This window comes from Pithys albifrons, chromosome 14 (genome assembly GCF_047495875.1).
Source record: "Pithys albifrons albifrons isolate INPA30051 chromosome 14, PitAlb_v1, whole genome shotgun sequence".
NCBI lineage: Eukaryota > Metazoa > Chordata > Aves > Passeriformes > Thamnophilidae > Pithys > Pithys albifrons.
Window position 1 is genome coordinate 21,221,955 of NC_092471.1, and position 113,628 is coordinate 21,335,582.

Sequence of the window (113,628 nt, forward strand, 5' to 3'; positions counted from 1 at the left end):
CCCGCTCCCACTGGCCTCCCCGGATTGCGGGTGCAGGAACCCGGCTGTACCGGCAGCTCCGGGCGCTGGGGCAGCCCGTGGGCTCGGGCAGCGGCTCTCCCGTTGGGTCCCTATCCCGAGGGACCCCGCGGTGGCTCTGCCGCTGCCTTGGCACGTCCCCAGCCCCGCAGCGGCCCCGCCGCCCCTTCCCCGGTGCCCGGTGCCCGCGTGTGCCGCTAGGCTGGGCCGCCCAGGGCCGGGATTAGCCCCCGCTCCCCGCTGGCACCGGGAGCAGCTCGGCCGCCCTCGCCGCGGCTCCCGGCTCCGTAAGCCCGGCTTTGACGTAGCGCGGAAAGTAGGCCAGTAAGAGCAACGGCAGCCGCTCGCAGCTCTCGGGGGACGCGGCGCTGGGGCGGCCGAGGGAGGGCTGCGTGTTCGCACCGCGGCTCCGGGGCTCCCGTGGCCGAGGTGGCGGCCGGCGACAACAGGGCTTTGTCCAGGTTCTCCCCGGCTCGCACCACGGGAAGAGCGAGGATCAGGCCCGGGAAGACCCCGTAGGGAGCCGTCCCCAGCCCTCAGCTGTGCCAGGGCCCTGGGGGCTCTCCGGCCCGTTTCTGTCCCCCCCTGCAAAGGGCTCTTCCAGCCGCAGCTCCTCTCCCTCTTCCTCACCGTGGACAGCCCTGGCATCCCTTTTCCTGCAACAGACCTGGAATTGGTTATTAACTAAGAAAAATCCCTACACTCCTGTGCCCAGCAAATCCATTTCTGCAAGAAGTCAGAGGGACAAGCATTTGCCTCGATGTGGGAGCTCTGGATGTGCCTGTGCCAGAGTGGGGAGCTGGGTCAGCCTTCTGGAGGGGCAGGAATGTCAGCACCAGTGGTCCACAGACACCAGAATCTCTCCAGTTCATCCCAGCAGCTCATGCTGATGCTTTCCCTGTTTATTTCTGAAGCATCTCTGGATACTGGAAGCCCCAGTTCGAGCCCGGTCCAGCTGTTCCTTGAAGGATGAGGCAGATCCAGCCGTCTGGCTGCAGCTGTTCCCTCCCATGCTGAACATCACCCACACTCAGGCTGCTGGACCCACCAGCTCTGTGTGAGGCAGGCTCCATGCGGGGATACGCACCTCAACAGGTCCTGTCACTGCTCCTACTCCACCAAGACCTGAGCTGGCGTCACACCGTGTGGCATCGGTTCTTTGCAGGATCCGCACCCCAGGAGGGGACTGCCCCGGTGCCACCATCATCCTGACCCTGCCGGGAGCATCACATTGGAGCTGGGGAAGTTCCAGTTCAGGCTGGGGCAGGGCCAGACCCCGCGGGGCTCTGCCCCCTCCTCAGGGGCACAGGTGACACCACTCACGGAGGCAGCTGACCATCCTTTGCCACGGGGTGGGCCAAGTTTGGGGATGGAGGAGGTGTGGGGAGTAGCCTCTCCCTGCAGAGAGGCAAACGGCAGGACAGCGCTCTGCAGCTCCTGCTGAGCCCGAACCAGCTCTGCTCTGACAGGAACCAGGTCTCCAGGACCCTTCCCAGCCCGGGTATTCTGAGCATCCCGCGGGGCTGGGGCTCTGGGCTGTATACCGGGGCAGCCCGTAATGCCCAGCTGAGCACTGTTCTGGGGCTGGGGAAGAGGGCAAAGCCCTGGGCAGGGGCAGATGAGGGAGGGCCCCTGCGAAAGGGACAGGGACAGCGGTGCCGCAGAGACCTCCTTGCCCCAGTCCCCGGGGTCTGCAGGGGGCCCGGCGAGCGCTGTGGGCAGGTGGAGGGGCTGGCGGGGGGCTGTGCCTGCCCCACGGGGGCCCTGCCTCCCCCTGCTCAGGGCACTTCACTTTTTGCTAAAACAAACACGACCCCCCTTCCGGCCCCCCGCCCCGCGACATCCCTGGGAGCGAACGTTTCCCATGGCAGAGGGACGCGAGCTCCGAGCTGGGGCCACCAGCCCCGCGAGGGGCTCTCGGCGTCACGGCACGGAAATGCTCTCCGCTTCCTTTCCATTTTTTTTTCCAAGCAACACAACTGCGGCCCCATCGCAGGCCAGCGATCTCTGACCCGCCCCGGGTGCTGCGGGGGCCGAGTCCCCGGCAAGGCCGTGGCACAGCCAGCCCCTAGCCCCTCCCAGCACGGGAAGGGCCAGTACCCGGAGCCGCGCAGGGTTTTGGGTGGGAACTGGAGTCACAGGGTATCCGTTGTTAGCCTAGGGGGTGCCTGTGCCCCAGCCCCCCAGGACGACCCCCACTCTCCCAGTCTGACCCCACCGCAGGCGAAGGGCAGCCGTGGGGCCAGGCAGTGCCCGTGGCTACAGGTGGGCTGTGGTGCCAAGGTGGGAGGAGGCGTCCCTGGCACAAGGGACACGTTTCCTGGGATCAGCGGCAGCTCCAGCTCCTGCGCCGGGGCTGCGAGTGTTTCTCCAACTGCCGTGAGCACAGTCCACGTGGGAAGTGAGAGGAGAGGCCTGGAGGGATCCCTGCGCAGTCCATAAGGCTCTGGCACATCCCTCGATTCGTGCTGGATTCAGCAAGCAAGCACTGACCACCTCACTGTCAGGCTGCCGGGGTGGCTGGGCAGGGAGCCTGGGCTCAGCAGCTGGAGGAGGCAGAGGTGGGCAGCAAGAAGGCCACGGGCTGCCTAGGGCAGCACCAGCTCTCAGCATGTGCTGAGCAGCAGCACCACCTTACTGAGCCGTTTCCAAGTGACCACGTTTATTAACGCTGGGCAGGTACCTCAGGGGTGCAGGTGGACCTGAAGAACCTCCCTCAGGGCTGAGCTCAGCACAGCAGGGCAGGGAGAAAGCCCCTTTGGCCAACACTTAAAAATATACATAGGTAAAAAATAGGGATATGAAAGACAAAAGCACAGGGCAGGATGTGGACAGCTGCTTCAGCCCCTCAGCATGATCCCAGACCTGCCCTGCCATAAGCCCTTGACCAGTCTCTCACCCTCCACTTGGCCAAAGCACCTGGCCCCATGTGGGCCCCAAGGGCAGCAGGGAGGGCACTGGCCCTCCCAGCCTTGGATGATGCCAGGGTGGCCACGCAGACACCACCCTGGGTTTTATTGCAGGGAAATAGGTAGAATGAATTGGACAGAACCAGGAGCCTCTCCTGGTACCTCTGCCTGCTCCAGTCCCAGCCCCCCGGCCGCAGGCACCGAACTACTGCGCTCTGCGGCGTCGGGGCTGTGCCTTCCCCCACGACTGTGCCTTCCTCTGGGGCTGTGCCTTCCTCCGGGGCACAGCCTCATCCCCAGGCCTGGCCCCGCTGCCAGGGGCCGTGTCAGGGATGTCCTCGGCTGAGATGGGCTGGATGATGTGGCCAGCACGGGTGACCACACGAGGGGCTGTCAGCTGCTGGAAGGCACGTTGCGTGTTCCATGTGGTGCCCACGGGCATCCGAATGCTCTGCTCGAACTGCTGGTGCCGCTCGAAGGGGAAGGGCAGCTCACTGACCTGTGGGGAGAGCACAGGGCTAATGTCTCCTGGCCATCCAGCCTGGCCCTTCTCTCCCATGCTGCCCCCAGTTCCCACCGGTTCCCACTTGTTCAGGACCCACTCACACCCTGCTTCTGTCCCCACTTCCAGAAGAGCCCAGGAGGGCTGCAACAGCCGCCACCATCAACGAAGCAGCCTTGTACATCTCTCCTTCACCATCTATCCCCTGGGCCATTTAAGATGGAAGCTAAGCATTGGGCAGGGATTACAGGCAGGGATTGAGGACGTTTTGGGAAGGGATCTCGGGAAAGCCTTGGGCCCACCCAGCTGCTGGAACTCATGGTGACCAGGTGTGACCCACCTGAAGTGCTGCTGCGTGGATGTTGCGCTTCTCACTCATGATGACATGGGGCATGTGCTGGTCCTTCCGGGGAGGTGCTGGCGGTGGCTTGAGCAGGAACCTGCAGGCAAGTGAGGGGTCAGGGCTGGCACCAGGCTGGGTATGTCCCTGAGCTCTCCCCCACTCACCTCTTGACCTTCCTGGCACTGGGCCGCAGCCCCATGCCGCCCCACTCGCCCCAGCCCGGCAGCACCAGGTTCACTGGCTGCGGCTTCGACGCCTCCTCGGCCTTGTGCTTCTCCCGGCGGAAATCAGTGACCACGTCATCCCCAGCAAAGGCCTCCGTGATCATCCCGCGCTGGTCGATGCCACCCTCCTGCCGAGGGACGAGGCAGAACGGCTTTAGAGATTACTGGGGGAATTGGGAGGGACAGGGAAGGTTCTGGGACAAACTGGGAGGCATGGGGAGGGACTGGGAGAGGGTTCGGGAGGTACTGGGTAGAGTGGGAAGGGAGTAAAAGTTAATGGGCATTACTATAAGGAGGTTTAAGAATACTGAAGTAACTAGTTTGGGGCTTATGGTTATTGGGAGGAGCTTTGGGGTTAACAGTTTGGGGTTACTCGGAGTTACTGAAGGGAGTTTAGGGTTACCAAGAGAGGGTTTGGGTTTACTGGGAGTTAGTGCTTTGGAGGCTAGTGGTTTGGGGTTTGGTGTTACCCATCAGGTGTTTTGGGTACTGAGAAGCAGGGGGGAGGCCTGTCACGCTCACCTCTTCCTCCACAACCACAGGCAGGCTTGAGTACTCCATCTCCTGGGGCTTCCCAGCCAGCACATCCTCAAGGCTGATCATCTTCTTCTTGGCTGTTGTTTTCTTGGCTTGTCTGTCCCTGGCCCTGCCTTCCTCCTGCTTCTGCACTCGCTTCCCTGCTCTTGGAGCCACTGGCTTCTCTTGCTCTTCCACAGGCTCCTCCTTGGCCAGACCCTCCACATCCTCCATGGTCTGCACACGGTGCAGCTGCTCCGAGAGCAGGAGTTGCTCCTGGGCCTGAGGGGGCAGCTCCAGCCCTGTGCTCACCGGCTCCTCGGCACAGACTGGGGGGACTGGGCTGTCCCCTGGCTGCTCAGCACCAGCCTCAGCCTCATCAGCACCAGCCTCATCAGCACCAGCCTCAGCCTCATCAGCACCTACACATTAAGGGGGAAAATGGTCACTTTGAGCAGGGTGGCAGAGTAAGGATAGCTGTGTGAAACCAGCCAAAAACTGGCCCCAAGCCCCCTTTCCTTCGCCCAGCCCACCCTGCTTGGGGCCTCAAGCTCCTCACCATGCTCCTCAGGGCTTCCTGCCTGTTCCTGCCGTGCCTGGCGCTTCTGCTCAAACTCTTGTAGCAGAGTTTCCTCCTCTGACAGCTCCTTCTCCTCCTCCATCTCCTCCTTGCTCTCCACAGCACCAGGCACTGTGCCAACTCCAGGACCCTCCTGTGCCTCAGGCTCTGGGGTTGGGGCGCTAGGCTTGCCCAGCATCCAGGGATTAGCCTTGCTGGCCCCTGTGTGGATGGGCACAGCCACAGTGTTCTCCTCAGGCACGTCACATGGCTCCTCCTCGAGCGGCTCCACCCGCACCTTCTGCATCAGCTCCTTGTTCCTGGCCAGCTGCTCCTGCATGGCCTTGCGAGCCTGGGGGGCACCAAGAGGCTCCATCAGAGGACAGAGACAACATTCTCACCTTCCCTGCCCACCTCAGTTTGTCCTGCTTCCCCAGGCAGCACTGGGGACCTTGTCATGGCCTTTCAAGGTATAAAGTGGCTTTTAAGAGATGGAGAGACTTTATACCACGGTGTGGAGGGACAGGACAAGGAGCAATAGCTTCACACTGACAGAAGGCAGGCAGAGATGGGATAGGTACAAATTCTCGCCTGTAAGGGTGGGGAGGCCCTGGTACAGGTTCCCCAGAAAGAATGTGGCTGGACAATTCCATCCCAGAAGTGTTCAAGGGCAGGTTAGATGGGGCTTGGAGCAATGTGGGTTACTGGAAGGTGTCCCTGCCCATGGTAGGGGAGTAGAATGAGATGAGGTCCCTTCCCACCAAACCCTTCTGGGACTCCATGATCTTACCTCCAGGTCATATTTGGCCATAATGGCCCTGGATCGGGCCCATTTTCCCTTGTTCTGGTGCTTAAGGCTCATCCGTTCCTGGGGGGAAGAAAGAAGCATCACACACAGCTCCCCAGGGAGCACGGCCCTCCTGAGGAATGGGGCTGAGGTACCACGGCAGCACCTGCATCCTAAGCTGCTCCAGCTCCTCCAGCTGTGCCAAGGCAGCTGCAGGGTCCGACTTGTGCAGCTGCTCGAATTCCTTCAGGGCCTGGCGCCTCCTGCTCTTCTTGAGCACGCGATGGTACCTGCAGCACAAGGGTGGTGAGGGCTCAGGGTCTGGGGAGGCTGCAGGCAGGGCAGGGGGGCTCTAGCCCTCCCCACCACACCGAGCCCAGCACAGGCACAGCCTCACTTCTTGCTCTTGATCCTCTTCTCTCGCCGAGCCTTGGCCTCGTAGTAGGACTGCACAGCCCGGGCCTTCTGCAGCTCCGCCCGCCGCCGCCGCGCCTGGTGGGGGGCCCGGGGTGATGGATGGGGGGCCCGGGGTGAGGGATGGGGGGCCCGGGGTGATGGATGGGGGGCCCGGGGTGAGGGATGGGGGGCCCGGGGTGAGGGATGGGGAGCACGGGGTGAGGGATGGGGGGCCCGGGGTGATGGATGGGGGGCCCGGGGTGAGGGATGGGGGGCCCGGGGTGAGGGATGGGGGGCCCGGGGTGATGGATGGGGAGCACAGGGTGAGGGATGGGGAGCACGGGGTGAGGGATGGGGAGCACGGGGTGAGGGATGGGGGGCCCGGGGTGAGGGATGGGGGGCCCGGGGTGAAGGATGGGGAGCACGGGGTGAGGGACGGGGGGCACGGGGTGAGGGATGGGGAGCACGGGGTGAGGGACGGGGGGCCCGGGGTGATGGATGGGGGGCCCGGGGTGAGGGACGGGGGGCCCGGGGTGAGGGATGGGGGGCACAGAGTGAGGGATGGGGGGCACAGAGTGAGGGATGGGAGGCATGGGATGAGGGATGGGGGGCATGGGGTGAAGGCCCCCAAAGCCAGGGCCTGGCAGAGGGGTGCCCTCACCTCCTCCAAGCTCATGGCCTGCAGCGAGGCCGTCTCCTCCGGCGTCAGCAGCGGGTCTGTGATGGGCTGCTGTGTCTTGTGGAGCAATCCAAAGATCTCCTGCTCCAGTGGAGTTCGGGCCTGTTGGAACAGAAGACACAGCAAGAGGATGAGGAGAACTGCAAGGGCCAATGCTTTCCTGGATGTCCCCATCCCTTCCCATTGCCACCGAGCAGGACTGCGGAAGGGCCCAGAGAAGTGTGTCTCCTCCTCAGGGGACTGGGGGGTCACAGCCCCACTCACGGGTCCCACATCACAGGCCTTGGACACCCTCTCTGCCATATCACCAGCTGAGGGCAGGTGGAATTTCTCCCACATTAGAGAAATGGCCTCACAGTCAATGGGCAGCAGTGCCCAGGGGGCACTGGACAAGCAGCACACAGCAGGGTTCCAAGCCACCCAGTGCCATGCCCCTCCATCTGCCTTTGGGCAGATCAAGGTGAGCCACGGGTATGTTGGGAGCTCAGCATGGGCTGCCCCTCACCTGGGCATCCGACAGCTCCCAGGGATGGCAGCAACTCTTCTCCCAGCAGCATAATCCCATGGGAACTCACATTCAAAACCAAACACGACCTTCTTTTGTAAGGAATGTTTCCAGGCATACAGGATTTGGTAAACCAAACCCCTCTGCCTCAGCACTTGTGACTGAGGGACTTTTGGCTGGGCCCCAGATGTCTGGCCCAGCTCAGAGATGGAAACACTGGAGGGGCTGAGAAGCTACAAGAAGAGAGGACAGAGCAGGCTCCAACCCCTCTCCTGCCTTCTCTCAGATGACATTTACACACCTGCTATGTGTGAGGAACACAGACTGCTCTTTCAACCTTCCCAAGCTTAGCAGGCACCTGTCCAGTGCCTCAGCCACAGGCTGGGCCCTCCTCAGCTCCATCACCTCTGTCACTCCTCCCAGCACAGGCAGGAGACACTGAGATGCCCCAGTCAATCCTGAAGCCACCCCAGTCAAACCCTTGGAATTACCCCAGCCAAATCCCTGAAGCTGCCCTGCGGCCAAAGCCCTGAAGCTTCCCCAGCCCCCTCAGGGGTCTCAGCCCCACCTTCCACGCCGAGGTCACTCTCTCCAGAGGCACCACGGTGGGGATGTCCTGCCGCAGGGGGAACACCAGCTGCTCCGCGCGCCGGTTCTGCAGGACCACCTGCTGCCACTTCCCCACGTCCTTCGAGGTGGTGACATAGGCAGCCTCTCTCACCACCTGGAGGGGAACACAAAGGGCAGGGAAAGGCAATGCCAGTGTCGGGGAGGAGCAGGGGGCAGTGGGGCTCAGCTCAGACCCCCTTCTCTGCTCCCTGCACTCACCCTCTTCGCCTCCTCTTTGCTCAGCGGCAGCTCCACCGCTGCCTTCCGCTTCAGCCTGGCCAGATCCTTCTTCACGCTGCCCAGGGCAGATTTGGGGTGGATGGGCTGCAGCAGCTCCGACAGAACCAGCTTATCCCCAGTACCTACGAGCAGGAGTGGCATTGCCAGGTTAGGGGCTGCAGCTGCCACTGCCCAGCCCCATCACCTCCCCGTGATGTCTCTGGGTGGACAGCGCTGCCCCCGCCCCCCGAGCCCTGCCCAGCGCCCGGGCCTCACCCTTGCAGGTGACATTGTACTCGGACACCTGCCCGCTCGCCTCCGAGCGCTCCGCCAGCTTCCGCCTGAGAGAGAGGGACAGAAAATAACCCCAAAATAACCTCCTCGTCTTCCCCGGAGTGCTCCGGAGGCTCTGGGGCCGGTGCCAGCGGGCAGGGGCTGAGAAGCGCCCCACCTGCCCCTCTCTCTGCGCAGCCTCAAGGGCAGCGGGGCGGACCCGCGGCGTGGCTGCTGCAGCAGCCCCGGTGCGGAGCCGCGGGACTCCCAGCCCCGCACTCACCGTTTCCGTCCGGACAGGGCGCTGATCGCCTCCAGGAGCCGCCGGTGCCGCCGCTCGCCATCCTCCTGCCACAGGACACACGTGGTCACAGGCCCGGCCCGGAGGAGCGCGGCCGCGGGCATGGCCCCAGTGCCCGCTCCCCGGTGCCCCTCGGTGCCCCCCGGCACCGCCCGGTTGAGCCCCGGGGCTCGGCATCACGGCCAGGCCACGGCGTCCTCCGCTGCGCCCGCCCCGGCCCGGGGAGCACCCGGAGCGCCGCAGGCAGCGGCAGGGGCCGCAGAGGGAGCCCGTCACGGCCCATCCCGGCCCCGCTCACCCCCTCCTCGCCCTCGCTGCCGCTCTCGGCCCCCTCCGCGACCGCGTCCGCCTCCTCCGCCATGGTCCTGCACGCCGGGACTGCCGCAAAGCGCCGTCCCGTGTGGCGCCGGGTCCGCGCGCCCTGCCGCAAAGCGCGCCCGCGGGACGTCACGGTTGCCATGGCAGCGGGGCCGGCGACCGGGGCGGGGACCGGGGGGACACCGCGGGGACTGTCCCGGCCTCGGGGCGCAGAGACCCCGGGCCCGGCCTCGCACGGGACCTCTGGGGGCTACGGGGCAGCTCTGACGCCCCGGACAGCCCCGGTTCCCCGGACAGCGCGGTCCGGCGCTGCCCACCGCGGGCTCCGCTCCACGCGTGACCCCCGAGGGTTCCCCCGGCCACGGGAGTTCCAGGCTGCGCTGTTTGACCCCCCGGGACGTGCCAGTGCCGGGGGCTCAGGGACGGAGCTCCCGCTCCGACGGTTCCTCCCGGCCGGGCGGCCCCGGTACTCGGGGGCGTGTGAGGGGCTGGTGGGATTCGAGGGGTCTGGGGAGCAAACGGGGAGTTCTCAGCCACGGAGGGGGCGGGGGCGGTGTCGGTGCTCGGTCAAGGCCGGCACACGGCGGGATCACCCGCGCCCGCATCCTCCTCCTCCTCCTCCATCCCGGCCTGGGCGCGCAGGGGGCTCGGGGGCTGCCGGAGGGACAGGGAGAACGAGCTGCTCCCCATCTGCTCCCGTCTCCATAGCAACAGCCGCGGGAAAAGTTCCTTACTTTCCCCTCGGATTTGACGCTCCGGGCCCTACCCTCGCTGGCAGCCACGTGCCCGTGGGATGGACGGTGGGATAGCGGGAATGGGATACAGGGAATGGATACGGTGATGGATTAACGGGGATGCGCCACCGGGGATGGGTTCCTGGGGATGGAGTAATAGGGATGGGGTACCGGGGATGGGATACAGGGGATAGGATACCGGGAATGGGGGACAGCGAATGGGATACTGGGGATGGAGTAACGGGGATGGGGTACCGGTGATGGGATACCGGGGTGACCCCCCACCCACCCCCAGGGCCTGGGTGTGCGAACCCGCGGGAAAACGGGCCCCAAAATGTGGGAGTGGCGTGGGGAGGGAGCCCCGGCGGGAGCATCCCGTACGCTCCCCGCGGCGCTGGCGCTCGGCAGCCCGGTCCTTGTGGGCTCCCGGTGCGAGACAAAATGGAAAAGAAACTGGGAACTGGGGAGCGGCACCGGCCGGGCCCCGCCGGGGGCTGCACCGGGGGTCTGGCGGGAGCCGCCGGGACAAACCGCGTAGGCCCCGCTCCTCTTTCCGCCCGGCCCCGCCCCCGCCACGTGCGGTGCCCCGACCCCGCCCCGCCTCGCCTTGTCCGCACCGGGGCAGGGCCGTCCACGCGGATTGACAGCGCGCCTGGCCAATGAGCAGGCGGGAAGCGGAGGGGCGGGAGGAGCGTACGCGGAGTGGCAGCGCGGGCAACCAATAGGCAGGCGGAGCGCGCGGCGGGGTGGGGGGGGCTCCGCGGAGTGACGCGGAGCGTCACCAATGGGCGGGCGGGGAGCGGCTGGGCGGGGCGGAGCGCGCGGCGCGGCCAATGGCGGCGGTGGCCCCGCCCCCTCGCGGCGCGGGGCGTGGCAGCCCCTCCCGGCGCGGACGGAGCGACCGGCGCGGCCCGACCGGCCCCGGCACCGGCACCGGCACCGGGTGAGCGGCGGCGCGGGGCCCTTCCTGCCCCTCCTACCCATTTCCTTCTACCGTCTGCCCTCCGGGTCCCGGTGCGCCCGCGGGGCGGGGGCTGCCCTGCCCTGCCCTGCCCTGCCCTGCCCTGCCCTGCCCCGTCCCGTCCCGTCCCGTCCCGTCCCGTCCCGTCCCGTCCCGGTGCGGAGCCGCCCCGCCGCGCCCTCCCGCCCAGCCGAGGAGCTCCCCGGCCGCACCCGCGCCCCCTCCGCGGTGGTTCCCGGGGCGCCGCCCCTCCCGGGCGGGGTTTCCATGGCGACGGCCGCAGCCCCCCGCCCCGCTGCCGCCGCCCCGGTGCTGACCGAGCGCTCTCCCCGTTGCCTTTCCCGCAGCCGCCTGCCCAACCCAGCCCAGCCCAGCGCGGCCCCGCGGGGCCCCGATGATGCCGGGGGCGCGGGCGGCGGAGCAGCAGCAGCAGCGGCAGCGGCAGCAGCAGAGCTCGGACGTTCGGCGGCCGCCGCCGCCCCAGTGACTGCCCCGCCATGTCGGTGATGGTAGCGAGGAAGAAGGTGGTTCGGAAATGGGAGAAGCTGCCGGGCAGGAACACATTCTGCTGCGACGGCCGCATCATGATGGCCCGGCAGAAGGGCATCTTCTACCTGACGCTCTTCCTCATTCTCGGCACCTGCGCCCTCTTCTTCGCCTTCGAGTGAGTTCTCCCGGGAGCCCCACGGGACGGGACGGGGATGGGACCAGCCCGGGCACGGGAGCCTGGCAAAGAGGAGCCTGGCACAGCGCGGCTGTCCCTGTGCAGATCTGCCTCTCACCCTCCGCTGGGAGGCTTTGGGGAGGACGGGCCCTGCCCGTGGAGTGACACAGGCCCTGCCTGTGGGGTGACACGGGCCCTGCCTCCCCGTGGGTCACACTTCCCTGTGTTGGGACCCTGCAGGGTGACACTGGCCCACTGTCCCCACGGGTCGCCCTTTCCCCCGTGTAGGGCTTGGCAGTCCCGAGTGCTCCTGGCCGTGGGATGGTTGGGGTGCAAGAGCACTGCTGCTGCAGCCCCGGGGCCAGCCCATGTCCCTGCCCGGGGAGGATGTGCAGCCCCCGTGCCAGCCCCACTGAGGAGGGGACCCTGCTGGGGGACTAATGAGGAGAGAGGTTGGTGGCTCCAGGGCTCCTGCCTGTCCGACCTTCCCCCAGTGCTGCGCTGCAGCAGAGCCTCCACAACCAGAGCCCCCCTGGTATTTGGGGAGGGCCCAGCCACCCCCTAGATCAGCTCGGCAGCCTAAAGACCTGCAGCCAAAACTTTGGATTCTGCTGAAGGAGAGGGACCTGCCCTGTCCTGTCAGCTCTCCTTGGGAGCTGGGCTGGCCTTAGACTACAATCAAAAATCAAACAAAAAGAGAAAAGCCTCTGTTTGCCTCAGCCAAGGCTGTGGAAGGCGGCAGAACACCCCAGTTGTCTGGTTTGAGGATGAAATTAGATCAGCTAAACAACTGCAAAACTTCCCTTCCTCAGCTTCCATGGGCATGTTTGTGTTTTGGGGCAGGAAAAGGGCCAAAACATGATTGGATAACATAAAAGCTCCTTAAGTCAGGAAAATTGAGTGGAAGGAGCTGCTTGATGGCTAAGCCCTGGCTATCCCTGCAGAGCCATAAAGCCCCTTGGCCCAGATGTTGGCCTCTTTGGCATCTTCTCCAGGCCAGGACACTGGTCTCCACAGCACCTGGCCCGGCATGGCTCTCCATAGCTCCCTGCCCAAATTATCCTTGGCTCAGTCTGAATTCTGAGGTGCCAAGTGACACCACTCTTAGTTTGTTGTTTGGGTTTTTTTATTCCATCTGCAAAATGGACCTGAGTCTTTCTGCCTTGCAGGAAGAACTAAAAAGTGTTGCTGCTCCAGAAACATTGTTTTGAGGGACAATTGCTCTGGCTCCCTGTGGATCCTGTCCGTAGCAGGAGAGTGAATCACATCCCACTCTGCTGTGGTTGCCCTCACCAGCTGCCCCCGTGGTTGCACCAGACAGAGTGAACTCAGGCTGTGTTCCAGCCCTAGGCTGTGGTTAGTCAGGAATGTGACTGGAAATTCCTTGAGAAGCCCCTTTCCACGCACCGGGAAGCAGAGGCCTGTGGAGGGGTTTCTTGCTGCATCCAGACTGCCTAGAGTCAGAGGGTGGGCTCTGGGGAGAGTGTTGCTGGGAGCAGGAGCACCTCTGATTTTTAGTTAAATCATCTCAGGGAGACAAGGAAAAGTTCGGGAAAACCCCAAATACCCCTTTGATTCTCTCAGTGCAGAACACCTCAGTGTTTTCTGTTTGGTAAAGAGAGGGTTGCTTTGAACTTGTTTGGGAATGTTTGTATGTGGGAGAGGGATGAAATGTTGCCTTCCTATCTGGAAAGACTCCCCAGTGTCTCTTTTTCACCAGCCAGGCTGAGATGAGCAGCTCAGCTCCCTGCCTGTCCTTTCACGTGTGTTAGGGAGCTTTGGGTGAGGGTCTCAGCCTTGGTCTTTCACCGTGTTGTGCATTTGTCTCAGCTCTTGGCAAATTCTTTAGCGTTTGTGTAGAAATTCCTGGTTTCTCCCTTAAAGTTTGTGCTACAGAGGAGCGATCCGGGTGTTTGGTCTGGGTTTGGAGCGTGGCAGCCGGTGGTGGTGGGCGGAGGAGCCCTTTCCTTCCCTGCCCACTCACTGCAGGGCTGCCCGTGCCGTGGTGCCTCTTCCATTCAGCTGAATCACTTGCGCAGTCACACCTTGTCTGAGCACGGCTCCTGGGTGCCCGGGGCCAGGATCTGGAGCCAGGATCTGTCTGTCTGCTCGCCCTGCACCGGGCCGGGCTCGGTCCCGGCACTCCGAGGCTGTGCTGGCTCCGGTTACAGCGGGGGACGGTGGGGACTGGGACCCATGGAGGGGGAAAGCCACAGCCGTTCCTCGCTGGCAGGGTCCTCCCCGGCCCTGGAGTGACAGCTGTGCTCTCTGGGCTGCTGCTGCTGGTGGTTTTTTCCTCCGAGTATCTCCAGTGCCAGCAGCTGCTCCGCGGTGTCTGTGGGAGAGTGGGCTGAGCCACCTCGGCCCAGGGGGAGGGAATGTCTGTGTTTTGATCCCCAAATCCGCAGCACTGTGGTCTGGGGTCGCGAAAGTCTCTCCATCTGGGAGCGAGCAGGACACAGAGGCTGCCAGAGCTCAGTGCTGTACCTGGGATCCGGCTCCTCCCTCCTGGATAAGGCAGAGGGGGGACGGAGCTGTGCTGGCTCTGGCTCCCAGGAAGGCTCTGCAGCGACCGGAGTCCTCTGCCCAAGGACACCTCTCTCACCACCACTTTGTCAGGGAGCAGCTCCCACTGCTCAGGTCTGGTCCCTGCAGGGTCTGAGACCTTTATTTAACTAGGTCTGCTCCGTAACATGTCCCATAAAATTCAGGTCCACATCCTCTTGGCATTATTTCAGACTCCTAATGGTATATCAGCCCTGTGGTTGGGCACTTAGCTGGTAACTCTGCGCATGGTGTTCCAGCTTGAGGAGAAGCCCAGGTAAAGCACTTGTGAAATCCCTTTGGGAATGAGGATGATGGGATTCAGCATCCTCTCTCAGACTGGGAGTTCCCTTTGCAGTTTGCCAGCCTGTCTCCTGGCCTCCTGAAGTGAGTTCTGTGCTCGGGTGAAGGGAATGGGATTTTTTGTCTCCAGCTTTTCAGCACAAAACTCGATATCTGTAAATGTCAGAGGCTTTTCCAATGCCCAGGCATATTTATCACTTTGTTTTTCCTACTTTTTTATCTTTATAGAGATGAAAATGCCTTTGTTTTCTGATGAGTTGAAAAGACCTACCCTGCCTCTCATGTGACTTTATTTTTCAGTTTTGATTTCCAAACCCCTGAGACCCAAGACTGACAGAGAGGCCTCTGAGCTGGTGTTCCCTCTGGTTAGATCTGTGACAGGCGTGGTCAAAACTTACACATGAGTTGATCGGTGCTTTTTAATCATTGTAATTTCTTTTGCTAAAGATGAACTTGATAGTGTCCAGAGTTCAGCTTGTTTCACTCCTGTTTGTACGTGCAGTGGCTGCTCATGGGGTTTGAATGGACCTTTTTCTCATATGTGGGTTCCTGCTCAGGAGGTGACTTCACCCTCCCTGCAGCCTGCACATCCTCTGTGGCACCCCAGTTCCCATGTGGATCTTGGGGTGATCTGCCTGTGCAGTGATTGGATTTTTAGGGGAAAGAGCAATAGCATTGGCATAATGTGTCTGTCTCCTGCCTCAGTCAGGTCAGAACACGTGGTGTTGTGCTGGCAGTTGATACGGGTCTGTGTAGTGAGGCTTTCTGTGTCACTGCTAGCAGATTGGGAGAGGCTCCATGGGGAGCTCCAGCTCTGCCTGGTGCTGCTGGGAAGAGTCTGGGCACAGCCTTGTGTGAACCTGGGCTTCGAAGCAGCCACCTCCTCACCACAGGCACAGCAGTTCCTGGACACCTTCCCAGAGCTGGGAGGTGCAGGTGACTGAAATGCCCTGGTGAGGGTCAGACATTTGGGAAAGATCAAGCTCTGCTGGCACTCAGGGTGTGGTTGTGCCATAGTTTAGGAAAGTTAAACAGGTGATTTGCAGTTGAGATATGAGTGAGTGATACTGTGAAGCTTGTGCTGAGCCCAGCTGGGGCCTGTGCAGAAGGTGTACTGCCTGGTGGCTGTCACCGCAGTCCCTGTCACCCCAGTATGGTGGCTTTCCCCTTCCTTCAGGGCTTTGCTCAATGTGCTGGTTACAACAGCCTTGCTCAAGTGGGCACAAAATAACTGGCCAAGCACCATAACTTGTGGCACCTCCCAGCTGCTTCTCCCCCCACACCCCATTCCAATGATCTCTTTGTTAAGCCTTCCTGCCCCCAGCTCATCCCCCTGTGATGATGAATTGCGATAGTGCTGTTATTGTCTGCTTGTTGGTGACAAAATGCTCCAGAGCACAGATATGGTGCTGGGAGTGGGAGAGGAGCATCCTCACATACCAACAGAGAGTCTCTGTTGGCTCTGAGCTTTCCCAAACAAAAAATCTTTAAAATGTCTGTTCCTGAGCAGTGAAATCATGCAGGAGATGAGGCATAGGCTGAAGATACCCCAGTATTAGTGAGCACCTGAACACCAAATCAAGACCTTGTGTGGTTACTGACCCTGCTGTGGACACGTTCCCTGAAAGTCACTTCCTTCAGAGTGAGGCCCCATCAGCACAATGGGATGGGAGGCACATGGTGGGCTCCATTTTGGGTTTCACGCTGGGCCTTGGGATGTGTTTTCAGTGTGGTGGGAGCTCCTCTGGCTTTCTCACCTGTGCCCTCACCTGTGAGGGGCCACAGAAGCCAGCCCAGTTAAGGGAAGTTAAGCTAAGCCCATGTGGAAGCAGGAGCATTGTGGCTCAGCTTTAACACAGTTCATGGATCCACATTTAAACCCACAATATGTTCATGTTGTCACAGCAGTTCCAAAAGCTGTCATGTCAGCTGAACAAGGGTCAGGCTGTAGCCCTTTGCTGCACAGTGTCCAGATTTTCAAGGAATAATCACAGAATCACTGAACATTTAGGTTTGAAAAGACATCCAACATGATCAAGTCCAACCTTTGAGTGACTTCCACTTTGTCAACCAGCCCAGAGCACTGAGTGCCACATCCAGTCATTCCTTGAACATCTCCAGGGATGGTGACTCTACCACCTCTCTGAGCAGCCCCTTCCAAAGCCTGACAACGCTTTCAGTGGAGAAATTCCTCCTGATGTCCAACCTGAACCTCCCCTAGCACAGCTTGAGGCTGTTTCCTCTTACTCTGTCACTTGATACCCAGCAGAAGAGGCCAAACCCATATTACATGTTCCTAAACCCATATTTCTACCCCAAATAGCCTGCAAGGTTTCTGTTTACTCGCTACTGCCTCGCAGGTCTCCCTGGACTTTGCCCTTGCAAAGGGAGTGCAAAGTTATCTTTGGCTGCCTGAAGACGATAAGCTCAGCCCTCTGACTCTCTGGCTGTGGGCAGGACTTGGCATGAGGACGTCGTTTTGGGGAACTGCAGAGTGTGCCGTGTCTGAAATTAAGGATACTGGTTTAGGGGACAGGGCCTGTGCCTGGCTGTGGGCGCTTGGTGTTGCACCTGTGGCTGAAGTGTGCTGTAGCTCCAGTGTGCAGCTCTTCTGTCCCTGTGACGTGCTGGCGACAGTTCCTGGAGTCAGGCAGTGGCCTGGTGAGCATTCCTGTGGGGGGCCTGCAGAGCTGGAGCTGGAAGCTGCATTGTGTTTGGGGAAGCTGTGGTGGGAATGCTGTCCAGAATTAAATAGTCAGTGCTGTGGAGCTGAAATGGCCTTGCTTGGGATGGCAGCCCCTCCTGGGAACCACAATCTCTGTCCTCAGTAGCCTGATTCTCTCTTGGAGAGTAACTGTGGAACAGGACTCTGGGTTAGAAAAGAAAGGGTGAGGGGTGGGTCTAGGAAAGCCAGGTGTCTGAAAGTCTGAGTGCTCAGCTGCATCAGGAGACCCCTGGGGAAAGGACGTGTGAGCAGAGAGGTAAGACATGGTATGAGTGGTGGGATTTGGATGAGGTTTCCTTTAAACCACAGGAAAGCTCCCCAACATCAGTGGGGTTTTCTGAAGGAATCAGGGTAAAAATGTGTTTTCTTTCAGCCCAGTATGTCTCTAAACCATGACTTCTGCCCAGGCCTGTGCTGTATGGGAACATGGCTGCAGATGTCTGGGAGCAGCAGGGCTGCCATGAGATGAGTCCCATGCTCTCTTTGCACTTCCTCCACTGGGAGGATCAGAACCATAAACTTCTTGTCAGGCCTTGCTGCATTTATGGAGCAAACAAACCTTGTGCCATGTTCCCTCTTGAGCTTGGGAGGTCTTGGAGGAGGAGCCTTTCTGCTTTATTTGGACCTTTTCAGTCCCTTGCCTCAGAAAAGGCAAAGGCAGACAGATGTCTTGTTGCATGGGAATGTTGCACTTCCACAGGAACCCGTTCCTGAGAAGCACAGGATGCAGTTAATCCCAGTAATTTCTGTGGTACTGGAAGCTGCTGCCCTTTAGGGGCCAGCCAGAGATTCCCACCATCCCCATGTCCTTCCATGCCTTCTGATTCTCTCTGTTGGTGGGTCCTTGACCAGGCCTTGGGTGCTTCTCCCACAAGTCCAGCCCATCCCTTGGCAGCAGGGGTCTAATGGGTATGGCCCCGCCAGCTGCCTGGCCATGTTTTGGCATCAACCAAAACGGGAGCTGAAAACAGAACAAATGCTGGGAAGTGTCTATGCCTGGCTGGTGTAAAACCCAGCAGGGCTATGCTGGTGCCTGGTCACTGGAACTGCCGCAGGAGTGTTCCCCTGTGGTGGTGGGATCAGAAGGATGAGCTGAACAGCTTCTCTGCTCCAGATCTAAGCAGTGCTCAGGAGCGCCCGGGCTTTGATGCCGTGCCAGGCGCTCAGCCCGGTGCCGGCAGACTCCAGACTGACTCTGACTCATCGGCTCCTGCCTCGTGTCCGCAGGTGCCGGTACCTGGCTGTCCAGCTGTCCCCAGCCATCCCCGTGTTTGCAGCAGTTCTCTTCCTGTTTGCCATGGCCACACTGCTGCGGACGAGCTTCAGCGACCCCGGGGTGATCCCAAGGGCCCTGCCTGACGAGGCAGCCTTCATCGAGATGGAGATCGGTGAGTGTGGAGTGGCCAAACTGGTGAGGGCTGCAAAAGCATCTGTATTTCTGGCATATTTTCAGGCTACAGTCCCTGCAGAGCCTTTCTTCCTGGCTGGACCTCCAAAAGTGAGGGTTGCCCCAATCTCCTGGTTCATTGTGCTTGGACAAGTCTCAAAGAGGAGGCACAACATACCTGCATCTCTCTCTGGGAACCCTTTCACCTGCTGCTTTCTCTCCCATAGCCATGTTCATACCAACTTTAGTTTGCTTTTGGGAAGGGGTGGTGTGGTGCCTTAAATCTCTCAGATAATAGAGGAGTTTTGGTGGATGCAGGTGACAACCAACCCCTAGCCCCCACTCAGCATTCCCATGAAAGCTCTGTCATTCCTTTTCCTGCCTCCAAGCTGCCAGGTTGGCTCTGACCCTCATGAGCGAAGCTGCAGCCACTGGCTCCTGAGCCAACAGGCTCTGATCCCGCTGGTAGGAAAGGCAGGGAAGTGAGTTGTTGTTCTAGGCCTGTTGTGTTGTAGTAGCAGGTCTGATCTGTGCCCGGTTCTCCCTGGCAGAGGCCACCAACGGGACGGTGCCGCAGGGTCAGCGCCCGCCCCCGCGCATCAAGAACTTCCAGATCAACAACCAGATCGTGAAGCTCAAGTACTGCTACACGTGTAAGATCTTCCGCCCGCCCCGCGCCTCGCACTGCAGCATCTGCGACAACTGCGTGGGTGAGTGGAGGGCTGGGCCTGCTCCTGCCCCAGCTCCTTTGGGAGAGCCTTGGGAAGAGGTGGAAACCTGCACCTGAGCTCATGCTGGGCAGGTCTGGAGTGGTGGTGTGTCCAGACAGGGACAGACTGCCTTGTCTTACAGTGAAGGAGCTTGAAGTTTGCCTGGAGAAGAACCTAGAGCCAGGTGGTTCCTCTTTGCCAGGACTTTGGCAATAACTAGTCTAAGTCCAAGTGCTCCATGTACATGTGCAGCCTATTCTTGGGTTCCACTGGACTCTGTGGCCTTGTGGGTCTGAGGGGTTCCAGTTGTGTCTTGGGTGACAGGGACTCCTTGATCAACACAGGGATCGTGCCTTTCTATGGAATGGCCTTGTCATTGTCCTGTGTATATAATTGGCTTGTGCTCAGCATTGCTGTTCCAGGCAGAAATCCCTTTCCTCCTCTTCAGATTCCCAGCCTTTGTGTGTTTATGCAGTTCCTTGAACCCTATCCTGATTATTCCAGTAGGTGTATAGTGGATTGGGAAACAACCTGAGAACTCCCAAGCCTTTACCTAACCTGTGTGCTGTGGCTGTTGTACCCCAGGAAGAGAAGACACATTAGGGGCCAAGTTCAAACTCTCTCCTAATGCACAAAATGACCCACTATAAAATGATTTTAGACTTTCTGACCTGGCCTCCCCTCCTGGAAAGGGAGTCAGAATATGGGATCCTGAAAGCAGAGGGTTGGACTTGGGAGTCCTTGTCAGCCTGGGAGATTTTTGAGGTGGGGGCACAGGAGCAAGGATCTGGAGGCGGGCAGGACTGTGTTGGGGTGGTGCTGATCTCCATCTTGGCTTCCCCAGAGCGCTTCGACCATCACTGTCCCTGGGTGGGCAACTGTGTGGGGAAGAGGAACTACCGTTACTTCTACCTCTTCATCCTCTCGCTCTCCCTCCTCACCATCTACATCTTCACCTTCAACATCGTCTACGTAGCACTGAGTGAGTCTGGCTGGGAGAGGGGGAGCTGGGGTATGGATGGTGGTGTGAAACCAGAGTGATGGAGTGGGAAAGGGAACTGGATTCTATGGGATGTTCCAGATTAAAAAGATCTCTCTCTCTTTTTGTCCTGCAGAATCTCTGAAGATTGGGTTTCTTAACACATTGAAGGAAACCCCAGGGACATATCCTTCACAGTGCCAAGGGCTTCACTTCTTCAAAGCTGGGGGTCAGTGGGAGCTGCACTATGGAGGGGCTGGAGCCTTGCTGCCCAGGCCACTCTAACAAGTTTCTCTGGGCATTTTCCCCACTGATGACAAGGTGGGGAGCAGTTTTGCGGCTTTTAGGAGAGTAAAGCAGAAAGCCATGGTTAAGGAGAGGAAGGGAAGTTGGTGGGCCTGGCGGTAGTGGCAGGTGGGCTTGGCCTGTTCCCAGGTTGTTCCCAGTCCTTAACTGTTCTCACTGTACTGGAGGTGCTCATCTGTTTCTTCACGCTGTGGTCGGTGGTGGGGTTAACTGGGTTCCACACCTTCCTGGTGGCACTGAATCAGACAACCAACGAAGATGTAAGTACAGACTCTTCCTCTTCCTCTGAGCCATTGTGGTTCCTTGACTCGTCACAGCTGTGCCCGCCCTGCAGGCCAAGGCAGGGCTCTGGGGGAGGGTTTCCCTGGAGCAGACCTGAGCTTGTGCCTGTTTCAGATTAAGGGGTCCTGGACTGGGAAGAACCGTGTGCAGAATCCCTACAGCCACGGCAACATAGTGAAGAACTGCTGCGAGGTGCTCTGCGGGCCCCTGCCTCCCAGGTGGGCTCTTGAGGGTGGCAGCCCTGACCTTTGACTTCCACAAGCACTTCTGCTGGGAGAAGAGGTGGGATTTGGGGAGGCATGGGTCTCTGATGGTATGGCTCTGTTCTTGCAGTGTCCTGGACAGACGGGGCATCCTGCAGCAGGAGGAGAGCACAGCTCAGGAGGGGCTGTGCCCACGGGGGCCGGGCACACAGGAGCCCCCGGCCACGCAGGGCCCCAGGCAGGCTGAGGAGAGCGGCATGAAGCAGCAGGATGGCAGCATTCCTCCCCCCAGTGCTGTGAGTCATTCCCTCGGGAGCTGGGAGGCCTCTGGGACAGTGAGAGAAAGCTGAGAGTGACTTAGGAAGGACAAAACAACACGGGGTGGGTGTGCTGAGAGGCTGACGGTGAAAAGCCTGTTTGCTCCAACCCTGGAAACCAGTGCCTCTTGGTTTCCTTGGATTTTCTCAAAGGAGATCACAGCTGGCTGCAGTTTTGGAAATCAGTCCTGCCATGAGAGCGCTCAGGAGCTGTCACCCCTGGGGCTAGGAGGGGCTAAGGAGGTGTGGGATGTTGCAAGCATCTTGTTCTGGTGCTCCATGTCCTGGGAAGGACCCTCACAGGTGTGGGATCTCTGTCCTTGGAGAAAGCTGTTATGGCCCTGAGCAGCCTGCTCTGTGTTTGAAATCAGGCCTGCTTTAAGGACGTGGTTGGACAGGAGACCTCCAGAGTGCCCTTCCCATCTAAATTATTCCATGACTGTGGTGGGAAATGGCTGGGCCTGCTCCTGCTTGGGCATGAGCTGCTGCTTCTCTGGTGGACACAGTCCAGACCACTTCTGCTGGAGCTGTCCAGTGCTCCAGCTCTTCCCAAAGCTGCTGTTGTTTCTGTTGGGGGACCCGTGGTTTCTCCTTTTCCCAAGCCCAGCCAAGACTGCTGCTGGTGGAACTGGGGGCAGGAGCAGAGCAGTGGGCCCTGTATGCTCAGAGAGGTGCTCTGTACTGGGGTGTGTTCCTGCAGGTCACTCTCTCCTCTCTCCCCAGGTCACTGCACCGTCCCTGAGTGACACTGAGATGCTGGAGGAGAAGGAGCGAACGCCTGGGGAGCCCCCAGTGCCCTCCTCGGACGCTGGGCGAGTGGAGCACTAGCATCTGCTTGGAAGGGAGAACTTTCTTGTTATGTCTAATCAAGGCTGGAAGTGATGGAGGAGAGGAGGAGAAGGGCTGAATGGCAGGCACCCGATTTCCCATGGCCATTTTGCTTTAGTCATTACGCACCACGATGTGGACTGTAGCTGGCCTCGTGTGGTGGCACGGAACAGCGAGTGTGAGTGACACCCTGACCACCACAGGGCACTGCCACTGCCGAGGCAGGTCGGCCTGTGGCCAGGGCTGGGCCTCTGGCTCTGCAGGCTGTCCTGGATGCTCCATCCTGACTTGGGGCTCGGGCTGTCCAGCTGCCTGGCCCCAGCTCTGACAAGGCAACTTGTGGTCCAGCATCTCAGCAGTTAGGGCCAGCCTGCTCCTCCTGCTGAGGAATCCCCATGGAAAGGGGAAAGCAATCATGGCAGTAGCATACTCTCTCCCCTCCTCCCTCCTTCCTCTAATCTGTGACGTTGTTTTGTGGTTGGCGTGGCAAGGCTTGTCAGGAGACATTTTGGTGCCCAAAGGACCCAAACAAGTGGGAAGGAGTTCTGCTGGCAGCGTTTTTTAAGTAGCTTTCTTCCTGTCCTCCTTTTCATGTGACATAGCCGGGGCAGCAGCTGTGATGGGGACCCTCCTTCTCACCCTGCCCTGGGGCTCACACTGGCTCAGGGGCTTGAGGGAAGGAGCAGGCAGCCCCCTGCCCTGTGCTGGCTGCAGAGCAGTTGTGCCAGGGTGTACTGAGCTGCAGGGAAGGGTCTGCCTGTGCCACTGTGCTTCCTGGCTGGTGCTGGGGCTGTGTTTGCTGCTGGGTGTCCACACTGAGCCGTCTTCTTGCCCTGGAATGGCCGCTCTGCAGAACCTCAGCCCTGATTGTGTGTTGTGTCATTGCATTCCCATGTGCCCCCCTGCCTTGCTCTGCAGTTCTCAGCCATCCCAGACTGGCTTTGGGAGCCTTGGATCTTCCTGGGACTGTGCTGGCTGCCCAGAGATGGGCTGTGTGGTGTCAGTCACCTGTGTGTCCTCAGCAGAGTGAGAGGAGAGGCTGTGGGGGGACACTGGGAGAGCTCCATGCCATGTCAGCTCTCCTCCTCCCCTGCCCCACTCCCTGGGGCTACCACAGAGTCCAGCGGTAGAGGAGAGGCCATGCAATGCTCTGGCAGCTCCCTGTCCCACACCACGAGTGCTGGGCACTCCTGTGCCTCCCTGTAAGTGTGTGGTGGATGGTGGCAGGTGGAGAGTGTCCTGCCTGGCCAGTCCTGTGTATGTCTCCATGATGCTCCTGCCTGGCATGGGAAGCTGGTGCTGCTCCGTCCCTGGCCTCGTGCCATCCTGCTTTCAGCAGTGGTGTGGAGCAGGGCAGCAGGGAGGAGCCTGCTTCCCTCCAGAGCCTGGCCTGTGCCTCCCACCTCGCCCCCCCTTCCCTGGCCCCTTGCAGCGTGACCCTGGGCCTGGCTGGCAGCAGGTGATGGTGGTGTTTGACATGGTGTTAATGTGGCACCGGCGCTGCCCCCTCTCCTGCAGTGCTGGGTCTCCTCTCCTGGTGAGAGGGCAGAGCTGCTGCTCTGGCTCTGGCCGTAGGTCTGTGGTGGCCCTGCAGCTGCTCCTGGCCACCCTGCCATGGTCCTGTAGCCAAGCCTGGTCCTGTCCCATCCCCCCAGGACAGGGGTCCTGCATCTGGCTCCGTGCACCCCACCGGCTGTGGGAGCCACCCCAACACGCTACTGACCAAATCTCAAATTTGGTGTGAAAAAGTGTATTTTTTGACTGCTGCTCCTTGTTCCATGCAGTGTGTAGGGTGCTGCCTGCCGGGATTACCATGCCAGTGGAGTCTGCCTGCACTGGCTGGGGTCTCCAGAAGGAAGGAGGGGTGGGGCGAGGATTGGGGTTCTTTATTATTTTCTTCTTCCTTTTTTTTTATTTTAAAACAATGAAGGAAACTTAATTGGTTTGAAAATGGCTGAGCTGTAGCCCCTGCATGTATGTGCCACCCCAAGCCAGCTGACTCTTCCCCCTTCCCTGTTCATTTCCAGCCTCTCCATCTCACACTTCCACGGTGTCTTAGCTGTGTTATTTGCATCCTGCACTCCCGTGGTGAGTGAGGGCAGGTCTCTGTGTGCCCATGCCGAGCAGTGACAGTGTCCTGGGAAGGTTTTGGTTGCCTGCAGGCACTGCTCCTGTCCCCAGCTTCCTCCTCGAGCCTGCTGGCAAATCCAGGAGCAGCAGCCCATGCTTGTGATATCTTGCTGGAGAGCGTGGTACCTTGGGGTGCCCCGAGTCCCCACGCTGGGGCAGCAGTGCTGGGCAGCACTGTGCAAAATGTCCTGGGGGTACAGCACTTGGCTGTGGTGCCAGGGCCGAGCCAGGCCTTGAGGTCCCACTGCTGGTGCTCCCCTGTCCCCTGCCAGCAGCTGTCCCCTCCAGTCTGTCCCCGCTGCCAGGGCCAGAGCGGAAAGCAGCAGTGCCAGCAGGCTCAGGGGGACTCTGCCATGGAGAGAGCCCCCAGCTGCTCCTCAGGACCCCCAAGCTCGGCCTCCTCCCGGCTGCCATCCAGGGTCTCCGATCCCTCAAAGCAACCGGAGTCCCGGGGAATGTCCCCTTTGGACTCTAAAGGTGATGGCAGGGCTTCGGAGCTGTCACCGTCCTCCGGCTCACTGGCTGCTGGGAGAGGGGCCGTGGCATTAGTGGTGCTGCTGGGATGCCCAGTGCAGGGGGGTTGTGGATGGTGTTGGGGGTCTCCCACCCCCTCCCGGAGGTTCTTACTGTCATAGTCAAGGAGGAGCTCAGCGGCTGTCAGCAGCTTGGCCCGGTGCTGGGGGTCTGTGATGTGCAGCTCATTCAGGTGGGTCTCCTTCAGCTCCTTGAAGTCCTCCAGAGTCTGGTACCCATTCAGCAGGAGGGTGGGAGTGTGTTCCTGGGTGGGGGACGGTGGGCAGGGGTGAGTGGGGCTCCAGTGGCTCTTCTGGTCCCTGGTGCTGGCCACATGACTCCCACCTCGATGCAGGTCCATGGTAGGCACTTGCCCCCACATCACTCAGAAACACCCCTTGTGTCCCCTCTGTGCCCCTGGGGTGCTCAGTGTGGGGACCCACAGGGATGGGGGATTGTAGAAGGGAGCAGAGAGGGTTGGTCCCACTGCTGACACCCTGGGCATATGCTGGGTGCCACTGTTCCTCCATGGCCCCTGTCCCTCACCTGCAGGTTGATGCGCTCCAGCAGCTCATGGAGGGTCTTGGGCTTGAGGCGTTTGCTCCGGCTGGAGCCCCGGCTCCTGCGGGCAGGGACTGTCTCCTCAGGGATCACATCCACGTAGATGAACTTGAAGGAGCCCACCCTGTTGTTGAGCAGCCCAGTCCAGGTGCCCACAGGTGGCTTCTCAATGATGCCAATGATGTCCCCTTTCTGGGCCAAGAGAGATGGGGTGTCAGTGAGTGCAGGCTTGGGGATGGTTGGGGAACACCCCTATCTCAGAGGGGTCTCCAGCAACCCCTCCTCCCTCCCCCAGGCCATGGTGGCCATGGCTTACCCGCAGCTTCAGCGAGTCCTTGTCGTAAGGGCTGGGGGTGAAGTCAGTGTGGACGCGGGCGCGGCCACAGAAGGGGCCGGTGTAGGCTGGGACACTCTCCTCCAGCTGCAGGCTGTCCCGGGGGTCACCAGGGCTGGCAATGTCACTGCCTGCAGAGAGGAGGGGGTCAGGATTTGCTCTGCTGGCGACTCAGACCAGTGTTCTGCTGGGGCTGGGCTCACTGCTGGACAGTTGGCGGCTCATGGCTGGGTGCCCGTCCTCCTCCTCCTCCAGCTCCAGGTACGACAGGGGCATCTTGTCGTGGCTCCTTTCCTCCAGGCTGCCGTCTGGGGACAGTGGGCACTGGGAAGCCTCCTTCTCCACCTCTCCCTGCTATGGGCACTGGAGTCAGTCTGGGAGAGGGGAATATGGCCCCTACTCACCTGTCCATGTTCCTCACAGCCCCTGCTCACCTTCCCCTCAGCCAGTGCTTTGATGGCCATCCTGCCCATCTTGCGGTTCATGGTGCGGGAGATGACTGCCCGCCACTTCCTGCCCAGCTTCGTCCCACTGCTTCGCGTGGCGTCCTCAGGGCTGGCACTGTTGTGATCATCCTCAGGGATCTGCCAGAGGGATGGAGAGTGAAGGCAGAGCTCCCCACCCCGGGCATGACTCAGTGGGGTCATACAGGGCTGTGAGACCCCAAATCCCACCGGTGCTGGAACATGGGCTGCTCCATGGTATGTGGGCCACTGGTAGGACCAGGAGTTGGGGAAACCAGCTCTGAAATAGGTTGTGCCCAGTGGGAAGGGGATGCCAGGGGAGCAGGACATGTCAAGGCATGCTGCTGCCCTGGGGAGGCTGGGAACTCACGTTCTCCTCCAGGTTGAACTCCTTCTCGCTTGGCGCAGGGGAGCTGACCTTGGACTTGGCAAAGTCCTTGAAGCTGCTGGAGCGCTGGAGGGAAAGCTAGAGGCAGGAGGGAGATGGAAAGGTGTGAGGGCTTCTCTCTGCATCCCCTGCCCCAGCTCCTCTCCTCCCTTTGGGCTGCTCTGCCCATACCAGGATGATGCCAGGGCTGAAAGAATTTTTTGACTGGCACAGTCTCCCCTATCTCACCCTACTCCAGGAGCTGCCTTGTGCTATGAGTCCCCTAGACTCGGGATGTAGAGTCCTAGTATTGCTCTCTGTCTGTGCCTGGTGCCTGTGCTGTGCCATGCAGCTGTCCCAGCACATGGGCTGGGCACTTGCTGTGGGAACACAGGGCTCTGCAGCACTGAAGCTCCCCTCAGCCATGTCCCTGCCTCTGCCTCCATGGTCAACTCCAGGACTGAAAGTTTCCCGATTTCTGCCTGTGAATGTCTCTGACAGCCCAGAGAGCACCCTCAGCTGACTGAGTGTCATCTTCACGGTTCAGCCATCGAGGCAGGCTTTGAATCTCAGCTGTGCTGCACTCCTTTGCCCCTGCTCTTTGCAGTCTTCCCTGTGCCCCCTGCCTGACTCCATCTCCACGTCCTCGGGTGCCTGTCCTCCATGGTTTCTCCGTGACAGGAGCAACCTTGGTGACAGCCAGCCAGCATCCCAGCACAGCCACGCGGTCCCGAGTCTCCCCCATCCCTGGATGCCAGCGCCAGCACTCCTCGGGAGCCAGTTCGCGTGTTTGGGCCAGGTGAGCTCGGCATCCGCTGCCGGCAGGCTCGGAGCAGGCACCGCAGCGCTCCCTCTGCCGCCACCGCAGTGATTTCCGTTCTCAAGCGGCTGTGCCGGCTCCGAGCTCCTGCAGCGGCCGCGGCCCTTCCCGCTCCTGCAGCGGCCGCGTCCCTTCCCACCCCTGCGCACCCTGGCCCTGTGCTGGCCCGTCATTATTTTCCTCCTCGGCGCCACTGAGCATCCTTCAGCACCGTTTTTTGCCGTTCCTTGCAGAGGGCTGGCTCGCAGTGAGACACCCAGAGCATCCCCTCTGTGGCTTTACGTGGCAGGGCCAGCTCCAGGAGCATCAGGCAGAGGGGTTGCTGTCTTTTGTCCTGCTCCCACCCCAGCACCCTGAACCCAGCAGACCCCGGTGCACTGAATTGAACCTCCCGGGACTCTCCCTGCAGAGTTAAAACAGTCAGGAAAGCCGCTGCCCTGGGGCTGGAGGAGCCCTGGGGAGCCCGGCAGTGGGATGTGAGCCAGCGTGGCTGGGCTCTCTTGAAGCACGGCAACGAGAGGGAAGTGAGAGTGGCTGTGGCTGGGCAAGGGCAGGGGATGCCCACAGGGACGTGTCGGGCCAGATGGGCCACCCCACTGCAGGGAGGGGGGGCTTCACCTGGATTTCCCGTGGAAGCTTCCCAGCATGGCTGAGCTGTCATGGTGGGATGTGTGCCTGCTGTGGGCAGGGCCCTGGCACCAGGCTCTCCACTGCAACTTGCTGATGCTGATGCCAGCCTAGCAGGGCTTGGCAAAAGCTGAAGTGCCAGCTGGTGTGAGACCTGCAGGGCAATGAAGGGCTGATTGTGGCCCTCACTGGTGACTCCAGCCTCCACACAGGGTGTCCGGGGGTGGGACATGGCCGTGCCATACTGGGGGCTCTCAAGAGGCTGCGGTGCTGGCAGCTGGTGCTGCTGTGGTTCCCATCTCACAGCGGTGCTGCCAGAGGAAGCAGCCGACACACGTGACAGAGCTGCAGCCTCGACCGCAGCACCTTTGCTGTGCAAGCTGGGCTGGGAGCTGCACACCCGGCACCGCAGCCAGGGTCCCCAGGAAATGACAGGCGGCCGCCCACGCCATGGGGAACTCATGGAGAGTGGGGGCCACAGCCACCCCAACAGAGCCCCATGGATCCCACCAGCACCCCAGCAGGCACCCATGCTGATCCCAGGGACTGTGCATCCCAGCCACCCATCCCACCAGGTTGCAACCCAGGGTGGAGGTGGACAATGCCAGCACTATGTGCTGTCGAGGCCACTGTGGCTGGTGACAGCAGGGACACGCTGATGGCAGTGCTGCTCCCACGGTATCCCAGCCCCTCAGGGCTCTGCCCCAACCACCTGGCACTGGCCCTCCTGCTCAGCATCCCATGGCAGCCCACGCTTGGGCAGTTCTGGGTGTGCAGGGACATCTGGATGTGCCGGGGGCACCTAGATGCTGCCAGCACTCACCTTCCTGTGTCCTGGCTCCTTCTCCCCGGCGTTGGAGGGCTTGCGGCGCAGCATGGCACTGGGGGCAGAGGGCACAGCGCTGGGCACACTTGGGCACGTCCCGACCCTCGGCACCGGCACCGAGCCGGGAGCGCACAGGAAGCCGGCGGTCACATGAGAGGCGCTTGCAGCCGTGCTCGGGGCGGCTGCTGGGGCGCGGGCTGGGGCAGGAGGAAGGAAACCCTTCCACGGAACTGCTGCCCTGCCCGGGGCCCCCGGGGTGGGGATGGTGCCCGTGCCCTGACACCCCTCGGCCATGCTGCAGGTGGGAACAGCGGTCCCCAGCCCTGCAAAGGCTGACCGTCTCCAACCCCTCTGCCATGCCCACCCCTGTGCCTGCTCATCCTGCCCATCATGATGGCCAAGCCCTGTGTGACACCTGGTCAGGGATGTCCCCTGTGTCCCCTGCATCTGGAAGTCCTCCCAGCTCGGCATCACACCCAGATGGGACATGCTCATGGGCACCCCACTGCTGGCGCCTGCAGGGATGTCCCCAATTGGGCTGACAGCTCTGCACCCTCTCACTCCAATTCCTCCATCTTTTGCCCCAGAATTACGTGCTGCCCAAACCCATCTCCTCGATGTGAACATTGGCTTGGCCACCCCAGGGCAAGGCAGGAGGCACAAACAGGGTCACAGAAGTGGAGTTGGGGGTCATGTGGAGCAAGACTCCAGCCCCACATCCACTGGTGAGGCAGCAAGCAGTACATCAGGCACAGCAGGGCACAGCCCCCGCCCCCATTGCTCATGTTTAATCACAAACGAGCAAATAGAAAACAACAAAAAAACCGGAAGTGAGCCCAGAGGAAGAACCAGCTGCGGCAGGAGACGGGGTGGTGAGGCCATCGGCGCGGGTCACCCCTGCAGCCCACTGAGCAGCACTGAGAGCAGCGAGGTGAGGGCCAGCATGCCCGCTGTGCCAGTGGTGGTGATGCTGCTGCCCACTGGGAAGGGCTTGGTGCTCTCCTGCAGCCACTTGTACTCCTCCTCCAGCTGCTGCCGCCGCAGCTCTGGCCCCACGCTGTCACGGATCCTCTTGTAGTAGGAGTTTAGGTACTGGATCTGCAGTCAGGCACGGCGGGGCACTGGAGGGGGGCTGCCCTGGATGCTGCCACCCCTTTGGCCCTCCCCGTCCAGCTGCCCCACACCCTGATCACCAGCCCCCCCCTGCAGACCCTGTTATCCCTCTCCATCCATCCTTCTCCATCCTCATTTACCCGCTCCAACCTCATGCCATGGTCCTGGCTTCCTGTTGCATCCACTCCCCAGCCCCTGTCGCTCTCCTGTGCTGACCTCACATCCCTGCTCTGCTCTCTACTCTGAGCACCACCCCCATACCTGCTCTGGGGACAGGAGACTGAGGTCGATGAGTTTGCGGTCGTAGGGCACCAAGGACACCACCTCAAAGGTCAGGAAAGGCTTCTCACTCTGGTGCTGCCATAGAGAGGTGTCATGGGTGCTGCGCCGGGGGGCCACACCCCTGACTTGATGCAGCTCCCCATGCTGTGCCACCCTCATGGCCCCAGCCCCATCGCCCTACCTTGGTCTGTGCCTCCACCACGAGTGCAACATCCTCAATGCGGATCCCAAACTCACCATCCCGGTAGTATCCAGGCTCTGAGGGCAGAGAAGGCACCTGGTGAGCCTACAGCCCCGATGTCTCCCCCTAACTCACCCCAGCAGGGCCAAATCTCGCCCCTGAGTGGGGCTGAGAGCTGACAGCCCCTCCCTGGCCTTCAGGCTGGTGTTGTCCCAGACAGCCGTGGCACTGGCCAGGGTGGTGGGACGTACCGATGGAGGTGAACATTCCAGCCACCAGTGGCACATTGTTGGACTGGAAGCCCACGGGCCCTGCAGGGACATGGGGTGGGTGAGAATTCCAGGGATGGTGTGCGCTGCAGGTACACCCTGGCAAGACCCAAGGTGCCACACCAGAGAGAACCAAGGGCCCAACACAAGGACTGTAGGTGATGCCAAGAATCACCATGTAGCCACCAACGCAAGAACTATGGTGACACCATGACAAGGATCACTAGATCATCCCGGTAAGATGGATGGGAGTCACCCTGGCAAGGATCAGGGAGTCACCCTGAAAAGGACCACAGCACACTGCAGGTAGAGGACCCACTCCTAGAAAGAGGCTGCACTGGGTGATGACAATACCCCAATGAGTTCCTGTCCTTGTCCCTGTCCCTACAGCCCAGCCCACAAGCCCAGCACCACTGCCAGTGCCACCTACACTCGTGGACTGAGAGGAAGTTGCCAATGCCATGGCCGGTTCCATGGCCGTAGTTGAGTCCAACCTCCCAGAGTGCCCGGCGGGCGAAGGACTCCACCGTTCTCCCTGGGGAATGAAGGGGTTGGATGGGGGCTGAAAACTCTGCCCTCCTGCTCCCAGTGTCAGTAGTCCTGAGCAGGGCCAGGCTGCGCAATGCTGATTTTGGCACCCACCTGCTGTGTTGGATGGGAAGACGAGGCGGGAGAGGTCGATGTTGCCCATCAGCACACGGGTGTAGGCTTCCTGCAGGGGCACAGGGCGGGTGAGCACGGTGGTGCCCGGACACCCACCCCAGCAAATCCAGTCCTGGCTGGGACTGTGGTGGCAAGTGCCACAGGGAGTCCTGGGCAGTGCAGGGGGGTCCTGGACAGCCAAGAGGGGTGCTGGATGACAGGCTGGTACCTTCTGAAGTGGGGTGGGCTCACCCCAATGCACTGTCCGAGTGATGTCTGTTGTCCCATCCCTGCAAAGCGGGGATGTGAATGGGGGCGGTGAAGTCCCAGTGCTGGCTTTGGGGGCCCCTGGATGTGGGGCCGTGATGGGGAGGGGTCTCTGTTAAAAGCTACTCACAGATACTGCCCTCCAGTGTCAAAGAGGTACATCTCTCCTGCAGACAGTGTCCGGCTGCTCTCATTGGAGGGGCTGCAAGGAAGGTCAGAGCCCTCTTCCAGCTGCCCACTGCCCACTGCCCTCTGCCCACCACTGCCCTGGCCATACCTGTAGTGGGCCAGCGCTGCATTGAGCCCGCTGGCTGAGATGGACTCAAAGCTGGGCCCGTGGCTGTGCTCCTGAGCCCTGGAAGGCAGCAGGGAGGGAGGGAGGTGCTGGGGGTCCCTGACTGCCCTTCACTGGGCATGGGGGGCTGTGGGGGCAGCACTGACCAGCGGAGGGCATCGATGTGCTGAGCCCCTGAAAACTCGTTCACCTGCCCCTGTGGGACCGCCTTCTCCAGCCACAGCAGGTACTGGATGACGGCCACTGCATCCCGGACCTGGGGCACCCGGGAGAGGACATCAGCACCCCATGCCCCCGAGTGTCCCCGTCACTGTGCAGGGGGCTGTGGGGACAGGGACAGCCCTCACATGGGCGGCTCGCAGCATCTCCTGCTCGTGCGTGTTTTTCACAGCCTTGGCCGTCATGACAGGTGAGTAGCTCTCCTCCAGCAGCTTTTCCTGCGGGGGCAGGCAGAAGATGCTATGGCCACCTGTCCCCTCAGGCCACAGGGGCTGCCACAACGCGGTGACACGGGGCCGTCCCCCAGCCTGCAGGACGTGCGTGCCCCACGGCAGGCTCAGTGCGCGGTGTCGCTGCTGCCACGCGGCAGTGCCCACCTGGGGGATGATGCCGTAGAGGCCGTAGGTGGTGTACTCGGTGCCCAGCCACACGGTGACGTTTTCCCGGGTGTAGCTGCTCAGGTGGGCGCTCACCTGCCCGTACTCCCGGAGCTCCACACACAGCGGCCCCGGGCAGTCGGAGCGCAGGGACTCCCGCGCCGCCGCCGCCAGTCGTGACCCCTCCACGAACAGGCTGGGGAGGGGGCAGCACGGGGCGGGCACAGACATGGGGGTCACCTGCTGCCTTTGGTGCCCCCGAGCCCAGCCACAGCAGCGGAGAGGAGGGCGCTGGAGGACTCAGAGGGGATGCGGGGTGGGGAATGGGAGGAGCCCTCCCTCAGGCGTTGCGGGAAGGAAGTGTGCTCAAGGTGGCTGGGAGAGGGGGATGGATTGGGAAAGATGTGGGGCTAAGGACTGAGGCAGCGGGGCTGGGTGGAGAGTCCCGTGGGGGCTGGCTCAGGAAGGGAAAGGTGGAAGTGGATTGGGTTGTGAGCCCCCTCCATTCCCTGTGTCCGCAGCGAAATGCTGCCCACCTTATGTTAGTGATGGTCAGGAGGGTGTAGGAGTAGAAGACAGGGTTGTAGGGGATGTCATCTCCACGGAGGTTGAAGAGCCCTGTCAGGAAAGGGACCTCTCTGCCTGTGACTGCCACTACATTCCCACCCCCAGGGCTTGGAGCCCACGGCATCTGCCTTGGCATCCGCCGCAGTGCCAGGGGTACTTACAGGCTGTCTCCTCCAGCCCTGACAACAGCACAGCCGTGGGACGCCGCACGTGCTGCTCCATCTGCTGCCGGATCCCGGCCACCTTCTCCTGCCAGCTGCTCCCTGGGAGCGGGGCAAGTGGTCGGCTCAGTGCAGGGACCACCATGCCCCTGGGCTGGGAGTGCTGCAGGTGAGTGTCCACCCAGCAGCTGTGGGGAGGCTGGGGTCATACCTGTGAATGCTGCCGGGAGGCTGTAAATCTCGCTGGAGGAGGGAGGGGGTCTCTGGTCACCCCACACCTGATCCACGAGGTTGGTGTCGAGGGGAAGGAGGATCCGACCAGAGCCTTGCAGAGCCTGATTGTAGCTGTTCCAGGTGGCTGGAATGGGAAGCATCTCGCAGGTGGGGGCACCTGATAATTCCATACCCAGGGCCTGCCTTCCCGTGGGCAGGGTGACCCCTGCTGTCAGCCAGACCTACCGATGGAGAAGAGGAACGGGTCCAAGCTGATGTTCCCCCCCACGGGAACCGCCTCCAGGATCCACATTGCAATGGACTCGATCCAGGCTGCAGGAGAGAGCTGGGTGGCACTGCGAGGACACACCATGTCCCAGTCTGTGCTGAGCCCAGAGGAGGCTGTGGCAGGGGCTGGGGGGGCTCCTGAGAGTGAGGGGACTCAGAAGCCCTCCATCCTGCTCCCCACTGACTTGTCCTCTGCAGCTCCCAGTTGCAGTCCAGTTCCCGCTCTGCCTGGGTCCAGTAGCGGCTGTCAGTCCACAGGGCAGCCTTGTCCTGTGTCACCACACTGGTGCCTGGGACAGGAGTGGGGGCTCAGGGGCCACCTCTCTTCTCCTTCTCTCCCTGCAGCTTGCAGGGACCCCCAGGAGCCTTCAGGGAGAGGGACCATGCCCTGCCCATGGATCCCCAGGGATGAGGACCAGAAGGAAGGGTGGTGCTTGCCTCCCAAGCAGGGACCCCAGGGTTGGGGGTTGCACTCACCTGCAGAGCCGGTGAAGCCAGTGAGCCAGCCCAGCCGGGCATCCCGCTTGGAGATGTACTCGTTCTGGAGTCAGGATGGAGCTGTGAGAGGTGGCTGTGGATGACAGTGGGGAGCAGGTCCCCAGGGGCACGGGGAGCTCCTGCCTTACCATGTGGGCATCCGTGGAGGGCACGATGTAGGCGTGGACGCTGTGGGCCTGCATGGTGTCCCGCAGTGCTGCCAGCCGTGCTGTCGTGTTGGTGGCTGTTGGTGGCAGGTACTGGTGGCACAGAAGGACATGAGCTGTGACTGGGGGGAGACGCCATGCAGGGAGTCTCAGGAACAGGGAAGGGCAGCAAGTCAGGGCTCACCGGTGGGTCCGTGGAGCAATCCCGGATGTCATTCCTGGTGGAAGGAGCCTGTGGCACCTGCCCTGCGGCACAGCCTGTGGGTGCGGCGACACCCAGGAGCCTCAAGCTGCAGCCTGGGGTCCTGCTGGCCCCTTGCTCCAGCCCAGAACTGCACCAGCCATCTGTGACCCTTGACCCCAGCCCCAAACACCAGCCAGCCCAGCTTTGAGGCTTTTTACATAAACCTGTTTTCCTGAGTTTTAGACCCAGGAATAGTGGGTCAAAAACAGTGCCAACACCGGGCTGAAGAGGAAGTAAATCTCCCAGTGCCTATGGCACGGTGGGATCATCACAGAGAACAGCTGCTGCTCACCATGCCTGGGAGCAGGGACAGGGTTGGTAGGAGCTTGTCTGGAGCAACCCAGCACTGGGGCTGTCAGAGGAGCTGGCTGACAGTGGGGTCATGCCCAGCCAGACCTGGCCCCTGCCCAGGGCTGCTCAGCACCGGGTGCCACTGCCAGAACCGCCACTCCCTGAGCTCTCCATCACCAGCTACCACCTGGCTCTTCACCTTGGGCCAGGGGTACCCAACTTGTGTCCATGGGATAATGCAGGATGGGGTCACCCTCAGCACAGGGAGGGGCTTTGGGTGCCTGCTCCCTGCACCCTGGGGGCTGCTCCTTACCCATCACCTGCCCTGAGCCTGTCTCTGGGGCAGGGGGCCAGGGTGAGCCACTTGGCACAGCCCCACTCCTGCCCCAGGGGTGAACCCCCCCCTGCTTCACCCAGAGCTGTGCCTAGGACATCCCACATCCTCTGCCTGGTTCCTGAGAGTCCCAGATATGTCGTCCCATCCCAGCACCCAGCTCATCCCTCTGGCATACCGTGGAGCAGGAGTGCCCAGACTGCGATCCAGTGCAGGGTACACATGGCTACCCTGGCAGTGCCCAGCAGGACAGGGAGCCAAGGGGACACTGTGTGTGACAGGTCCTTCCTCCTGTGTCTTTGCCCCAGGGGCAGAGGGATGTGGGATGGGAGGGACGAGGCCCCAGCCCATGTGGGTGTTGTTGTCCTTTCCATGGAAAGCAATTTCAGCTGCTAAATAAAAGCAAACAGCAAAATCAGCACAAAGTCCAAAGATCCTGCGGGAGCAGAGGTGGGAGCATGCCAGCTCAGCCTGGCACAGCCTGGTGGCCAGGGAGAAGGCAGGGAAAGTCTTTTCTTCCTGTGGAACTCCTGTTTCCTGGAGCCATGAAGAGCTGATGAGGGGTCTCTGGGGCAAGGGCCAGCCAGGCCCTGAGCCAGTCAGTCTCTTGAGCCATCCCTCCTCCTCCACAAGACATGGAGCCATGCAGAGCATCCCCCTGGCACATTGCAATCCCCACCCCAACACCCTGAGATTGGGGCTGACAGACACAATGTCTGTGTGGGGTACCCCATCATCATTGCCAACCATTACAGCTGTCAGGGAGGGCACTGTACCCATCCTCCTGGTGAGCAGGACTGGGAGCTGGCAGGACACTCAGCACACTGGTGACACCCACCCCAGTCTGTGGCTCCTGTAGCTGGCGGGGTCTTGAGAACACACAGTGTTGTATCCCCCAGCCATGGCTGGGCTCCCCGTTTTTTGGCATGGCTGTTTTTCCACTGAGGCTGCAGTAACAGTGTCAGTGACCCTGCACCAGCACGATACTTACTCCAGGGAAAAGATGGATAACACCAAGCAACACGTCAGTGTCCATCTTGCTCTTACTCCAAACTGCTGCATCCATTTGGCAAGGGACATAAAGTTCAGCAGCAGATGGGAAGCAGCCAATATCCCCACTGGGGAGCCCTGAGCTCCCAGGGATGTGGAACAAGAAGGGGACGGGAGAGGAGCAGGCAGGGCAAGGCAAGAATCCTTGTGGCCTTCAGCTGGCTGTGGGTTCCCCCACCTGCAGATGGATTGGAGGTGGTGGTGCAGAAATACCCCTAGTGCTCTAGGGAGGGGACAGGTCTTGCTGGGCCTCCCTGGCCTGAGGGAGCTGGCTGGGGGTCAAACAGCATCCAGTATGGACACCCATCATCTGACATGGGCACCCAACACCTGATACAGGTACCCAACGTCTGCCACAGGCACCCATGGGCTGCAGGAGCAGGGATGGACATGTGGTGCTGCATCCCATCTCATAGCTTGGGCAATGACATGGAAAAGGGACAGAGCTTGGGAGAGACAGCTGAGTCCAGCTTGGTGTGGGGTGTAGGTTTCTGGGAAGCAGGAATATGCACAAAGTCTGGAAAGAGAGCAGAGGGTGATCTCAGTGCTGGTGAGAGCGCGTGGTCCTGCTATTGGGGTAACAGGGATGATAAATCCAGAGTGCTCAGTGGGTTATGTCAGAGACACCAGCACAGGGCACATCAGCCATGTGTCAGCATGGAGCAGCCCCTGTGCTGGCGGATATATGTGTGGAAGGGGAGGGTGATGACTAAGCCATGCAGGGGCTCACCAGCACCTGTCCACAGCCCAGGACCAGCAGCCACCTCTGAGGCTTCACAAGGACCTGTGCTCCATGGGAGGATCCCGCTGGGATGTGCCCTTTGTTCTGCCAGGTCCATCAGCTCCACACCTCTGCTCATCTGCCTTGCTTAAACCTCATTATGTTCGTCATAACGAGCCTTTACCCCGAGGCCTGTCCTTTATTGTGTAGGTGCTTCCTCCAGTGGCTTTAATGACTCTGGTTGTGGAAAGAAAGGTTGGATGAGGGGCAGAGCTGCTACCACAGGTGGTGGAGGTATACACCTCCGGCATGGGCATGGACCTTCAGGGATGGATGCACATCCTCATCTGGGACAGATCATAGAGTCATAGACTGATATGGGTTGGAAGTGACATTAAGAGATCCTCTAGTTTTGACCCCCTGCCATGGGCAGGGATACCTTCTGCTAGACCAGGTTGCTCCAAGCCCCTTCCAACCTGGCCTTGGACACTTCCAGGGATGGGGCAGCCACAACTTCTCTGAGCAACCTGTGCCAGGGCATCAACACTCTCATAGGGAAGAATTTTCCCCCTACATCTAATCCACACCAACTCTCTTTAATTTAAAACCACCCTGGCTTGTCATTTTGCAATGAGCCCTGCCAGAAAGTTTGTCCCCAGAGACTCACATCCCTGCTCAGGTTGGGGCTTCTTGGAGCACTCCCTACAGGATTGCTGCTCGCCACAGTCCATGAAGATCCTTGGGATGTGATCCCCACTTCCTGGGCCAGGGGTCCCTGCACCATCTCACCCCAGTTCTCACAGGCTCGGCCTCAAGGCGAGACACAGCCAGGTCCATCTGGTACCATGAACCCTCTGAGCTGCTGCCCCTTCCCAGTGGCACTTCACGGTCCTTTGAACAGGCAAGCATTTACCCATCCTACCCTCTTAGTGACTCTCCAACTCTGTTCCCTCTCCACCTGTCCAGCAGGGACTGTCCAGCTGCGTCACTGCAGGGACTGTCCAGCTGGGTCCCTACATTATCCGGCTGTGTCCCTGCACTGCCTGTCCAGCTGTCACATCATCCGGCTGTGACACGGCTCCGACTGTCCAGCTGTGGCACTGGGACCCTGCTCACCACGAGGTGGCACCAGGACTGCGCCGTGCAGCCGCACAGACCCCTGTCCCGTGTCTCGCTGTCCTGTCGTGTCCTCTGTCCCTGTCCATTCTGCAGCTCCGGCAGCAGCAGAGCCGGGTGATCGCACAACCATCCCATGCCTCATGAGCCCTGGAACGCTTATGTCATGAATGCTCTCAGGCTGCTTGTGTCCAGCATCACCCTCTGGTCCCCTCCTCTCAGGGGACCCCAGGAGAGGGCAGATGGGGGTCCCCAGCAGAGGCACAGAGGAGGGAGGGGAGACAGGGTGACCCCAAAACTACGGTTTGCTATGGTAGTTTTCCAAGGATGGGATGCAGTGCTGTGGGGACGGTCAGGCAGCACTTTGCTGCCATCCTACTTGTTAGTGACAAGCACTAATGATCCATCTGCCGTGTCTGGGCCAAGGGAGGGCTGAACCACTCACCACATGGCTGCACCCTGCTTCCATGGGGTACCCATGGTGATGGGGGTCCCGATCCTCTTATTCCCAGCATCTGAGCTCCACATTGCAATGCCATCGCTGCTGATGCTTCCCCAATGCCATTCTCAATGTCATTTTTGATGCCACCCCTGATGCCATCAACCCTGGTGCCACTCCTGATGCTATCTTTTCTGGTGCCATTCTTGATGCCATTCCCGATGCCACATCCAGGAGATGGGGCTACAGTTGTCCCATCCCCATGGGCACAGTGGCTGCACATCCCTCCTCCTCAGCCAGCACAGGGGGGTGTCACCGGCTGTCCCTGGGGACCCCCGGGACCGCGTGCCTCTCTGAGCCCACGTCAACAGGACGAAGCTCCTTGGCCACTGCACGTCCGGTGGGGCCCGTCCCTCCCGCGGGAGATTTCCTCGAAGACGAGCCGGAGGAAGGCTTCGGAGGGACATCCTCCCTTTGTGGGCTATTGTTGGCCTTCCGTCACCTGCAGAGGCCGCGGGGTGACTCAGGCCGGGGTGACGCGCCCGGCAAACAGGACGCGGCGCGGGAGGGTGTGCGGGCGCAGGAATGCGGAAGCCAGCGGTGGCATCGGGATGCTGCTGCCAGGATCCCTGAGAATGCCCTGGCAGACAGGGTCTGCCTAGTAATGCCTGCCCAGGAGGTGGGCTGGGGGATTCCCACATCACTCCAGAGCCCAGTAGTTGGCATGCAAGGATGGGGTTCCAGCTCCTGCCCCCCTGAAAGAACACCACAGTTTGGGGGTGCAGTGCTGTCAGGGAGCAGTGACCCCAAAGTGCACCGACAGCAGGAGCTGCAGGAGACCCTGGCTGGGAGAGCCTGGCCAGGGGTGGGGGGCACAGCTGGAACAGGCTCAGGGAATGACCCCCTCCTGCAGTACCTACAGAGCACGAGGGGCTTTGGCATGGTACTCACGCTCCCTGTACAGCCCCTCCTCACCATCCGTGCCCTGTAGCCCCCTTACAATGTCCCCCAGCCATCCTCACAGCCCAACACACATTCACCATGTTCAGCCTCTCTTGCAACCCTCCACACCCCCATATAGACCTGCCATACATCCCTCTCTGTCCCCACACCCTGTCCAGAACATCTCCCCTCACCCCATTGCCAGGGGCCATCCCAGGGTACAGCTGCACTTGTCACACACCTTTTGGAGGGGTGATGTCACCCACCTTGTGGGGGCTGATCCTGGTCCAAATGCAAGGTGACCCCCAAAGCTTCTGCATCAGCCCCTCTTCAGATGGGCAGGGAGGGAAAATATAGGGAAAGGGTTGAGATAAGGACCGGCAAAACACCAACTGTCCAAGACAACTCGGTACTGGCACAGGCAAAACAGAACCAGTTTGGGGAAATAAATTGAATTTCATAAAATCATGGAATCACAGAACTGTTTGGGTTGAAGAGACCGTAAAGATCATCCAGTTCCATCCCCCTGCCATGGGCAGGAACACCTTCCACTAGACCAGGCTGCTCCAAGCCCCGTCCAACCTGGCTTTGAACACTTCCAAGGATGGGGCAGCCACAGCATCTCTGTGCCAGAGCCTCACCATCCTCACAGGGAAGAATTTCTCCCTAATCTCTGATCTAAATCTTCCTTTTTATTTATTTATCTCCAATAAAATCAGAGTAGTGTAATGAGAAAAGAAACCAAACTTTAAACCCCTTCCCCCCTGCCTTCCCCTCCTCCTGGGCTCAATTCAGTCCCGATTTATAACTCTCCTCCCTACCCTGGAATGGGTTGCATGCCAATCCCTCCATGGGCACCACCTGGCTGGGGGAGGTAGGGGAGCAGGGATGGAGGGGTCTGTGGGCATGAAGGAGACAGGACAGGTTCCTCCTCCTTTGGATTCCAGGGGAAGTGGGGGCTGAGAGTGAGGGCCTGAGCCAGGTGAGCTGGAGGGTCCCAGGGTCCAAGGGCCAGGCTGGGAGCAGGGGTCCAGGGCCAGAAAGGGAGAGGGCATCCTGAATCCAGGCTATGCAGGGATCCTGGGCCAGGTTGGCAGCAGTGTTGGAGTTTGTGGGACAGTCTGGAGGTAGAGTCCCAGGGCCAGTCTGGATGGGGGTCTGGGGGCCATCTGGATGTGGGAGTCCCAAAGTCAGCCTGGGTAGGGCGATCTGTCCCAGATCCAGGCAGGTTGAGGGGTTCTGGACCATTCCGGGTGCAGAATCTGGGCCATTCTGGGTACAGGGGTCCAAAAGTCAGCCTGGGTGGGGTGACCTGGGCCATTCTGGGTGCAGAGGTCCAAATTCAACTTGGGTGGGGGTCGTGGCCCACTCTGGGTCTGGGAGTCCTGGAATCCACCTGGATGGGGGTCCTGGACCATTCTGGGTCGGGGGGTCCTGGAGTCCACCCGGGTGGGGGTTTCTGGCCCACTCTGGGTCCAGGGGTCCCAGAGTTTACCTGGGTGGGGGGTCCTGGCCCATTCTGGGTTTGGGTTTCCCAGAGCCCAGTTGGGTTGGGGTCCTGGCCCATTCTAGATCCGGGGGTCCCAGAGCCCACCTGGGTGAGGAGTCCTGGGCCAGGCTGGGTGCAGAGGCCAAGCCCAGGCTGGGAGCAGATCCCAGATCCGGACTGAGTGGGGGGTCCTCGGACAAGCTGGGGGGTTCTCAGAGCACTTGGGATGGAATGAGGGGGCTGTAGGTGGGGGATTCCCCAGAGGGTGTGCCGGGAGGGGGATTAGGCTATGGGGGAACCCCGGGGGGGTTGTCCCGGCGGCGGGGCGGGGCGGGGGGCGGAACCCCCCCGGGGGCCCGGGGCCCGATGACGGGCGGCAGCGGGGCCGGGCCGGGCTCTCACCGCCTACAAATGCGGCTCCCCCGGCGGCCGCCCCCGTCGCCCCCCCGCCGCCCCCCGCCATGGCCGCGCCAGGCCGCCTCCTGGCCCCGCTGCTGCTGCTGCTGCTGCTGCTGGGGCTCGTCCTGGCTGCCCCCGGTGAGAGCGGGGCTCCCGCTGGGACCTCCGGGCAGGCAGCGAGGGATGGAGGGAGGGATGGAGGGAGGGGACCGCGGGGACCGTGCCAGGGTGGCCGCGGGCTGCGGGAGGACGCGGAGGGACCGGCACTCCGGCCCGTGCCGCCGGGATCCGCTGTAGCCGGGTTGGAGAGGACAAAGCGCTTTTTCAGAGCCGAAAACTCCTTGGTCCCCCGTGCAAAGCGGGAGCGGGACCGTCCGAAGCCGCAGTGACAGCCCCGGGCATCGCCGAGTGCCGCGGTGGAACCCACGCGGGGCTCGGCCCCGCCCCCAGCTGCCACTCGGCCCCCGCGGGAGTGTGAGACTGGCGATGCTGGAACTGGGACCAGAACATACCGGCCTGGCGCCCCAGGGGACTGGGACCAGTGCTGGGACCAGTAGTGGGATCAGAGCATCCTGGCCAGACACTTCCGAGGCCGAGGGAGCGGGACCAGTGCTGGGAGCCGAGCTGGGACCAGAGCATCACCACCAGGCACCCCGGGGATGCGGGGGAGTGACTCAGGGCGAGGGGCTGAGCGTCTCAGTGGCCCCGGCACAGAGGGGAGCACGGAATGTGGCCGTGGGTAAGGCTGGGGCCGAAGGCGGACTCTGGGCAGCCCTAAGCCACATGGTGAGGCTGGTGGCCGTGGCCACACGAGGTGGCCATGCTGGGCACAGGTGGCCGGGCCACCACGGCAAGCACTCGGCGGCGATGGCTCCTGTTGGAGACAATCCAGGAAACCGGCCGACCAGGCGCCAGGCAACCCCACGGCACTGTCGTCCCTGTCCCACGTGGGGGTACACCCGGCTAACGCTGTTCCTGCCCTCCCCAGGACCGCTGGGCCAGGTGCCGGACGGGAAGGATGCTCAGAACGGCCTTGCCCCAAGGCTGGTGCGGCCACGGGGTGCACGGCGAGGGACCGGACAGAGGCCAGGGGGCTGGCGGAGGTACCGGCGGCCCCGGCCCCGGCTCTCCCACAAGGGTCCCATGCCCTTCTGAGCCAGGTGAGATGCAGGGGGGCATGGGGGACACGGGGAGAACGTGTGATGGTGCCGAGAGGAAACTGGCACGTACCTGAGTTTGCTCTCGTTGCAGGGCTGCCAGCAGCATTCCATGGACACAGCTTCCATCTCCGTGTCCCCGCCTGCTCTGCTCATCCTCCGGCCCCGAGCGTGGGGTCCTACCTGTGAGCCCTCGGCTGGCATCACCTCCTCCCTGTGGCTGTCCCTGGTGGCCTCGGCACCTTGTCTGGCACCATGGGTGCCTCCTGTCCCCTATGTCCGCCTCCCGCTGGGAGCGGGTTGCCTGCAGAAGGGCCGGGGGCTGCCTGTCCCGGTGGGCACAGGGCTGTCCTGGGCATCGGCCCGCTGGGACCATGGGCTTTGCGCAAAGCACTTTGTCAGGCGGAGCAGCTTCTCCGCAGGGGGCTGTGAGTTCCCTCGTGGCCCTGCCCCAGCCTTCTGTCACCCCCATGCCGGGGGGGCAGAGCACACAGACTGTCCCGAGTCTATTTATTCCCATGGTGCTCACCTTGGGTGAGCTGCCCTCCCCAGCGAGCGTGGGCTCCCTTTCCCGCTGGCAGACCCACCTTCTGGGGACCCCCGAGGTGTGGGGTGCCCACTCAGAACACAGTGTGGAGCTCTGGGCCCCTGTGCCTGCCCCACGCTGTGGGACAGCAGGAGCAGGGGGGTACTGGGATATCTGTCAAGCACTGCCATGTACCAAAGGAGGGGCTCTGGCTCTAGCTGGGCCCTGATGATTGTCTCCAATGTCTGTAAAGATTTATTCCGTGTAAATACATCTTTATAGTAAAAAGTTATGATGACGGTACATGCTGATTTCTGGAAAGGTGGGTAGGGGTTGCTTGCCTGCTGGTGGGAAGGGATCCAAGGACCCTCTGCTCACTCCTGAAGCTGCCTGTAGGGTGGCAAGGGGTCATGGCTGGGGCCATGGCAGTCCCTTTTACAGCCCAGCGCTGACAAAGAAGGTGTCTAGCAAGGAGAGAAACCAGCTGCTGAGCCTGTGGGATTGAGGGTCTGGGAGATGGCAGAGGAGATGCTGGAAGGGCACAGGGACACTGGCCCCAGTTGGACAGTGAGGGTAGAGGAGCTGGGGGACTCCTGGGCCACAGAGCAAAGACCTTGTGCTGCTCCAAGTGTTGCCCTTAGCCTTTAGCCCATTCTGGGGTTTGTTTTTGGGAGGAGGGTCTGGGACTGGTGGGAGGAGAATGAGGCCAGTGGGACATGCAGGGACACAGGGGAGGTTGCTGGAGAAGTCTTTGCCACTGCCCAGTGCCTTGCTGGAGTTCTTCAACCCTGGTGTAGGACAGGCAGCGACCCCTGTGCCAGGGTGTGGTGACTCAGTCCTGGGCATGGCTCTCACTGGTTCCATCTGACTGTGCTGCTGTCAGTGGAGCAGCCCCAGTGGCCGATGAATCTTCCCTTTACCCCAGTCTGACTCCACTGGCCCTGGGCAGCCACCCCAGACCCACATGCAGGAGCATCCCTGTCCCTAGCATCTCAGTCCCTGGTATCCCTGTCATCCCCCTCCTCCGTGTCCCCATCTTGATGCTCACATACCTGTGTCCCCATTCTGACATCTCTTGTCACTGGTATCCCACTCTTGGAATACTGCTCCTTGGTGTTCACCTCCTGGTATCCCACTCCTTGGTGTTCCCACTCCATGGGGCTGTGTGTGAGCAGGACCCATGTGGGAGGGGCAGTGGGGCTGAGAGTCAGATTGAGTCCTTGTAGGACCCTACAGGTAGGGAGGGGGGGGTTGGGCCCTGCAAGAGGATGAGACCCCACAGGACAGGACCCTCCTAAGCCCCAGCTGGTGAGGTTCACGTGAGGCTTCCAAACCCCACGCTGTTTGCAGGGGACTGCCCACGGGGAACGCCGGCGGGGAGGGGGTTAAAGGGCTGTGGAGGAGCGGAAGAGTTGCAGCTGCGGGCTGGGAGCGGGGCTGGGGAAGGTCCGGGCCCAGCTGGCCTCTATTAGCTCATCCGCTGGGACCGGGAGGGATGTGCTGCCCGGCCAGTCGCCAGCGCACTCCCGCCACACCGCCACGCACACCGGCCGCGGGGTCCGTGAGCCACTATCACCCCGCGAGTCCCCACGGGCCACTGCTGCCCCACTTCACCCTTGCTGCTCCACTTCACCACTGCCAGCTGCCTCGAGCGACCCTGGGATCCACACCCACCGTACTGCTGCTCCCCTTGCCTCTGCCACCTGGCAAGCCTCAAGGAGCCAGTCACCCACTTTGCTGCTGCTGGCCACCCCATGAGCCACCACCACCCCACTCTGCTACCCTCACCCCACTTTGCCAGCACCAGCTGTCCCACAAGCCCCCAGAAGCCACTGTTGGTGCCCCCATGGTGATATGGGTGGGTGGGTGGGCAAGGGTTGCCCACTCACTGCCCAGTCCCATCCAGGACTTCATGCCTGGTTTTTCAGCCCCAGCAACATCCTGGTGGCAGCACTGGCATTGGAGCTATGGTGGGGCAGGACACGGTGCCCTGGCCAGTCCCCTCAGCGGACACCACCTGTGGCTCTGGGGTGCTGTGGGGACATCATTCCTCCTTTGCGAGCCTATGGTGCTGCTTCTACTGGTTTGAACTGGGAGGGCTCTTCCCCTGCACCTCAAACCACCCCTCAGCACCTGCCCCACAGCTGTGGGCAGATGACACCTTGTCCAAGAGCTCCTGCAAGTCCCTGCCTGGGCATGGTCAGGATGGACAGCAGGGTGGCCCAGCAGATCACCAGAGACTTCTGTGTCTGTGCCAGGCAAGGCAGCGATGCACCACATCCCCCAGGCATTGCCCAGCCCCAAGCTCTTGGGCTGCAGCCAAGGGCTACACAGCTGAGCCCTGACCCCAGCCCTCCTGCGCCAGCCTGGAAGGTGGAGGCCAGGGAGGACCACCCACTTGGGCTGTGGCCAGCCTGGAAGAAGGAAAAGGCCGGGAGACCTAAGGAATCTCTGGCTCTTCCTGGCCTAGCCTGCTGCCCACAGGCAGGTGGGAGCTGCTGGGCTTGGCCACATTCCCTGTGCCCCGTGTGACACAGCAGTGCCAGAGCCCCCATACCACAGCAGGAACCAGGCCAGAGTAGGAAGTGGGTACAGAGGCAGTGGTGGGGACTGGGTCACAGGGGCTGTGCTAGGGCACAGGGCAGTCCTTGTCCCGGGTGTGCGAGCAGGGGTCTGTTCTGGCATGGAAAGGATGGGGTCTGCCAAGTCCCGGCCCACTGAGCAGGGAATAAGGATGCTGGGTGCACTAGGAGAGGGGCTGGGAATAGGATGAGCAGTCATGTGAGCCCTGCAGTCCTTGGGGATTCAGGCTGCCCCTAGTGGGAAGAGGGAGGACTCACTGCCAGTGAGGGATGTCCAATGTGGCTGTGGGACACTGGCTGTGCCACGCCACAGGCTGAGCCCCACTGCTGGGACACCACCAGCTTCTTCAGTCCCACCACTCTCCCTTGGTCATGGTGTTCATGGTGAGCTGATGTATGTGTGAGCCCTGCAGAGCTGCATCCCAGCAGCCTCCAAGGTCCCCCCAAGAACTCTTGTGCCCTCCAGAGGAGGATGGGCAGGCCCAGGCTTTGTCCCATCCCTGCGGAGCAGCATCAGGCCTTCGTTCTCTCTCTGGCATTTCCGCCGGCAGTGGCAGGAATGTGGTGGCCATGGGAACAATGCTGTAACCTTGCGCTGGTCCCCTCCGTGACAGCAGAGGAGCCAAGGAGCTGGCAGGAAGCAGATGGAGATGACACCGGCCACCGTTTCCTGTAGCAGGACACATGGACTTTCTTGACCACTGCTCCCCATGCCGGGCAAGTGGGGCCTTGGGGACCACAGGCATTGCTGTTTGGGGCTGCCAAAGCCATGTGCCACACACCCTGCTGCACCCACTGCCCAGGCTTACCCCGTGCCAACTCCATCCTGGTGTGGCACGTGCCAGGCCACTGCCCCTGCGGGCACTGGGATGTTGTTTGCACACCAGGGGCGCACCCAGGAGCTCAACCATCGGGAACCAGGGCCATGGGACCCCGTCTCCCCAGCACGCTGCTGGGGAGGCAGGGGGAAAGCCCAGCCCACGGCTGCCCCGGAGCCCCTGCCAGGGCTGTGTCGCCCCAGGATCGCAGAGCTGCGTGAGGCAGGGCAGGCACACCCAGCGCAGCCCCAGGCCTTGCACAATGGAGGTTTATTTGGAACGAACAGTTTCCCAATAAATTATGTAATTTAAAAATTTTAAGGAAAAGAGAAAAAATAGAGGCAGAAGGGAGGCGAGCCTGTGGCAGCTTAGCCAGTGCACAGGGATCACGGGGACACATGACACCCTGGGCTGGGGCCAGGCACTGGTGGGGGCTCTGTGACCACAGCCCCCTCCTCTTGTGCCTCTGGCCTCCCGCAGCCAAGGCCATATGGCCAACAGGCCTCTTAGTGTTTCAGTGGGACAGGCCACCCCCTTGCACCCATGGTCACCAGTCCCAGGGGCTGTCCCCACTGTAGCTGTGTGGGACCCTGGCACTATAGCCCCCTCCAAGCTGCTCCTCTGGCTCCTGAGGTGCATTTCTGGGTCCTTTCACCCCACTAAGCCTGCAACCCCCTTAACATCCTAGGGAGGAGGGGATGGACCCCAACTCATGCCACCTGGTTACCCAGCCTGTGCTACCCAGCTAGGCAAGCCAGGATGGAGGGACAGGAGCCATGTCTTGCTCTGTGCCAGGTACCAGAAGAGCCTGGGAGGCGCACAGGGCAACTCATGGCCCTGCCTGACCCCAGCCACTCCGAGCCCCTCGCCATCCTGCGTCCCTGAGGGAAGCCAGGCGCAGGGGAAGGGAGAGAGCAAGGGCAGAACAGGAGGGGCAGGGACAGACCTGGGTGCTGGGGCTCTGGGAGAGAGGGAGGTGGGGAAGGCCCTGCCAAAGGGGAGAGGTTGAATGTCCAATCAGCTGTCCTGGGACAGCACGGTCCATAGCACAGTGATGGCATCAGGGCTGGCTGGGCCAGCTGTGTGGCAGAGGGTGACATGTCCCACACCAATCTGGGGTGGTGTACACACCAGCATGCATATGTGGCACCAGAGGGACGCAGTGTGCCACAGCCTCTGAGAGCACCAGCCTTCCCCACCCTTCTCCACAGTGGCTCCAGGGAGACGGGGGTGACACAGAGAAAAGCATGACTTGGGTGACACTGCCACAGGACAACGGGTGCTGGCACAGTGCTTGGGTATCAACAGATCCACCTGGCTCCTGTGGAGAAGCCGGAGGCTCCAGTGGTGCATGGCAGTGCAATGAGCGTGCAGGTCCTCTGCAGCGTGGGGTATGGCGTGGGAAGGAGGGGGAACACGTCCCTTCCAACTGTAAACACGTCACTTGGAGAGCTTTGAGCCCTCAGAGCTGTGAGGGGCCTGGCTGGAGCACAGGCCCTGGCTTTGGCGCACAGCAGGAGTCACTCCTCGTCCCCAGCGAGCAGGAAGCTGTAGAGGAAGCTGATGGCACGCTGGCGATCCTGCTGGGTCTGCTTGGCCATCAGGTTGGGCGGAGGGCGTAGGAGGAGGCTGGAGAACAGGGCAGCTGTGGAGGCAGGTAAAAATCAGTCACTGGTATGGAGACCTTGGAAGGTGCAGAAAGGGGCTGGGCTAAAGCAAAGGCAGCAGGAGCTGAGCAGAGCAACAACACTCACCGATCATGGCGGCACTGACGTTGTTGTCCTCCGAGTACCTGAGCAGCTCCCGGAGGAAGGACATTAGGTACCGAAACACATTGCGGTGGCAGCTTGGCAGCTGAAGGATCACCTGCAAGGAAATGGTCAGGAAGCTCTCTCAGCTGCCATCCCTGCAGCCTGGGCACATGTGGCACTCTGGGCTCCAGAGCAGTGAACCCCAGCTGCAGTTCAGTGCTGATGGATGGCACCTGTGGGCTGTGGCTCCTGGTGACACTGCCTCTAGGAAAACTATGTTACCAGGAAAAGGCATCCACTGCCCTGGGGCTGGTTCCTGCCTGGTTTTAGTTGGATTCAAGCTCTCACTGCCCCAAAACTTCCCCCTCTGCTCAAGGATAAGCTTGGTCTGGCTTGCTGCCCCACCAACTGTTAAGAGCTACTCACACTCCTCTAGGGAAGGACAGGAATTGCAGCTCTGACCAGATGCTCAAGCCCATATGACCAGAGGTGGCTCATTCCCTCCCCCAGACTGCCATTCCCCACATGCTCGAAGTGACACAGGTCTCTATAGAAGAGCTGCCTGCTACCAGAGCCACTTGCCAGTCCCTGGGAAGGGGGCAGGACCCAGGCAAGCACAGGGCCATGGCAGAGCCCAGGACAGCAGGAAAGCTGCCCTGAGCTCCTGGCCAGCGATGGCAGCCCCGCACCTGTCGGCACAGCCGGCTGCTGTGTGACCACTCCAGGCACCGCTGGTACAGCTCGTAGCAGATCACAGGCTCTGGCAGAGCCTCCAGGAAGATGAGGAGGGCTTCAGCCACGGAGTGATTGCTGCCCGCTGGACCCGTAGGAATCAAGGGTTGTGCTGAGCAGAGAGATCCCTTCCCTTCCCAGGTGCTCATCTCTGCTTCCTCCTTGGATGTCGTGCAAATTCCCTGCCTGCCTAATTGCTCCTCCTCCTCTGCTGTCCGCCATCCATAGAAAACACTGCTCCATCCATCCTGCACTACATTTTCCTACAGATGCCCCCTGCTCCATTAGACTCTTCTCCAGACCATGCTTCCCAGATCCCACGCTTGGCACAGCTCTGTGGAAGCTTCCTGAGCCCCCTGGTTGCTTTGGAAAGCACACACTCGGCTTCCAGAGAGGTTGTGGGGGGGACCAAGCCACCCCCACCAGGGACCCTGCCAGGTAAAGGTGACAGACAAGCTCTCCTGAGAGCAGGCTCTCCCAGCAGAAATGAGATCCACCAGGCAAGGATACGGATTGTCTCAGGAATGCTGGTGTCCAGGCAGTCAATGATCTGCTCCAACTCTTCTTGCATGCCTGGAGTCTGGAACAGGTCCTCCTGCCAAAACCAGCACAGGGATGGATAAAGTCACCTTCCCCACAAAGGCTGAGGTGCACAGGGACTGTGGGGTGAACCCTGGGACCCCCAGTCAGTGCCTCAAGCACAGAGCAAAGTACTGCACTGTAAACACCAAACCGGAGCTGATCTCCAGGTGCCTGTGAGCAACTGGGTCACCAGGAGAGCTCTCAGCATGGCAGAGGTCCTCTCCCTCTCTCCCTCCCTCTCACCTGGTGACAGGCATGCTTGAACAGGTGGTCCACCAAGAGCCAGATCTCCTTTGGCACCTGTAGCGGCACCTCACCTGCCTCCTCACTGTCCAGAGAGCCCATTTGCAGGACAGATTTCTCCTGGGAACAAAGAGCACATAATGGTTCAGGAAACCTCAGTGCCTTGCAGGGAAAAGTGGGAGAGGGGAGGCAGCAGGACCCAGGACTGCTCTGGCCCTGACTCGCTTTCACAGCACCCGCCATGGCTCAGTAGGGCCCAGCTCTGCCCCCTCCTGCTGCCCCATGGAACAACCTGCCTGCTCCCCTGACAGCCCCAGCCCCTCCAGCCCCACAGGAGGGGGTTCTGGCTTCCCAGGGTGGCCCACCCCCATCCCAGCTCCCACCCTGCAGCTGACAGAGACGGGATCCAGTGAGTCTTTGTGCTGCGTGAGCTCCCACACTGGGTTAGATCCAGCCCCTGGGCCTGCTCATCCCACTGACCCCATGTCTGCCCCAGCTTGGGTGTGCTCCAGCCACAGCTGCCCTCAGGGCTCTGAAACAGTCCTGATGTCTGAAGTTTCTTCCCTGATTTTCCCAAGAAGAGCCTCACTGAGCACACACTCATGTGGAGCCACCGATTAGCTCCACAGCCCAGACATCTCCATCACACTGAGCTTTAATGGGATCAATATTCTTGGCTTGATTTTACTTTCACTTCATGGTCACTCACATTCCTGTGAGCTCCAAGGAAGAAGACATGCCCAGCACTCCCAAAGCACCCAGAGACGAGCACAAGCAGGAACACAACCCTGGCCACCAGCAGTGCAGTCCACAAGCCACACACAAAGCACCTCACTCCAGCTGGCAGCTGAGGGGACAACTGCCATGGCTGTCCCTGCAGCACACACTGGCAGCAGTCAGTGCCAGGGTCGGCTTCCCTGCGACACCCAGACACACCCTGGGTTGTCACGAGCCCAACAGCACAGGCAGCAGCCCCAGGTGCCATATGGCACAGCACAGCTTTGCCCTGCATACCACCAGGTCTGCCCCAGCTGGGGTCGTGGATGCATGGCTATTTCCCTCAGCTGCACGCACTAGGAAGGCTGGGAAGCAGCGTGACAAGCAAGAGCATTACAGAATTCCCCCAAGAGGGAAAAGGGGAGAGCTGTGGACCCTCTCCCTGGGCTGCAAACTCCCCTATAGAACCCCTTGTGTCAGGGCACTGCTGGAGCTGAGCACTGGAGAAGCCCTTGGCATGACTTGGAGAGCTGCGGAGACCCCCTGGCAGGAGATCCCAGCTGCTCACACAAGCGGAGGAGGAGGAGGAGGCTCGGGACGCCTCAGTGTGCGGGAAGAGGAGGAGGCGGAGGAGGAGGAGGCGGAGGAGGAGGAGGCGGAGGAGGAGGAGGCGGAGGAGGAGGAGGCGGAGGAGGAGGAGGCGGAGGAGGAGGAGGCGGAGGAGGAGGAGGCGGAGGAGGAGGAGGCAGAGGAGGAGGAGGCAGAGGAGGAGGAGTCGGCGGCGTGCGGGTTTGGCCGGACTCCGAGCGCCCTCTCCTGCCCTGTGCGAGGAAGGGAGGCTTCGCCCTGTCCTTCCCATGGGAAAATGCTCCCACGAAAGGATGTTCCCAGAAGGCAGGGACATATTCCTCCCTTCTCTGCCAGGAGGGAGTCTGGGAGCTTCATGTAGTTTAACACCCGAGTTCAAGACCCTTTTAAGAGAGGGGACATGCCTTCCCTCTCCTCTTTTACCCTGTCACTGCACCGGCAGGGTGGAGAGGAGACTCACCCAGCGTGAGAATCCGGCAGAGAGCCAGCTCAAACAAGTTTAAAATGTCAGAGCCAGCACAGGGATGGCAGGAACAGCCCCAGCATCTCCCACTTGCTCTCCCATGGACATGTTTGCCTTGCCTGGCTCCAGCATGGAGCATGGGTGCCAAGGGAAGCAGTGATCTTGCTTGGGCATCATGGCCATCAGACTCAGCAGCCCCAGCTCCACTGCTTGAGGAGGTGCAGAAACATCCATCTCCTCCACAGGTCTTCCCTCAGATACCACAAGGGACAAAAGATGGAAGGACCAAAAGACCTCAGCTTCCTGCTCCAGCCCTCTCCCCGACCTCAGCTTCCTGCTCCAGCCCTCTCCCCACAGGTCTGACCGGGTGCTGTAGTGAACCCCACCTTATGTGCACAGTCAGACTGAACTCTGCTACCTCAGAGGCTGCCAATCTTTTCTGGGAATATCCAGCACTGCTGCCACCATCAGAAGAGTAATTTTTTTCCCCAGAAGCAAATTTGGTGAGCTTTAACATCTCAGTTGGGCTTGGCTCTGGGGTCACTATGTGCTTCTTCATGTTCTCATCCAGTCCACAGCTGTGCTAAGAGCCTTTGCTGGCAGCCGTGTCCCCTGTGTCCCCCCTCCCCTTCCCTCTGCCACAGAAAACAAGGGAAAAGCTCTCATTCTTTACAAACACACCACTGAGAAGCAGACTGCCACACTACAATTGCTTGTGTTACCTTTTCTAAGAAGCTGTCTTCTCCCTGAGAGCAGAGGGAAAGAGAGAAGAGGAAAAAGTGTGGTTAAGAGGGAGAAAACACTCTGGGATTAACTCTTCTGATTAAGCAGAAGCTTAATTTGCATTACAAGAACCCACTGAACACCAGGTCCTTCACACATTTTGCTGACATCGCCAAAGTTAAACCTGTGGCAAGAGATTTGCCTGCCAATTAGCAACAATCCTGCTCACATGATGCACCGCAGCCTCAGGATTTCTGGAAACCCCTCCAAGGGGCTTGGACAGCACAGTGCACTGAGCAACACCTGGGCCATGGGCAGGTGAGACATGTCCTTCAGGAAGAAGTTCCCCTGGTCAGAATCAATGTCCCTGTGTTATTCCAGCCATCTTTCCTTGTGAGGACACTGGAGACAAAACATTCCCTGGGCTAAATCTGTGTTTCTGAGTGAATGGCAGCTGTGGAGCTCACAGGGCCCCTAAGCAGCTTTAGGTACTGTCAGAGAAATGAAGGTTTGTGCTCAAACCCCGGCTGCTGCTGCGGCCTAAGAGCATTAGCACAGTGTGGAGAGAAGTGTGCAAGCCCTCAGCATCACCAAACAGCCAACCCTGTACCAGGCAGGGCAGACTGGACACTGCTCATGGAGTCTGCAGGAGGGAACGGAAGCAGGTTGTCCAAGCTGAGTCTTGGCTGGTCAGCCTTTCAGGGTGGGAACAGCCCAAACACACTCCCAGGCTGAGCTGGGAGAACTACAGCTACCGTGGCACAGGGCAGACCAGGAGGGAACAGCGTCTTGGGGTCCCCTGTGGCCTCTGCAGTGCCTGCTTCCTTTGGGGGCTCCCCAAGTTCTAACATAGCAACAACAGATTGGCCTCTTCCCGGGAACAGCTTGCTCCAAACAGGAGCTGGCACAGGTTCCTCTTCTGAGGCACAAGGAGAGAGACACAGTCACAGGTTTGGGAGGGCAGACAGCCACCTGCACAGGGGAGGCTCATTTTGTAATGGGTGAGTCATCTCCAGCCTCACCACCCCCAACCTGCCTGCTCAGTTCTTCACAGAATTACGGAATGGTTTCGGTTCAGAGGGACCTTAAAGATTATCCCTTTCCACCTCCTGCCATGGGCAGGGACACTTTCCACCAGCCCAGGTTGCTCCAACCCCTGTCCAGCCTGGCCTTGGACACTTTCAGGGATGGGGCAGCCACAGCTTCTCTGGGCAACCTGTGCCAGGGCCTCACCCCCATCATAGGGAAGAATTTCTCCCTCATGTTGAGCCTTCAGCACAATCTGCTCCATAAGACACACCTGTTCCTGACAGAGGTTCTTTGAGAGGCTTTTTAAAGCCCACAGCAGGATCCCAAAGGAAAACAGGATGAGACACTGTTACTGAAATCTAAAAGAGCTGCTCAAGTGTCAGCAACAGTGTCAGTGTCTCCCTCCAGGGAGAACCAAGAAAGCCATTTCCAGAAAAACTCCCACCATCACTGGGCTACCCCATACCCACCTGCCTCAGTCCCTTACTGACCTGCATCTTCAGACCACCCTCCATGGAAAGCCAGAGACACAGTCCAGCCAGGCTGAGGAAACTAATACCACATAAGTGCAGGAGGGAAAGTGGTTCTTAAGGCACAGACACTGCTGGCCTCACACAGCCCGAGCAGCACCTGAATACGGGGAACTGCACCCAAATGCTCTGGGCTGCAGGGCAGGCAGCAACCTGTACCACTGCCCCAGGCAGAAGTGCTCAGCACAGCCTGTCTCCAAGAGTTTCTCAACTCACAGGTATGACCAGAACCAGAAGACCTGAAATAGCTCTCCCCTCGGACACGGGGGATGTATCCACACTGCAGACGCTGGGACAGGTGCTCTTTGCTGATTGTTTTGATTCCTCTGTTTCTAGATGTTCCACTGAGTAATAGGAAAAGGAAATCCATAGGTAAAGGAAGGAGAAGAGGCCTCAAAGTACTCTTAGAAAAGTAACAGTGTGTGCCTGCGAGGACAGAGTATGGGTTCAAGCTCCTCTCTATCAAGCAAGAAGTCAGTGCCAAGCAGGAAAAAGTAGGTGGAAAAGCCACCAAGGCCAATGAAATGCTCCAGACCCACTTCTAGAACAAGACTGACTTTCAACCGAATCCTGAGAAGTCTGACGGGCCTGAAGTCTGGATCAGCTGCTTGACCTGAGGAAGCAGATGCTGTATATTGCCACCTAGATCCTGTTTAGCCTGATTGTGTGTTGTGAAGTCAAAATTCTAGTATAAAAATGACCTTCCTAAGTATTGGACTTGTGAGAAAAGTAGAGACCTACAACAGAAGGTGGGAACTGGAAGAGGCAGCAAAAGACACGGGACACCTGCTGAAGGAAAGGAAGCAAGGGAGTGGAAGCTGGCAGATCTATGGAGGTGGAAAAGTAGCAGCTTACTGGACAAAAAACCCTCTCATGTAAGGACGAGACTGTGAGAAAGGAGAGGAGAGGGAAGGTATCACATGGCACAGAGCCTCAAATGGGGCTCAGGTCTTGGTTGAACAGAAACAGGTTTCCTGGCTGAACAAGAACAGGGACATGGACTAGAACTCAGGAGCTGCTGCACCTCACTGGAACACCACCAGGTAAGGCCGCCAGGAGAAATGAATGAAACCAGCCTGGAAATCAGAAATACTACCCCAAAATGGGGCTTAATCCCAGCAATGGCCATAAGAGATATACTCAAAAGACAAAAGGTGACTAGGGCACATCTGCACCCCCTCACTCACACACAACAGGTTTCAGGAGGATGAATATTGATGCTGGGGGCTGGTGAATGCTGGGGAGAGGAACAGTTCTATGCAGATCACTGGAGATAACTCTCAGTGATGAATTATCTCTCACTGAGGCGTTACCTCTCACTGTGGTTGGTATGGGAGAACTGGCCAGAGAGGCCATGACACTGCCCATATGCTGAGCTGTGCCCATCAGCACACCACACCCAGTACCACAGTACCTCCTTCAGACCTCCTGATTCTGCTTACTCTTTTCCCTGAGCAGTGGGAATGCACTCAGAAGGAAAAGGTTCACAGAGTTCTTGGCTCTGCAGAAGAAGCCCTGGTAGCTTCTGGAGGACAGGATCTCAATCACACCTCTTATGACACAGCAATGTGACCCAGTTGAGCCTGCTAGCACCACTGAGACCAACATGAAGTGCTGGGATCCTTTTTTTCCCATCACATAATATTTACAGTTTACTCAGAAATAAGGGATAAAGTACAGGCTGTCAAAAGCCACGGGTTGTGGTAGCACAGAAGAATACAAGAGCACCTCAAGCTCCGTGAAAAGTCAGTCAGCTCAGGGCCAGCACAGCCAAACTGAGCTGCAGGCACTACTACTGCTTTTGGGAGTAATTAGAAAGAAGTCAGGCCCCACCCTGTTAAAAGAGCTACTCCTGAACGATGCTACTTACCAGGTCTATGAGTTTGGTGACTGGAACTTCTCTGATCGGTCGCTTCATTCGGCACAAGGCCTCAAGGGAGGTGCCAAAGCAGCTCGGCAGGTAGGTCCCACTGATGGTCAGGAAATAGTCCTTCCCTCGGTCCAAGTGCAGGACAAGAATATCCTCAATTTTATCCTCACCGGAGTTCAGGAGGGTAACTGAGTCCTTGCTGACATACACATCCAGTGAGATTTCTGTGCTCTCGTCTGCAACACAGAGAAGCCCTCAGGAACGCATGGACACTCTTCAAAAGGGATCACAAGGACAAAAACAAAGCGGGGCAGGGACAAAGCCCACAACAGAGAAGACAAACAGACAAGACTGATGGCAAGAAAGATGGGGCACAGGAAAGAAGTAAGGGACTGAATGGAGATGGGGTGGAGGCCTATACCAGTACAAAACTCACCTGGTTCCAGGTAACCTTCACAAGGCTCAGCTCGAAGCCATGGCTTGCAGTAGTGGTTGTCATTGAGCTTTGGGATGAAGGAGAAGTGACAGGTGACCTGCCCATTATTGGTAATCTTGAATTTCTGCTTCTGCAGCTGACGAAACTTCACATTCTCAAACTCAAACTGCAGAGCAAAGAGAAAACACAAGTGACATTAGTGGCCACAATGATAAGGCCCCTCCAGACTCTGCAGTGGCCCTCAGACACTGCCTTGGCCCTCCATGGCTGAGAGGAGCCCACCCAACCCAGAATCCCTCAGAGAAGCCCTGCCAAGGAGCCAACACAACGTGTCCTTTCTAACCCAATTCCTGATCATAAGATGGATAGAGTTCAATTTCCTATAATTGAGTTTATTGAACCAAAGTCTTTAAAAGTCATCTGTCACTTCTAAGGCTGCTGAGTTTGGGAAGTGACAGTGACTGCAGTTTCATCCTCACCTCTCTCCTGCTCAGCTCCAGCGAAGGAAGAAAGTCATTCTCCATCCTATCCATTATACGAACAATGTCTTCAAACAGTTTGCGGTACTTCTGCTCATCCACAACCTTCACCTGGGGGGGATGAAAACACTCAGCAAAGCTCCTGACTGGCATCACAGGAACCCTCTTGGTTACAGGTCACTGCAGAAGTGAATTATTTCTCTAAGCACTTCATTGTGCAGCTGAAAGGCTGAGAGAGTTCACATGCCCAGGCACACTCCCAAGCTGCATCTGCAACTTTACACGTATTTTACCCCTCCAGATGTTACCAGGGTCTGTCTGGCCACTGGTCACACTACTGGGAGAGTCTCCTTTTAGCAGACTCGGCCTGTTCTACTCAGCTCTGGTGAGACACATCTGGAGTGCTGTGTCCAGTTCTGGGCTCCTCAGTACAGGAGGGACATGGAGGTCCTGGGGTGGGTCCAGCAGCAGCTGCAGAGATGATGGGACCGGAGCATCCCTCTTACAGGAAAGGTTGAGGTAGCTGGGCCTGTTCAGCCTTGAGAAGAGATACTGAGAGGGGACCTCATCAATGTCTGTCAGTAACTCCAGGAAGGTGTCAGAGGATGGACCCAGCATCGATGGTGCCAGGCAATAGGACAAGAGGCCATGGGCAGAAACTGGTGCATAGGAAGTTCTACCTGAACATGAGGAAGAACTTTTTCCCTGTGCAGTGACTGAGCACTGAATAGGCTGCCCAGAGAGGGTGTGCAGTCTCCCTCACTGGAGATACTCCAGAACTATCTGGGTACAGTCCTGTGCCCTGTGCTCTGGGATTTCCCTGCTTGAGCAGGGAGGATGACCCACTGTGGTCCCTTGCAACCTGACCCATTCTGGGATTCTGTGAGACCTGAGCCACTGAGGGAGCAGCAGGCAGCAAAATGGACATCAACTGTTCCCATTTGCTAAGCCAGGAAACTCAAAACTGCTGCCAGCCACTCACCACTGAAGACATTCAGGTGTGAATTGGTGACAGTCTGTTGACACATGTGAGGCAGCACAGGTACAGCTAGGTACAGGCTGCTGCTGTGTCTCCATCTGGAGGGGAGAACACAGGGGTGCACACCCATTCCAGTACTGCCAGAGGCAGCACCCCCACAGCGGGCACACCTCGGTTGGGTTCATCTGTCCTCTTGCAACACCCTTAGCAGAGGTGTCCTGACTCTATCACTACCTCCTGAAGAAGGAATGTCTGGAATTGTTGGGATCCTGCCACAGCACATGAATAAACCTACCTCAATGCGGAAAAGCGCGCTGACGGGCTTGTGGTCACTGGTTTTCAGGTCCATGTGGCTGCTGTACCGGAGCTGATTGATGTTCCCTCCTCTCCAAAGGATCCGATCACACCATGCTGGCACACGACACTTCCCACTACAAAGAAAAACAGGTTACCAGGGAAATCCAACAATCCTAACAAAACCAACCAAGGTGTTCCTTTCCCTAGCCAGCCAGCTCCTTCCACCCCCATCATCAGAGCACTGATGAGATGAAATGTCACTTCCCCCAACTTGAATTCTATGTTATTTCTTCTGCTCTCTACCCCTTTTCTGCTATAGTAGCTAAAACTCCTGTCCCTTCCAGCATCAGGAAACAAAACAACCTCAGTCAAGCCCATTTCCAGAGCCTGAAGCCATGTGTGCTGTCACCCAAGCTGTACAACTTTCTTTTGCTGCCAGATCTTTCTGCTCACAACTGGATCCATCGCTTACTGTTTCCACCATGGAAAGTCTACTCAGCAATTACTATTATGTTATGAAGCCTGAATCCTGGGTTATCCTTCTTCAAATTAACTACTGTGCTGATTCATAATCACAGGCAGAGTCAAACCCAATCACTATATGTTCTGATACTCCTTCTTGGGAGTTTCTCCCTTTGGAGCAGCCCCTGCAGCAGATGCAGCCGTGCCTGTGAGAGGCACCAAGCAGGAACCACGGCTGCTATCACAGCACAGCCACCCTGTGGGTGTGCAAGTCAGGGGACAGGGTGACTCACAGAGCCTGTATCCTTATCTCTGCAATTCCTTTTTATACTGTTTGCCTGTTCCTGGTAACAGAATAAGTCCCCAGTGCAGGTCCACCTGAGCTCATGCTTCACCTGCCTTCATCCAGTGGGATCAGCAGCAACCAAGTTTTAAGGGATGTGCCTGGTCAATGTACACAGGGGCTGCTTACTGCAGAAAATAGGGGAAAGAAAGGAGGGCAAACACAACACTGACAGGTATTCCAAGCTCTAGGAAGCAGGAAATCAAGTTTTGGGAGAAAGTGCTTTTTTATGTCATAGGTAAATACATCCAGTGGCAGCCAATGTACCTGGAGTCCCAGCGATCTGTTTTAGAGTCGTATTTATATGTGGGGATGAATTTAATCTCTCCCTCCATGAAATCTGCAAATGCTTTCTTCTGAGTGCGCTGAATATTCAGCTAAAGCAGAAAAAGAAAGCTTTAAAAAGAAACAAACCAAACGAAAGGAACCCTCCCCAGCAGTGTCCGAGAGCAGATCTACAGGCAGAGCAACCACAACCTGTGGCCATGGAATTCACAGACATCCCCAAACTGCCTCTCAGACCTCACACCTTTAACAGAGGTAAAAATTCAACCCGTCAGTGGAATGTTTACCCGACAGACCTAGACAAAAATGGGCATGGTGCTGTCTGCCAAATCATGCAGGCAGCAACAAGCAAGAATTAAGGGAAATATTAACTGCTCTGCTTGTGCTAAATGCCTTCATTAGTATTCAGGCATAAGGTCACTATCATTAAACTTTCCCTGCCAAGCATTTTAGCAAGAGCCTCTAGGACTGTGCTCGGTTGCCAACCTGACACCACCCTCCTTTGCTTGTTTCCTCCTCTAAAAAATCTCCTAGTTGTTTTCTTCACTGAAACCTAAGCCACAGCTGTTTCCTGCACAGAGCTCCACAGTATGGCAGAATCAGATCCACTGTTAAACTGTGTCAGAGGTGATACTGCGCCATTGCTGTTTGTGTTTCACAATCCTTCACCTGAAAGGCACCTGCCCTGAGTTTCAGTTTGCTGCAGAGAAGTGCCGAGCGGGGAAGGCAACAGCACAGAATTCAGGTCAAACTAGCTGAGCAGTTTGGGCTCCAAATCAATACCTCTTCCACAACACTGATCACAGCAGCTTTTGTCGATGTTACAAATTCCTGTGTTCAGCTTGTAGTTTGTACATAACAGAGAACTCCCGCACTGGGACACAGACACACTTCCGTGGTAACTGCCCGAGTCACCCAGTTAACCCAGTATGGACAATCTGGTTTTGTTTAGGGGGTTGTTGCCACCAGCAACCTCTGTCAGGATCCAGTGTCTCTGTCTATAGACTCTCCTTACAGAGTATCATGGAATTACCTAGATTGGAAAAGCCCTCCAAGACCATCAAGTCCAACTGTTCCCTGCAGCATTGCCAAGGCCACCACTAACCCATGTCCACAAGTGCCACATCTACACTTCTGTTAAATCCCCTCCCTCAGAAATGGTAACTCCACCACTGCCCTGCACAGCTGTGCCAGGGATGGACAGTGTTTTCCAGAAAGAAATTTTCCCTAATATCTAACCTAAACCTTCCCTGGTCCAACTTCAGGCCATTTCCTCTTGTCTTGTCACTTGTTCCCTGGGAGCACAGCCCGATTCCCACCTGGATTCACACTCCTGTCAAGGAGTTGCAGAGAGTGAGAAAGTCCCTCCTGAGCCTCCTTTTCTCCAGGCTGAGCTCCCCTGGCTGTTCCTCATCAAATCTATGCTCCAGCCCCTTCCCCAGCCCCATGTTTACCAGCTCCTTCCAAGCACAGGCACATCCTAAACCAAGACAATCCCTCAGTGATGGGGCAAATGTGACTGAGTTTGCTGACCTGGTCATATGTCAGCAGCTTCTGAAGCTCGTTCTTGCTGATGAGACTCTTCACTTCACTGGCATCTGGCAGACACAGTCTGTAGTTCAGGTCTCCAAGCCAGATGACAACGCTGGCAAGAAAGACACTCATAGAATTATGGAATGGTTTGGGTTGGAAGGAACCTCGATGCTCATTTTTTCCTACACCCTGCCATGGGCAGGGACACCTTCCACTAGACCAGGCTGCTCCAAGCCCCATCTGACTTGGCCTTGAACACTTCCAGGGATGGGGCAGCCACAGTTTCTCTGGGCAACCTGTGCCAGGGCCTCACCACCTTCAAAAAGGAGACTTTGAGAGCAGATCAGCAATTGGACTCTCCCTTTCTTAAATCACATTAAGGCTGAGACATGTGGAAAACAAAAAAGAAGACATGAAAGACTGAGTCCCAAAGCAGAAATCTCTAGTGACAGCAGATCCTACAGGACTAAGTCCATATCCTTTGGAATCTCCCAAGGATTGAAGACTTACTTCAGTGGGAGATAATGAGTTTGCCTCAGCCTGAAAAAGCTAGAGAACAGCACTGACTCTCTGATGAAGTGAAACCAGTGTATCCCACCAAGCTTCACATAAAACTGAGTTGGCATTCAGGCTCTTCTCATGTTCAGAAGAGGGCAGTGGTGGAGCTTGTTAAACAGAGCCTGCCTGTCAGCCAGCCAGCCAGGAGAGGCACCTGTACCTGTAGGGTCACAATTCGTGTGACAACCTGTTGGTTTTTCACTGCCTTTCAATCACCCAGAGCAGGTCACTGCTGCACCATACACCCTGCAAAGACCAACTGGTGCAGAATTGGCAGGAGCAGAGTTGGATTCCTGTGGAGTTACACTCTTGGGACCCACTCTTTACTCCATAAAGGTTTCATTTAAAGATTAAAATTTAACACCCCTCCCTAGTACCAAAGCTCTTCCTGTTTATAGTCCAACCTCAGCATTTCCATTAGTGGATTATCAAGGATAATCTAATAGTTGAAGTTTTTTTCTGTATTAATCCAGTCAACATTTTCTTTTTCAAATGGTTTAAATATTAACTACAGAAGTACCAATCATTTGTGTTCTGTTTAGACTTGATGAAAAGGAAGAGTTACACACAAATCCAAGGAGAGGGACACTGGGGACAGGGCACACAAGTCACCCCAGTGAGGTGACCACAGTTTGTCTGCAGAAGCTGCAGAACAGCACAGCCCTTGGCACTTTCATTTTTTGCATCAAGCAAGAAAACTTATCTGCACAAAACCTCCTGTTGCTGCAATTCTAACTTGATTTAGGTTACTCAACACCACTTCCAAAGGGAAAACATCAACACAACTCACTCGTGTTTCATGATGTTGACCTGAGGGAGGCTGTCATCGGGGGGCACAAAGCTCATCCGTGCACAGATGTCCTTATAATCCTGGTTCCGGCGCTCAAAGTCCTCCACATGGGCAGCCAGGTGGGAGTTGACGACGCAGAAGGAGGTGTTGTGGAACACAAACCTGACAGCCACACCGCCCTTGTTGCCCTGGGACAGCAGGTACCAGTGGGGTTAGAGAGGAGTCAGGTGAAGCACCAGGAGGGGATGGGGATGGCACAGGTGAACAAATCAAGCTGTGCTGCTCCTTACATGGATAGAGGGAAGCAACAAGCTTGTCTCAGTGACTCACCATCTTTCCCATGACTCCCGTGCCCACAGACTCCGTCAGGATCTCTCTGATATTGCTCAGATGATCCTTCTTAGCAAATATGAGCAACATCATCCCAACCAGGCGAACCATTTGCACCTGCAAAAATAAACAGGATCCCGAGTTCCCAGAGAGGCAGTGGGAATGCAGTTCTGATATACCTGCTCTGATTGACGCTCTGCTGCTCTGGCTCTCCCCATTCCTCATCACGTTGTGTACTCTATCCTTAAATTCAACAACACTACTGAAAGAGCCTCCTGTCCCACAGCAAGGTTCTGGGGATCAATCTGTTACTTTCGAGTTGTCAGCTGTGCTGACCACCATCATTTCCTGTGATGGTGCCTCTCTACAACAGGGCAAGGTAAGAGAAACTGAATAAATACATAGCAGGTTTGTTGGTGAGGTCTCAGCCTTTGCAAGCACAACCAGAGAAGACCTTAAGTGCTTCAGACAGTTCTGACATAAAGCTGTGGCTGTCCTGAGGCTGCAGGTGCATCTGGGAGTCAGGGCTCACCTTGGCTTACTCCAAACTCTAGGAGAGTCAGTGGCACGTGCAGAGGGGAATGGACAAAGATGGTCTTATCTCCCTCAGGCAGATGTGCATAGTGTATCAAAAGGCATCTCTGAGTTATGCAGACCAAGCTCTTCAGGTAACAGTTGTTCCTGAAAAACACCTCTCTCTGGAGCTGAGGAGTTCTCCCCTGCTGTAGAGCTTAGCTCACAGGGGTTAACACTGCTCATGTGCTCTGTCCCAGAAGGGATCTCAGGTCTGCTGCTGCTCTTTTACATGTGCTAAGCCAACACCTGCCCAGTCTGTGATCTTCCTGAACCCCCAAACAGTGGGGTCACCACTTTGAAAAAGCAAGAAGGCCTCACCTTCTTGAGTGCAGTCTGCACGCTCACTTTTAGGCATAGAAACATTCAGACGTGTTGGGATTAAGTCTATGAAGTGAGAGAAGAAGCTGAGAGCAGAGAATTCAGCTGTAAGAGCCCAGCACCAAGTCTGCTCTGCAGAAGTGGAATTTACAAGCAACCACAAGTACTATCTACAGCTACAACCACTTCCCCCTCCAACAGCCATATCATCCTGTGCTCGCTCTTTCACCAGGGTGTGAGGAATTCACCCAAAACTCAAGTAAAGCAAAGGGAGGGGAGCAGGAGCCTCCCCACAGTTCAGGCCATGACTCTTGATTCCCCTTGAGGGGTCTCAGCTCAGTATGGTGCTCTGTTCCCTGTTTCAGTCCCTGTAACACCTGCCCAAGCCCAGCTCAGAGCAAGCAGGAAGGGTGTGACAGTGAACACATGGGTGAAGGTGGAAGTGGAAACCCATTCATATATTCAGGACTGGTCCCTGCAGCAGAAAGGTTTGCTACAGCAGACATAAAACCAATGGCTTGCCCTTAGCCAGCCAGAACAAAGTCCTGCAGCGGCAGCTGAAGCAATTCTGTCCCAAGGCAACAGCCTCTGGAAGATTTTGCTTCATAAATCACCCCATTCTTTCAGGAAAAAGCTATTAATTTGATTTACCAGCTCAGAACGCACCTGGCTTCTATACTACAGAGTGAGAGGGTAACACACGTAGAGGATTGGAACCTGCTGATTCCCTGGCACCAACCTCCTATTTGATAAAAGTATTGTGATCCCCAGCTTTATAAATTTCTGCTTCAAAGCATGACATTCCCCTACAGCTGTGGGTCAGAAACACACAGTCCAGATTTAACTGGACACATGCCCAGTATCACCCTTGGTTTCTCCAAGCCCTGCTCCTTGGGCAGGTGAGGAAAGGGAAGCCCCTTTCCCTTTTCCTTCCCACCATGCCAGCTCCATGACAAGACCCCACGCCACTGAGCAAAACTCACTTTCTTGTACTTGGCCTGAGGATGCAGGGCCCTCTCCACAGCAGTCAGCCACTCCTGCTCCTTCATAGAATCAAAGTAGAAGAAAGCCTCTGTGCTGAGGTCCAGCTCCTGGAACCTGGAAATCCAAGAACTTAGCACCTTCAGTTCTCTTGCACAACCCCCTCTTCCTATAGGAATTTGAAACCTCCAGCAACAGCCTTTGGAGGAGCAGCTCCTTATCAAGCAGGAGAATTTCCCCACCATGCCTCTGAGACCCTATCCAAACACCCCCCCAGCAACCCTCTCCCTGAGAAGCACCACTGCATGTAACCAGTGAGCTCTGCAGATGCCTCCAGGAAAATCTTGTCATGCCAGCCTTGTTTAACCCAATCCTCTGCCTTATCTGATGGCTCTTTGCCTTCAGACAGCTCCTGTGTGACACAGCTCAGCTCTGTGCAGTCTCTGGGAGCATGACAGGAACCTAAACCAAACACAGTCCTCCAGGATCCCAGCAAAAACAACAAGGAACTGGCCCCATCAGTAAATGCAGGTTGCTGCCACTCACCCGATGCAGTAGAAGTCCGGAGGCTCCGGGTCACACACCAGCCACGGCTCCAAGAAGCTGTCAGGAGACTGCCCGTTCACATTCCACGTTCCCACAAAAAACCTACAATACAAAAGCAGCTGAACTGGTAGAAAACAGTGAAAACCACTGAGCACAGCAGCATTCTGGCTGGGAGCAGAAACTGTGAGCACACACTGGGTGTGGCTGTGCCAGTCAGGGGGAACTGAAATTCAGAGAATCAGAGGTTGGAAAAGGCTGCCAAGATCCTTGAGTCCAGCCTGTAACTGATTGTCACCTTGTCACCCAGGCCAGAGCACTGAGTGCCACGTCCAATCATTGCTTGGACACCTTCGAGGATGGGGACTCCACGACCTCCCTGGCAGACCATTCCAATGCCTGACAGCCCACTCTGTGAAGAAATTCCTGTCCAACCTGAATCTCCCCTCGCACAGCTGAGGCCATTTCCTCTTGTCCTGCCACTGGTTATCTGGGAGCAGAGCCTGACTCCCACCTGGCTCCACCCTCCTGGCAGGGAGTTGCACAGAGTGAGGTCTCCCCTGAGCCTCCTTTTCTCCATGCTTAGCCTCCCCAGCTCCCTCAGCTGCTCCTCAAAAAATTCTTCCAAGGCACAGGTCACTGCCAGTGACATTCCTCCTGGACTGAGGCATTTCACTGGCGAACATCTGGCTCTTTTAACATCATGTCATGTGGGGCAACACCAGGACAGCACGGTGGGATGACTGCATTCCCCCTTTCTGCCCAACTGCTCTAGCCTTATCGAGGCTCAGGAGATATGACACACACAGGCAGAAGACACAAAAAGAGTGGCTGCACTGCAGGCACTTGGTGACTTTCAGGCTGCACCATCCTCACTGTCCACTTGAGCTGCCACCCACTGGCAGCTGCCAGGGTCCAAACCAGGGTGAGACCTGAGCTCACAGAAGACATCCCACAGCTCTGTCCCTCCCTCCCCACTCTCACCTGAAGTTGTGCAAGTTGATGTAGGCCTTCTCCCTCTTGGCCAGCACATGTTTGATGAGCCCCTCTCTCTGTCCTGACTGCGTGCTGGGCAAAAACATCTTGCGCATTGTGTTAGTCACTTTGGGCTGGTCTCTGGATGTACCTTCTCTCTCTCTCTGAAATCTAGGAAGGAGGTAAGAGCAGCACTAGAACCGGTCCTGCTGTCTAGGAAGAGAAATTAAAAAGGGAACAGATACCCCATGTTACTTACTGCCTGTTCTGAGGAACAGGAGGAGGTGGGGGCTCCCGCCGAGATCCCGTTTGGTGGTTTTGCATGTTCCTTTTCTCTTCTAGGCTCAGAGTGTTGAAGTCATCCTCAAACCCCAGAGCTCCTGTAATGAAAGTCCACGCACAATGCCCTGAGAAACAATCTGAAACAGCTCTGATCACGAAGGAAAAAATGTAACTCCATAGAAAGCCAAAAACCCAAATGATAATAGGAATATATCAACTGTGTGATTCAGGGAATGGGAGAAAGGGGCACTGCACAAGACAGCAGGGAGTTTGCTGTGCACAAACCAAGGCAGAAAAGAGCACTCAGGGAGGAATGCAGACCAGGAAGCAGAGGCCAGGCTGTCAAGGGCAGGGCCAGACCCAGCTTTCACCCTGAGCACCCCAGTACTGCACATGTCCCAGAGCAAAGCCAACTCTACCTGGTGGAGAGGCCTGCGATAGACCCGGGAGGTCTTTATCCACCTGATGCCAGATGGCTGCATCCTTGGGTTCAAGAGAAGAAGCTTTCAGGTGGGCTGGAAAAAACCCATTCCCGTCAGAAACTGCTGACAGCCAGAGGATTTCACACACAGAGGTGCAGCTCTGCTCACCCTCCTGTATGCTCTGCACTTCCGACAGGAATCCCAAGCAGCGCTCCTCGTCAGGGATCTCAAAGAGCCGCTCTGGTGTCTCATCCCCCTGGATCCGGACCTTGCAGCCTGCTTCAAACACACTCACAGAGTCAGCCCAGCCAGCCCACAGAGAGCCACCAGGCTTCAGAGCCAACTCCCAGATGTTTCTGATGGAAACCTGCACCTAACTTGCTCTCCCTGCGCTTCTGAAAACCCCCTGCCCCACTTGGGTTATTGTCAACATGTTCTCCTGGCTTTGGGAATTCTTCTCCCTACTGCAATGTCGCAGAGAAAAGCTCTAAAAGCAGTAAGAAAAATTGCCAATGTTTTAATTATTTGCATTTCAGACATTGTCTGTTGCAATAACTGTGTGACAGAGGCAAATGACAACATCAGAGGGAAAACAATCCCTGCTTGAGCAGAGGACAAACACAGAGCCTGGGGGAAGACGGGGAAGGTGAAACAAGCACCAGGCAGGAGCTTTTGCCACACCACTGCCCTTATAAGACTTACTGTTTGTAGCTATATCAATCAGTAGAGTTTCTTCTGCCTCTGGAAAAGAAAAAGAGGATCAAGAGTGCTCATGCTGAATATGACACTAATTGAGGACTCAAATAATCACACTGCCTGCTACCAACCACAAAAGAGTCCTGATAGAGGAACAAACAGCTCTAATTTATACCTGTACATTCCTAATGGCTCTGGCAGAGAGAACCTGGACAGTCACCTCCCCCCCAGTGTCCCAGGGAGATTCCCAACATACAGGGTTCTCACACACCTGGATGGCTTTTCCTCATCAGTGCAGCTACTTTGGTAAAGACCAACTGACAATGAACTTCAAAGCTCCTCTACAGAGCAAGACCAGGGCCAGACCCTCACTGAGGTGCACAAAAGGGAATGAGCCCATCTGGGAAAAGGTGCTTTTATTCCGGACAAGGATTTGCCCCATGGCCACTTGCTGCTATTTAAGTCCTTCCAAGACAAGGCCTAAAGCCCTTTCCCACCCAGCTGTTGGGAGCTCAGAGCTTGCCAGACCTTATGGAAATTCAGATCTAAGACATGCAGGAGTCAGGTAAAAGCCCACAGCTCTTGACATGATGGAGAAGCCAGAGAGACAGACACCAGCAGACACCAAACCCCAGCTCCTGCAGCATGTGCTGGCTCCACCTGATGCCAAACCCACCAGGCATCAGAACCAGCCAAGTTCCTCACAACTGCATGCTGACATGGAATGACAAACCATTTGGATGAGGAACAAGGGGACTCCATAAACTGTGAGTTGCAGTCTCCCAGGGAAGGATTCAATCAACACCTGCTCAGGAAGCAGGTCAGGAAACACCACTAAATTTGGGGTTTGTGCATAAACAGCAGTGGATTCCCTCCCTCCCCCAGGAGTCAGTACCTTGAACACATTTAAAGCGGCTGTTGATGGGGATATAATCCGGATCGGAGTTTTCTTTCTCCTGTGAGTGGATAACGACACTAGCAGACAGAAAGAAAGCTTGTAAAAGCCCAGCAGCAACGCCCTGCCCACACACAAACACACACACACGGCCGCAGGAGACGTGAGTGCAAAGACACGGTGTTTGATTTCCATCACTGCTGGGGCAGGAGCGGAGAAAAGGCAACAAAGGTGGGCCCGCGCAGAACTCGGGTGCCGGTGGGGAGAAGTTAGAGCTGTTCGACTCTCCCTGCCAAGGGGCACCACAGAGACTCCAACCCTGCGGCTGCGGCTCCGGAGGAGCCCCGGGGGGGCCGGGAAGGCACGGCGCCGGAGCGCAGGTCCCGCGGGTCCCCGACCCCACCGGGGGCACGCCCAGCTCCCGAGTGTCACGGCGGCCGTGGCAGCTCGGCGGCGGCAGAACACCGAGCCCCACCACCGCGGCACCGGCCGGGCCGAGCCCTCGCGGCCCATCCCCGCCCGGCCCGCACTCACCCGTAGCGGCCGCCCCGCCGCGCCAGGCCGAGCACACACGGCTCCCGCCGCCCGGCCCGCACCTCCGCGCCGGCAACGCTCTGCGCCGCAGCTAAGGAAAGCTCGGCAGAGCGGCCCAGCCCGCCCCGCCGCCCCGCGCCCGCCCGGCCGGCCCCGCCGCTCTCGCGGGACACGAGCAGGCCGCAGCCCGCGGCGCGCGCCTCCATGGCGGCGCTCGGTCTCCCGGCGACTCCGCGCTGGGCGCGGGGCAGAGCGCCGCCCGCCGCGCCGCAGCGCTCCCTGCCGGCGGGGGGGACCGCACCGCCCGTGGCGGAGGCGGCGGGCCCGGCGGGGAAGCGGGAGCGCCCCGGGGGCGGGCGCAGCTGCGAGGCCGCTGAGCTCTCGCCGGAGGGGCCGCTCGGCGCCTCCCGCGCGGCGGGGACGGGACGGGACCGGACCGGCCGCGGGACCCCCGGCCCCGGGACAAGGTGGGAGCAGCGGGAGGCCACGCCCCCTTGCTCCAGCTCCCGGCGCTGATTGGCTGCGGTTGCCGTGATTTGCATGTGGCGCGGTGCAGGACGGGAAGGGCCGGTTCGAAGCGCGGGGCGGCAGCGCGGGCGCCATGGCGGGCCCGGAGGAGGAGCGGCAGTACCGGGGGTGAGTCGGGCGGGGCGCGGGGGGCGAGGAGCCAGGGCAAGGGGCTCCGGGCTGGGCTGGGCTGGGCTGGGCTGGCGGTGGGACGGGTCACCCTCCCTGCGTGTGGGCCCGGCCTGGGCCTCCGATTCTCACGGTGACTCTGGCAGGTTCGTGACCGGCGCGAAGGCGGCGCTGGCCGAAGGGGACCTGGAAGAGGGACTGCGGCTGTTCCGGCTGGCGGCCGCCATCCGCCCCAGCGAGAAGCTGCAGAGCCGCATGCAGCGGGTGGAGAAGGCGCTGGCGGCAGCGGCCGAGCGGGAGGAGGAGGAGGAGGATGAAAGCTTCGTGGACGTGTGTGGCAGCGGTCTGATGATCTACGGCGAGATGCACGGGAAGCTGTTCAAGCACCAGCGGGAAGGCGTTGCGTTCCTGTACCGCCTGCACCGGGAGGGCAAACCCGGCGGCATCCTGGCGGATGACATGGGCCTGGGCAAGACCATCCAGGTCATCGCCTTCCTCTCGGGCATGTTTGATGCCCAGCTGATCCGGCACGTCCTGCTCATCATGCCCACCACCCTGGTCAGCAGCTGGCTGGCCGAGTTCACTCGCTGGAGCCCCGGCATGCGCATCACCGAGTTCCACGGCAGCAGCAAGAAGGAGCGCACCAGGAACTTGGAGAAGGTCCAGAGGAAGAATGGCATCGTTGTCACGAGCTACCAGATGCTCATTAACAACTGGAAGCAGCTGGCCAGCTATCACGAGGAGGAGTTTGTTTGGGACTATGTCATTCTTGACGAAGCACATAAGATCAAGTGCCCGTCGAACAAGACGACCAAGTGTGTGTATGCGATCCCGGCCCGGCACCGTGTCCTTCTCACAGGCACCCCCGTGCAGAACAACCTGCAGGAAATGTGGTCCTTGTTCGACTTCGCCTGCCAAGGCTCCCTTCTGGGAACAGCCAAAACTTTTAAAATGGAATATGAGAATCCCATTACCAGGGGGAGGGAGAAGGATGCAACTCCAGGAGAGAAAGCGCTGGGGCTAAAGATATCAGAGAATCTCATGGCCATTATAAAGCCCTATTTTCTCAGAAGAACCAAGGAAGACCTGAAAAACTATTCTGCTGATAAATCAGATGCTCCTCTTCCTAAGGACCCAAGTGAGAACAGGGCTCCTGTCATGCCATCTCTCACTAGGAAAAATGATTTTGTTGTGTGGGTATACCTGGCACCAGTACAGGAAGAAATATATAGGAACTTTCTCTGCCTGGATCACGTGAAGGAAGTGCTGATGACAACACGATCACCTTTAGCTGAGCTGACAGTCCTGAAGAAGCTTTGTGACCACCCCAGGCTTCTGCCCACAAGAGCCTGTATCCAGCTGGGCTTGGAAGAGCAGGACTATCTTGAGAAGGATCACAGGAGTGAAGAAGGTATGCATTCAGGCACGATTAAAATAGATCATCTCTCTGATGAGACCATGATCCAGGAATCTGGGAAGATGCAGTTCCTTGTGGGACTGCTGGAACGACTGCGCGAAGAGGGACACCGAACCCTGGTGTTCTCGCAGTCAAGGAAGATGCTGGATATCATAGAGCTCGTCCTGTCTCGCCGACAATTCCAAACCCTGCGCATTGATGGTACAGTGACCCACCTGACGGAGCGGGAGCGGCGCATCAACGCCTTCCAAAGCAACACAGACTACTCTGTCTTTCTGCTCACCACGCAGGTTGGGGGCGTCGGCATAACCCTGACAGCAGCCAGCCGAGTGGTGATCTTTGATCCCAGCTGGAATCCAGCGACCGACGCTCAGGCTGTGGACAGAGCTTACAGGATTGGGCAAAAAGAGAACGTAGTGATTTACAGACTCATCACCTGTGGCACTGTGGAAGAGAAGATATACAGGCGGCAGGTATTTAAGGATTCGTTAATCAGACAGACCACTGGTGACAAAAAGAACCCGTTCCGCTATTTCTCCAAACAGGAACTAAGGGAGCTCTTCATCCTGGAAGATACTCAGACATCTGCAACTCAGATCCAGCTGCAGTCCCTGCATGCCAAGCAGAGGAAGTCTGACCTGCAGCTGGATGAGCATATTGCTTACCTGCACTCCCTGGCAATGTTTGGCATTTCTGACCACGACCTGATCTACACGAGGGACACAGCTCACGAGGAGCAAGTGGAGAGCGAGGAAGCCCAACAGTACATCCAGCGGCGGGTACAGAAAGCCCTTGAGCTGGTCCAGTTGGAGTCCCAGCTTGGAGACCAGAGGATGGAGGGGATCAGAAATGCTTATGTAGAGAACTGGGAAAGACCACTGGGATCAGTTTCTGAATCCAAGAAGTTGTCTCCAGGGTTGAATGACAAAACTTGCTTTATTTCATCACCAGTAGCTGATATCCATGAAAAAGGCAAATTCATTGATCTTACAGAGGATGAGGAGGCCCAGGTACTTGATGTCAACTCCAAAATGACAACTCTAACTATTGATTACTTGGATGAAGAGAAACTGCCACAACATATGTCCAGTATGGAGACAAAAGTGTTTAATACCAGTAAGACAGAAGAACAGGCTGATATACAAGAATCTGAGCAAAATTCTGAATCCAGCATTATACCATCATCCCCTGCACTTGAGAAAGAGAGTTGGAGCCTCCAAGAGAAACAGCATTCCCATATAGATTCGGACAACCTGGCTGAGGCAGGGAATGACCTGTCTGGGCATCATCAGCATTCCTCAAACGAGACTGGCATGGCTGATGATCCTAAAAGGGATGCAGAAATGTCAGTTCAGGTTCTTGACCCACACATTGTCATGGGGACAGAGCAGAATGACATTTCTGAGCTGGGTTCCACTTCTGCAGTGCTGAGCTCAAACATCACACCAGAAATCCATGCTGGGCTCCAAAAGTCTCATGTGCTGGAAGACAGCCTGGAGGGTATGTCTGTGCCTTCGCTCCAGGATCAAGCTGACTTCAATCTGGTCTTGGAAGAGTCTGAAGAGGAAGGGCAGGATGTGTCAGATAGGGAAGGATCAGTGGAACACCCCAAGGAGAGCTTCCAGCTCGAGGCAGAAAGCCTGTGTGAATCTCCAACCAAAGAATGTCCAAACAAAACTTGGCTGAGTGAGACCGGTAACCATGGCAAACCCTGTCCCGCAGATGAGGAAGAGTCAGATGCCTCCCTGCAAGGCAGTGAAGCTTTGGAGAAAAGCAGTGGTCTCTTTACTTTTGGTAGGAAGAAACGCTTAAACAGAATTGCTTCAGACAGTGAGAGTGAAGAACAGCCTGAACAAAAGCTGTCCTCTCCCTTGGACAGCCTTGGGCACCAACTTCCAGAAGGAATTAGTGCGTCCACCCCTAAATGTGACAGAAGTAGAGCTAATGCCATCTTTTCTCCTCAACTGAGTCACAGTGGTAAGAGGTCTAATGCTTCCAGGAGCTCGCTCATCAACAGAGTAATAGATGATGTGGAGGATATTGAGGAAATCTTGGAAACCACCGATGAAGAAGATGATGATGACAGTGATGAGGAGGAAGACCAGTTTGTGGAAGAAGAAGCTGAGGAGTGTACTGGGGAAACTGCGGAGTCTGAGGAAGAGCCTACTGGAGAAACACTTGATACAGATGAAGAGTTTTCCCAAGCAGACAATGTGGAATCTGAGCAGTCTGAGGCAGAGGAGACAGAGTCATCTCAGGAGGAATCCACTGGAGATGCTGAGCTCCAGTCAGGTGAGCAAATCGACTACTTCACCCAGGAAAGCAGCTCTGAAATGGGGACTGCTCAGAATTCCTCTCCTGCTGTGGGGGATTATGACACCTTAATATATAGTGGGAAGAAACTTCAGGATGAAGGAAAACTCCAGGAGGCATTGGACTGCTTCCTGCAAGCTCTTGATATAAAAAGTGGAGATTCTGAAGTTATGCTTCTGACTATAAACTTGTACAAACAGCTGTTGCAGAAATAAAGTGTGTCACTCTGTGAACATGGTCTGGTGGCACCAGGATCCCCAGGCCAGCTCCAGGCTGGTACCTGCCATACACCTGTGGGACTGAGCAGCATCTCCTCTGTGAGGAAACAGTCCAAAAATCCAGATGTTGGATGCAGGGGGAGGGAACTTCACTGTGGGATCAGCTCACAAAGGTGACAATGTTTCATGTTCTCATGTTCCTGTCACATTATTTAATAAAAAAGGTGGTGTTGATGTCTTAAACCCCTCTCCAGTCTGGCAGCCGTGGCTTCACCCTTTCTCCCTCCAGGTTCTGTCACTGCTCTCCCCTGAGAGGATGAGGATGGTGTGGTCCTGTGGCCACTGTACAGCCCAGCCTCGGGATGCTGTGGCTTCTCCCTCCTCCTTGCTTGAACTAAGCCAATCTGGGTGCCTGAAGGTCACCCACCATATGGCTTAGCTGGATGCTGGTGCAAAGGAGAACAGCTTTTCCACCATGGTTGCAAGGTAGTCTGAAAATCGATTGTCTGTGGAAGAGTTAAAAAGATTTAAAAGCTGTTTTGCTGCTCTAATTTCTCCAGCAAGTGGAGGAAGTGGAGCAGTGGAGGCCAGCAGAGCATCTGCTTGGCACCAGGTGTAACACCCAGTGTGGTGGTGCAGGAACCCTTTTGAACCCTCTGCCAGGTGTGTATGTGTGGGCGGGGGGGCTTTGGGGGTAGAACCCCAAAGGCAGCAGGAGGAGGCGATATACTGCATTTAACTGCCTTTTTTGGTAGGAAATCCTCTAACCCTCTCCCCATGCACAGCTGAGCTGCTTTAGATGAAATATTTCTCAGGTCCTGTAGGCACAATGAAGCTGTGAAGAGGGTTTGTAGTTCATAGACTCACAGAATCATGGAATTGTTTAGGGTTGGAAGGGACCTTAAAGGCCTTCCAGTTTCACCCCCTGCCATGGCCAGGGACACCTTGATCACCCCACACATCTTCTACTAGACCGGGTTGCTCCAAGCCCCATCTGACCCAGCTTTGAATATTTCAAGGGATGGGGCAGCCACAGCTTCTCTGGGCAACCTCTACCAGGGCCTCACAACCCTCATAGGGAAGAGTCTATCCCTCATATACTCTGCCCCCTGTCACTCTTAGTACGTTTCTCCTTGTCCCGTCGCTCCAGTTCCTGATGAACAGTCCCTCTCTGCCTTCAGCAGCTCAGAACCCCCTGGTTCTGCTTCCAGTGACAGTCCCCCTGCTCTGCCCCTCACTGGGAATGACTCCTGCCAGTCTCCCCCAGTGACAGCACAACAGGGAATTGGATGTTTCCTTGTGCCACACGTGTGTTCAGTGGCTGGCACAGCTGCCTGCCCTGACACTGTGACAGCACAGGACAATTCACGCCTGGTTGAGCTGTGCAGTTTTGGAGGGGGAATCCTTTGTACTGGGAGCCACAACAAACACAAATCCTGCTGGTGCAGCTGTGCCAATGTGCTTTTGCTAATGGAGAGAACATTGGGTGGCCTGGAAACAAGTGGTTTATTGATAAGGCACCACTAAATGGAGCCATTTTTTCTCCAGACAGCCCGTCTGCCCTTCATACCAAAATATAAATGAACTGCAGCTCTGCAGCCATTCGTTGGCCTCTGAGCTTTCCATGCTCAAAGCAAAACCTTGAAAAGAGAGGGAGAAGGGTCTGCCCTGGTTTCACTTCACCTCTTTCTTCTGTGGGATCCTGTGAGGGGCCTTTTGTTCTCTTTGATGTTCCCTCCCCACCTCAGAGCTCTGTGCATGGTGCTCATCCATGAGCAAAACCAGCACCTGCTGCTGGAGCTGTGGCTGGTTTGGGGGCTCTGTGGGTAGGAAGGGGATCATGGCACTGGGATATATCCCTGGCATGGCAGGAACCTGCTGGGCTGCTCCACTTGCACCCCACACCCAGCACAGGGGAGCACAGGAAGTAGCACACAAGGGTTTAGTGGCTTTTCTCTTACTCAAACCCGGTTTATCCAATTTCCTCCCCCAGTTTCAAGTGGGCAAAGTGTAGCTTTAGGTGCAGGTCAGTCTGTGCTCAGGAGGGCTCCTCCTTCCCACAGCTCCCTTCCTGCTGCTGCCCAGCCTGGGGCCAGCTCTGGTGTCACCCACCTCTGCCAAAGGACTGGCCCCAGCCCTGGAGCAGCAGCTGTACCACGGGAGGTGTCTGCTGGGGAGGACAAGCATGGAGACCAAGCCCTGGGGCCCCTCTGTCCCTTTCTGCACCATTTCTGTTTGCAGATAAAAGCCTGAGCTTTTCTGCTGACAGCCCTCTGTCTCTGCAGTGGGAGAAGCACAACACCAGCCTGCCAGGCAACACAGACTTCAACTGCAAAAGGCTCTTGTTTCACCTTTTCCAGGGACACTTTACCTCTCCAGGCAGCCCTGCTGTTTGCCTCCAGCAGGGACAGCTGTCTGCCCCCAGGCATGCTGCTGCTTGTACCTGACTTGCTCCAGGGCCAGGGTGTCTGGGAAGCTCCTGGGATTCAAGAAGTCAACAAGGTCACATAATTCACATTTTATTTTCTGCCTTCCACCATGATAATGTGGTACCCGAACTTGGTCTTGACAGGAGGGTCTGTGTACACGGGCTTGTCCATGCTGCTCACAGGCAGAGCAAACGCTGCCTCCTGGAATGGTCCCACCATGGAGCCTCTGCTCATCCAGCCCAGGTCCCCCTGCAGGAAGGAACCGTCGGGGTTAAGCTCTGAGACTCTCAGTGGAGAGACGGAGGGTGATGCGGCCACGGGACAGACCATCTGTCTGTGCCGACAGTGGTGATGGGCAGGGCTCTGAGGCGCTGCCCGGCCGCTCCGCCCTGCCCCGGGGCAGCACCCACCCCTTGCCTGGCCTTGTCCTCGCTGTACTGCGCCGCCACCTCGCTGAAGCGCTGCCCGGACTTCAGCTTCTCCATGGCCTCCATGGCTCTGCCGTGCTTCTCGCACAGAATGTGCCGGACCTGGGGGGGCGAGCGGAGCGGGGCTGTGGCGAGCGGGGCCGGCAGGCGGGACGAGCGCCCGCGGCTGCTGGGGAGGAGTGGGGAAACCCTGGCCCGGCCCCCGCCTCACCTTCACGGCGCTGCCGCCTCCCTTCGGGCCCTGCGCTTTGCCCTCGCTGCTGCCGCCGCCGCCACTGTCACCGCCTGTGAACGGAGCGCCCTGAGACCGGCCCGGCCCCGGTGCCACGCCGGGCCCCCACCCGGCCCGGCCCGGCCCAGTGCCGCTCCATCTCATCCCGGTGCCGCCCCGGCCCCGGTGCCGTCCCCCCGGCCCGGCCCGGCCCGGCCCGGCCCCGCTCGCCTTTGTCGCCTTTGCCTCCGCCTTTGCCGCCGCCTTTCCCTTTAGGCGCCATTTTGCCGCCATCAGGTCCCCGGGCTGTCCGCGGCGCGCCGGGCGGCGGCCGCCCCTGCCCCGCTGCGAGGCCCCCGGGCTGCCCGCGGCGCGCCGGCATGGAGCTGCTGCGGGACGCCGGTAACGGGAGGGGTTGGGGGACCCGCGGCTGTGCCCGCCCGGCGCGGCCCAGAGCCCACCCGGCACACAGGGCTGCGCACTGCATCCACGGCCGTCCCCAGCACCCGCCCAGGGCTGTCCCACCGCCCGCCCTGGCATGTTCCCAGTGCCCATCCCACCCGCCCCCAAAACCCCCAAGTCCGTCCCCACCTCACCCCCCTCTCCCACCACCCTCCCAGGCATGTCCCCAGTGCCCCAGTGCCAGAGCTGTCCCCAGCGGGCCCCCTGAGCTGTCCCTGCCACCCCAAGCTGTGTCCTCACCCATCCCACCTACCCCCAGGAACAGCAGCCCGTCCCCAGCCCCCACCCTGGCCTGTCCCCAGTGCTCTGCCCCCGACCCCCCTCAGTGTCCCTGCGCCCCCCTAAAGCCACTGGGGACACACAAGTGCGTTGCAGACACTGTGAGAGGCTCCAGCAGATGGGGCCGGTGTGCCCCTGAGCCACCCGAGGGGTGTTCGCGGGTTCCCCACCCCCCGTCCCGCCGCAGTCCCTCGGCAGCCGCAGGAAACACAGACACAAGCGGGCAGCAGGGAGCACTTTACCAGGCTGGAGAGATAAAAAGTACAACATTCCATAGTTGGCACCCTGGCAGGCCCCGCCCCGGGCAGGGCTGTCCCATCAGCCGGGCTCTTCCCGGGCCCCGCCCAGGGGCTGGGACAGTCCCAGCCAGGGGGAGGAGCAGGGAGCGAGTGGTCAGGGACGAGCACTCAGCCAGGAAGAGCCCATTCCTCTGGCCAGGGACATGAGGATCTCCATCCCACTGCCCATCTCCATCCAGCAGCCAATCTCCATTCCATGGCCAGTCTCTGTCCCACAGTCGAGCTCTGGCCCAGCAGACAAGATTCACCCTGGCCCATCCGGACCTTTCTCTGCGACAGCACCGACTGCCGGCGGTGCTGGAGGTGGTGCAGGGGGGTCTCTGCCCCGTGCTTGTCCCCAGCCCCCTTTGCCGGCTCCATCCCCGGTTTCCTGAGCAGTCATGTGCAAAATGTACCCGTCCCAGAGCTTCCCAATCCGTGCTGCGGCCTCATCCCGTGCCAGAGCCACTGGCTGGGGCTGTGGGATGGGGGCAAAGTGTGGACATTCAGTAGAGCTTTTTTTTTGTGGGCTTTTTTTTTTCCTGAGTTTCTCAGCCTGGATCTTAATTACAGGCTTAAATCTGCAGCCACGAGAGAGGGAAGGAAGCAACGGGCAATTAGTGGGAGGGAGAGGAAGGGGAACCAACTGGAGCCCCTGTGGGGTCAGATCCGGGGTGGGGGTGACAATGGAGAGGTGTTTGCCAAGGCTGTGCCCCCGTGGGCACAGAGCCCGGCCCCTCAGAGGGGCAGCTGAAGCGCTGCTGTGGTGCCCTGCTGCTGCCCTGACCCACTGTGCTGCTCCCCCTGGCACAGGAGGGCTGGAGTGCAGAGACACAGCAAGAAATAAAGCACAAATTTCCCTAATCACCCCATTTCCTTGTCAGCCACGGCCTGGCCCTTCCTGTTGCTCCGGGCACGTGGCTGTGCTCATGATTGGAGTGGCCTCCCCACCCGGTCCCGGTGGCTGTCCCTGCCCCAGTGTCCCTCACCACGGCTTCTGTCACTGGCAGCTGCCGCTCCCATGCTGGAGCTGGGCCAGGAAGAAGCAGCTGGGACCGAGTGGGACAAATCCCACCCAGGGACGTGCAAACCTTCCTGCGTGGCCCTGTGATGTACCCTGATGGCACATGTCCTGCTTGGCCTCGCTCAGCTCCCCAGGGGCCAGCGGGCAAGGGTGGGCAGTGGGCAACCCTGGGGGGACCTGAGGGATCACCAGGGAGGTGGTGAGCAGTGGGCAACCCCGAGGGAGCCCCAGGAGTCACTGAGGAGGTGGTTAAGGTGACAACCAGCTGGATTCAGCCACCACCTCAATGGCATCCAAGGACCTCCAGTGGCCAGGGCAGCAGGAGAATCTGTTGCAGGGTCCACTAGGGTTGGGGTTAGGGAGATGCAGGAGGCGAAGGTGGGGATGAGCTTCCTTCACGCTTTCTTCCTGTGGTGCAGGGCCACCTGCACTCCTGTCACCTGCAGTCGGCAGTGGGTGCAGGACCCCAGGTGCAGGGGGCTGGTGGGGAGCAGGGCAACTGCTGGACTCCTTGTGTGGTGCAGCCGGTGGGGCTGGTGGCGAAGGCGACTCTGCAGTTTGCTTTTGGACTGAGAGCTGAGGAGCTCCAAAATGCAGCATTTTGGGGGCTTTCGAGAAGAGGGGGTTTGGCTTGAGGTGGTGGCGCTGGCTGCAGACGCCGGGTGCCAGTCCCCGTGTGGCAGGGAGGGTGCTCAGGGCGGCGAGGGGGAACCTCCTGTGACTCTTCAAAAGCAACTGCAGATCCAGCCGAACCCCTGGCATCTTCCCAAAGTGCATCCGTGTGTCCAGCCGAACTCAACCAGGATCTCTGCATGGGAAACTCAAGGTACAATGTCAAAGGGAGAGAATCAAAAAACACCACCACTGTGCATTAGAAAAGCTGTTTAAAGTACCACATGCCGAAGGGACCAGAGTCTCAAGCTGCTTTGCTGCAGGCACGGGGTGATGCCAGGGGCTGTGGTCCCACTCTGCTTTGATCCCAGGAGCTGGCTCAGCCAGGGCCAGTCCCAGCCACGGTGATGCCTCTTCCCTCCTGGGAAGGGCCCAGAGATGTGGGGTCTTGGGCTCCAGCTGCTGCCTCTCTGCCAGCACCTCTCCAAGTAAGGAACAAAAGCAGAAGAATCCCCTGGCAGGACACAGGCCCCCAGCAGCCAGGACAGCCCCTCAGCAGCGCTCCCTCCACAGCCATTGCCAACCCTCCAGCCAGAGGGGCCCTTGCATGGTCAGGGCTGACTTTTGGGGCTGTTTGCACCATCCAGCTCTGGGGCAAACTCTGTGATGACCCTCCGGGCCAGCGGGTTTGTGGTCTTGAGCAGTTCAGCGGCAGATGGCCGGGTACCAGGGCTGGTTTTGCTGCTCTTCTTCTGCAGCAGGGCTTTAAAATCCTCGTTCCTGCTGGAAGACTTCCCACTGCTGCCTGCTGCTGCTGGGGACTCACTGGTTGGGGAGCCTGAAGTCTTTACAGGCGAGTGGGAGGTGGGTCGGCTGCTGAAGGTATCACCAGGCTCTTTCCTGCCCAAGACCTTCCTCTTTGACCTAAGCACCAAAGGCACATGGGTGGAAGCTGCCCCGGGCTGGGGCAAGGTCCCACCTCAAGGGCACGTTTGTGCCCAGAGCTGGCTCTGCCTGCTCTGCTGGGGCAAGGTGACAACACAAGCATGACATGTCGTGCTGCTGGCAGGCAGGACCAACCTGGACGTCTCCCTGCAAGCTGTGACCCAGCCTGGCTGTGCTCCGAAGAACTAAGGCATCACCAGCCCCAAGCATGAGCATCAGCCCCAGTGTGGAAAATTGAGGTGTGGCAGGGGGACACTGCGCCTGGTGCTGTGACTGTGGCAGGATGCAGTGGGCACAGGAGCCATGCCCCTCCAGGGCCGTGCACCAGCCTTACCTGTGGATCACTGTGAAGAGATCCTCTGTGGTGCGGGATGTCGTGAACACCTCATCGTCCTCCTCCACGATGGACTCGGCTGTCTTGTCACTGGCAAAGCTCTTCTCCTCTGTGCTGGTCTCTGCCGAGCTGCCTGTGAGCGGGAAGGAAAGGATGGCACTGAGCCCCCTGTCCACCATGGGGTGACCACCCCCATCCCAGGACTGATCCCAACATAGAGGCAGGGAGGCCCTGACCTTCACCTTGCTCTGAGGCAGGGTCGCTGGCTTGCATGTTGCCCACAGCCTTGGGGGACAGCGGCTCCTCAGGGTCAGGGTCGCAGCAGGTGGGGTCAGTGTTCAGGGTGATGATGGGGCTGGGAGTGGGTGGCAGGTCTCCCATGCTGGCTCCCAGTTGTGCTGGGGATGGCATGAGTGGCAGGTACAGCACACTGGGCTTTTTGGGCACCGGTGGTGGCACCTTGGCCTTCCTTCGCTCCCCATCAGCAGCACTGCTCCGCTCTGGCTGCAGCTCCTCCAGACTGCCCTGTGAGAGCCGCCGGGGACCTGCTGGGGTCATGGATGAGGGGGGCTCTCCCAGACCCCTCCTCAGCTCCCCTCTCCGCAGCACCACGAAGCAGTCCTGTGGCAGCCCCTTCTCCTTGGCAGCAGTGCCTGATGGGGACAGGGGACCCTCCTCCCGCAGAACTGGGGGTTTGGGCAGGATGCATGGAGGGCGCTTGGCCAGTGGCGGCTTCTCTGCCACGGGTGGCTTCACCTTTCTCTCTGACCCTGGGCAGGGGCCACGTGCTGACTCCTCCATGTGCTCCGGGCCGTCAGCATTGTCCTCTGTCTCCGAGCGACTGATAGAGCGGAGTCGGACAGAGCGGAGGTCAGACTGTGTCACCACTGGCATGATGGGCATGATGGGACTGGTCTTCTGGGCCAGCTTGGTGCCAAAAGTGGAGTCAGAGTGGTGTCGGCTGACCTTTGTCTTCCCCTTCAGGGAGATCTTCAGTCCCGAGAGATCGAGGTGGGCAGGTGGAATCTGAGGGAGGTCAAAGGAGAGCCTGGTCTTGGGGCTCCTCTCCATGGGGGATGTGGGAGGAAGTGAGGACTTCCTTTCAGGGACCAGCGGCCTCACCCGCACCTGGTGCGGGGAGTGCCCAAGGATGGCGGAAGTGGGGATGGTGGGAGTTGGGGTCTCTGACTGACTGGAGTACCCACTGGATGGGGACATCAGTCCTGTGGGTCTGCCTGGAGAGGAGGTCTTGAGGTCTGCCTCAGCAGAAAGCTGGGAGGGTGTTGTGGCCCTGGAGACAGAAGGGGACACAAGGGATTCGGAGCTGTCTCGCGTCTTTGCACACTCGATAGCTGTGGTCCCTGTGGTTGTGCTCGAGCTGGAGAGGGATTGGTAGGGATCACTGCCACCCTTCCAGTCTGTGAGATGCCACTGGTGGGGAGCAGCTGTGCTGTTGGGCTCCCTCCGTGCACTCCCCTGAGGGTCAGCGTGCACAAGCCGGTGGCCCTGGAGCTCCGGTGGGATGCACAGGCTCTTGGGCCGCTGGTCCTTGGGCAATGCCGCGCTGAGCCCCACGTCGCCATCCTGCCCCTCTTTGATCAGTGAGACGCTGCGCATGGGTGGCGAGGGCTTCTTCTTGGCCTTCTTCAGGGAGATGCTCTTGGAGCGCCGCCGCCGTTGGCACTCGGGCTCCAGCCCCAGTGAGATGTTGTCAGTGCTGGTGCTGCCCTCGGAGCTGGCACTGGGGTAGCCCAGGGCATAGTTGGTGCTGCCCCGCCGGGTCTCAGTGTATGTGATGTCCACAGAGCAGAGGGATCCTGAGTCAGTGGGCACCGACAGCGACCGCTCACGGAACCGGCACCCTGCCCGCTCCACCTGCAGCCGCACCGGCCCCGCCGCTGGCTCTGGCTCCTCTCGGCTTCCTGGCAAGAAGTTCCCCTTGGCTTCTTGGATGCACCCAGAGGTGGTGGGGGATGCAGGCACTGGGCTGGAGAAGAAGTTGGGCCCATTGCTGCCCATGTGCTCTTCCGTGGAGATGAAGAAGGAGGTGGTGGCAGCAGCAGGTGAGCCCGGGCTGGGTGATGCGATGGAGCCACCTGGTGAAGTGCAGGTGGGCCCTTTTTCCAGGCTGGCAGTGGGGCTGGTGGAGCTCCCATAGCCCAGGGTGCTCCAGGGTGGGGGGAAAGGGGTGCTCTGTGTCCCATTGCAGGTGCTGGCACAAGGGGTGACTGCCCCATCCATGGCAGCAGGCGGCTGGCAGCAGTGGGTCCCGAGGTCACTGAAGGTCTTCCTCAGCGGGGCCAAGAGGGGCTGTCGGGGGCTGATCTCTTGGGGTGCTGTCCCCCGGCTTGTGGCTTCAGGCACAAAACTGCAGGAGAGGGACTCAGCGATGGGCGTGTGTGTGCTGGATGTCGGGCCGTTGGCACTGCCTGTGAGGAGAGACACAGTCTGGTGAGAATCATCCTGCCTTGCTCCTGGGGGCACAGTCCTGCCTCGCATGCTGGGGGCCAGGATTGGTTCCAGCCTGTGGCCAGTCTTGGTGCTGCATGTCTGTCCCAGAATGAAATGTGTCTGGGTGGGCAGAGGGGATGGGCTGTCACCCCCTTAATCAGATGCTCTCCTGTCTGCATCCTGCATGGCCATAACCCAGCAGGGGACAGTCCCCAGCTTGTGTTAACCCTCAAGCCTCGGATCTGTTAGCTGGAATGTGCCATGGACAACTCTGCAGCCATGGCACGAGGCTCTGTCTACGGGGTCATCAGCTCCACAGAAACCAAAGTGCTGCCATGGTGCTGCTCGATGGTGGGGACACAGATGGGGACCAGTAGGAGCCAGGCCAGGCATTGCCAGCTGGAATGGGTGAGACATGGTGGCTCACAGTGCCATCCCATCCCAGCTGTGCTGGAATGGGGAAGAACCCAAAAACTTTGTGGTGGCTCTCAGTGCCACCTCAGCACAGCTGGGATGGGGAAGGAGCTGGGAACCCTGCTCTGAACACCCCCAGCAGACTGGGTTGCTCTGGTGGGCTGTCAGGAGCCACGACAACCTGTTCATGGTCTGACTGCTGTCATCAGGAGAAACCTTCCTTCTACCTGGTGACAACTGCCTTGGAGCAGCTGGTGCCATGGCTTCTCCCTCTGTCCCTGCCTGCCTCCAAGGAGAGGCAGGCTCTGATTTCTCTACACCTTCCACAGGGGACAGCAGGACAGAGCCCCTGCGCCATGGTGGCTGCTGTCCCTACGGGTCCAACACCAGCCCAGGAGCACTGCAGGCACTCTCTGCCTTGCACACCCTCAGCACTGGTGTGGCCAGATCACCAGCCAAAACAAAGACCTGGGTAGGTGTGTGTCCTAGAGCCCTGGCACCCAGCATACAGGTTCTGCCCACACTGGGAAAGCTGGGTGCAGGGCTGGAGCTGTTGGAACAAAGGCTGGGTGACTCCTGTCTCAGGACCCTGACTTGGGGTGAAGGGGCTGTCCTTGATGCCATGCCAGCCCCAGGCCAGCCTCGTGTCACCAGTGTGCCCAGCACCTCAGTGCCGGGGGAGGGCAGAGAGCCAGCATGGTGCCTGCACCTCCCCATGGCCGAGGCATCCCTGGGAGTCCATCTGTACCTGGGCTGGCTGCCAGCCCCTGGGTAGGCTCTGCCCCATGTCAGGGCAGCTCTGGGGGGGTGCTGCCTGTGCGGTTCTTGCTGTCACCTTGGTCTCGCAGGGACAGGTTAGGGAATCCGATAATGGTCCGTCTACGCCGCAGGGTGGACTTTGGGTTCATCGCCGTCTCTGTGTTAAACAGGGAGTGACGAGCACTCGCGTGCCTAGCAAAGTGCTGCCCTGTAGCCAAAACAAACAGCAGGTACGCTGCGGTGCTGGGAGCTGCTGCCGAGGCAGGCCTAGGCCCCTCCATCACCCATGTCCCCTGTGTGTCCCCAGCCTGGGATGGTGACACAGGCTGAGGTGTGGGATGGCACGAGGATGGTGTGAACCATATGGGGTGAGTGCAGGGGAGACAGAGGCATGGCAGGAGATGCTGCAGATGGAGGTAGGATGGATGGAGAAATGCAGAGACCAGACCTGTGCAGAGTGACAGGCACTGCTCTGTGCTGGTGAGGCTGGACCCCACACCACGGGGCTGAGCTACACTGGGGACATGGACATGAGGCACAGAGAGGGACAGGGACCAGCATGGTCCCGGAACAGCTCTTCAAGACAGAGGGAAAAGGTGGACAGACACCTCTGCCCTTCAGAAGAGGCACCTCACCCAGCCACCAGTCCCAGACTCTGACCTGGCCACTGTGTTTGCAAGGAACAGGAAGGGCCACACTGCTCGGAGCTGCAGCCCCAAGAGAACGAACAGATTGACAGACAGACGACAAAGGTGAGACAGGCTGGGTGCATCATGTGGAGCAAGATCCCAGGTGACAACATAACTGGCTGGCTGGGCAGCACAGCAGGGATGTGAGACTGGTCAGCAGTGTGGCCGATGAACCAGACACACAAAGTTGCAGATGGCACAAGAGATGGCTGGGAATGATAGATGCCAGCATAGCCCTGCTGTTCCCTCTCTGCCCTGGTGCCCACCTGACCCACAGGAACACAGCTCACAACTCCAGACCCATCCCACCACCCTACACCCCACCCCAGCACGCTGCTGGGGCACATCTCTGCCCATACCCCGTGCCCCCCCATTACGCCGCAGGGTGCTGCCCTACCCGAGACATTGATGGGGACAATGTTGGTCTGGATGGAGCCAGGCTGGTGCCACTGCTTCTCTTCCACGGGGGGCAGGGGAAAGGCCCTAGGCCAGGGGGCCTGCTTGTCTGGGCTGGTAGGGAGGCTCAGGGAGGTGTCAGGGAGCCGAGCGCTGAGTGCAGTGTTGCTGGTGCTCTCCTCTTCAGCCACTCGCTGGCTTGGGGGCTGCAGGGGTAAAGGGAAGGAAATGCATATCAGCCACCAAAGGGACAAGGGTGGGACACAAATGGAGGCTTGCTGCCCACCCTCATACCCCAGCACTCACCATAAGCACAAACTCAAGACGCTTGGCAGGTGGGGGTCGAGGTGATGGTTCAGGAGGGGTGTCGGAGGGCAGGTGACCAGTGGTGCGGAAGGTCTGCCCAGTGACCCTGCTCTCGGTGTACTGCTCCTCATATTCCTCTGCAAGGAAAACAATACTTGAGACCACGCTCTGGCTGCTGGCTCCCAGGGCAGGGGGCATGCAAAGGGATGGGGGATTGTCCCCTCTGGCTGTCCCCAGCCTGGCTGGCCACCCCTGCTCAGGACAGGCAGCTCAGAAGCTGGGGAAGGGAGATCCCCAGGAGGGTCTGAAGCAGTGCAAAGATTCCAGCAGCCAGCCCCACTCCTCCTGGGGGGTTTCCAAGGGATGTGGTGGGTCCTGCTGGGAAGCAGATCCCCACTGGGGACAGCCAGGAATTCAGTGCGTCCTCATCCTGTAATTGTTGAGCTAATTAATGCTGGTGGCTGTGGACTGGTGGAAAGCGGGGCTGCTCAGGCTGACTTAATGAGATTACAAGCTGGGGGCTGGCCGGGCTGCTGATCTCATCGGTGCCTGCAGAGCATCTGAGCAGGGCTGCGTGACAGCCTGGGCCAGAGATTGGAAGGAAACAAAACCACTGGCCACGTTGATCCACGTTAGACAGATTGGTGACAAGTCCCTGAGGCCCTCATGAGCAGAACTGCGCTGTGGATGACCTGGTGGCCCTGGTGGCCTCAACAGCCCCAGCAGGCAGTCCTGGCCCGAGTTGCTTTGGCACTTGCAGCAGTGATTTGAGAGCAGAGAACAGCAAGGGGCTACTGGAGGCTGGAACCCCTCGGGACTCAAAATCTGCAGCCTGGTGAGATCTGAGGAGTGGCTTGGACACATGCATGGGAGATAAGCTCACTGTTTCATGGCAGTCACGTAACCAGGGCAGCATCCACCAACCACGCCCACCCAGCCCATGACAGCCCCTCTCCCTGCTACCTTGCAGCAAGCTTTGGAGATTGAGCTGGGCCTCCTGGTGCAGCTGCTCCATGCCTGGTGGGCGCCCAGAAGCCAGGAAGACGTTCACGGGCTGCTGCCATGGCAGCTTGGCAGGAACGACTTTCTTGCTCTCAAGGTCCAGGTTAGAAGTGGCTGCAGGTGGAAGAGAGTGGGGTCAGAAGCAGGCAGGCGGGTGGGCAGCTTCCCTGCAGGTGCTGCCACTGGGTAACACCACCGGCACGGCGCTCATCCCACCCTACCTCTCCAGGAACACAAGGACTGCGATATGGCTTTGTCCCACCTTGGCAGGCTGCTGCCTGCTGGGACTAGCCCTCATCACTGCCATCCCTTCAGGGGCTGGACACTGTCTCTGTGGGCTGCCAAGAAGGGAGCAGGGTAAAATTGGGGAAGGAAGCCAGCCCTGCCACCCATGCCCAGCCGCACCCAGGTGCAGGAAATGCTGCACGCTCTGGTGGAGCAACATCCTGGCTGCAGGGGAGCAGAAGCTGCAGCTGAAAAGCAGGAGCAGGGACACCCATTCCTTCCATTGCACTGGGTTCAGGGACCTTGGGGCTCATGTACCCTATTCTAGTGTGGACATCCCTCATGCTCTCCAGGGAAGGAAACCTCCGTGGGACTGCCCAGACTCCCTGAAACACCCATACAGGTGGAAAAGTTCCTGGGAGAAGGATCTGGGCTTGCTGCTGAGCTGGCCCAGTGGGGAGCTGAGCACTGCTCCGGCAAAGTGGCTTTGCCATGGGAACCTTGCAGCCCCAGCAGTGCCACTCTGAGCGGATGTGGGTTTGATACCCACCACAGAGCTGAGGGAACACCACGGCTGGCACGCTGCCTCTGAGGACATCCACGCCCTAGCTGGGCACAGGGCAGGTCTCTGTGAGCTTTATACAGGGATATGGATGGACAGGGTCTCATCCCTGTGGATTTAGGGCTCATCCTGTGCTGCCTGTCTCCATCCCCATAAAACTGAGGGGTTTCAATTACCAGCGTGTGATAAACATTTCCTCTCTGCTATCCACGGCGTGGTGGTGTGGGGTGCCTATCCCCAGGAACACTCCACCACCCTGTTGCCAAACCCTGCTCCGTGCCAGACCCCTACCAAGGCAGTAGCAATGATCCCACTTTCCTGGGAAGGGGAATCGCCCCAAACCAGGGCTGGGACCCCCAGCACAAGCCCCATTTCCCTCTGCCTGCGGTGTTTGTGCAGCCGTGCCCCAGCTCACCCTCACTGCATCACAAGCATCCCCCCTGCTGGCCCTGGATGCCCTCCTGCATACTGGGCCCTCCTGGCCATGGTGCCATCCTACCCCTGGATGCCCTCCTGCCTACAGTGCCCTCCTGTCCCTGGGTGCCCTTCTGCCCCTCCTTTCCCCAGCTGATGGAATCCACACAACACCCAGCAAGGTGCCATGTCCCCAGCCTAGTTACTTTTATAATTTGTGTTTCCATAACGACGGGCCCGAACACCAGGTTTTTTTCTTTTTTTTCCCCTCTTCTTTCTCCTCTAAATAATTTGACTCGTTTCCATATCAACCAAGAGGTGTTGGGGTGCATGTGTGTGCTGGGCACAAGGCAGGGTTGGGCATCTCCCCAAAAAACTGACCCACACAGCTGGGGGCAGGGACCACACCTTCACCTCTCAGAGCCCAGCCCCCCAACCTGCTGTCTTTGGCAAGGTGGGGGATCCACTGCTGCCCCCTCAAGCGTGCATCCCTGCATCCGACATCCTGGCTTGCTGCATCCCTCTGCACAGCTTGTACAGCCCCAGCCTTCAGCCCTGGCGCAGCTGATGCTCCTCACCTTTTGCCCACACCCCCCACAGCCACCCCCACTACCCCTGTCACTCCTACAGCAGCTACACCGTGCCCCACCCAGATCTGAGGACACCCCCTGCTGCCCCCTCCACCTCCCCGAGCTCCCAGAGTACAGAAGCTCACCTCTGCACCTCAGCCCTGCTGCTGGGACAGCCCCACAACCCACCCCTGGGCGCTGACCACGTGGGCAAACCGCAGTGCCGAAACTGAGGGCTGCCCTGGGTGTGGCGGAAGTGTGGCAGCACCCAGAGAGGGGCCCAGCACCCTGCCCTGCAGCGACAGCAGCCTTGGCCAGGCGAAGGGCAACAGGCAGTGCCAGGGGGTCTTGGCCCCATGGAGGTTCCCCTTCTTTGCCAACACTCACTTTTTTGGGGCCCTGAGTGAGGCAGTGCAGCCCTGAGCTGGCATTGCTGAAGTGCTGACATTGCTGGGGTGCTGGCATTGCTGAGGCATTGGCATCATGGGGTCCATCTCCCCAGCTGGGGAGGAGAAGAGGTGAGGGGGCAAGGGTGGTTGAGCCAAGCACACTCCTGGCACCCAGGTGCCCCAAACTCACATTGCAGGGGCAGCTCCATGCCAGAGTGAGTAGCACCATGCGGCTTTGGCTTTGGCCCTGGGAGCAGTTGCTCCGAGGGTGTTTTGGGAGCAGCACTCACAGCGCAGCACAATGGAGTAGCTCCGCAATGGGAAACGAGGACGCAACAGCCCTGATCTAGCAGCACTGCCAGCAGTGGGACAGCAGTACCTGAGAGCAGCCTGGTGCAGGGATCAGTACGAGGACAGGTTTAGAGTGTCCATGAAGCCCAGCTGTCACCCTCATCCATGGATGTGGGATACCCCAGCCAAGTAGGAGCATTCAGTGGGAGCACATGGGAGCTGGAGGGAATGGTCCAGCTGAGCTGAGCTGATGCCCTTGGCAGTGACCCTCCTGCCACTCTTATCAGTGACAGGCTCAGAACACAAAATGCCTCTGAGGGGCCCCAACCCCGTGCAAATGCCTGAGGAGGTGAATGGCATCCCAGGAGAGCACTATCACACCACCCCCAGCAGCCTCCACCTGAGCCTGCCCAGTCTCACTGCAGAGGGAAACTGAGGCATGGCTGGTAGGGAAGTTCACCATGCTCCCTGCTGGCACCAGGCCCCACTCCTGACCCTGGGGCTTGTAAAGAGGAGCAGGCAGCATCCCCTGTTCTTCCTGAAGATGGACATGGGCCCAGAAAGCATCCAGCTGGGATGTTCCCAGAGAGCCAGCACCATCAGCTGCAGCGGATGCTGCAGCCTCAGAGTCCTGCTGAGTGTGAGCCAGGGCCCAGGATTGGTGTGTCATATTCATGACAAGTATACAAGGACCAAGGTTGAATTCCAGGGGAGTTCGCTTCTAGGAGAACTGAACTCCACTCCCTCCTGCAGGAAAAGCATCCCTGCAGGAACCCTTGCCCCTCAGCATCTCCCACATCACCGCTGCTCCATACAAGCATCCCTACTCACCCACAGTCCAGGCATCCCGAATCCACAGGGAGGTATTTGACAGTGCCATTGGAGCTGTTTCAGTCCAGGCTGGAGCACCCGTGAGACGACGCCTCTCGCTCAAATTCACCGCCAAACTTTTCCCTCTCAGGCTCACTCCCCACGCACAAGAGATGCCGAGGACGTGGCTGGATCTGCTCACACCCTCTCTGCCAGCGCGCAGCTATGGCAGGAATGATGTAACGGCAGCAGCGGGCAATGTGCCATCAGCAGAGCAGCCATGGCAACGGATACCCCCTTTTGGGGGTGGCAATCACCACTGCCGGTCCAGAGCACTGAGCATGCCAAAGGGTGAGGGTGGTGAACTTGGGGGCTGAGACCGATCCTGACAGCACCTCAATCCCAGCAGTCAGAGCCACTGTGCCACAGTGCTGGTACCTTATGCCACTGATTTCAAGCAAGTGCCGCGACCTGCTGCTGGCACCGGACTGCTCACTGACAACACGTGCCGCTTGGTGACATTCCCGTGGTATGGAGCCAAACTCATGCTGCTCCACGGTGAGCAGAGAGGAAGGAAAAAGAGCAAACTGTGGGAGCTGGCAGTGGACGCAGAAACACCTCCTGTCCCAAGCTCACCCCCTGCCGAACCGGACCTGCCGGGCCAGCTCCCTGCAGGATGTGGAGCACATCCATGTGCACGGCAGCTCCGGTGCCGGATGCCCACCCAGGTCTGAACGGTTTCCCGAGGCGACACCCCACTGACACCCCAGGACTGGTCACCAGGCAGACCCATCCTGTGTGCTGCAAGCACTCACACACACCGTGCCCAGGATGAACCCTTATTGGGACAGACAACGAACTGTGCCCTGTCCAAATCTGACCCTCCCTGGGACACCAACCCTCCATCACATGTCTGGTGGCACAGCTCTGAGCCCCTGGCAAGGCAGGGGCACCTGCATGGATGTCTGACCTGATGGTGGTTGAGGCCAGAGGGGCTGGAAGCCTTTTGGGGGTGTCCATGCCCAGCCCCCAGTGTGGCCATGCCAGGACCCTGGTGTTGCCCTGCACAGCACATTCATGTGCTCCCACACAGGTGCCCATCAGGACTGTGGGCACTGAGGAATGACACTGACTTGACACACCACACCTACCAGAGGCTTATGGCTCTTCCACAGTCCCTGTTTAACATGAAATCAGCTAATTTTTGTACTGATAGGAGATAAGGGCACTGCAGAAGTTGCTGGCAGGGGGGTGGTGGGTTTGGCAGCTGTGGGGTCTCTCAGCTCATGGGGCAAGGTTGCATTATGTGAGAGGTTTCTACGAAAATCACTAGCAGCAAAACAGTGAATAACATCACTGTCCATCAGTAGGGTTCAGTTAACAGTGTGCCAGGACACTCTGCCCCAGGTACATTTGGTCCTGGCAGCACAAGATAGGTCCCGGTGACAGAGTTTTGGCAGCATGGGAGGTGCGGGTGCTGCAGGAGGATTTGGCTGAGACTTGTCCAGGAGGAGCCTGGCATGTCATCCCGTCCATGCTGTGGGGATGGGAACTGCCCACAGCCGCGCTGGCAGCAGGGCTTGGGCTGGGACCATGGCTGGCCAAGGTGGACTCAGGCTGCTGCTTGCCAAGGGGCTGAGATCCACTGATCCTGAGGATGGAGCAGCAGCACTGGGGTGGGAGCTGTAGCTCCAGAACCTGGCACGACTCACTTCCCTGCACCAAGCCCTCCACCATGGGCAGCAGGACCAGCGTCCGGAGCCCTCTTTCAGTCCTGCTGCAGCTCCCTGGCAGCCTGGCATCCTCCTCATACTGTGACCCTCACTCTCCCATGCTTCCCAGCAAAAATGCACGCACAAACCTTTCCTGAAAGCCTCAGGAAACCTGGCAAGGCAAGCTGTCAGACCCAGCCGGTCCTGGCACCCTGGAATCACCTCATCACAGCCAAAAGCACCACAAGGCACAGGGTGGCCCTGGCCAGCTGCCTGCCAGCCTTCCCCCAGTGATGTCCCCAGCCTGGCTGGGACTGTTTGGTGGCACATGGATGCGCAGGCAGTGCTCACCACTCTGCCCGGCATGCAGGCTGCCTGTGCCAGAGAGGCAGCTTCCAGAGGGGTGCTTCCAGGAAAGCGCCGTTTCCCCTGTGCCTGGCTGGTTTTACACTCCATGGGACTCGGACAATGTGAGGAAGTCGCCTGAGAGGGGAATGTGGCCAGAGGCCCCGGGACAAAAGGGCCCGAGACCTGAAATCAGCCACAGCAGGAGTGAGAACAGTGATAGCAGTGAGGGTCTTGGGTAGGTGTGACCCACAGTCCTCACTCCTGCTGCCACCAGCATGTAGGATCTGACAGGAGGGCACAGTGACATGGAGAGAGGCAGGATTTGTCTCTGCAGGACTGAGGAGTGGTCAGTGGGACATGTGGGCCAGGAGTTTTCATCTTTCTGTTGCTTTGGTACAGCAAAGACAATCAGGCTAGGGAACGGCAGAAGGATTTAAAAGGGACAGGGACATACCACAACCCAGGTGAGGCTGGGAAAGGCGGGACAAGACAGATACTGGTGGGCAGCTCTGCCCCTGGGGCTATTGCATGGCCTCCAGAGGATTCCTGCCCAAAAGCTGCCCCCATCTGCTCTGGATCCTGCTCTGCAGAGTGAGCAGTGTCTGCAGACCCCACTGCCCCCTCTGCCCATCCCAGCCCTGCCCTGCTGCCCGCCTTACCTGCCCGGTGCCAGGGTGCCAGGAGCCACTCCACCTTGGCCATGGCTGTGGGTGCCAGGGGAGGCTGCTCACTCTGGCTGCCCAGGAGCTCCTGCCTCAAAAGCAGTCCCAGAGCACTGAGCTTTCCCTGCGTCCCTGCCGCTTCCAGTTCCAGCGGGGAGAGGAAGCGACCAGGAACTGGTTGTTTGAGTCAGCGACACAACCCATTGTCCGGTCCTGGCCCCTCTTCCTTCCCCGGGGAGGGATGGCAGAGGGAACGTGGCTCTGCACAGCCCGTCGCCGTCCAGTGGTGGATAGGGGAAAGGGGATCGTCCCTGTCCGTGCATCCCTGCTGCAGCGCCCAGAGAGGGGTGCTGTAGCCAGGAGACGCTGGATTCCCTGAGATGGGCAGGGTCATGGAGCCAAAACACCCCCAGCGGTGGCTGGAGCAGCAACCAGCACCATCTGGGAGTAGTGAGTGACCTGGGGGGACTTGTCCTCCTGGCAGAGCATGGTCATTCCTACATGGGGCAGCCGTAAGCATCCTCACCTGGAAACCAGCACCCAGAGCCTGACACTGCCACCAGCCTCCCAATCTTTACAGCTAACAAAATCGGGACCCTTCTGAATCAACCTGACTTTGCTCTGGGAGCTGCCAGAGCTCCCAGAGCTTCCTCTCACTTTCCAAAGCCTGGAGCAAAGGCTCCTCGGGGACCACTTTCCCAGCACCCTAGGGCTTTGTAAAGCTGAGTCGGCTACTCCCAGAGGATGGAGGCTCCTGGGAGCCAGGGCTGCAGCAGGGAATGCAGCCCCAGGCCCTGGCTTCCTGCATAAAGTGGCTGTGGAGCCATAGAACAGCCTGTGAACCACATGCCTTGCATGGGGCTGGTGCCACCCATCCTGTGCCAGGCACCCAGCGATGCCACAGACCAAAATAGTGGGATGGCTGAAGTCTGGCAGACATCAGCAGAGCCCATTTGCCCCTGGCAAACCAGGCACATGCTTCCAGTGAATGGGGGGACAAGGAGACCTGCCCCCATGGCCTGTGCTTCCTTCAGGACCCCATCCCACAGATGTAGTGCCAGTGAAGACAGATGCAGTAACTGGAGAGCTGCCTCCCAGTCCACCAGCCCATGAGGCAGAGACCCAAAAACTAATCACAGTAGTGTGAGCAGCCCACGAGCATGCTGCCTGCTCCAAGGGGCCCCTCCAAACATTATCATGCATACAATCCAATGGCTGTGGCTCAGCCCATCTTGCTTCTCTGGCATGTGAGGAAAATGTCCAGGTGGCTGCAGTGCCACAGGAGCTACAAAGATGAGTATGGGCCAAGAGGGCAGAGCAAGGGGTCACTTGCCCCTGACTGATCCAGCCATTCCCAGCCTCACAGGCCATGAGGAAGGCTGGATTCTGGATCCAAAATGAGCATAAGACCCCTCTGCATGCTGCCCTGTGCATGGGGCAGAAGGATGACGCTGCCTGAGGTAAGACAAGGTGCCTCCTGGTATGGCGGGTCCCTGTCCTGCTCTCCCACCAGCACATCCCACCCCACCAGCAACTCAGACCCACCACAGGGCTGCTCTTTATGGAGCCTCAGCTTCCTTCCCTTGGAAGGTAAGCTCCAGCCTGGCCCCATTGCAGCCTCTCTGCAAGGAGGCCTGTGTGCAGCTGCTCAGGAATGCCCCAGCCACTGAGGTCATGGCAGCCCTGGGAGCGCCCAAATGTTCACCCCAGCTTTACATCCAAGATGATTTTTGAGCTATCCAGTGTCAAATCTCACTCTTCCCTGCTCCCAGCAGCCAGGTGCAGGTCTCCCCAGGGAGGCCAGACACCAGTGGGAGATCTGTCAGAGATCTCCAGGGTGATCAGTGCCTGAGGACAGATAATCAGCTCAGGCACAGGGGCTGGCCCCACAACCCCCCTCGGGCCCTTCCCACAGCTCCAAGAACTCCTTTGGTGGTATCGGAAGTGGGATTAGCTCCTGCCCTCCTTGGAGCAGCACCAGGTGGGAGAGGCAGGTAGGGAGGAGGCCAGCGTCCAGTGGTCCAGGCACTGCTCACCTTCCATGCCCGTGAGATAGAAATCATGAAGGGCAATGTGCTGGGTACTGAGTGGCACAGCATCCTTCATCCCTCAGGACCTGCAGGCCAGCATCCTTGGGCTGGGTACTGCCTGCGTCCCAGTGGGGAACAGGCCAGCAGCATCCCTTGGTCCCTCTGATGCCAGCTGTCCAAGCACTGCCCACCTCCCGTGCCCCTGACATGGGAGCCAAGGGTGATGTGCTGGGTACCGACCAGCCCCCATCCCTCATTCCTCACAGCTCAGCATCCTTCACCCCTTCCACCCACAGCTCAGCATCCCTCCTGATCTCCTCCTGTGCAACCCAAAGCTCTTGTGCCCCATTTCAGTGCTTTGCACCCACTGCTACAACAGCGGTTGCAAAATTAGACAGCGTCAGGCTGTGCTGCCACCCCCTCTGCCTGCTGATTATTAAGCTGTGACAGTCACTTGTTCTGTGACAACCAGTCCCCTTTATCCTGCAGTTTCTAAGCAATCTTCCTGAGGTCTCTCCTAGGGCTGGCAGCTCCCTGCTGCTGCCCACTCCACTACCTCCTGCTCCAAAGCCAGCAGGCAGCAAAAGGGCAGGAGGAGCTGGGGCCAGCAGGGCCCTGCATGCTGCACTCCAGCACTCCAGGACTCTGATGGGCCTGGTGCCAGGAGCTGTGGCAGACCCCAGCTTCTGGCTCTTCTGGCATTCCCAGGAGCTGGGCTGGGAGGAGAGCAGAAGCACCAAGTGTCTGTGAAGGGTTGCTGAACTGCCTGGGCCAGCTAGATGGGGACAAAGGAGTGACTGGACAAGTCCTGCTTGTCTGACCCGGCTTCCTCAGAGGACGCCTGCCTTCACTGCCCACTCGCAGCTCCAAGCAAACCCTCTGCTCCTCCTGCTCCAACCCCCATCAAAATACTCCCTGCGGAGCTGAGAGGCTGTCCGCCTCCCCGAGATGGTTTGTGGTATGAGAGCCCCCAGACACCCACTACCTCTGTGAAGCGTGGGAGAAGGGAGCTGGGGTGCGGGGACTATGCAGGCATCGGGCTCCCTGCCTGAGGGGGCCCAGCTGTGGGGCCAGCAAGTACAGGAGCCCCCCATTGCCAGGGCTGGCACCCCACACCTTGGAGCTGGATGCCCATGGCCCGGGCTGGCTCCCCGTACCTTGGGACTGGTTCCCCACAGCTCAGAGCAGGATCTCCACTGCCTGGGGCTGGCTCCCCGTACCTTGGGGCTGGATGCCCATGGCCAGGGCTGGCTCCCCACTGCCTGGGGCTGGCTCCCCATACCTTGGGACTGGTTCCCCACAGCTCAGAGCAGGATCCCCACTGCCTGGGGATGGCTCCCTGTCCTTATAGCTGGTTCCCCACTGCTCGGGGCTGGCTCTCCGCAGCTCGGGGTAAGGGCCAGCACCTGTCCCATGCGCCGGGAGACCGTGGTGGCCGCCAGCGCCCATCCCATGTTGTTCCCGCCGGGAGGCCAAGCCTCGGCCGGGGTGACCTCTGCCCATGTCCTCCAAGCGACGCACCGGGGACGGGGACCGAGGGGTGCCTAGCGGAGCCCGAGCCGAGCCCCCTCCCCGCGGCCGCAGCCGGGGGTCGCGATGCTCACGGGGCAGCAAGGCAGGGGCGCGGGTCCGGTGCCGCCCCGCCCGCGCCGGTACCTGTTGCCGAGCGCATCCTGCCCCGCCGCTGGCTGCGCGGCCCCTTCCGCTGCGCGTTGCCCATCCTCCGCCGCTGCCCGGCCCCGGCTCCTCCGCCGCCGCCCCCGGGCCGCCCCCCGGCCGCCCCCCGCCGGGCCCGCCGCGCCGCGCGGGGAGGAGCCGCGGGGCCGGGCCGGGCCGGGCCGCATCGCTCCGCTCCGCGCCGCTCCGAGCCGAGCTGAGCCGAGCAGAGCCGGGCGCCACCGGCACCGGCACCGGCCCCCGCCTCGCCGCCCCCCCGGAGACGGAACGGGCACCCAATGGCGGCGGCTGCGGGGGCCGGGCGGGGGCGGTGCGGGGATGGGGAGTACCGGGGTGATGCGGATGGGGTGGGGTGTGCCGGGGCTGGGCACCCACGGAGTGATGGGCGTGGGGGTATTGGGGCAGGGGAGTACCAAGGTGATGGGCATTGGGGGTACCGGCGCTGGGCACACCCCGGGGAGATGGAGATGGGGGTGACACCGGGGCTGGGCATCTCCCAGGGAGATGGAGATGGGGGCGACACTGGGGCTGGGCACACTCCGGGGAGATGAGGATGGCGGTGACACTGGGGCTGGGCATCCCCCGGGGAGATGGGGATGGGGGTGATACCAGGGCTGGGTACCTCAGGCAGTGGGGCTGTGTGGGTGGTCCTGGTACTGGGCATCTCAAGGTGTTGGGGCTGGGGGGTGGGTGGCTGAGCAGGGGATGGATGGAGGCAAGGGGTCAGGGTCAGGAGACAGAAGCCAGCTTCAAGAGCAGCTGGAGCTGTGCACAGTGGGAGACAAGGGGTGTGGGAGAGCTCTGGGGCTCAGTCCCGTTGGGAACCCTGTGCGAGAGCCACAGGACACTGCAAGAGCCAGGTATGGGACTGAAGGGGTCTCAGTGGGGTCCCTTGTCTGTGAGCACCTCCAAGGTCCCCATTCCTGGCATTGAGTGTTCTGGGCAGTGCCATGGCTGCACAAGGCTGAGCTGCACACAGGGACCCCCTGTGTGAGAGGGCTGGACCCTGGGATCAGCTACTGCCCTTGGGCTTCTTCCCCGGCCCCAACCTCACCGTATGGCTCTGATGGGGAAAAAAGCCCTTCTCAGGCTGGGGAAACCTGCCCAGCATACCCAGACCTCCCACACACGCAGCCCTTCACCCCCAGCAGCCAAGAGGCATTGGGATGGCTCAGAACAGCCACTGTGTCCCAGGACAGACCATCCCTGACACACCGGATCTCAGCATCTGTGTAGCAACAGAAAGGACCAGAAAGCGCTGGGAGGTTGTTATGGAAACAGCCACAAATTGGATCAGTACTTGGCACAAGGAGCGGTTTGTGTGACTGATGTGGGAGCAGGTGGGTGTGACAGCCGCAGCAGTGCAGAGGCCCCACGGTGGCACCCTGGTGCCCATGCCGTGCCCCTGTGCCAGGGTTGGGCTGCAGCAGTGCCTCAGCTCACAGGGACCTGGTTGGGGGGCTGTGGGCAGTGCAGGCTGCCTCCCACCCACCTCACCCAGCCTCTGGGCTCCCTGGGCAGGTGAAGGACCAGGGTGAGCCGGGGGTGGTTTGCAGACTTTCTGCCACTCCCCCAAGCCCAAGGTGAACCCAGGCACACAGCGCCCGGGCAGCAGCCCCTCTACAAACAGCCCCACTTGTGGGTTGGGGGCCACGATTTGACCATGTTGTTCTGCACCCGCCCTAAGGAGCTGGGCAAGGTCTCCATCACTCCAAGGCACTTGCCACTTGGTGTGGGCAGCCCCAGACCCCACATCCTCCTCGAGCCCATGGGCTCATGCAGCCACCTGAACTGTCCTGGCCATGTGGCTCCTGGGAGCCCAGACAGCTCTGGGTGGCCCATCCAGGACCCTGGATGCACTGTGCCAGGACTGAAGGGCAGGAGGGTGTAAGTGGCTGAGTGCACCCCATGAACACACCCCACTGTGGGCATCGAGTGGAGAAATGCTGGCACTGTGTGCCCTGAGCACGGGAGTGGCCTCTTTCTGTTCCCAGAGCAGCCCCTCTCCTGGCAGAGCTCAGCTATGCTGAAGCCATAAACACTCGCTAAGTGGCCAAGCTGGTTATTTTCTGTCCAAGAGACCATGTTAAAGCTCACAACCAGTGAGGCAGATGAGCTCATTGGAGAAGAATGGCTGAGGGCCGGGCCAGGGCCAGGGTTCTCAGCCCTGCACCGGCAATATGGCGAGTCACTCAGGGCTGTGTCAGACCCCGAGGGGTTCCACATCCCAGGGGAACGAGTACAGACACAGGTAGGGTCCCAGCTGAACTGGAGGGGAGAGCAGGGACACCGAGCCTCTCAACCCCTTGGCTTGCCCCGCTGAAGGTAACCCCCAAGCTGCCACTTGAGGTCTGGTGCTGGCAGGGGGTCAGTGTGCAGGACTGGAAAATGGCTGGAGCTGCCGTGACACCTTTGTGCCACCTCGAGTCCCCTCCAGGCTCTGCATTCCTGGGATTCCTTCAGTGCACCAACATATTTCCTTGTTCTCTGTTCAGGGAGGTTCCCCCCGGGCCTGACTGCCCTGCTCAGGACAGGCACTGCCAGCAGTGCCCTCCGTGCTCCTGGTGTGCCCAAGGCTGCAGGATGCAGTCTCCTGGCTCAGCCACAAGCCTGGCAGTGTGTGAGAGCTCAGCATGAAGCCATTTGAAGGGCCAGGCCTAGAGGACATGGGGACTCTAGCCATGATCACTCTACAGCCTGTACCTACACCCCCAGCCACACAGAGCTTCCTCTGAACACCCCCCAAACTGCTGTGCCAGAGAAGATCACGGAGCTAGGCTGCCACCACCTGCCGTGATGCCACTGCTAGTTCATGTCATTTCTGAGACTCTCACCAGATATGTGGGGGTGCGAGTGGTGGCACTGGCATCTCCCCGCCCAGGACCACTGGGTCCCCCACTCCCTCTGCCCTCAGCAATACAGGGGCATGCTGGGCACCTTCCTTCCAGGGGGGTCCCTGGGAATATTCCCAGGGGATGCTTCCTGCCCCTGCCCAAGTGGATGGCGAGGAAGAGGAGGGACACAACGAGTCCTTGGGCTGGGCATGGGTGCTTCCAGGGGTCAGAGAGCACTGCATCCCTCCCAGGGCTCTGACTGCTGTCACCATCGGTGTGTCACACCTGTGAGCCCTCACATGATGGGTGATGGGTGCCAAGCTGGCCCCATCCCACCATCCCCATAGCTCAGTGTTCCTGTGGGCAGGACCCAGGAGCCGAGCAGGCAGCTCTGCCAGCCCTGGGGCTGCCTGTTGCCTGCACCCACCTCCAGTGGTGCCTGTCCTATGTCATGCACCCACCACTCCCTGCCCCTGTCCTCTGGTGCTGCCAGGCCCTTCTGGACCAAGACAGTGAGTCCCACAGGTGGGAGAGGAAAAAACTTCTACTTACCTAACTCTGCCTCTTCTCCCCACAGGATGGGATGACAGCTGCCCTGCACCTCACCAGCTGCTCTGAGCCCCCATGGCTGCCCACGGGGTGGACTGGTGTCTGCCCCGGCTGGGAGCAGGAAACAGCCACAGCGCCAACTTCAGCAATCGCTTGCTTGCGCTAACTCAATCCAGGTTTCTGGAGAAAGGCTGGATGGAAACGCTTCTCCCACCCCAGCCCAGGCCCTTCTTAAAGACATAGCTACACATCCCTGCTGCGGGTGCCGGAGCCATGGAGATGGAGCGGTGACGGAGCATCCTGCCAGCTGGCATCCTTCCAGTGGGTCCAGGAGCCACACGAGGGATGCGATTGGTGGGACCCCTGGAGAGGAGATGGCACTGCCACCTGTGCCATCAGCTGTGCCACCCTGTGTGGCTGCTGTGGGCAGTTTGAGCTGCCACTCCTCTAATTAACAGGGAAAAGACAGCCAGGTGAAGGGCTCCTCAGGCTGGCAGCACCCCAATGGCCATCAGGGAGGGGGGGCTGTCTATCTGCCTCCCGCTGTTGGCTGGGGTCCCAGCACAGCAGGAAGGCAGCTGGTGTCACGCAGACAGACCCTTGCAGGTGGCCTCGACAGCCCACACGCTGCCTGACAGCCGGGACCACCCGGTAGGCTGCCGGCCGCAGCTGTGGGGAGGGAACACCCAGGGGCTGGCCGGAACCTTGTCGTGTTCTGGACAGGTGTGCACCCCCATGCAGGATCTACAAAGGGGTATCTGCTCCCTCTGCTCACAGGACACAGCCACGTGAGGGCCCCCCAGATGACAATGGTGGAATGGTGACAGACAAGCTCGGTCCAGTGGAGAGGTGCTGGCATCAGGCAGCCATGGCCATGCAGCGAGCTGTGAGGGATTGAAAAGCACTGGTGCAGAATCCTGCCAAAGTGGGAGGTGGGTCTCAGGGATGACTCCATAGCAGCAGAGAACAGCCAGTTCCACGATGCATGGAGCAAGCATAAGACAACCCAGGAGCATCCCTCTGTGAGCTCTGACAGCACAAATTCTGACACCCTCAGCATACCCAGGAATCCCCACCTCTGCAACAGGCACACATGTGCACACTCAAACATATGTGCACATGTGTGTGAGTGGGATTTGCCTTGCACTGGGGATGTGGGGTACTCTGCTGTCCCCATCCTCCTGCCTGGCCATGTGGACACTGAGTCAGAATCCAGGCTCACAGCAGTGCCATGGGGCTCCATATGGATGCAGCCAGCTGGTGACTCGAGGTGCCGGGAGGGAGGGAAACAGATGCCCACAGCCACTGTCTGGGTAACAGGGGGAATTACCTTGTTCTCTGGCTACTTTGATCTGCTGCCATTAATTAACTCAAGGAGTAATGACCCTCTCCCGATCTCTGTACTGCCCACCACCCTCAGTCACCCCACACCATGCAACTCCACTTTGGCTCCCGGAGTTGTTACCAGCTGCCAGACACTGTGCCATGCCAGGCTGGCATCTGTGCTTGGTCAGGCTCTGGTGGATGGACAGGGGACAGTCACCCCATGTGCTGGCAGGTACTCACCCAGAGCTGTGCATCTGCCACTGCTCGAGGAGCCAGCCTGATCCCCTGCCAGAGGCATCCCAGTGCCCAGGGCAGGTGGCCAGCCTCGCTGCCAGGCACAAGTGCAGGAGGAGGGTGGCAGAGCTCACTGGCATGGATGAGGAGAAGAAGAGGTGATTCTCCTCGCCAGCATCCTTGGCCCATTTGGTGCCATGCCAGCTCCTGCTTAATCCAGGCTTTGTGCTGGTGGCAAGTGGCTCCCGTACGCACACAGTGGCCAGCATGTGGCCAGCCCTGTGCCAGTGCCCACGGGGAAATGGGCATGGCCAGCGGTCACAGCGCTGGGCACTCCGGAAGCCCAAATCATGCTGGGAGCTGGACACTTGTACCCAAGGAACTGCTGGGTTCCTCCCTTGCCAGGGGTCACCCGCTCTCCAAAGCTCAGCCCCCACAGCCACTGGTACCTTGCTGCATGGATAACTTGCACAGGTGCCATGGGGAGCCACCCTGAACTCCCACCTCTGCCTCTTCTGAGCACCACAGAGCTCTCTGCAGCTGGAGAACCGGTTGCCAAGGCACACTCTGGCTTTTGCTTCCACATGGAGATGAACACATCCTGCACGCTTCTTTAGGATGACGCAAGCTCCAAGGAGAGACATAGTTGAAGCCAATCCATGTTCGTGGTCCATAAGTGTTGCCATATTCCCAGCCAATGTAATGCTGTAAGTGCTTCCTAAGAGGAGCCAGAACACCGGTGCTTGTGGAGTTTCTTTTAAGCTCACTCTGCAGGACTGGCCCAGGCAGAAGGAATCACAAACACCAGGGGTGTGGGAGGCTGTGAGGGGATGGCAATGGCTGTATTCCCTTGTGCTTCCATGTACCTCTTACTGGGTGACAGGTGTCCCGAGGACCTGTTGTCCCCAAAGGATGTACTGCCCCTGAGAGCCACAGCTCAGCTCCTGAGCAAGGACCACCAGCTCAGCTCTCACACAAATCCTTCCAAAACACCACCCAAGGGTGAAAACACTTTTTTTTTTTTAAATCGGGATTTTGGGGCCATTCAAGCAGAAACCTTGGGCCCAACAAAACCCCAGGAGGGAGGGAGAGAGGTTGCAACAATGAACTGAAGATGCCATCCTCAATGTCAGCTCTCAGGATGTCGTGCATGTCCCCCTGAGCATGGTCAGGCTCTACAGAGACCCCAAACCCACAGGCAGGGGAGCTGAAGGGAACTGTGACTGTGGAGGGTGGCAAAGCCCAGCCAGGGCTGCCCTTTCCTTGCAGGAGCATCAGCAGGGTAGGGAGCTACTGGCAGTAGTTTTGGGGGGTCCTTCCCCTTGCGCTGCCTGTAGCACACATTTTCGGGGACTGTCTGTCAGCCAGAGCGGGGCCGGGGAGAGCTGTGTGTTATCCATCCATCCACCTCTTGCTGAGACTCTCAGCAGACGGTTCCTGTTAAGGGGAGGGTGCGGTTCCACTCCCCCTCCTCCGGCAGCCAAGTCAACCATCCAGCCTTGGTCAGCATCCCACTTCCCGCCCACGCCAGCAGCCCGGGGAGCTGTGCTTGCCCCTCCGTTGCTGAAATCACCGCTGGCTCGGAGAAATGCAGGCAGAGAAAACGTCTTCAAGGTCTGGGAGGGTTTTGGGAGCTGTTCTGCCCTGCAGACTGGGCTGCAACGGGTTGTGGCTGGGATGAGCAGTACTGAGCTTCTGGGGGGAACCCCCACAAGCCACTTCAGCACCACTGCGGAACTTCAGAACTGTTGTGGGGCGAGCCACCCTCACTTGACACTGGCCACAGCCTGTGCTTGTGGCCAAGGAGGCTCCAAATTCTCCTTCCCAGTGGTGTTACAGCCACAGAGGGTCAGGGCTGCAGGGGAGAGCATCAGGATGGAATGAGGCCACATCTCATTCCAACTGACCCTTCTTGTCCCCTTGATTTGGAGTATCTCCTTCCCAAGACTCTTCAGTGAAACCCCTGCACCACTCCTGGCACTTTGTTCTGAATTGAAGGACACTGACCCCATGGACAGGTGTTGATGAGGGCAGCTGCAGGGTCAGAGGAGCATGGCTGAGCAGCCTGGCCCCAAAATGGAGCAGTGGGGCTCAGGTAGGTTCATATGGATGAGCCTTGAGACTGCAGTCATGACTGCAGGCCCTGTCCCCTGTCCTGGGGGACCAAAGGACAGATCAACCCCTCCAGCCTGGGAGGAAAGTCCAACATGACAAAGAGGTTTTTTTCTTTCTTTCATGACTTTTTTTTTTTTAAATCCAGTGGCCGGATCTGGGGGGAAATATCTGTGCCAGCCCAGCAATGGGAGAGCTGAGCAGAGGATGTGGGGGGCAACAGCCTCAGCTGGCTTACCGCTCTGTCTATCTCGATGGCTGGTTTCAAGGAAGGCTGGGAAGTCGGAGGATGGGAATGCTGCACATTTCGGCAAGAGCAGTAAACAGCTGCTCCTGCCAGCACAGCCTGGGGTTGCTTCCAGAGAACTGTCCCGCAGCTCTTCGGGGACTGCAGCTTGAATAGCTCTCGGCGCCGGCCCCATCCTCTGCTTCCCTGAGATTTATTTCTGGAGCTGCAGGGTCCCATGGGGGGAGGGCTGAGCCATGCTGGCTTGTGTCACCCTCTGGGACATGGCTGTGCCAAGGGGAGTGGGACAAGAATTCTGGTCCCTGCTCTGCCCTGGCTGCAGTAAGACCTCATGCCTGGATGTGGAATCCTCAGCTCCCTGCACCAAGGGATGAGGGATTCTCCCAGATCCCAGGGATGGGCATTCATCCTCCCCACTCCCACCACTGTAGGTGAATAAGAGCAGAGGAATCTGACAGTCCTTGGCTTCTGTATCGCACTGGAAACAGCCACACTGCCTTGTTGGACAAGTGTTTTCCCCGCCCTTCGCCATGCAATTCCTTCATCTGGCAGCAACACTGTTCCACCAGTATCTCTCCTTCATGATGAGGATGAAACAGCTCCCACCAGCTCCTAGCCTCTGGAAAGGCCCATGGACACGGCCTGCTGCACAGTGGTGACCTGAGCTCCCCAGCCAGGGTGAGAAGACTGCAGTATCTGGATGCCTTTCAACATGTCTGTGAGAATCCAAAGCCAGGCAAAGACTCCTGACTCAGCTGAGGATGCCCAAACCTGGAAGCTGGAGTCATACAAGGACCATTCTTGGGAAGGGTAAACCACCATGGGCCAATGGAAGCTGGAGCCAGCTCATCTGTTAGGTCTGAGCAGGCCCCTCCATGACCTGCCTGCCCCTTGGCTGGACTTTGATAACACCAGGAGCAGTCCTACTTCCCAAGAAGTCTTTGGTTCCTATCATGGGGTGTCAGAGGAGCCAGAGGATGGGACTAACCCAGTCAGGGAGGTGCTGGGTCTGCAGCGAGGAAAGTGCTGTAGCTGGTGCTGGGCTGGTGTTGTCTCCAGGCTTGCCCAGGAGGGATGGCACCTGCTGGGTCTCTAGCTTGATCCATCCCTGTCCTTACAAGCTGGCCAGGCAGGCTATGACACGTCACCTGGACCACCCTGGCTGCACAGAGGCTGTGCCAGGGCATGACTGGTCCCAAGCGATCTTTCCCTGCATCTCCCAAGGACAAGACACTGGAGTTCCATTCTGACTTGAGAGGAAAAATGTGATTTTTGCCAGAGGATCCTCTTCAAGAAACGAAAAGAAGGAGAAAAGAAACCCCAAATCCAGTGCCGGGTTTGCTCCTTAATCCCGAGATTCTGCTGAGCTGCAGCTCGGTGGGAAGTGTTCTCCCACCGCCTTGGGTGGCTGCTGCTCTCCCACAGTGCTGGGGGCTCCCAAGGAGCTCCTGTCCCCCCAAAGTGTGATCCATTCCCCCAAAACTGGCTGATACTGGAGTGCTTAGAAAAACAAACAGCCACCAAAAGATCAGTTGGAACTCTGTTCTTTACTTAAGTAAAGAGTTCAGTCACACTGGAGGTTCCAACATCCCACTGGCTGTGGAACAATAGTGGTGGATGGATGCTGAAAAGGTGGGAGTGTGGGTGGACTGTGCTCCTCTTAGGGGTTGGGGGGGAAATGAACCACCCCGAGCCTCTCTGCCACCAAGCAGGGATGAAGGGGAGGTGTGGTGGGCTTGGTCCTGCTCACTTCACACTGCCCCAGCTCTTCCCACAAGATAAATCACAGCATTTCTGTGGTATGACACACCTCTAACCCAGGCTCTGAGCTAGCCCAGCACATCTGCAACATATATATTCATGAATCTAATGAGGAACTGCAGCACGGGAGGACAATTTGCTGCTGCCTTATGCACACGCCTGCATCTGCCTGCGGTGTTGCTCCACAAGAAACTCCAGGTTCATGGAATTAGCTGAACACACAAGCTGGGGCTACACACCCTCGCCTGCCCACAGCAACAGCTGCAGCTGTCCCTCTACTGTCCACCACACTGTTCACCACAGCATCTCCCCCATGCTGTCCCCCCACACTGTTCATGACACCATCTCCCCCACACTATCCCCCTGCTGCCCCAACATACTGTGCCCCTGCCACCACAGAGGCACACACACAATGCTCCTGTGACCACCTGCAGCATTCCCAACCTGTTGGCCAGACACAGACAGTGAGAGACCATCTGGTCACCGGCATGGTCAGCTCCTCCTCCGGCAGACACTGGTCCAGCATGTGCAAAGATGATGCTGCCAGGTTTGGCACAGCACTGGTGCGTGCACGGGTCAGCTTGGGTGAAACCTTGCTGTCCCCTCGTTTGTCCTGGCTGATTCACAGGACAACAAGAGCCTCTTCTTACCCTGATGACTAATCCACAGCACTCGCAGGAGCAGCGTGGCTCCTAGGCCGAGGCTGAGTGCTCTGCTCGCTCCCGGCATTCAGGACGCATGCTGCGAGGGTCTGGCAGTCATTTCCCATGGCTCCAGGCAGACGGAGCAGCAAGGGAGCGCTTGTAAGGGGGTTTTCCTAAAGCACATGATCTGCCAAGGGCCTGGGAAATGCACGGTGCTTCGGGGGAACGTGCTGGAGCAGCACTGCCCTCCTCGCCCCGCAAAGCCTTTAAAATAAACTTCTATAAACAAATCCAAAACGAGCTTATTTTAAGCTCTTCTGAAGCGGACTGTTTGCTCCTGACCCAGCACAGCAGCCTATGCCAGACCAAAACCCTTGGAATGGGAAGTGGCAGCGGCCCAAGGGAACCCAAACCTTGGTGGCTGCCAGGAGAGGCGATGAGCCACCGGGACGCCTGCGCGACAACCCAGTATTTTCCCTGGACACACAACACCCCGAGCAAAAACTGCCCTGCACTGAATGGGACAGCCCCCTCGGTCCTCTGCCCCAGGGTGGGGTGAAGCACCCAAGGCAGGGACAGTGTGGGGTTGGCGAGGACCAGCTCTGGCGTGTCCCTGCTTTCTCAAGACAGCTCCTGCTGACTGGGGATGCATCGTGAGATGCGCCTGGACAGCAGCCTGGAAAATGCCCACTGAGAGCAGGGAAATAAAGGCCAGGCAGAGGGAAAGGGTACAGGGTTGTCCCGGCCTTACCCCAACACCCCAGCCCAGCACAGTGCTGGCACCATGGGCCTTGGTGGGGGTATCGCCATCCCTACCCTGCTCCTCTAGACCTCCCTGCTGATGGATCAGGGCTGATAGGCCTCGACAGCAGAAGCCGGTCACGCGCCCAGGGAGAGGACGTGGGGACACCACGTCGGAGGAGCAGCAGCGTAGACCTCCGGCACTGGAGCAGGGAGTGGGAGCCCTCGGAGAGGGAAGCGGCCCCAACGGTGGCACCCTCCGGGCTGGGACACGCGGGACCCCCTGGTCCCACGGCGGGGGACCCCTTACCTGTGGCGGCGGCGGCGCGGAGCGGGCGGCCCCGCAGCACAGCCTGCAGGCGGGCGGCGCGGTGGTGCAGGTGAGCGGCGCGGCGGGCCAGCGCCCGCAGGTGGCCCTCGATGTCCCCCAGGAGTGCGACCGAGTGGCCGCAGAGCTCGGCCAGCTGCCGCAGCAAGGCGAGGGCCGCCAGGCTGCAGGTGTCCCGCAGCTCGGTCACCGGCCCCGCCGGCCGGACCCGCACTGCCAAGCTCCGCCGGTAGAACGGCATGGGGCGGCTCAGCTCGGGGCGACTCAGCTCTGTTTTCCCCAGTCCGGTTGCCCCCCGGCTCGGCTCCGTTCAGCCCGGCCCGGCACAGTTCCCCCCGTCCAGCCCAGCGGCTCCGAGGGCTCTCGTCCGGCCGCAGCTCCGGGGCTCGGGGCCGGTCTGGAGGAGGAGGAGGAGGAGGAGGAGGAGGAGGAGGAGGAGGAGGAGGAGGAGGAGGAAGAGGAGGGAGGGGCGACCCCGCTCGGGGATGCTCGGGCCGGCGGCGGGGCACGGCGGATCCTCCTGGCAGCCAGGAGGGAGAGACTGGGCCCGGCGAGAGGAGCTGAGGGCTGGCTGCCGGCGGGACCCCCAGCGCTGACGGTGCTTGGGCACCCCTCGGTGCCGGCTCTTACCTCCCCGTGCCCATTCTGGAGAGGGAAATCCCTCTCGATGCCGGTTCTTCCTTCCCAATTTCCATTGTGGAGAGCACGGTCATCCCCCCGTACCAGCTATTGCCCGTCCCATTCCCATTCCCATTCCGGAGGGCACGGGCCACTCCGGCGCTCTCCCCCTTTGCAGCCGCTGCTCTCGTGCTGAGAACGGGGGGCCGCGGAGCCTCCCCCGACACCTGCCGACCTCCCGAGGTGGGCAGCGCTCAGCAGCCGCAGCAGGACAGGCTGTGATGGATGTAACTCCAAATCCAGCTGGCTCAGCACCCCATCCCCAGCAGCCCCAGTTGCCTGGGACAGAGCAGGACTGGAATTCCTACCGGGAGTTCCCTATAATATCTTTTCTCCCTGCATAGTGAACCTTCCTGGACTCTGAATTTTTTCCTGCACTGCTTGGGCTCATGTAAATGTTTGTGCAACCAAACCCAGCTCCATGGATCTGCTACCACAGGGAACTTCCCTCTCCCTCTCTTTCCCATTTCAGCTTCATGAGATGCTCTGAACTTCTCTTTGTGCAGAGAGTTGAACAATGTCTCCTCCAGGACAGCCTTGGAGCATTCCCATGTTGTCATTCCCAGGGCTCATGGGACTGTGGTAGTCGGCACCTCTCTGAATGAAATCCAGGCAGCAGTAGGAGCTGAGGAGCTTTGGTGTTTTGGCTCTGCTCCTAGTGCAGATGGGGAAACTGAGGCACGGGGTCACACCCCACTGGGAGGTGAAGACGGTGAAGTCAGCCCCATTCTCTTGGCTTGGCCAGCCCTGATCATGAATCATCATCTGGGTAGGGAGAGCATCTGGAGCCCATCAGGACTCCGTTTCCTCCCTGTTCCCAGCCCACCTGCCCTTCCCAGCACTGACCTCTCCTGTTGCCAAATGAGAAGGAACACACGGACAACGTGCCTATTTCTGTGGCTTTTCCAACACAGATCTGTGTTTCCAACACAGACCCGTGTGTTTCAGAATCCAATCATCAGATTTAACAGCCACCGTACACACCTGGGCACTGCCCTGCTAGCCAGGGAAAGGGCAGGCAACACTGCCAGAAAGGAAATTTATCCAATTTTTTGTCTGTTTTTGAGGTGTTTTCCTCTTGTTCTGCCTCACGACACAGGTTTGCCATGGCAGCAGTGGCCAGGTGGGCTTAGCGAGCAGGAGGACTTTAAGCCAGGTAAGTGCCAAGGGTTTTTCTTTCGCATTCTTTGTGCCTTCAGCCTCATGTCAAAGCTTTTCTCTGCTGCTGGAGAGGTGTGAACACCTTGCCATTGAGTGCGAGCTGAGATCCTCAGATCATAACCTGACTCCAGGAGCAGAGGGATTCATAAAACCATCACGTAGTGCAGCAACTTCAATAAATCACAAAATCTGGTCGCTTAGCAACTTAAACTGGCTTTTTCTTTCCTAAATAGAGTGTGTTTTCCTGAAGTCTTCTGTGAAATATTTAGCATGAGAAAATGACATGGACCCTTTCCATGTGTAGTAAGCTGCACCATGAAGTCAACCACATTATTCTGATAATTGGGAGTGGAGCTGGGCAGGGTGTGAGGGCTGAAAATGAGAAGCCATAGCTCTGTGATGGCTCTGGAGCTGCAGACAGGCCCCAGAGAGAGATCCTGCAGTGCCAAAGCAGTGTACCCCCATGAGGGTTTTGCTTCTCTGCAGGGCCAGACCCCTGGATGTAGGCAGAGCCAGGATCCAGGGGCTGCTCCGGGATGCAGGTTGCTGTGACAGATGTGTGAAACCCTGGCGCAGGGAGCAATGGGCTTGGGATCCTGTGGGAAACAGCTCTATTGGCCACTTTCCGGGCAGGAGCATAGCCAGTTCTGCAAACAGATTGTAACCAGATGCTTCAGGCACTGCTTTCCCTGCTCTGCCTCCACTCCACCCAGCAGAGAGCATCCTCTCTGAGGAAGGGGACATGGTGTGCTCAGAGGAGATACCTGAGCTGGGTTTTATGGATGGTTGGTGTCCCAGTTCAGCAGGAGGGACCAGTTAACACTGTGTGTGGGGTGATCAAAGCTGTGTGTTCTACCCCCTCTATTCATTCCCCAAGGACAATGGACCATTAGCAGCAGCTGCCCAGGGAGCCATTATCAGCTTCACACTCAGCCTGAGGGGGCGGAGCTGCCAATGGGCCATCAACAGCTCAACACCCCCTGGCTCCCAGAGTTAATCACCCATTGTGTGAGTCCCCGCCCAGGGGGAGGGACTGGGTGCTCCCTGAGGGTACATAAGTGGTGGGTAAGAAGACCTCGGGAACTTCTCCTTGGATCCAGAGGAGCAGCAGGACCTTGACAGGAGGAGATCACCGCTCTCGCCCAGACCACAGCCCTCGCCTGCACCAACAGGTTTTTCATTTCCTTTTGCTCTGGACTTGAGGGAGCCACAGGTGTCTCAGCACAAGGGCAAACAAACCCCCTTGGGTTTGCGCCCCAGGACACTGGGTTATACTGCTGGGGTTTTGTGAGTTGAAAGCATTTTCCCTTTTGTGTCAGTGTATTTATTGTAATACTATTATTAAATTTTAGCGCTGACTTATAATCTCTCTCGTGGTGAGTTCATTTTCCCTGCTGGTTCGCCTTTAAAACCAGCACAGTTGGGCTTTGGGTTAGTCTTGCTTGGTGGAGAGGAGTAGTGGACCTCCAGCTCCAGGGCAACACCCGTCTGTAGCCCATGGACACAGAGGTGACCCCAAGCTTGGCTCCTCACAGGTAGCATCCGATGGGAGCTGCACTGCTCCAGCTGCCTCAGGACCCCTCACTGAGGTTCCCTTATGCTGCTGGGATGTGGGATTCCCCTGTGCTCCCACTGCCCTCCCAGTGCCCACTGGAGGGTGCTCTCTGCCAAGCTTTGTACTGTGGATGCTTCCATTCAGCCATTGGTGGGAAAAAACATAAGGGAAGGATTGGAGCGGTGTTGGTGGAATCTGTAAGTCAAATCCCTTCTCAGCGAGGAGGCAGCACTGGGCCCCACTGGGCACCATGCAGGACCCCCACTGCAGCCACATGCCCTGGGACCAGCTCCTGCCCCATTTGACTCCCCATCACATCCCACCCCCTTGAGTTGCCCTCCCAGGCTTTGCCGTGGGGTAGCGATTCCTTAAGGCAGTAGCTGAGGCTGCAACTTGTGCGGGCAAACACCTCCAGCTCACACTGTGTGGCTGTGCCACTCCCTCAGGGCACACTGCCTTGGAGTCTGAGCCTCCCAAGTTACTCCTGGTGGTCCCTCCAGCAAGGCCCTTTCCCACTTCTGCTCCAAAGCCCAGCAATTCCTGCAGCCTCCCTGCTGTCCTTGTGCTGCCTCCAGTTGTTTCATGCAAAGGTGCCAAGCAGATCCCAGCACAGATCTGCTGGTGCTGTGTGTCTGTTCGGACATGGTCCCATGGCCCAGAAAACTGAGGCAGGACAGGGAACAGCACCTGGGATCAGGATTTTCTTCCACACAATCCCCTTTATTCCCTGAGCTACACGTGAGCTATCCAGAACTTCACCCGAGGAGTGTGAAATATTCCCACCCAGCCTGATGGATCCAGCTTCCACCACCTCCCAGTCCCTGTCCTGCTGCTAAAATTTAATTGGCACAGCTGATACTCCAAGGGCATCTCTTACAAGCAGGTCTGGTCACTGATGCCATTTGCTACCAAAATGGGCTACAGCATCCTCTGCCCTTGGCTCACACGTGGTCCTAATGATTACAGCAGCTCTTTTTCCCTCCAGATTTGCTCCCTCCCACCCTGGCAGTCCCCTCTGCACGTTCCAGTGCTGGACTTTGCACTCCCAGTACGTGGGTGCTGTAAAACACTTTTGTCAAAGCAGATGTTCAGCTACAAACTCCTCCACTAGCTTTCCGGCTTGGGCTGCTCAGAGGTGCAATGGGTTTTCTGGGTTCAGTTAACTTCCCTTTGTGTCATCTGTGAACTGGGCACTGCTCTCCAGCTCTTCCTCCTTTCCAGATTGCTGCAGAAAACATTAACATGCACAGTGACAAGATCCATGGTGGAATTGTTCGTGAAAAATTGAATATCAAGTCCCTTAGTTTTCTGTCCAAGTAATTTTTTCCCATACTGCCAGTGTTGTACCTGTCTGTAGTGTTGCACCTTGCTCAGCCCTCTGGCTACCCCAGTCATCCATATGTTCTGCTGGGAGCAGGAGCAGTACAAGGGTTATTTTGGAGCGACTGATACGTTTTCCATCACAGAATCCATGTCATCCCATGTGTGCTCCATTAGTCTATTTTTAATCACAGTTTAAAGCCATTTTCCAGGAACAAATACAAACTCACTGGACTGTAACTCCTCCAACCCCTGCTGATGTTTTGGGTCCAGGTATGTGAGTTGCTGCCAGGTGGAGCAGAGGCTGCTGTAATGAATTGCGTGTTCATAGAATGGTGGAATGTTTTGGGTTTGAAGGGACCTTAAAGTTCATGTCATTCCACCCCTGCTATGGGCAGGGACACCTCCCACCAGCCCAGGGTGCTCCAAGCCCTGTCCAACCTGGCCTTGGACACTTCCAAGGATGGGGCAGCCACAGCTTCTCTACCCAACCTGTGCCAGGGCCTGCCTACCCTCCCAGGGGAGAATTTTGAGAGCAGTTCAGCAATTAACATCTCCATTTTTTAAATCACATTTTTATGCCTGCTGAGTCACCGTTGTGCACCGAATTGGTTTTCATTCCCTACAAACCTCATCTCTTGCAGCCTACACGCTGAACCTGCTGATGCACCAGGTGAGTGTATGTGCAGACTCCTGGTACCATGTCCCTCCTGGGGAGGGAATGTTAGGATAAAAGGCTGCTCTTAAGTTAGGAACTATTTTGTATTTCATAGGTTTCATGTATTTTTCAGTTTACTCCCCCTAGATTTCCTCCCTGACTGGGACAGCACATGCTGTGCTTGCTTTGCAGTGAGTCCCTGGGCCATCCCCAGACTGCAGGATGCCACAAACAGGGGTGCAAGGGGGTCCATGGTTGGTCTCTTGGGGGTTTCCTTCCATGGAGGAGGCCACTCCCTCATATTCACATGTAAAGTGTCTCAGTACTGGGGACAAACTCGTGCACTGCTGTCCATGGTTGGTCCCCATGCGACCCCAGGGACTGAGGGTGGGAGGGTGCTCTGTGCCATCTATATCACCAGTCTCTGTGCAAGGGGGCAACAGTGCACCGGGCAGTATCCAGGGTACAAGGCAAAGCTGGTGTTCTAAACTCTCTGTGCTGTGGTCTGTCTTTCCAGAGAGAGAAAGCAATTTCCCTCTTTTGAAGGCTGTTAACAGCCCAGGCCCTGAGCAGGGGGGCTTGGTATCTGGCAGACAGCCCCATGGCATCTACCTCATCCTGCTCCCAGTAGAATGGGATGTTCATGGGATTCCTACAAGGGTGCAAGGAACTTCTCTCACCTCCCTTAAGCAGAAAGCCTCAGGTCACCCTTAAGAACCAAAATCATCCTGTATGACCTCAAGTTGTGACTCGGAAAAATCCCACTATCCAGGTGATCCCTCAGTATGCAAATGTTAATTAACAACTTCACAAAGCTCAACTCTATTTCTCCCTCTGTACTTTGTTATTTGCTCTTTGGGGCCTCAGAGCTTGTTACTGGATGTGTTGGCCATAGGGAAGAAGTGCTTAAATAATCTGCTGCAAAATAATAATTACTGGACAAAACCCATGGGCAAAATTCCATCTGCAGGGCAGAGGACATCATTCCTCTAATTGACACAGTGCAAGTATGTGTGTCGGGAAGGAAACACCACTTTGATGCTCTTTGAATATCTGGGATTGTTGAGTGATCCTAATAAAGAGTCACCCACACAGAGGCTCCATGAATGGATCCAGCTGTGTATTCAGAATTACTCACTCTGTTCTTCTGAAGAAGAGGCTCCAGGCATGTGGCAGCTCACAGCAACATTGTCATTTATTCTTGATTTAATCCTTAAAGTAATTTACTCTCACACATGAAATGAGATTTTTTTTCTGTGCCAATAGATTTTTTTTTAAAGATTTCCACCCATTTAAAATCCATGGGCTGTGATAGGCAGAGGATTGGCAATGGCATGGGAGGACATGCACCTGCAGGCACCAGGAGAACCAGAGCTGATCTGTACCTGTGACAGGGCAGAGCACACTAGTGTCAGGTGGCACTGAGACCCAAAGCAGTGACAGGCACAGGGGTAGGCACAGCTCTGCTCTTGTCCCTGGCAGTGTCAGTGCTTTGCTGGTGCAGGGTTGGAGATGATGTATGTGAACCTTCCTGTTCCAAAAGCTCCCAGATTTTGCCAGTCTGCAAATCACATGTGGCTGCAGAGCACCAGGGACCAATTTTCATGGGGTGTGCTCTCCATGGAGAAGCCCCTCATGCAGGAGGCCCCATTCTTGCAGGAGGACACCAGGATGTGTCCTCACCTTGGGGTCACCATGGTCCTGGCTCATGGGAGCTGATTGTGCTGATGCCTTCAAGCCATGCCGGACAGAATTGGGGTACATGTATTACATCCCCCTATCCCAGCGGGGACTGCAGGGCCCCAACCCATAGCTCATTCTTCTCTCTTAGCATGAGTCTCACTCAGGCTGATTGATCACTGTCACTTCCCATTAGG

The 113,628-nt window shown here is 58.7% G+C and overlaps 9 protein-coding genes across 20 annotated transcripts; 3 read left to right on the top strand and 6 right to left on the bottom strand.

The window, feature by feature from the left end:
• Positions 1-2,402: 2,402 nt before the first annotated feature.
• On the bottom strand, positions 2,403-9,300 carry UTP14A (UTP14A small subunit processome component). The gene is made up of 14 exons (XM_071569562.1): positions 9,139-9,300; positions 8,823-8,887; positions 8,543-8,607; positions 8,267-8,409; positions 8,007-8,162; positions 6,916-7,035; positions 6,256-6,350; positions 6,025-6,148; positions 5,862-5,939; positions 5,072-5,423; positions 4,519-4,934; positions 3,937-4,124; positions 3,770-3,869; positions 2,403-3,426 (listed from the first exon to the last, which is right to left on the bottom strand). Exons 1-14 carry the CDS (start codon positions 9,298-9,300, stop codon positions 3,133-3,135), a joined length of 2,358 nt encoding a protein of 785 aa, XP_071425663.1. The 3' UTR covers positions 2,403-3,132.
• A 1,426-nt stretch (positions 9,301-10,726) lies between these two features.
• ZDHHC9 (zinc finger DHHC-type palmitoyltransferase 9) lies at positions 10,727-24,052 on the top strand. The gene is made up of 10 exons (XM_071569400.1): positions 10,727-10,835; positions 11,201-11,517; positions 18,317-18,477; positions 19,028-19,186; positions 20,031-20,168; positions 20,302-20,350; positions 20,629-20,731; positions 20,868-20,971; positions 21,087-21,252; positions 21,997-24,052. The coding sequence occupies exons 2-10, from the start codon at positions 11,351-11,353 to the stop codon at positions 22,099-22,101; spliced, it is 1,152 nt and encodes a 383-aa protein (XP_071425501.1). The 5' UTR covers positions 10,727-10,835; positions 11,201-11,350; the 3' UTR covers positions 22,102-24,052.
• SASH3 (SAM and SH3 domain containing 3) lies at positions 23,847-28,905 on the bottom strand. Of its 3 annotated transcripts, none has more exons than XM_071569398.1 (8): positions 28,741-28,905; positions 26,474-26,569; positions 26,074-26,223; positions 25,843-25,990; positions 25,622-25,770; positions 25,291-25,497; positions 24,859-25,009; positions 23,847-24,756 (listed from the first exon to the last, which is right to left on the bottom strand). In XM_071569398.1, the coding sequence occupies exons 1-8, from the start codon at positions 28,792-28,794 to the stop codon at positions 24,569-24,571; spliced, it is 1,143 nt and encodes a 380-aa protein (XP_071425499.1). In that variant the 5' UTR covers positions 28,795-28,905; the 3' UTR covers positions 23,847-24,568. The 3 variants fall into 3 exon arrangements, with proteins under 3 accessions (XP_071425499.1, XP_071425498.1, XP_071425497.1); XM_071569397.1 differs by having other exon boundaries at positions 23,847-24,753; positions 25,843-25,993; positions 28,741-28,904; XM_071569396.1 differs by having other exon boundaries at positions 25,843-25,993; positions 28,741-28,904.
• A 583-nt stretch (positions 28,906-29,488) lies between these two features.
• XPNPEP2 (X-prolyl aminopeptidase 2) lies at positions 29,489-35,493 on the bottom strand. Its single transcript, XM_071569213.1, has 21 exons — positions 35,309-35,493; positions 34,446-34,519; positions 34,244-34,354; positions 34,095-34,158; positions 33,803-33,907; positions 33,576-33,662; positions 33,328-33,474; positions 33,117-33,218; positions 32,925-33,006; positions 32,389-32,584; positions 32,140-32,229; positions 31,939-32,048; positions 31,775-31,852; positions 31,628-31,699; positions 31,460-31,520; positions 31,231-31,300; positions 31,019-31,123; positions 30,571-30,630; positions 30,320-30,396; positions 30,118-30,213; positions 29,489-29,841 (listed from the first exon to the last, which is right to left on the bottom strand). The coding sequence occupies exons 1-21, from the start codon at positions 35,352-35,354 to the stop codon at positions 29,635-29,637; spliced, it is 2,040 nt and encodes a 679-aa protein (XP_071425314.1). The 5' UTR covers positions 35,355-35,493; the 3' UTR covers positions 29,489-29,634.
• Positions 35,494-41,345: 5,852 nt separating this feature from the next.
• APLN (apelin) lies at positions 41,346-43,229 on the top strand. Its single transcript, XM_071569549.1, has 3 exons — positions 41,346-41,424; positions 42,275-42,446; positions 42,538-43,229. Exons 1-2 carry the CDS (start codon positions 41,349-41,351, stop codon positions 42,439-42,441), a joined length of 243 nt encoding a protein of 80 aa, XP_071425650.1. The 5' UTR covers positions 41,346-41,348; the 3' UTR covers positions 42,442-42,446; positions 42,538-43,229.
• Positions 43,230-46,622: 3,393 nt separating this feature from the next.
• OCRL (OCRL inositol polyphosphate-5-phosphatase) lies at positions 46,623-68,546 on the bottom strand. 3 transcript variants are annotated; one of them, XM_071569100.1, is made up of 23 exons: positions 68,312-68,546; positions 67,778-67,857; positions 66,889-66,927; positions 66,355-66,462; positions 66,184-66,279; positions 65,742-65,862; positions 65,492-65,653; positions 64,511-64,612; positions 63,967-64,081; positions 62,090-62,206; positions 61,760-61,947; positions 60,412-60,523; positions 58,861-58,970; positions 57,787-57,922; positions 56,513-56,623; positions 56,034-56,199; positions 55,598-55,833; positions 52,168-52,191; positions 49,678-49,797; positions 49,363-49,447; positions 48,810-48,937; positions 48,124-48,235; positions 46,623-48,014 (listed from the first exon to the last, which is right to left on the bottom strand). In XM_071569100.1, the coding sequence occupies exons 1-23, from the start codon at positions 68,515-68,517 to the stop codon at positions 47,890-47,892; spliced, it is 2,799 nt and encodes a 932-aa protein (XP_071425201.1). In that variant the 5' UTR covers positions 68,518-68,546; the 3' UTR covers positions 46,623-47,889. The 3 variants fall into 3 exon arrangements, with proteins under 3 accessions (XP_071425201.1, XP_071425200.1, XP_071425202.1); XM_071569099.1 differs by having other exon boundaries at positions 66,355-66,465; XM_071569101.1 differs by lacking the exon at positions 52,168-52,191 and having other exon boundaries at positions 66,355-66,465.
• A 248-nt stretch (positions 68,547-68,794) lies between these two features.
• ERCC6L (ERCC excision repair 6 like, spindle assembly checkpoint helicase) lies at positions 68,795-73,113 on the top strand. Its single transcript, XM_071569247.1, has 2 exons — positions 68,795-68,947; positions 69,094-73,113. The coding sequence occupies exons 1-2, from the start codon at positions 68,913-68,915 to the stop codon at positions 72,890-72,892; spliced, it is 3,834 nt and encodes a 1,277-aa protein (XP_071425348.1). The 5' UTR covers positions 68,795-68,912; the 3' UTR covers positions 72,893-73,113.
• A 2,285-nt stretch (positions 73,114-75,398) lies between these two features.
• PIN4 (peptidylprolyl cis/trans isomerase, NIMA-interacting 4) lies at positions 75,399-77,072 on the bottom strand. 2 transcript variants are annotated; one of them, XM_071569363.1, is made up of 4 exons: positions 76,947-77,072; positions 75,964-76,037; positions 75,735-75,854; positions 75,399-75,573 (listed from the first exon to the last, which is right to left on the bottom strand). In XM_071569363.1, exons 1-4 carry the CDS (start codon positions 76,972-76,974, stop codon positions 75,415-75,417), a joined length of 381 nt encoding a protein of 126 aa, XP_071425464.1. In that variant the 5' UTR covers positions 76,975-77,072; the 3' UTR covers positions 75,399-75,414. The 2 variants fall into 2 exon arrangements, with proteins under 2 accessions (XP_071425464.1, XP_071425463.1); XM_071569362.1 differs by lacking the exon at positions 76,947-77,072 and adding an exon at positions 76,195-76,352.
• Positions 77,073-77,212: 140 nt separating this feature from the next.
• On the bottom strand, positions 77,213-106,752 carry NHSL2 (NHS like 2). 7 transcript variants are annotated; one of them, XM_071569356.1, is made up of 8 exons: positions 106,362-106,752; positions 85,876-86,028; positions 84,913-85,049; positions 84,608-84,812; positions 83,598-83,678; positions 80,134-82,326; positions 79,898-80,030; positions 77,213-79,542 (listed from the first exon to the last, which is right to left on the bottom strand). In XM_071569356.1, exons 1-8 carry the CDS (start codon positions 106,618-106,620, stop codon positions 79,230-79,232), a joined length of 3,474 nt encoding a protein of 1,157 aa, XP_071425457.1. In that variant the 5' UTR covers positions 106,621-106,752; the 3' UTR covers positions 77,213-79,229. The 7 variants fall into 7 exon arrangements, with proteins under 7 accessions (XP_071425457.1, XP_071425456.1, XP_071425455.1 ...); XM_071569355.1 differs by having other exon boundaries at positions 80,140-82,326; positions 83,598-83,729; XM_071569354.1 differs by having other exon boundaries at positions 83,598-83,729.
• Positions 106,753-113,628: the final 6,876 nt, after the last annotated feature.

Coding starts and splice junctions, on each gene's coding strand:
- UTP14A (XM_071569562.1), bottom strand. CDS start 9,300: ATGGCAACCGTGACGTCCCGCGGGCGCGCTTTGCGGCAGGGCGCGCGG. Junction 4,935..5,071: donor AGGAAGCCCTGAGGAGCATG/GTGAGGAGCTTG, acceptor CTTAATGTGTAG/GTGCTGATGAGGCTGAGGCT. Junction 3,870..3,936: donor AGTGCCAGGAAGGTCAAGAG/GTGAGTGGGGGA, acceptor ACTTGCCTGCAG/GTTCCTGCTCAAGCCACCGC.
- ZDHHC9 (XM_071569400.1), top strand. CDS start 11,351: ATGTCGGTGATGGTAGCGAGGAAGAAGGTGGTTCGGAAATGGGAGAAG. Junction 11,518..18,316: donor GCCCTCTTCTTCGCCTTCGA/GTGAGTTCTCCC, acceptor TCGTGTCCGCAG/GTGCCGGTACCTGGCTGTCC. Junction 18,478..19,027: donor CTTCATCGAGATGGAGATCG/GTGAGTGTGGAG, acceptor TCTCCCTGGCAG/AGGCCACCAACGGGACGGTG.
- SASH3 (XM_071569396.1), bottom strand. CDS start 28,794: ATGCTGCGCCGCAAGCCCTCCAACGCCGGGGAGAAGGAGCCAGGACAC. Junction 25,498..25,621: donor AGGACTCGCTGAAGCTGCGG/GTAAGCCATGGC, acceptor CTCTTGGCCCAG/AAAGGGGACATCATTGGCAT. Junction 24,757..24,858: donor GCTCCTCCTTGACTATGACA/GTAAGAACCTCC, acceptor CCCCTCTCCCAG/CAGCCAGTGAGCCGGAGGAC.
- XPNPEP2 (XM_071569213.1), bottom strand. CDS start 35,354: ATGTGTACCCTGCACTGGATCGCAGTCTGGGCACTCCTGCTCCACG. Junction 34,355..34,445: donor ATTGCTCCACGGACCCACCG/GTGAGCCCTGAC, acceptor CTGTGCCACCAG/TACCTGCCACCAACAGCCAC. Junction 30,631..31,018: donor CTTCCTCTCAGTCCACGAGT/GTAGGTGGCACT, acceptor ATGTCCCTGCAG/GGCCCGTGGGCTTCCAGTCC.
- APLN (XM_071569549.1), top strand. CDS start 41,349: ATGGCCGCGCCAGGCCGCCTCCTGGCCCCGCTGCTGCTGCTGCTGCTG. Junction 41,425..42,274: donor GCTCGTCCTGGCTGCCCCCG/GTGAGAGCGGGG, acceptor TGCCCTCCCCAG/GACCGCTGGGCCAGGTGCCG.
- OCRL (XM_071569099.1), bottom strand. CDS start 68,517: ATGGAGGCGCGCGCCGCGGGCTGCGGCCTGCTCGTGTCCCGCGAGAGC. Junction 52,192..55,597: donor TCACCAAACTCATAGACCTG/GTAAGTAGCATC, acceptor CTCTGCTCTCAG/GGAGAAGACAGCTTCTTAGA. Junction 48,015..48,123: donor CGTCAGTGCCGCCATGATCG/GTGAGTGTTGTT, acceptor CTGCCTCCACAG/CTGCCCTGTTCTCCAGCCTC.
- ERCC6L (XM_071569247.1), top strand. CDS start 68,913: ATGGCGGGCCCGGAGGAGGAGCGGCAGTACCGGGG. Junction 68,948..69,093: donor GAGGAGCGGCAGTACCGGGG/GTGAGTCGGGCG, acceptor TGACTCTGGCAG/GTTCGTGACCGGCGCGAAGG.
- PIN4 (XM_071569362.1), bottom strand. CDS start 76,345: ATGCCGGCGCGCCGCGGGCAGCCCGGGGGCCTCGCAGCGGGGCAGGGG. Junction 76,038..76,194: donor CGGAGGCAAAGGCGACAAAG/GCGAGCGGGGCC, acceptor CTCCGTTCACAG/GCGGTGACAGTGGCGGCGGC. Junction 75,855..75,963: donor GAGGCGGCAGCGCCGTGAAG/GTGAGGCGGGGG, acceptor TCGCCCCCCCAG/GTCCGGCACATTCTGTGCGA.
- NHSL2 (XM_071569354.1), bottom strand. CDS start 106,620: ATGCCGTTCTACCGGCGGAGCTTGGCAGTGCGGGTCCGGCCGGCGGGG. Junction 85,050..85,875: donor TCTCCAAAGCTTGCTGCAAG/GTAGCAGGGAGA, acceptor TTTTCCTTGCAG/AGGAATATGAGGAGCAGTAC. Junction 82,327..83,597: donor CCTGTCCCTGCGAGACCAAG/GTGACAGCAAGA, acceptor CTCTCCTCACAG/GCAGTGCCAACGGCCCGACA.